This window comes from Aquila chrysaetos, chromosome 13, assembly GCF_900496995.4.
Source record: "Aquila chrysaetos chrysaetos chromosome 13, bAquChr1.4, whole genome shotgun sequence".
NCBI lineage: Eukaryota > Metazoa > Chordata > Aves > Accipitriformes > Accipitridae > Aquila > Aquila chrysaetos.
In genome coordinates this window covers 8,880,360-9,024,538 of record NC_044016.1, presented here as the reverse complement: position 1 = coordinate 9,024,538, position 144,179 = coordinate 8,880,360, and the positions used below count along the sequence as shown (strand labels likewise).

Below are 144,179 nucleotides of genomic sequence, written 5' to 3'. Positions count from 1 at the left end.
ACTTCCTTGAAAGAAGGTACTCTATAGACACCTATAAAAGCCTTCTCCAACACGGTCTGGAAACATCTCATACTGTAGCCATGACATTGCATGGGATGAACCAGGCTTTTTCAACACAGCAATTCATGTGAAGCGTAATTTAGAAATAAGTATTTTCTTTACCTATTTTAGGTCACATGCCATAGCTTAGAAGTTTAGTACATTTTAAAAATAGCAAAACATATTAAACAATTTTATGTTTTGCCTTCAAAGCACAGTAATGGAAAAATCATATCACACAGCAGCTTCTGCCCACGCTCACTAGCTAGAACCATAATAGCATATGTTAATATATACTATCTAATGGACTTTTAATTCCCTTATAATTTAGGGAGTTGTAAAGAGAAGGAAAAAATGTGGAGGAAGAAAAAAAGGATATTGGTATTCAGCAAGAATACATTCATAATTTTTGAAGCTTTAATTTGTAGGAAAAAGTAAAAAGTAGATTTACGTTTATGTCAGAATAGCATTACCATTACCTCTTTTAGAGAAATGTTCACTATTCAAGTATACAGTTTAAAACTCTGTGGAAGAGACTTTCCTCTTTCAAAGATGGTTTTGTTCAAAAAAAAAAAAAAAAAGCCCCCCTAAAATATGCCCCCCCCCCAAAAAACCCCAGAGAAAACAGACCCTGCTTAGCCTCCTGCCTGACTGATTCCTCCAGGTTGATGGGAGGATCAGTTTGGAGAGCAGGATTAGGTTCACATGAAAGTGGAAAAATTGGAATTATTCAGTCACTGAGGCACAAGAAAGGTCTCCTCTCTCACCAATTTTATAGCATTGTTACTCCACTGAGCTGAGTCTGGGAAGAAAGTAAAGCAATCGAGCAATTTACAGTAAGCTCTGTTTTACTGCATGCTTTGGAAAGTAGGCATGTATGACATTATAGATATTCTGTCCAAAAAAATTCCATCTTACAAATTGTTACAAGGTTCAGTTTTAATTTTGTAAAGATATAACTCTTACTCAAAATCATGTTTTAAAGTGACCTGAAATAACTTTTGTGTTTAAATGCACATCATAGCTTTAAGCTGCAATGACTCTGGACATTCCTGGGCTAGGTGCAACTTCTGTTTGTCCCATTAGAAAGCTAAAAAACCAGTCTTTCCAGAGGTATAAATCATATGGTTTTAGCTCTTAAGCATCACAAATACCAGACCTTAAACCTGTCACTGGTGTTGGAAAGTATACTAGGCATAATGGAGCTCGAGCCAGTGTAATTTTTACTTTTTACTGGAAGAAGATAATTCATTCTAGCCTCTTGTTTCTTTGAAACATGGCAGATCAGTGCTTTGGCATGTTAAAGAAAGTATATGTTAAAGTAATGTCAGTCGCCTTTGGTTACGAGCATAGTGGAAAGGCTAGCTAGGCTGGAAACACTGACCCCACTCTATGAAGGCATTTAATCTTCTACTTATATTTAAGCATGTGCTTCGAGCTGGACGTTTCATCCTTGAAGTTAAGGAATTCCTACATTTCTCTTGAAATTTCTTGTGTAGAAATTACCTAAAATTACTAGGACAAAAGCTACATATCCAACATAAACAAAGTTCAAGTTTTAATTCCACTACCCCAAGTAGAGAACGGGCAGAAAAATGGAGTGTTCTCCATCCTTTGAATACTTGTACAAACAATCAGTATTGCCCCAATATGAAGAACATTGGTACAGCATTTCTGCAGCATCTCTCCAGAAGCTGATGGGCACCCCAAAAAAGGAAACTATCCCACTGGGATATGTAGCTGTCTACAAAGGTGAGCATATGGTGCACTGCAAAGAAAGCATCTTATCTTCCTCCAGTGCAGACAGTAATTTTTTCATGCAGATAACCAGTAAGAATCCTAACCAGATCATTACAATGGATGCATTTCACTGGAAATATTAATCCCATCTTACAAAAGCATTTGAACACATCTTTGATTTTCTTTAAGTCCTCAAATACTTTGCTGGGTTAAGGCAAGTATTATATGCAACAGAATTAACTCTGGTTTATGTATATTTGTGTGTGTGTGAGTAACTGTTTAGGTCAAGTAAAATAAATGCAAAGACAAGCATGTTAGCAGCAAAGTGACCCTTTAGAAGTCCTAAAAAATTGCTCTTGCAGTCCATAGTCCAACATTTAATAATGCTGAACTTGATAAGGGATCTCAGAACCTGAAAAAGGAGATCTGAAAGGCACCTTTATAGAAAACAATTGATTTGCTTCATTTCTTTGAAATGGCTAATGCTTTGATGGTTCATATTTACAATAGCTTGTCCTGTTCTTCAATGGAGTTGATATGTTGGAGTCTTTAACACCATAAACTTGATCAAAACTTCCTGGGTAATAAACAGAGCGGATTTAAGATGTGAGCCCCCTCCCCATCATGCTACTGCAGCCCATCTGTGTGCCAATTTGTAACTAAAGACATCAAGAAATGTGTTCTTCATGCTCAGATGCCCTTGGTAGTTGAAAATAGTTCTGAGAGCTCAATATGCAAACTGGGTTCAGAGTCTGAAAGACTTCAGAGTGAAAGATTTGACCTTCTGTAGCAAAGGCGGTAGCTTGGCTAAATCCATTACTGAGAGCAGAGTTTTTACACACCTCACAACGCAATCAGGATTTTAAATTTTGCCTGGCTTCAAAAAAAACAAAAAACCCAACAAAAAACCACCCCGATATTCTCCCTACCTTTCAGCAAAGGGTAAATGTCTTCCCACTATCCTAGAATTTACATCAACAGGCAAAGTTTCCATGATCATATTTAGCCATATTTGGGGGGGGAGGTGTGGGGGGTGATTGAAGGTTTTGGCAGCAGCAAATGGAAACTTTGACTTCTCACTCTCTGGTTTGAACTAGTATTGAGTCAGAGAACAACGATTTCCCCCTTCCGAAAGCTGGTTTTGTCTTCTATGAAGATATTTGACAGCGTCACTGCCAATCCCCAACCACGAGAGCTCTGATCAGATACGCAACATCCCAGCAAATGCAATCCTGAGCAGTCCCTTCAAAGGGATGCTGGGCTGGCTTGAGACAGTGGGCAGTCTGCTAAAATCACACGAGAAGTATCACTCCTGCACATCGTGATTTGTGTGTCGTGACCATGTGATAGGCCATTTTGGCAGGACTTCTAGGAAGCTTATCTCTTCTCATCTGTCTCTCCTCATCCTGTCTGTCTGCTCTGTTGATTATTTATTTGTCAAAAAGTAAACAATGGGATAAAATGATACAAAATTCTTAGTCTTGTAATGCTGCAATAACAGTATGGCAATTGGATTTGAGAACTAGGTAAATACACTAAGAGCAAGATTACTTACCACAGACTTTCTATGCTGGCACATACCACTGAATGTTTTTTCTCATGTTAAATTTCAAGTAACTGAATTTTTAAGTGTGTATTAGCAATCATATTTACATCTGACTGTTAAAGCTACCTCCTTGCTTACCATTTCAAGGGTATTTCTGAGACTTAACAATTATAGACTATTTATACCAGAGAATTATAGTTGTAGTACTTGCTGCTCTTGCGTTTCATTTTGTCACTTATTTGCTTGCAAATCACTGAAGGCACATCTCAAAACATATTTTTAAGCATGGAGATATGCAGATAGGTGTCCAGTGTGATTTTCATACACACTCAGTGCTTGACTCCCATAAAACCAGTAACTTTACAAAGCTGGCTCAGAATCAGAGCCTCCATCACAGACCTTTCAACATCTATATTTCTTTGCGTGACTACAGACTTGTTAAATTCTCTGAGCAAAACCTGGCCACATTCAAGATATTGCCATTAACACCTACAAACAAAGACTTCACTTTATTCTTACCTACTACTATTACATTTTTAAAATTTTAAAAAGGGGAAAAACCAAAAAATGCAAGTAACTGAAAAGCTAATAATAGACAACAACAGAGAGGTTTTCTTGCAATGTTTTGCATGATGTGCTGCTGTGTAGCAGCTTTATGGACTAGTGCTCCTAAATATGAATTGTCTTTTCCCTGCGACTCTTGCTGTCCTTTTGCCTTCCCTAATTGCATGCATTCTTTCAGCAATATGATTAATTGGATCAAAGTATAGCTTTATTATGTTGTTCTTTTTCTTAAAGCAAGTTATCTGAATTGCTGGAGATGAAAACAGATTTATTTTCCAATAAAAGTAAGCCTATGTGTCTGGTCTTCAAGACAGACCATGCTCTCTGTTATGTTGCTCAGTACAAATAAATACACTGATTTTTAGCAGAGATTTTCATATAATAATAAAATTTAACTAACAAGAAAAGCATGGATAAATACTAGAAAGAATTATAACAATGAAACCCCCTCCAAAATAAAGAAAAGCTCTAATCCAGGTGAGTAGAAAAAAGGGTTAAAAAAATTGCAAGAATTCAAGAAGCTTAGATGACTTTGGAAACACAGATCAAAAACAAAGAGACTGGAAGTATAATTAACTCCATTACTGCTCAGTCAAATGAAAACAGCTGTGACACCCCGTCTTATTTATGACAGCAGCAAATAGCTCTATTCCCTTGCTGGTTATTGCTGTAGGACAGCAGTGGTTCTACAGCAGGTGAAATAGAAACAAGCTGCTAATATTTATGTCACTAGATCAGGTTATGGATACAAGATTTATGCAAAAGTTCTATAAAAATATCTAAGTAGCTTTTATATCTTCCTGCAGCAATCCTTTTCCAATAGCAAACTAAATATCTCTTTATTAAATATGATCCTACGCTCTGAGTAGCATTGTGGCATAAAGGCAGCTCCCCCGCTGCTAAAGATGAGAATGTATTTTCACTGCAAACCCAGTTTTGTTCACTCTAAAACATAAATAAAAAACCATTTAGGTCTCAAAACCACTCATTTATTTGCAGATCCAAGCTAGACTTTGTCAATGTGGAATGGGATACACGGTAGCTTGATAATAGAACTGTTTGCTGTACTTCAAAGAGTCCAGCTTTGCTTTTAAAAGTATGGAAAGCAAGCAAGAAAAATAGTTTTCAGATTAAACCCTTATTTTATTAGCAAGTGTCATTAAATCAGATGATACGTACTTTGATATAAAAAATGGGAGTGGGCAGAAGATTTCCTAAAGTGTTTTTTTATCCTGCAGCTTTAATATCACTGTGCTTCCTACACCTAATCAGTCTTACTTCTTACTTAGACAAGCTGCCTATTAAATAATGACTGAGAAATAAGATTGTCAATAACAGGACAGAAAATAAAGCCAGTAGGATGTTGCACACTTCACTGCTAACCTTTTTACCTTCTCCCCTGCTCATCAACCTCCCTCCTCCCATTCCCCTCCAGTTCTGATGCTGTCTGTGCTCCCCAGTTCCTTGACACTTGTTTGCTTCTCATCACAGTGCCTACCTGCACCCTCACAGATCCAAACCCCTTTTTTCTCCACCCCTCTTCCATTATGCACCAGGGGTTTGTTCTCTAAGCACCTCACTTTGGTCCCATGTGGCCAGAACCCCCCTCAACAGCCACTGCCTTCCAGGGACTTTGAGCAACCTTGAACCTTCCCAGAAGAGGTTACCTCCTCCACCTACCCTACAGATCCCACACCAAGGACCTGAGTGGCATATGAGGCTCCCGATCCCTCTCCTGCTGTGACAGCATGTGCGCAAATGCTCCTTCCCACCCCTCCCAACAGCACTGCTTTTCCCCTCTTTATGGGTGTTCAATATAAAGACTAACATCAGGAACCCGCCTCTGGGGTATGGCTATGCTGGAATACCTCTACGGTGCTGTGCCACCATCCCCAAGTAACACAGGAATAACGGAGTAGCTGAAGTTGGGGCTCAGAGACAGACGCACACCATGTGTCTTTGTGTCCCCCATCTGGTTCTTGCAATTTTTTGGTAGTATTTCTCCAAAATCAACAGTGTTGATAATATTTCTTGTGATCTGTTGGACCCACCAAGTGCGTAACCAAACAGAAATGCCACTGAGATGACCACGAGGGTTTCAGATGCAGGTAGAAACAAATCTGCCCTTTTTCTACCACACAAATATGTGGATCTAGAAGGTCTAAGACTTCCTCCTGTTTCACTGAAAATAATGTGCAGAAATCCACTGAGTAACTACATATGTATTTACGTAGTTATGTACAAGGACAGCACCAACCATGGTGAGCTTCCCATGTGGTCTCATCATTATACCTTTACCCAGCCTTTTTGCACCTGTCCACAAGAAACCACGGGCACCATCTGTCTTTATGGTAGCCTTTAGCATCTTGTTACTGACTAGTTTTGAAGACATTTCTTGGTCCTGACTCTTACAATTATTTATTATAGAGAATACAGGAGTGAAACTCTGGATCTGACAAAGCTGTGAGCAAAACTCCAGCTGGCCTCAGCAGTACTAAGGTCAAACTGCTGGCAGTCCTGTGGGCACATGCACAACAACCACGTTAAGACAACTTGGCATTGTCACGCTAACAGTGAGCTGCTGCTTTCAGCTCTTCCACAATGCAGATGTTTCGCCTTGATCTGGCAAATAATTTATCCAAGTTTCGAGTAACAGTGGGAATACTTGTAGTTTTGAACTCACAAAGGGATGAATTTCTCCTGTTAAGTCCTATTCCTATTCCCTATTTCCTTGCTGCATGATGGAAAAGCAGCACTAGATGCCCGTAGGAAATAAGGATATAGTAACCATGTTTTCTAGCCCTTTTCTTATGGAATAAAATTCCTCATTCCTGCCTAGTACAAAGATGCAGACCCACAAGATAATTTGTGCAAGCAAAGCAAAGCAAAGTGGTACTGAAATCATGAACAAGGTAAATGCGTGCCTGGATTTGGACCACAAATCAAACTCTCCCAGACCTCACTGAGATCCCAGATGATTTTCCTGCTTCCAGGACAGACCCTGCATTTCTTGGCTTTCGGTCTCCCTGCAGCTGCAGCGCAGCATCACCATCGCAGCTGTGAAGGCAACACATAGTGGCCAGCTGTGCTGGCAGGGCTGGGCTTCCCACAGAGCCATCCCTGTGAACGCTGCTGAGACAGCTCTTGGACAAATGAGCTCAGCACCCCTGGCAGCCAGAGCCACATTGGGCATCTTTCTGCCACAGCATCACTGAGATGACTCAAAAGTAGGGTTTTTCATTTCGGCTTTGTGGAGAGGGTCAGATTCTAAGAATTATTATGAAATTCCATTTTTGCTTCTTCTGGGCAAGTTATTTTGTCCATAGAAAATTGCAGCCAGCTCTAGGTAGCTGTTTGCTCTGTAAGAGGCGCTCCAGCAAAGAGCAGCACAGCAGACCCAGAGCACAACAAAAGACTGAAGTGGTCAAAAGAAGGGCAGGGTACAAGGGATGCTGTAAAGGGCAGGCAGCTGGCAAGGCCAAATACCTTCCAATATTTGGCCAGGAGCTGGACTGGAAGGTACGTGAGGCACCTGCACACAGAGGGCTGATATCCCTCAGAATCTAAGGAGCCTTGCACCCTATTGAACCAACAGCCGGAGGAGCGCAGGACAGCCAAGAAACCCCAAAGGGTGCCACGAACCCAGGTTTGGGTTGCTGAATCAAGCTCCGAGAGCTGACAGTAAGTCCTGGCCCACCTTCGCAGGAAAACATCCTTCTCTTGCCTTCTGCAAGACGTTGTGGCCAAACCAAAGAATATGGTTGACATGGCAATATATGTGTTGATACAGCAGACTTCTTCACCACGTCGTTCTTGCTATTTTGTAGTTTGCCAATAGCGTGACTATAAACTTTCCTATATTATAATAGCAAAATTAGATGATCCTAACAGTTATTCATGAAGAAACATATGAGGCTACCAAAAATCACCCCAGGAATAAACTAAAAATTATTTTGTAGCCTTAATGTCAGACCCACACAGAAAGCAGATTCACTGCTGCTGGCATATATTCCCACATTTGGCCTATAACCTAAAGACAGGCAATGTTTAAAAATTAGAAACAAGAAATACACACTACCCTGGTACAATTCTGTTGATCTTTCAACAACATAATCAAGAGAAGAATGTAGTCTATGAGGTACTTGTGTTTTTTGAAATTAAATAGTTGTTCTCTTAAAATAAATATGATGCCATTTAATATAATTTATCCAGAGAGTAGAAATATAATAGTACTCCAAATCAAAACACAGGAGCTAAAAATAAAACTAAAAAAAACACATTTGAGTAAGACATACTGTACTTAGTTAAAACAACAGCTAAATGTCAGCCTATATTTCTGTATAGGAACATCTTCGACCTGCAAAACACCACAAAAAATATTTTGTCTTTAATATAGGGGAGCTATTTTAACTCTATTTAGTGAAAGGGAAAAAAAAAAAAGGACTTTTCATTAACAGCTGTAAATTGCTTATTAACCTCAAAATAAATTAATTTATCTGTCCCTAGTCTACATCACTGAGATGGCAATAGTAATTAAAAGGAAGATAAACTGTTAAAAAAGTCCATAATTTAATACACCTAAGCAACCTGAGTTCTTAAGTGTGCAACAATAGAGATATTAAAAACCACCACACTGATAAGATTCTGCTTTAAAGATGAGATGTCATATGCCAACTCTCAACAGAGAGTGATTTCTTAAAGTCAAGCCATAAACCCTAAAACTGGGATTTCATGGAGACACTATAATTTATAATACTTCTGCAGTTTTCAATTATTCAGATGCTCATGGCCCAACAAATTGAATAATGAATGGAGTAATGAATTGAACCCTGACAAGATGATAACAGAAAATATTATGAGTAGTCAATACACAGCGGAACCCACTTACAGAAAGATCCCTCAAAGAAATAACTTGTTTGAAGGACAATTTTCTCTTGAAATCCGAAAGACTTGCAGGAAAATGTGTGCAGGAGTTGCCATTAACAAATAACCACTAAAGGCATAAACCTGTAGAACAGTATATTTCTAGTGACCGAACTGTGAATCATAATCATAAATAGGCCAGTTATATTTTCTGTGGATGTAGGTTATGCATTTCATTATTGCTTTTTTTTCCTCCCTCTAATGCCACAGAGAGAGAAAAAGAATGGCCATATAAATTCTTAAACACTTTAGCTGCAGGCTTAGCCTTGGAGGTGTGATGATATTCCACAGATGCTAAAGCACACAGGTCTTAACAGTATTTAATACATTTGCATCAACACTGCAAGCCAGAAACATAAATAATAAAAATGATAAATATACTATTCAAAAATGGCAATAGGTAATGCATGTTTGTATCTCCCAGCTAGTATTTAAAGGAGCAGTGCAGGCAGCCAGCAAATGCATGTTTAAAAAAATGACACAGGTTTAAAAAAACACCAAAAAAGCAAAACCAGATTAAAACAAAACATTGTTCTGCATCAGCAAAGAGATAGGTAACTTATCCCACATACTGAAATTTTATGAGACATTGACCACTGCTTCAAACTAAGGTAAACAACACTGCCTTCCAAAAACTGACCCCGAACTTTCTGCCAAAAATCAAAACAAGTCTTTTATGGAAGTTTGGAAAATACTGGACTAACTATAAGAGAAAAAAAAAATCTTGACTCCTGTTAGAGCAGATCCAAATGCAAAGCCAGTTATTTGTGGCATGTTCCGCTTGAATCCAGGGTTGGTCTTCAGCGCTAGGTCGACACTTTTATTGGGTTCACCCCAAAGACCCAAATAGCTGTAAACACTGGAAAAGCTGGAAATAAACTTAACAGCTCAAGACTGTTTGTGACTGTACTTTTGCACTACCTATTTTGATTCAGCAAAGAAAACTGGATGGTATCAGAAGCCCCCAAGCTTAGTTACATTGGGTTTCCTGCAAGCCGGGGGCGGGGGGAAATCAAGAAGTTGGGACATTTTAGTAAATATTCAAATTCTTGGTCACAGCAGACTTCTCACCCCCTCCTTGTGCCAAATAACTCTACCTCATGGGACTCTTGGGAAATAAGTGTGCTTATTTCTGTGAAATAGTGAAAGAAACTGCCCATTTCCAGCATTCTGAAGAAAAACCCCAGTAATGCAGGAACCAGTGGCCAGGTGGCACAGCCCACCTTTCAGTAACATCTCCAGGTGCTCCGTTCCTGTATGGACACCTCTAAGGTGCAATGACAGCTCATCAAAAAGCTTCATTAATCAGAAAAAATAGATCTGCACTTTGGAATTCTCCAATACGGGCACAGCTCCTGCCACATGCAGCTCCCATGCTCTTGCATTTGCATGCACTCCCCCTGGACCACCTTCAAAAAAACCCATGAGCTGGGTTACAGTGTAGTTACAGCCTAGACCACACATGCACACCCATCCCTTCTTATAAACTTAAAAGGGATTTAGTCAGCTCTCAGCACCTAGAAGACCTGTTCTTATGTCACAGAGAAATCCAGGTCTGCTGTAATACTGTAAATCCACAATTAAATACATGGATGGAAGAAATAAAAATATACAAATATCTAAATTGTGTGTATATGATTTTTCTTTATTGATTTCCTCTCATAAAAGGGAAAAACAGGCATATCCAGAAGTTTGGAGTAGCACTGCCATTGAAAAGGCAAGTCTATCTTAACAGTGAATTGGCTTTGAAAATGAGATGCTCTAATGGAATCACTGTAATTACACTTAAAAATCACTTACATTTTTATTTCAGCATTTTCAGTACCCTGCTGGTAGTAAGTGACCTCCAGTCATATCCTAAACATTAAATTGCACCTTTGCCTTTCCATTTTTCTTCAGAAATTGTTTTTTTAACAGGTCTGTCGCTGTTCTCTTTCCATGAGCATTTTTTTCTAGTATTTAACTCATCAGTTGTGGCAGCTTGCATTGCTTATCAAATCCAATATCCCATTATTGAAATCATGATCTAGCAGTAAAAACACATTGATTTGTGTTTACTGTTAATATTTTACAGCTTAAAGCACATTTTCCTAGCCAGAATAATGATTTGCTGCTCAATTCTGTCATCTTATCTCATACTGAGTAGCTCCAGTGAAGCCAATGAGATGGTTTACTTAGTATGGCAAGACTCAGTGAAGCACAGGGATATGATTCTTAACTAAAGAGAGAAATTTTTGAAGACTTTTAAATAAATTATCGTTATCATCCTTAAGCTCAGCCACTATTGAGGGCAGTGGGAACTGCCCCAGAGAAAGCCTAGTAACTAGTTTTATACAGGCTGAAACTCTGCTCACCTTCCTGCATTTTTCTTTCCCACAAAATAGCCATGAACTGGAATTCTAAAGGGAAAGACATGCAGGGTTCTTGCAAAGAATATGGCAAAGCTCTTTGTTAAAGGTTGACCTGGAAATAGTCTACGCCTCACTTGCAGATGAGCCTCCTGAACACAGATTCAGCTGTTCTCAAAGGGATGCCTCACCAAAGAGATGTAAATTTCAGCATGGTGCCACCAGTATAATTTTGGTATGGTAGAGCCCTGCCGCTGCAAGGTGGGGACATTAAGGGAAGATTTAAAGTCTTTTTAAGGAACATAGCGTGTGGAAATGTCAGCCAGCTACTGTTAGAGAAAAATCACCTAAAATATGTATTTCTGAAGCACTGGCCCTGCTAAAACTTTTTTTCCAGAGGTATTTTCTTCAGCGGGGACCTGTGTTTGATACTCTTCAGAATTTTTTTTACTAGACTGCTTTTCTCCCACAGGTCTCTTAACAGGAAAAGCACCACTGTATACTTCATATTTTTCATCCTTTGGTATCTTTCTAAGAAATGCATTTCCTTCATGAAAAAAATCAGTCATATATGGATGGTGAAGAGCCCTCGGCAAGGCTGTTTTTACTTGCTTGATCTGTATAGCCTGTACTGAGTGTCCATTAAACAGTTTGGGTTACAAATGACTCAAAATTTTAATAAAAATGGTCATTTGTTTCTGTGTCTTAGTTCACACATTAGCAATAATAGGCAAGGCACTAAAACAGGGGTAATATTTAAATTCTGTTATGATTTGTGCTCCAATATTCCCCAAACATGTTGGGCTCTCCAGATGAAAGACATCATGTAAGTATAAAACTGCTATTTTATGACAGTTTGTTAGCTCTGTACAATAAATCTTCATCACACAAACTTATCTCAGCTCCTCTTAGGGAGCTTGCTGCTGGTGTTTCAGGGTACATCTCCTGTGGCAGCATCAAAGCAGTTCAGTGGTTCTCACCACCCTACACGCCACCGAGCAACATTTATGCAACCAGTTCATGCTGAAACTAATGTATGGATTATCAGCATAAATCCACTGCTCAACATGGGGATAACTTCTAATTCACATAGCAGGCTTCTAAAGCTCAAAATAGAGGCATTTCTGAAACGTCTACTCTATCCAGCAGCTCTGTCTTCTCTAAGACCTAAAAATTTAGATGAATCCCACTTCAAATCAGACTGGGTCAGAGCCTCTGCCAAATCCCAGCTATGTCAACTACACACTGCCCACTTAAAACCATTGCTCGAGTGCCTATCCCAGCTATTTCAGGCAGACACAGTGCCTCTCTTCACACTTGTCCCCACGATGCTGCACCAAGGGGCCGGGCACAGCCAGATGGCCCTTGGGTCCCCTTGTAGTGCTGGGGAAATGCCTCCTTTGCTTGTTTGATGGGGAAAGGCTGCAAAGCACATAGGGTTCCTCACAAAATGAAAAGGCCTGTTAAAGTGTCAGATGTTATTTAACATCTCCTTCAACGTGTTGATTTTTATATTTCTGTGAGGAGAGGTAAAAACACAGCAGTACTGAGAGACAAAGGGTTATGCTGCAAGTACCAAAGAAGAATGTGTGTCCTTGCTCAAAGCCAAACAGAGGCAGCACTTGTGGGGGACTCCAGAGACGTGCTGGGGGGACTCTCTAAGGAACTCAGGAGCTCACTTTCTTTGGTGGAGCTCACCCTTGCTTTGGACAGGGTTTAATCATCCCTATCAAAACCAATTTTTACTCCAAGGGCTCCTAAAGAAAATCCAAAGGGTATGGGTCATCTCGTTATTCAGTAAAACACCCACGCATCGATACTTGCACTTCTACAAAAGAAGCAACAAAACCAGTAACAGCAATGAGCCTTTGGTGCAAAACAGATTGAAACAAGGGATGACAGTTTAAGATGAAGCATTTCAAAGAAAAGATTCACTTTCTTCTACAGATCCACTCTCAATTCAAGTTTGTTCTTTATCCTAAGCCCCTCTCTTCCAATAACCATCCCCATTTACTGAACGGCTTTTCCGGTAGCCTTCAAAACCATAGCACTTATACGGCAAGCCAAATTCACTTAAGAAAAAGTGATTTGGGAGGCTTTGGGGGTTTGTTTTTGTTTTCTGAGGATAGATACAAAAAGACATCTTTTGTAAATACTGAGGGTGCCTCTAAGTAGATATTTTTAACTGCATACAGTCCTAATATGATTCAGCACACCAATGAGAGTCCACTTCTTGACTAGACCAGATTTTGTTGTCCTTGCCCTCCAATAGTGAGGAGACATGCCACTGATCCAAAAGCAGTGCACTCTCCAGGAAGTCCCTAAGCTTCATTCAAGCTTAAAGGTCAAATAAACCTGGTGCTGGTATTTTGCACAACTATTAATATTACCTCATGAGCATCTAACAATCTGATGCATATAATTTACCACAAAGTTAAAACATTTCTGTAGGAACTTCTTTATATTATTGACACATCACTGGTAAAACCAGTTGCTTACACAGCAGAGTTAAAAAAGGAAAACTCAACAAACAAAAATGCAAGCGTCACTTAAAACCACAAGAATGGTTATAAATGTTGTGTTATTGCCTTTCTAATTGTTACAGAAAAATGAAATGCTAAATCATGTTTTATTAAACCATAGCTTCTATGAGAGCTTCTCTTCCATGAGATTGTCTCATGTTTCATTTTCTAACTCTGAAAACATTGCTGGAGTTAGATATAAAATAGTAAATGGTTCGGTTTGTTTTGGTTTTGTGTTTTGTTTGTGTTTTGTTTTTTTTAAATCATGCTTCACAGTTAGATTTACTAATCCAGTTAATATTGCATCACTTCAAAGCCTAATGTATAAAACAGTTTTATCTAACGTGCTAAAAAAGACCAGGTCAATGAACACTTTTGACTTACAGAATGTACTGACTTGATCTATTAAACAGACAGCTCCACTCAGTGAGAGTCTGGTTTTGAACAGATTCCTTTATTTTTGGATACAAAAAAATCTATAATGTCACTCAGAAAAGTCTTTAAGAGTATGTACATACAAATTCAAATGTGTGTATATAGTTCTGCTGGACTCAGTGTGATTCAATGTATTTAAACACCTGCACCTATGGAGTGTTTTGCTGGATGAGGGCCGTACAAAATATTGACATCTGGATTAAAGCATAAGCATCCATAAAATGCATATCTAAATCAAAACTGTAGCACAGTTCTAACTGCATTAAGCACTTAGATAACCCTATGTACTTGGAAAATCCCATACGGTGAACACGTACCTGGCACATAGCAGTAGATTATCCAGGATTAGGTGTCTTATGTGTCTACAAATCTGATACTGCAGTGAAGTCCTATTTGGAAGGTCAAAACTCAGACGAGTACAGTATTTCCAACATTAAGAAAGGCAGCTTTATAAAATAATGACACATGGTGCTTAACATACAGTTTCACGTTTGTGGAACTGCTTATGTTGAGCTTTCTGGAGCGGGGGGGGGTGGCAGATGTTACCTACACTATGGTTTGTGAGATCCATCTGAGACTGAGGCATTGCAGTGCTAAACACTCTACTGTAAAAAACAGTCCCTGCCATGAAGAATGTATTGCTTAAATGGGCAAGAAAAAGATGGTAAGAGTGGAAAGAGACACAGGCAGATAAGCAGACTTGCCCAAGATCTCAGAGCAGACCAGTGCTATGGATGTGGTTGGAATCTGCCCAACTGGAAGAGGGACATGGAAATCTGACAGACAACAAACAATATTACTTTTGGGAACAGGGATCAAAGGGAAGGGCAAGTGCCTCCAGCTTCACTGAACACCATCCCCAGAGTTTGGCTCACAATGTGAAGGTGTGTCCCAGCTCTCCCAAGCAACTTCCCCAAATAATACGTCTGAACCATTCCTAAGCACAGTATCATAAACTATATTTCTTTGGGGGGGGGGGGACAGGGGGACATGACAGGAGGGGAAAGCAAGGAAGTCCTTTAGGATTTCATGAAGGAATGCAACTGTACGAACAACTGAGCAACTGTGTAGACTGGTCCCAAACAGTTCAGAGATGAATTCATAAACCTCATGGCAGTCTTCCCATTGGAGTATGAATAGCCATACTTGTTTTAAAGATAGGTACACATCTCTACAGGTGCTTTCTGGAGGCCAGATCCTGAGGATAATAAGGCTGCTTAGCACTTTCAAGGATGCAGAGCCACAGCTACAACAATTTATTGGTGTTACAGCAGAGCTTGGACCAGTCCATAGGAGTTCCCACCACCTGCTCTAGTTCCTATTCCCCTAAACCAAACTTGCACAGCAGTGAGAAAACTGCTTCCTACTGAATACTGCATATAAATCAAGCCGCCTGCAAATAACGACCTAGACCTTATCCAAAATGAATACACTTCCTTTTTTTTTTTCTTTTTCCTCTCTCTCTCCCCCAAGCAGAATACTGAGACAAGAGAAACATCCTTTCTGGAGTCTTAAAAGTCACTCTCCTATAGATGAAAGCACTCTTATCTGGCACAGCAAGCACATGCATTGTGCTCTTCACTCATTATTTCACCCACTTGTGCCAGGCAAGGCCTCCTCTTGTCACAAAGTCCAATGCTGAAGGAGTCCAGCTTGAATAGAGAAGACCATCATGATTTTTGTGGACTTTGAACACTTAACATCCTCCCTTATCGCTCCCCCAAGAGGTCAGGCTTTAAGAGAACTCAACGCAGCACAACACACAAATGTACTTGCGCATTTGAGATATGTTTAACACGTGCACGCACAAGTCCCTGGGATTTTTTTAATAGTAAAATAAACAAGAAAGGTGGGGGAAAGCAGAGAAAAACTCTCCCTCTGATCATTAGTGTAAACCTAGTTCTTGGCACATTACGGAAAATTAGTAGCTTTTAAGAAAGGGCTTTTAATTGCTTAATCTAAGTAATGTGGACAATGGCATACGTGTTTTATTTTAGGGTCTATCTAGCCCACTCAGAAAATGTAATGGACCTAATTTTCATTTAGTATAGGTCTGTGCAGTTCCTAAAACATCTAAATGGCTATTAATTTAATCAGGTAATTTAACTATAGCTCTAGAAAAGGCCACCAGCTAGTTGTCACGCAATGATTATGAGGATGACATTTCTATCCCATGATGCCAGAGGCAGACTTTGATACATCATTTTCTTTTTGAAGGTTAAACTCAGATAACCTGCCTTTGGCATTTAATTAGCTACATATTAAACACTCTTTTAATAATAAAATGATTAAAAATTTTATTGCTTCTCAAATGAGGCCCTTTTAGATAGATTTAATGACTTGGTTAGAGCACTGTAGTTTGTGAACCAAACCTTAGTTAGACCAGTATATAGTATAATGATATGCTTTACAGCTTGCAAAATCTGTATTTTATTCAAATGACTGCCATAATCATTTTGGGTAAAACTTATAATGCATTCTTCTGTATTTTTAAGTCTAACTGTTAAATGTCATTGAAAAGTAACCGAGAACCAACTGATTTCAGGATTTAAAGAAATGATCAAATTCAGGTATAGTTACATTAAGCTGCAGCAGGATTAATGTACTGTATTTTATACAGAAATTGTTTATCCTTTTAAAAAATCATTTTTCACAGTTCAGTATCTGTAAAAAAACCCCTCATGTTCACCTAGCAATGATAAAAAAGCGTGAAGTGGCTGACAGTCTCCACTCTTTATTTGGTATAAAAATGTTAGCAATTTAATGAAAACTGACACAAAAAGATAATATTTTTCCCATTCCTGCATGGTAATAACAGTGTCATGACTACAAAATAGCTGTAAAGATAATAATTCCATGGGCTGTGCCCACAGAGCGAATAGTACTATAAGAAAAAGCAAGTACATGGCATTTAAGAATATATATATTTTATGTCTGTGTGCATATAGATCGCTCTCTATACTTAAACCAAACAAGTACCTTATCTACAGATTAAGGTAATTATTAAAAGCTCAACTTTTTGCAGCCAGGAGTTTGGGCCACCAAAATCCCATCACCTTCACAGCCAGAACTAGGTCATCTCCTCACAGGCAGTTAGTTACTGGCAGAGACGCATAATGTAGGAATCAACCTACCATCCAGTCCCCTTAAAAGTGGTCCCTTAGGGAAGAAGTACATTGTCAGGACAGCTGGATAAAGAGGGAAGTTCATCTCCAACTCTGTCAACCTAGCACTTTTCATGAGCATAAAAATGAAGGAGAAAAAACAAGAGCAAACCCAATGAAGAACTGAAGAGTAATATCTTTTCAACTGTACTGCTTTGTTCCCAAGTCTTTGAAGGATTCCTCATCAACTTAGACCCTGCTAGAAAGAAAAGTCTTTCCTCAACATCTACTCAACCCAGTCATGACAAAGTAAAAGCCAGAGCCTTCTTTAACGCTCCCTTTACAGGCAGGTAGGACAGATTATTTCCCTTGCCAAGATCTATTTGATAAAGGAAAAGGGGGAGGCCATCAGGATTGTGGTTATGCCCTTTTAATTTTCAAGCTGCCTTAGTCGCTGTCCAGCTGTAAATTAAGACAATCTAGAAGTTACTCTGCTTACAGCCTCAGCTGAGCATGCCACGGGGAGCAGAGGCCTACTTCTCTCTGTTCTTCCCATGTCTGCTGTGCCAGAGTAGGTGAAGTGTGCGCTGGTGTCCTTCTCACCACTGACCACACAGTTTTACACCTCATGTTTGGTACAAGAAACCACATATCTAAAGAGTCAGGGCAGATGGCCACGTCAGGGTCATGAGCGTGCCAACAGGCTCTAAGTGCCCTGACCAGCCTCTTACGCATAGTGTACCTGCCTGCGTGCCTTGCTGGCATGTTGGCCTGGCTCGTCCTTGGACTTGCTTTGTAACGACGGGCTTGCCTGGACTGTTGGTTGACCCTGGTTGCTTTTGTTGGACTCAGTTTGTTCCTCTTGTACCGTGGGGCTGAGAAATCCCTGCCTGGGTCTCCCTCGTTGTTACCCTTGCCTACTGTCTCGTCTGCCCTTGGGAAGCAGCCTGCTCCGGCTGCTCCCTGACAGGTTGCTGGTGAGCACAAAATGTTGTGGGTTTTTTGGGCGGTTTGTTTTGTTTTGTTTTTCTGGGTATATCTGTACAACATAACACGTGGAAATAACCAAGCTAGACTGAACAAAACGGGTTAGGTAATGAGGCCAGCACAGTTGTATTGGAACGATACTTTTCAGGGGTTAATACTTCCCTGTGGGAAGCCTGGACAGTCCGGCTCCTGCTAACTGTTGACAGTTACTGTAGATGGCTTCACACAGCATTATGTTGGTGTATGGACATTCCTAACATGCTCTCTTTCAGCTTTTTTAGGCCACGCCACATTTCAATTAATGAAGACTACTTCATGCCTCATTATATGATATCCCTAAAAGGGTAGGAGGTGCTTTGCACCTCATTTGATGCTTGCAGAGCCTAACCCTTGAGATGAGACAAAACTTTAGAAGTGCTGCCCTGATGGCCCAAAGGTGGTACCATATAGCGTATTTACATTTTGTAGCCTAGACAAAAGCCTTGCCAGAGAGGACCACCACAGAAATGTTTCTAGAAGAAACTGTAGTAGATATATCAAGAGAAAAAGACGAGGTTATCTGGTTTTGGGCAGTTCTTACAAAGGCAGATGGAAAGCATGTAAAATACTACCATTTCAACATGCCTCCATTTTACTAAAATGCTGTTAAGGCACAGGGAAACAGAACCATGTACCAAGAACTGAAGGTTTTGGAGGCTATTTCTTCTCATACTTAGAGGACAGGTTGCTTGAAGAGATGGTTTATCACTGGGGTGATGACATTCACATTGCTGCCTTTGCACTGCCCTTTTGTGAGGGGTGGGGGAAAAATAATCTCTCAAAGTTTGTCTTTAAGCATGTACAGATTTCAAGATGAACTCAAAAAGAAAGATGGTGGGAAAGACAGGTCAAGGATTTTCCTAAGTACTAGATATACAGGCATGTCAGAACAACAACAACAACAAAAATTAGTCTTTCTAGATTTCTTTTTCAGTAGCACCCATTTTAAGCATGCCTTCCAACACTGTTACCCTTTCCATGGTGGCTTTTGTTTTCTGTTTTGTTTTTGTTTTTTGGAAGTTGAATCCTCCTTTTCAAACCATCTAATTCTGCAAGCTATTGTTACTTGAAAGCAGAGGAATAAAACAAGCAGAAATCTGTCTTAAAATGCAAATGCCCTCTTCCATTCATGCATGTGCCTGCTCTGGGAGCATGCCCATCCTCTGCAAAAATTCCTAGGCATACCAGCTTTCATATTCTCATTTTTCTTTGTGAATAATGACTATCCCTTTTCTTGTGTTACACTTCTGTGCCCAGCTATTCAGTTTCTGCTTTTTCACAGGGGAAAAAGCTATGATCCTAATATCACAGGACGATATTGCAGTATATTATTTTACTATGCATCTATGCTGCAGGTGAACTACTGAATGAAGAAGGTTCAGGCAACACCTTTTCTCTTTTTATTCCTGTTTTGAAAGTATACAGATTTTTCACTCCTTGAATACTAAGAAAGAACTTCCTAGTGTGGTGGATTACATGGCCAAGGACCAAATCTTTACTCAAATACAAATTGTTGGCCATTTTATGCCTCTCGCAGTGCCCATCAGGACTAGCTAATGTGAATAAAGGTCCGAAACAGTCCTCCAGCAATGCCACCAAACAGATACTTGGGCAAAAGCCTGACTTCAGGAAGGACAACGGGAAAACTCTGACTGCCTGCAGTGATGCTCATGTTTCACCCAATTTATTGGAATATATCAGTTATAGTTAACTCCAGCTGGATGCTAAAGGTACTGTGTTAAGCATGCTGTATTAATGGCTAAGCCAAGGCAGTCGCTTGTTGCAATGAAATAAATGTTTTCCTTTTCTCCCAGGCATGTGATCCTACACTCCCCAATACCTTACGGAGTCAGCTCATCACACCAATAAACAACTAACTTAGCAAGGAGAAAGCTTTCTGGTTGCGCAGTGAGCTGAGCTGGCTCACTAAGGGATCTGCCAAGCCCAAGAGCTGGCTTAAGGGAACAAAACTGTGACTGGGACCAGGATGGTCCCTTTCAACAACAGTGAGCCTTTTGATGTCATCAACTTATGCCCTAAATAGGAATTGAAATATAAGAACTCTCCAGCACCCCTCTGGTAGAAAGATGAAACCCAGTTTTAATTTGCTGAGAAAAGGCAGTGATCCAACAAATTAAAGGGTAATCACATAACAAGACTTCTCGTTTTCCAGCATCATCACATGCTACAGAAGATACTGGATAACACAAGCTGCGCAATTTGGACCTACACCTTATACTTTAACTCCAAGTTAACTGCAAAGGAGTAGCAAGTACGAAGTGGAGCTGGAAACAAAGCACACTGCACTCAGAAGCTATAGGAATTTCAGATATTAAAAAACACGTTTCTAATTAATGTTTCAAAAAAACCCCACCAAATCAAAAAACAAAGCTCTATATGTAATATAAGAAGCTCATCCCATGATCGAGAACTGGCAAACTTAACTATTTGTAAAAGAAAGGACACTAATAGCACTGTGCTAGCAACTATCAGAGATACAACACTTTAAAATAAAAAAAAATAAATAAAAAAGGAAGATGGGATGCTCCCATAGAAAAGTTTGATGCAAAATTTCTTGGGGTAAACGGAATCTTTCCTTTGACTTCAGTGGGCTTTCTGTGAGGAGTCAAATGACTGAATTTAAGAGGTAGTTTTTCGCTAATATAATTGGAAACAGAAAATAGAGTGTATATGGTATTTTTTTCTTAGACTGTTCAAAATATTCCAGGAACATACAAAAATCTAAGTAGTTCAATAATTTAGCTAGTGCACTGAGTGGCAACTGGTGAAAGAAAATGCAGTAATTCTGGGAATTACCTATGAATGTACTGTGCATCTAATCATTGGGAAGGATTCCAAATTTACCTCCAGAAAACATACAAATTAAAAAAAAAATTAAAAAAAATAATCTTTGAGACCCAGAGATCAGTATCCCATCATTTGCAGGAGAGTATCTGGTTTCCTACCTCATTTTCTATGGACAGAAAAATTCCCTTCCCACTCTTACAACACTTATCACACTTACAGTTGCTTATGCTTTTCCTTTAGGAAGTAGAAAGTTCCTAAAGTGGTGAATGCCACCATCAACTTGATATACCTACTTATAAAATGGAAGTCCAGTAAAACTACACATATAGTTTTATTATTCCTTTAGATCTTAGAAAGAGATAGATGGAACACACAGAACTGCAAAGAAAAAGTAGACAATGAAGAATACTCTCCTATAAAAAAAAAGATACACATGGTTTGACTAATAAATGTCTGGGATACTGTTTAAAAAGTAAATACTTTTTAAACAATTTAAAGTCACAGTATTACTTCAGCATTATCTTTCGTGATTTGAAATGTTTGAAGAGAAGTCAAGAAAAGACAATACAGAAACAGGCACACTTTTTTACACTTCAGTATTCTTTAGCTCTGAAGCTAATAATGAGGTTTAATGTCTTTCAATTTCTGGGCTTCCCTAGGTACATTTTGGCAAGCTGTTATGCAATTTGTTTAGCTTTTCTTTTAGAGAATGGTTTTATGGCCAGAGCTAGAAAGAAGCTTACTGCTAGTTCCAAGCTCAGAAGAGAAATACTGGTTTGGAGTTCCACATACTTACAGCATGTAACGCTTCTGGCAGAATTAAAACAAAACCAAGAAAGCATCATAATTACTCAGGTTTTGACTTTCATGAACATGGAATGAACATCACAAAAAAAGAAAAACAAAAAACAGCAAACAAACAACAACCCAAAACTTCTTGTTTCCCCAAAGCCAACTGAAAATAAAGAGCATCCTTTTTATATGAACCTGAACTTCAGAACTTCAGGCCCTGGTGGCCATGGGAGCTTCTATGAGTTAAAGCATTACTAATGGGAAAAGGAATCAGGCTCTGATACCTTGGAACTACTCCATTTAACCCTAAAATTACTTTTTCTCTTCAAATTGGGTGGAAAGTTCCTACTGAAAAGCAGTTGCATACTTCCTATCCATGGTCCATAAGGATCCATATTTAACTTCACGTTACTTCTCCTACTATTCTGTGTATGAATTCAGAATTACATGTACAATTTATTCCTGAACCCAAAGTAGTAAACATTATCCGAGACAATGGAGTACTATACTCTTTCAGTATATACCTTGGCCTATGCCAGAAAGCATGTGATCCTTTTGTTTTGTTCTGTTCCTGCTTAGCATTCAGAAAAGTAAAGAAGTGTTCACTTGCAAGGAAGTGTTTCAAATCACTAGACAAACTTTGATCAGACAATTGCATCATCCAGAGTGATGAAAGACCAAAGTTGACTGCCTTTGTGGCAATAATGTCTTAGGAGTGACAAGGACGTGATTAGTTTTCTGCTGATAACCCCATCCACCAGTCTTAATATCTCTTTACCTCCGATACAGTAACTCTGAAAAGAAAACCTTTCCATACAGGTTACACAGTCTCAGTAGTAGTCTATTGAGCTCAGCTGCTGTGTTCAGCCACATACACAAGATGTAACACTGCATTTTCATCACCGAAAATGCTTTGCCTGTAGCAGCCTCTGTTGCAGAAGAAAAGGTTGATATGCCCAGTGAAAGGGAGCGCTTGCTCCACTGAGGAATAAATTACAGGCATAGAAGTCCAAATGAGAAATTGCTGCAATTTTTTTTTTTTTAGACAGACTTCCCACAGACATGTGCAACTTTTCCTGTGTAGAATTATGGCAAGCTTTCTTAGTTTTAGAAGACTAAGTAGAATCCAGCTTTCCCTAATAACTGCTACCTGCAAAGCACAGGAGTTTTCCTTTCCTTCTAAGAAGTACATGAAATGTTATTCCCTGCCCATACAAACCCAAAGCTGTTGTTTCTCTGCACACTTGCTGCTTTGCTGTCTGCCCTCAAGGACAGAATCTTGGGGGTTTCATGTAATTTGTATGAAAATGTAATGCTTTCCAGCTCTTTCATTTATGTTATGCAAAGTCAGTATTCTCCTCTCCGGAATTTAAAGCATACCCAGTGAAACTTGACAGGTAAGGGAGGGTAGGTGGAGGAAGGTCTTAGAGGTCTGAGAAAGCGAATATAATTTACAATGCCTAAAACCATAAAATCTCATTAAATATGTAAAGCCAGCAGAGCTACCAGGAGAGGAAACTAGGTAGGGCTGGCCCCAAGCACAGAGGACGTGCTCCACAGAGACTCCTTGGTGACCTTCAGTGGGGAGAGGACTGCACGTAGGTGAGCTTTCCTGCACTGTGGCAGAAGTCTTGTGGGATGTTCTCCAGCAAGGTGAGCTGCTGGACACTGCTCCGTTTCCCCTCCCTCTTCATCAATAGTGGACAAATATACATGCAGACACCACGCTTCATCCATCATGCCACTCCTTTGCTTGGGAGTGATTGCTGGGGTGAATAAGAAACCATTACCCTGTTGCATAAGATTTAAAGACCATTCCTGTGAAGTATCCATGATTTTTTGCAGTTTCTGCTATGAATCTGATCATCTAGTGTTTTGAGCATATAGGTAGGGTGTAGGCAGTGTAGCTGGCCTCTGAACTATGATCCACCATGGCCCAGGAAAGCCCATCATTGGGCAGATTTTACCTTTGTCTCTCATTCTGGTTCAAAATTCTTTCCCGAGTCCTCCCAAACCAGTTCTAATGAAAGCATTATTAAAATGGTAAGTCAAGGAAGTGCTCTACTTCAATAAACAGATTTTTCAGACAAATGCTGGGTTTGAGCTTTCCCAAGCATATCATGCTCAGTCTGCAGATGGTGCCCATTTTTGTGATTTCAGTAGGAGCAGAGTGTGCTTAAAGACCCCATGCACCCACAGACACATACAGAACCAGATCCTAGACTTCATGGATTAAATCATACATGCATTGGTCTAACAACACAGAACTGATTCCAAGGATTTCAAAGTGCCCAGTGTTCTCTGAAAGGAGTACTAAATGCGTATGATTTACTGTGCTACTAACTTAAATCCATCCTTGTGCTTTTAGTTCCTTACACCCCCCATTTGGGTGAGAAAAATAATGTTCCATCTTAAGCATGGCACTCAGCCTCCCAGCTTTGTTATGGATATGAAACAAATGCTCAAAAGAACTGCACCTGGCTCTATGCAGTTCTCAAAAATACAAGATGCAGTGAAAGAGCTGTCTCAAGTCTTACTGCAAGTATAAAAACACCAAACTCTGGGGTTTTTCCTTTGCATGCTTCACATCTAATCAATTTACAATGTGACAGTATTCCTAGAAAAACTTCTTTCTCACCATATAAAGGCCTAGTATTCAAGCATTTTTGAGTGATAATTCAATAGGATTAAATTACACTCATGTGACAGCTCAACCTCACTAATGAGGTACATTTCAGTAAACTGTTGACAGAACTGTCTGGAAGGCTTCTTTAATTTACCAACATGTAACAACATGGGAAAAGCATTAGTCAACTAGATGAAGATGAATAAGCATTGGGGTCTGGGGGCATTTTACATTAACACATGACAACCTAAAAGTGTTTTTGTCACTTGCTCTATTTAGCCCAAGGCAGTCACTGAATAACTGGTACCTGTTAGCATGATTGACTTACCAAAGCAACAGAAGGGATTATATTTATGAATGTCTGTATGGAAAACATGCCAGAGAAATGTCTTTCTTTTTTCTTAAAAGATAACAGTTGTTTTGTGGGGAGATGTCTTACAGCTACAGCCAGGCTGAAAGAATTTTTAAATCTCTTCAAACAGTCTGCCACAGTGCTACACAAATTATTTCATTTCAGAAGTTCTTTAAGACTAGATCTTTTTTTTAAGCTTTTTTAAAACATATAATTTCATACAGCTGTTAACTAGCAATAGTATATACAACCTTTTACTAAGCAGAAAATGTAAGAGGAAGAGAGAAGGATGCAGAGAGACTCCATTGCTTCCAGTAACACAAAACAACTCTTTAGGTATATCAGTTTCTGCATATATACTGCCATTATCATGCTTAAATAGAAGCTGAGGGATATTTAAGGAACTGATGGTATCATTAAACAGGGAATCGAAAATGCACGCGAAAGTGAAGACAAAGCAATGCCAGTAACTTTAAATATGCAGCTTCCTGTAGCTGTAAATTAGTGCAGGCAATTTTAAAGGTGTGATGAAAAATCTCTCACCTGATGCACTCAAATGATATATCTGCTGCATTTTTAAAACTAGAAAAGTTAAATACTTGCAAATAGCTTAGGACTTAAGCAAAACAGGTTGCACCATGACTTATGGGAAGTGGTCCACTGAAGGAAAAGTCTGTCTTTCTATTTAATCAAGTTGCATATTTAATGGGGGGGGGGGGGGGGGGGGAGGTATTCTATTCCTCCTCAGTATCACCTGGTGTAACGCTCACAGATCTGAGTGAGTTTACTTCCCTAAGAGGGACTGTCTGCTTCAGAAGAATTAAAACATTTCCTGATGGAGAGGAGAAAAAAAGACAACTCAACCAGAGCACAAGTTTTCCAATGTAGTGGAAACAAGATAAACATCCTAAAATAAGACTGAGGGGAAGTAGGAGATTTTGTAGGCTTACCAAAGGAGAAAAATTGAAAGGCTAAATTCACTTGGATGGGAATCAGACCCCAAAACCACATAGTTGTCCAATTACATTGAATTCGAACAGTGTGAAAAGAAGAAAAACAGAAGAGGTGTAAATTAATCTTGCCATGAGTAAAGCTGATGAGGTTAAGTGAGAGATAACCACTAAGTCTTTTAAAAAAGACCTGTCTTTTCCCATTTGGATTTGTGCTACTCTACTATCTGTGGGCTACCATCACCTTAATTTTTTCCATCTGTACCAGCTGTACTATCTGAACTCACCATTTCTTTCATCTGTTCCTAATTCAAACAAGACTTAATCTCACCAGTGTAATCCTATTGTCTGTGATCACAAAATTAAAAATCCTAGTTTTAATACCAGTTAACACCCTCACCAGTCTCTTCAGCATTTCAGACCAGTAAATATGACTGATGAAAAGAAAAAGGGCTACAGGGGCAACACCTGGGGAGTAATATAACGAACAGTCTCATGCTCAGTGTCCCTCTCTCACCTTCCTGTCACTTACACACCAACACCCCTGGCTCTGTACAACAGCAGATCCACAAAACAGCACAGACACAATATTAAGGACAACCTGAGTGTAGAGTAAGCTACGTTCTGCTCCCTTCGCACCTATTATGAACAACTTCCTACAAGAATAAAAATACTGAAGGTCTGGTGCTAGCAGGCGCTTTCTTCAAACCTCTCTGTCCTCCTCTGTCAGCTCTCCCTTCGCACCTCCCCTGCGACTCTCCTCTCTGTACAGCTGCAGTGTTGGTCCTTTGTATGGGCTGTGCTCTCCTTTACAGCAAGTAATGGGAAGCCAAGAACTTTGACTGCATTTGTAAAACTCTTTTGAAAATGTATAGAGAAATGTCTCAAATGACAAATATCCAGAAGGAGGAACAGGGGAGGGGAAAGGTGATTGTCATATATAGACGAGCTCATTTAAAATTGTTTCTGAAGACCCTTGCACCTTGTAGTCCCAGTGATGGTTGATTGAAAGCACTGATGCCACAAAAATGGAGTAGAAAAATAGATGCATGCTGTGCCGATAATGTATCTTTTTTAACAGTTTGAGTCTCTGGGGCTAAAAAGGGCTGGTGCGTGACTTTGTCTCTCATCCTTTTTTTTTTCTCCTCAGATGCAAGTGTATTTATTATGCAGCAGGCTGAAACCTCTTCATCACAAAAGTTAACTTTTTTCCACTGAGTTTTACTATTTACTGGAAAGGGGAATTACTTATACAGCTTTCATTATGGCAGCACCAGAGTAGCTCACAGTTCTGGTGCATTCATCCTCACAGAATAATTTGAAGGAGGGATAACACTTATCTACATTTTGTATATGGCAGGACTTGGGCTCAGAAGCTGATGCATTCAAACTCAGTGACTTGCCTAACAGTACATGAACTTCTCTGCCACAACAAGGCCCTGAACTTGGGTCACCCAAGTTTGTCTATATGGAACAATCAGCAATTGAAAGAGCTTTCTTTTCAGACAAACCGGCTTCTGAAAACACATAATTCCCTTCTTAGTTGGTTATTAGGTCTACCAAATGTCTACAGCTGCCAGATGACACCTTGAATAATCCTCAGAATTATACGGTCAGGCATATTAAGTCTATTGATGGCTTTAAGGTTTTTTCCTGTTCAGCTATTTTATCATTAATAGTTTCTAACTACAGCGTAATCAGTAAGTGAGAATGAAAAGGCTGGCATGCATCAGCTAGCCAGGAAAGGGCTAAGAGCCCTTGCATCCAAAATACCAACAGAAGTAATTTGTCTAGCCTGTTGAAAACACAGGGGTTTGGTTAAGTCTTTTTTAAAGCACTAAAATTTCTTAACCAGTCACAAGCTTCCCAGAATTTCTGATGTATTCTACTTTGAAGCAAGAAATATTTACAAATTCAAGAAAAATATCAAGGTTAGGATTGCATCTTTAGGAATAATTTCAGCTGGTTTCCAGGGAAACAGGCAGGAATCTTGTGAAGTTGTTCCTGCCCATGAATACTTCACCACTTACAGAAACCAAAACTACATTTGTAAGGAGAGGTGCTCTTTCAGAGACCAGAGTGCATAGGTTTCCTCCCTTTTCCCTGCTACCGAAAATACTTGGAACAAGTAGGACTTAAGAAACCAGTCTGATCCTCTGTCTAATGAAAAGCAGCTTTTTTCCTGTTCATCCCATGCATTGCCAGAAAGACATAAAAAGGAGGGAAGGTTAAGACACTGACTGCGTGCTCATTTACTTCTGGATGACACCAGGCAAATTCAGAGCATCCACGAATGTGAACCACTTCTCTTCCTTACTGAGACAGTACCTAGGAACATCCATGGAGTTACAAACTATATCGTGTTTTTCTCACATATCATGACTTTCTCAGGCACAACAAATGATGCTAGGGAAGTGAGTGTAGCTGAATGAGCACAAAGGCCTCATCCATCTAGGCTCTGCGAGTACATCATAGCCATCCAGCAGTAAATTCACCAATGGGTTAAATTTACACTCCTCTGGCACATCAACAGAATGCCTAAAATCATACTTAGTGTTGTTATCCTTTCTCTACAGGTGAAGAAACTGGTCAGTGAAGAACTTGAAGTAGGACACTGGAATGCCAGAAAATCACAGATCTTGAGTGCTTCTTCCCTACCACCACCAACATACACACACAGCCTGGGCTTGCTAGTAATGCTCAGCCTCTCCAGCACCCTCAGCAAAGTCCACGGGGCACACAGAAGGGAGCTCAGCAGCCTCCCTCACTCCATCCCGTAAGGGAAGGACAGCAATGCCATCACATCTTCCTGCCAGGGTTATTGTACAATTCCAGAGCTAGATCTTGGGGCTATTTTCTCTGTGTTGAAACATCCATGAGTTATTAATTTACTACATGCCCATCACTGTCCTGATTCTTTTGTTCAGTGAAGAGTCCCCTAAGTCAGTGTCCTTTTTTATCAGACTGTAATGCAAGTACTTTACCAGTGGCAATGCCTTCGGGTAGCGATAGCTGCAAAAATTGCACTTTCCCAGTCTACAGGCAGTACAGGCAACTGTCAGAAATGGCAGTCAGATCCATCCTCTCCTGTTTGGCTCCAGTTCCCTGAACGCAAGTCCCCTTCCTATCTCTGTTGACCGACGGTAACCTCTCAGGCGGAGATGCTGAGCTGAGCTGGAGGTGCAGCACTTGCACACAAGGCAGCTGCCTGCCAGTGTGGCTCCTGCCTGCAGGTGTGGGCCTGATCACCTGCAGAGCCCTGACCATGGGTAACATCCACGTGAAGGCATCTCACAGCTAATGCAAGCACCTGAACAAAAGCAACCAGGTGCTTCCTTGGCATCCTCCTTGGGAAATGGCTCAGGTCCTAACTTGTCCTTCAAAACATGTCATTATTCATGTTTGTGCAGCACCTAACACAAGACAGACAAGAGGCACCATCTCAGAATAAATTGTGATTGTCCTAACAAGTACAGCACCTTCCCCGAAAAATCCACGTTGCTTGCTTGCAATAGATGGCCCTGACTTGCCCTAAGAGAATAGTTGGGTGGGCAGAGCATGGATATCATGCTCCATCTTTCAGCTCAGGGAGAAAAACGTACCCTGAGCAGCTATTACTCTGCTCCTCCAGCTCAGAGCACTGACAATTCCAAGTCTGCTGCCCTTATCCGCTACAAGATCTGCCAGCCAAAAGATGACACACAAGCCTTGTTATGACAAACTGCTTAATTACAAGTTTGGCAATATGTAATACTTTGTATTTGCTATTATCGTCAAAGCAGAAGAAAATGAAAAAAACATCCATTACCCTGAGAAAAAAGTCTACTGTTACCATAAATTTCTGATAAAGAAATGAAGTAGGTTCAAGTTTAATCACACCAGCAGTAAATCAAATATCAAATTTAAAACAACGAATTACAAAGAGCCTCCTCACAGTCACTTAGCATTGATAAATTAGTAATGCAATATTAAATTATTCATATCTTTTTTTTTTCCTTAGGACTATAATGATATACTGTACACAGCACTGATAATTTACTTAGGCTGAGTCCATTCATTTAATTATGCTGCTAAACTTGGTAGGCCAATTGGTCATCATGAGAGTTTCCAGGCAAGCTAATCACAAATATATAGAACATGTCCCTTATTGTCCCCAGCGGCTAAGTGCTAAAATGCTATTTAGTGCTCAGAAGGTTAATGTCCTGCTTATGTAAATTGTCCAATTTAACATTCAGCAGCAGTATCATAAATTCTGGCTCCAGGATTTCATTAAACGTATGTTCAAACTAGTTGACCTTAAAGGTTAACAAGCACAAGTTAAACAGGACAATTATTTAACTCACTTCTTATCAAGAGACTGAAGCGCTCTAGCCATTTAATAGTTATGCATACTTCACAATTAGAATTCTTAAAAGGTCTCTGATAAAGCGGCAGGTCATGAATTTTCATAAGGATGTCAGATAATAACTATTTATCTGCACTTGTTTTTCTTTCTTATAAACTTAAACTTTGATCTTAACATTCAATTAGAAATGATTCCACAGAGAAAGACTAGGTGACTCAAGGAGCTTGTCTTCACATTAATTTGAATCTAAATTAAGCTTTAAAAACATTGCATCCATATTGTCTCCTACAGAAATTAATTCAGAAGTTAGAGACCTATTCTTCATGCAAACACTTCAGCCTTTCAGTGTTAGACGATCGAAAAAACACTGAATACCAAATTATTACATCAGGCTAACCATTGAATTTTTATGTAAATCATAGGAAAAAAAGTCTCCCTATACATCATGAAATAATTTGTATCATACACAATCAACTTGCCTCTTACTATGTTAACCAAAGATGAAGACAGATTAGCTGAGACCATTTCTTTTTTACACTGCCCTATTTTTCACACAGCCTCTTTTCCTGAGGCTTTTGTGAAATATGAACAACAGCAGCTCCTGAAAGCAGCTGCCACAGCCACTGCTACCTATGGCAGTAGTGATGCATTGAGAGCAGCCCCTCTGCTGACATTTCAAATCCCAAACTCAACTTCTAAATGCAACAGGATCAAGTTGTAGCTTCAGGGATACATTAAAACAGTAAACATACACGAGAAATCTCAGGAGCTGACAGTAACTATATTCCAAGGAAGTTGTAAGAAACATATTTTTTTTTCCCCTCAAGCTCCACGTATGAGGTGATTTTATTTTCAGATAAAACAGCAACTACAAGCAGTTTTATATTTATAAATCATGCAAATCCCACAGTATTTTAGGAAGAAAGAAAAGGGGAGAGAAATCAAGTTGCTATTTGAGAGAGAAAAAGTCTTTTCCTTTTTGAATATGATTATGCTTTCAGCCAGCTCATAATATGAGGAATTTTAGTGCAAAATTTTATTCCTGATGGTGTCTTTTGCAAACTAGGACCAAGGGACATTTTGGAGCTAGGGCCTAATTTTTTTCAGCAATACTGAAAACAAATGCAGGTCAGTTGAAGTAAGTCCATGAAGATGGGAAGTTGACTACATGTTTTTCAGCATTTTATTTAAAAGTTTTGTATCCTAAAAGGGATCAGAGAACTACACATTTTGGCAGTCAGGACAAATACTCAAGAATAAAATTACGTCATGTAAGCCTTAAGGGGAAGAGACTAAGATTCTGTAAGAGCTGCTACTTGCAGTACATTTAAACAGCCTGGAGAATTATGATACATTCTAATTTTGTGAAATTAGCAGATTACTTTAGTTTGGTTCACCAGAGTTTTGTTTCCTAAAAGCACTGTAATTTAATGATGGCAAAGCAATAGATGATGAATACTCATTTCTCTTTCTAAAGGTTATTGAAAACCTTGAAGAAAGAAAAGAATTTTCTAGCATCCTGAAAGTTACAGCATTTTATGACCTCATGTGTGGCTCTTCTTCCAAACTTCATCTTTTGAATTCTGGCTTCAAAATCTTCCTGAAAGAGGACATAAATAAAGCTGAATGGCTAATGGACTAAAAACACTTATGATCAGGTTTTCATAACGAACATTATTAATGGCTTCCTTTGCACATGCACTGACATATAGTGCAATACTCATTTCTAAAGTAAGATTTAGAGCCCTATTTGCAATAAAAAGCTAACAGATGCAAATAAAAAATGAGAGATTCTATTACATAGCTACATGCAATGGATTTCTATTAAGGATAAACAGAAACATTTTCTTCTAAAGGCAGAAAGAGCTTCCACAGAGCTTCATTAGAAACTCACACATGTATGTGGGATCACCATTCATCTCAGACAGATGTGGGTATGTTTCCTTTATTGCTATCAACAGTACTAAAAACCTTGGGTCAGGTTTTAAGTAGTAATGCACATACACATCCTACTTTGACTCCTTCTAGAATTGTGAATCTTCACACCTGAAAAATGAGGTTGAGAGAGTCAAGATTATCTCCAAACAATGAAAAAACCCACCAAACCCAACAACAAAAAAACCCCCACCCAAATCCCAAATGACTGTACATCCCTCTGCCAGGCTTCTAATTTTTCTCCAGTTCCCCCGCCCCACTTCTTCTTCTTAAGGGGCAGTAATGAGATATTTAAATCCAGAAATGAAGACAGGCAACTTGAAAACAGACTCATACAAAATGCAGCAGTCTGTCTATTTATTGGTTAATCATCACAAACCCTCCATGCTGGCTCTTCACAAATCCCAGGCTAGCTAAATGTTTTTGTCCAGATATTGAAAGCCAAGTTGTTTTTCCTGCTGCCACCATGGTACCCCCCGGCAGCCCCATTCCTGTGGAGCAAATGAAGATCCTGCAAGCATGGGGAGGCTCAATCAGGCAGGAAGCTGAACAGCTCCACAAGCCTGATCTACTCAATAGAACTCACTCTCAAAACAAAACCAAGAACAATTACGGAATTAACCACTTTCAAAATTAAAAGTAAAGCTTATTTCTCTGACTTTGCATTCTTTCAATAATTTCCTTAGATACATTTCCAAACATCCAAACCCATTACAACAAAAGAAAACAACGCTAAATCAAGCAGTCCAGTTCCTCTATAGATTCAGATGAAGGTCTATAATGTTATTTTTTTCTCAAATACTTCATAATTAATGTGATTAATGTGATGATGAGGCTCAAATGAAACCTTAGGCAAATGACCAAAAGACCACACAACCCTGAAGTTGAAGGTTTGATAGAAGCCAAGTGTCCTCACCATGCCCACAGACACATGCACTATTGGGCTAGGTGGTTGCTTGCAGAGAGGGTAAAGGTAGCAAAGCTTATCCTATAAAAGATGGACCTGAGAAAAGCAAGTAGACCCAAGTACCATTTGCTCTGAAATATGACAAACAGGTACACAAGTTCAGCCAAGCCCCTTGTTCCAGTCAGTAACTTTATCTACAGGAAAATTGCTCAGTGAATTCAGGGAGTTCATTTGCAATAACCATTTCTGTTGGGGCTGGAGAAGGAAAAAAAGAAAAAAGTGATTCAAATTCGGTTAATGCTAGCATTCAGATGAAAACTGAAAGAGTAGTTTTACTGTAACAGATTTGTCTATTAGTAATTCCATCATCAAGGTAGATCACTAGAGGTTTATAGGCAAGAAAATTAACTTAATCATTAGTAGTTGTGGTTTTGCACAGGGAATAAAAATACGGTGTGAAATTCTATTTTCCCTGAACATAGTGGGAGATTCACTACTGACTTCAGGGGAACCATGGATTTATCCACTTGTCTTTTATTAAAGATGAAAGCTTTCTAAAACACTTCAAAAAATAATCCCAATGTTACCTAGAAGGGTGCCTGTTGCAAGAACATATAGAGAAAAAAACCTGAAGAAGACAGCTTGGATGATGAATCTCTCCAGCAGCCATCTTAACAGTACGGGCTTCTTGTTTGATAGAGCCACCCCTTTACTTCTCCACCTCTAAGCTTACATAACACACTTCTCACTGGAGAGTTTGGGTCCCTCTGAATATGTTCCAGACATGGTAAGGTTCTTGATAGATCTCACATTGTTTAAATGAGTCTTAACTACAGTTGTTAGCCAAGTTCTCATTCAGCTGAAGGAGTATTAGCTGGATTCACTGATTTGTAGATGATCTCCGCTGTAAGGAGAAGGCAGTGGAGGAGGAGGAATTGATTTTTAGAAATAAATTACTTTGCAGCAATACATCTGAATGCAAAGTTTAGTTTCCTATGTTTAAATTGTTCTTATGACCTTACTACTAGCAAAGTTCAGGTTCTTAAAAACATACCATTACTTGAAAATCTGAGAGTATGACAGACCAGTTGTAAACCAATTCCCATTGCACTTCAGCTGTCAGGAGAAAAAAATTAAAACTTAATCATTTTACAGCAGATTTGCTGATATGAGAATCATGGCTTTTCATCAGCACTCAGGTGCAAGTAGCACATCCCAGTTACAGCTCACATGCTCACAACCTCACGCATTCAGGCTTCACCAAAGTAATTACACACATGCTTAGTAAGCACATGTTTCAAGCTCACAAGTACTCATGGAAAGATTTCATGTGCTGAGAATTCACACGTATATAAGAGTCTTGCCGAATAGGGATTGAAAAGCTTTTTGAAGTCACATTTTTTTAGTTCTTATTTATTTATTTTTACTGGTTGGAGTAGGATAACTTATGCAACCAGGTGCCATTGAAGGTAGGTGTATGAAAATCTGGTATTAAATGAAGTGTAAAAATAGATGCAGTTGCTGATCTTGTGCAAACAAGTTTGAAAGTAAAGGTCAAGTCCAGCTAAAAAAACAGAATTTCCCTGTCTTATAGTTAAATAAAACATATTATGAAAATTTTAAGTTAGTTTAGCATGAAATCTTTCCTTAGTTCTTACACCATTGTACAAGGGTATTATCTCATTCTCCTTAATTTTCCCAATACAGTTTTTGCTTTGTAGCTACAATACTGTTTTTGGCTAACCCTTCTGCACCTCTATTTTATAATTACTTTTACGACTGATGTGAAATCACTGCACTGAGGCTTCACCTGGATTTGTGAAGACTCTTATAATAATTAACAAAGTAGTTTCAGGAAGATTTTACAATTTGAGGTAGCAATTAGGTATAATTTTAAAAGATTCAGGTAACAAATAGACAATCATTTTAAATAAAAATGTATATAAACATTCCTGAGACTATTCTGTACTAATAAATGACTCATCTTTAAATTAATCATCTTGGAGAATTATCTTTCTCTGCAGTTTGTTGCTCTATAACTGGTGCAACATTCCCATTGTCAGAATTTACAGGAACTGTCCCTGTACAACCCTCAGTGAATACAAGCTAAGTCACTATTCTGGCACTTTTGTCACAATTGCAGGCTTTTATTATGATTTGGGTATTAAACATTTGGGTTATCTTCTACTACAGACAGGCTCAAGCCACAGTCTCTTCTGTGATTTCCAGAGAGCTGGAGACAACTTTCTAAGCTTACCTAAGCTTTTCTCCTTTTTCATACTCACAATTTTGTTTTTTTTCTCTTTTTTAACCATTACTGAGAATTCTTTAAAATTATCAGATGTGATGAATGTGGCTGACAATAATGTAAATGAAAAAAAGAAACCTCCAGAGTCTTAAAGATCTGGATAAAATATTCATTGACTGTTTTGTTCTCCCATCTGCCCTCCTTGACAAGTCCTTAAACATTTAAAATCTAGTCAGGACATAAACCCACATTTTTGGGCACAAGCTCTTTTTCTCATTTGCTCATTGTAACTCCAGCTAACTCCTGTGATTCAGATATTGATAAAATGGAGAAAATCTGACATGAATGCCTAAAATTCCAGTTACTAGTTCATGTTTTGAACTCAATTATGTCAGGTAATATATCACTACCATAATTCATTCCTATGAAATATAAGAATGGCTATTGAGCCTGAATGAATGAATGGAATTAGTGAAGAAGAAACAGAGAGGAGTTTAAGATTTAGCTACTGGGTACATTAAGTCCTTTTATCTCTTTCATTTTCTCATATTGATATGGGAGAAAATAATAATTACTCCTCAACATGACATATAAACTTAATATATCTCTTAAACCAGGAAGCTGTATTTCAAATGGCACCATGGATATTGGTTGCAAGCCAATATATAATAATCAATAATTACATGCAGAGTAAATTGTGTCAAATAATACGGATAGTTGCAAATTCAAGCACTTAAAGTTAGGAAAACACAGATTTAAGATTACCCAGCATTACTCCATGCATATGCAATGTGAAAACCTGCTGCATTCAATGGGCATGATTTCACAATTTCTTTTTAGCATAATTTTTCAGTCCATGACTCGGAACCTTAGAATCAACCCCCTTTTTCTTATGTACATGAAAGTTGTTCTTCTTGGCTTTTCTATGGTTTTCATTGCTTAGGTAGCTAACAGTTGCACAAGTATTCAGCTAAGTCTAAACCCATGCATTTATGTTCACAAATACAGGCATAAATGTTTGAAAATGTTGTATTTACCCCTCTGCGTCTCCCTCTTAAACCCATTAAGATTTACTTCACTGGTGGTTGTGAGGCTCAGGGGCCAAATGAATACTGACAGAAAGAAATAGGAAGTTTCTAGCTGACCTTGCTGGGAGCTGGATTACAACTTTCATGAGGCAAAACATTTGCAGAGGACCAGGTAGTATTTTATTATGATTTATTAAATGTCAGTTTATATGAGTTTTATTGAATATGAGATTAGAGCAGTAGTTATTATATGACAGTGCAGTATTCTGTGATTTACTCATGAACTGCCCTTCTTTCTTCATCTGCAAATACCCTGCAGAGTTGGGGGGAAAACATGGCATCAGCTAAACCAAAGAAATGGAAATGAGAATAAACATGTTTAAATCTTGGGGCACTGGAGAGCTTTATCATGCTCATCTTCTGTCTGGTGTTATTGATCTCTCTTAGTGCAGGAATCAGGCTGTGAATATGACCTGCAAAAGTGGCAAAGATTTTGAACTTTAGTATACTGGCTTGGGATTCAGCCTTCATTGGAACTGAAAGGGCAATTGTTCAGGGGATATGTGTAAGTCAAGGCAATTTGTTCACAAAGTGAAGAGGAAGAGAGCAGTAGCAGCCATAGGAGAAAGCTGGAAAAGAAAACACAGCCAGACAGATCAGAAACACTGAGCTGTTCCGTTGGGATAAGGGCTCAATACTTGGGAAGCTCAGGATAATGCCACAGAAATGTATGAAGGATGCTACAATGCTCAGTTCTCAGGGATGCCAATAACAATTTCTAGCACAGAACAATGGATTACATTAGAAATTATCACAATTACATTATTTTTTCATTTCTATTCTATTGACATTTCAGCATGAAGAACTTGATCCAAAGGTCGCTGGAGGCAGCAGGCCTCTGCATTTACTTCCACACCTATCCAATTAAGTCAAACCTGGACTCCTACTTTTAAGGCTCTCAGTGGCCTGTGCCCAGGTAGATGACAGGCTATACTCTGGGATGAAGATCACAGCTGTTAACTACAGCATGACTGAACTTTTAGAGTAAGGGTAATTCTGTCTGCATAGGCAAGAGTACCTTTGCACAGAGTGAGACAAGTCTGTGGAGCACCTTCCCACAAGGACTAATGATAATACAAAACTTTACTACCTTGTTTAAGCACAAGGTATGTTTCTCTGACCTTGTTTTCTTTTACATAAACCCACTGCACATTTGGACGTGTGTCAGTACATTTGTGTTGAAATGCATCTTGCAAACTTCCTTCTGGAGACAAACTGACAACAGGCATAGGGCAGAAGTTGGTCACTTGGCTTAGCACGTTGCTGGGATCTATGTGTTCGTTCTAACTCTAGAACAGACCAGGACAGAAAGGAGCTCTACCACTCCAAAGAGAAACCAAAGGGACATTTTGGCTTCATTTTTCTGCTGCTATTTTTGTAATGAGGAATATACAGTAACCACTTCAACTGGACTGTATCCCAGTATTGTTGATATTTAAACTTTAAGCCCCCCCAAATTTAACACATTTAAAATCTTAGAAAAAAAATGTTAGGATTGCAAATCCCTGTGCTGTCCTTTTTACAGCTTTTTTTTCAGACCTTGACTCTGCTGCATCCACATACCAGTTTCATGCACTGTCTCATCAGCCACGGTTTTACTATGGACCTGTACATGCAGAATGCCAGCTTGTGCCTCTGCTGCTCTTCATATGCTTCTGACAATGATAAACTGGGAGGTAGCTGCTGCTTTGTCTGGACTGGAAAGATTTTGTAGGGTGGTTTTATCTCCAGAATTCCTCAGACCACAATTTCAATACAGAAAAACATTCAGGCCAGAGTGATGGGAGACAATGACAGTCATTTGAAATGAGGTTTGGCAACAAATTCGCTGACAAATGCTTCGGTATAATGCTTCTGGAGAGAAGTATGCTATCAGAGATGTGACTTGTTAATTCAGTCTGAGAGAAGAAGGTTCAGACCCGTCATTTATTGGAACCCATTATAGGACTTAATCTGAAGATTTTGACATACTTCCAAGACAAATATGCTACCAAGAGTAAGACATGTTCAATAAGGTGTGTGTACTAGGAAATGAGCACTGTAATTGCCATACTGGAAGAGCTCTTTGTCTATGCAGTTTAATAACCTTCTCCTACCAGTGTCTCTTCTGATGCAACGTGATTCAGAGATGAATCATGCCAAGCAAATGTTAAGTGTCTTTATCATCGCATAGCAGACTTGACCAAATGGTTAGTGCTTGTTATTGGCAGACACCCTAGGATTTGAATCCTACAGTGTAAAACATTAGGAATTATGTCTCCTGTAAAGCTTGGGCCTCTTCATTAAACACCCAGGAGGATGTTTACGGTTTCCTTCTTACTCTGCAGATCATAGCAGAGGCCCAAATTTTTCAGCACAGGGTTTCTCTTTGCTTGTAACAATGAATTGGACTGAAATTCTTTCCACATAGCTCTGCTCTGCAGGACAGCTTATGACAGAAACAGTAAGTCCAATACTGTTTGTCCATAGCCAGCACTTAACCAAGACGTACATATTTAGCCTTTATAATCTTTCCTTGTGAAACAGCTTCCCCGGCCTTGTAATAATTTCTGTCACTCTTTTCTGATCTCTCTCCAACTTCTAATTTTTCCACCTGATACTGAGATAACAAAAGGAATTTGCTATCTTGGCTGCCACCCACATCATTAGGAAAAAACCACGGAATGACAGAAGTACAAAGACACGGGTCGCTGACTGTGCAGGGTAGTGACAACAAATTAAATATTTATTTACAAAAATACAAGCTGTAGAAATTAAATAGCATTTTAAAGATTTTAAAATCTGCAAAATACTGAAGAATACTCTACATGTAACATTTTTCTCCTGCAGTAATTTTTTTCTAAGGCACCATCATACAATAATTGAGCTTTAAAAAACGACAAAGTCATCTTAAAATCAAATCACCAATCTGAGATCATTAATATCTAAGTATAGCATTGCCTTGTACCTCATTCACAATATGAGCCATGATTCCTTATTTTAATACACATTTATGTATACAAGCTCTCTAAGGTGTCAGTGAAGGTGCAGAGGAGTGTGGTATTTTGTCCATATGATCATGCTTAATGATTATGACCTAAGACAGCAAGTGTTTGGGGCAAATCTTCTCAGATACATTACTGGCTATATTCCTATCTACAGACATACTTTTCAATGTCCAAGGTTATTTGTACTGCACCTTTAGGGCTCCAAGGAACCCTGCAGCTTCTGCCTACCAGCATATTTAATTGTTAAAATAACAATTCTTGGTAACCAACTTTTGTTTGTTTAGTTTAGAGTGCTTTTAAGTAAGAAGTTGCCGAAGAAGATTTTTACAGTTTTGGTGTTCTAGCTGGTGCTTTTTTCAAGACGTACTTCTTAGAGATGCATCAAATTGAGTAATTGGATAACTGGTAGTGCTACAGTCTGGCCTTAAAATCTGTGTGTCCAGTTACTGGTTGTGAAGTGACAGAAATTCCCTAACTTAAGGTAAGAGACCTTTTTTTTTATCTACATATGGTGGACAGCCTGCTCTTCTGAACACCCAGTGCTAAAAACAAATACTACCATTAAAAGAAAGGGATTTCAGTACATCAACGAAACAGTTTGCAAAAATTTCTAGCATACTAAACTCTTAATCTGAAAAATTTGTAAAAGAAGGTAAAGCATAGCCACTGATCTAGCACTTAAACTACTCATGCTAAGCATTAGATCAATGTAGTTTGGGTGAATACAGTAACTGTCATGTGAAGGATAACACCTCAGAGGAGACTTGTGGTGGACCGTGTCCTTTCGGATACGCAGAACAAAAGCAGAATTGTTTACAGAGGGTCCAGGACTCACCCACCTATCTGGGGTCCATGTGCCCTTTGGTATCTGAGGGGGTTTGAGCCCATTGACCCCACAGGTACCAGCTAGCGCAGAGTTACTTTAAAGATTGAGAGCACCCTCCCATGAGTAGACTCAGAGAACATCTCTAGTGTAGAAAAACCACATTCAAAATAGCATGTGGAAGCATCAGTGTGCAAATGGTATATCTTCAAGAGGGTGTAATAAATGTTTGGGGTGGTTTGTTTTGTTTTGTTTTGATTTTTTAAATCTAGTTGAAAGAAAAGCCAACAGAAGATAATTACAGGTTTTCATTCTTCCCCATGTTAAAAATTGTCCTCCTTTTGGGCCTTAACCTAAGTTTTCTTAGGGCTGCCAGCACTGTGAAGGTAGGACTTCAAAATTCTTCTTCCCGCTCTGCAATCTACAGCAAACACAACGTCAATCTATTTTTATCATTGCCATGTTCACTGCGGCTCCCAAAGGTGGAAGAGAGCAACCAGCAGAGAACAACCAGCCCAGGCTTTGCTGGGTTTGAGCTTTTGCAGGGGGTGCTCTCCACGCTTTGGCCGACATAGCCTTTCTCAGTGCACGGAAAGGCGAGGCCACGCATCAGTGCCTGGGTGGTGGTGACCCCAAAATGGCGACTCTGAAGGCCGCGAACAGCCGGTGGAGGAGAGGCCCGCAGGGTCTCGCTGGGCTTTGCCCACTACTGGGAAGAGCAGCAGCCCAGTGCCCGAGACCCACGGACCTCCCCGGGCCTCAGGGAGAGGAGAAGCCCAGGCAGACCTCTCGGCTTTATTTATTTTTTTATTATTATTATTATCATTTCTGTCGCTTGTTCAGTGAAAAAACCCGCCAGACCCCCTCACGTTTGCCGAGGTGCCTACGCGCCTCGCCAGGCCCGCGGCCCGCCCCGGAAGCCGCTGCCTCCGCTAGCCTGCCCGGAACCTTCGGAGACGGAACGCAGGTTCGCGGCGCGGGGGCCGGGCCGGGAGACGCTACCGGGTGGACCGTGGGGAAGATGGCGGCTGCCGTGGCGGGCCCACGTGGATGCGGCGCTGCGGCGGGCGAGGAGGCGGACAGCGGTAACGGGCGCCGCTTCCCCAAGGGGAGCGGGAAGGGGTTTGGGTCCCTCTCTGCTCGGACGGGCTGCTAAGGCCTCCCCGGCCCCCGCCGTGGGCCGGAGCTGCCGCTTCTCTCTGCCCCGTCCGAGCCCGCCGGTGGGCCTGAGCCCCTCCTTCCCCCCCCTCGGGAGTCTGGCCCGAGGGTTGGAGCCGGTTGTCGGGGACGGCGGGAGCTGAGGCCCCGGCCCAGCCGCCTGCCGAAGCCGCTTCCCGGTGTGGCGGAGGCAGCGGGGCGCGGGGTGCCCGCGGGGCTCCGTCGGGGTGGGTTTCCCGCGGTGCCCGGTGTTGTTGTGCCTGCTCCCTGCCCGCCGGCCCTGTCCTCCCTGCGCCGTGGCCTTTGGTTTTTCTCCGCTTAGCCCTGGGAGTACCCACAGCAGCTCGTTTGTTCCCTGGGCCCACCAAAATAACTTTCGCTGCCGTGTGTCTCTGGGGTACCCCTTTCTTGGGGGGGGGGGGGGCGGTTGGGCAGAGCTGGACGAGCTGCGGGGTGCGATGGACTGTGTGTCTGCCTGTGTCTGTCTGTGCGAGACGAGGATCTGCCTCCTGCTCCGGAGGAAACCCGTGAGATACGCCAATTACAGTAACCTACCAGGAGAGCACAGAGTATAAACACAGCATAAACGCACTCATACTCCATCCTTTCTATGTGGTTTTCCACTCGTTTTTGCTTCTTTGTGTGTTGTGAGGGTATACCTAACTAGTTGTGATCGCTTCTTAATTATATCATGTAATTGGATTTTTTTTTTTTTTTTTTTTATTTACTCTTTATTCTGGCAGGAATCAAGGTTGTGGCCATTGGAGCCGTAGTTCTCAGTGGTTCTGTTTGGTTTGAGGGTCAAAACTGAACTCAAGGGGAGGCCTTGTGTGAGAGCTTCTTTCAGAGCTCATTTCTGAATGATTGCTGTTTTTAACTGTATCTGTCTACACCTAGATCACCAGGCAAGTTTAGAAGAATAAAGTATGGCAATGTATGTGTATATTTATTCCCCCCGCCCCAATTGGGACTTTTTACATTAAATCTGTGCCAGGCTTCAATCTTTGCAATTCAGAATAGAGCCCCAGCTCCTATTTCTGATAGAGTTAATCTAGTTTACTTTGAAATACCTCTGCTTTATGTTATGCTGTTGACAGATCCTCGGATGTATTAAAGAATAAGTCATGGCTGGTTGTTGAAGCCCTGTTCATCTTTCTGTAATTGTTGAAAGCAAAATGTTGTTGGTATTATCCGGCATTATCCTCCTATTTTATTGCCAGAAAATATCGAGTAAAGGAGATTAATACATGCTTTTGCACTTTCCTTTTTATAAGTCTGATCTGGTTTTTATAGCTAACTGTGGAAGCTGGTCCTAAGCAGTGTGTGGAATTCAGGTTTGGACTTTTGTAGCTGTTTTCTTTTGTATGTATAAAAAGTTGCAAGTAGGGGTTAATTCCTTGTTTAAAAACTAGATAGCAATATTCTATCATGGGCAAGGCTTAGGGGTGAAAACTTGACAAATTGTTTTACATGTAGGAGCCAGGATGTGGTGATGCACCTACTTCTTTACGTGCAATGGTTTGATTATTTTTTTTTAAATTTGGAAATCAGGATATGGAGACATACTGATATCATAAAAAGGATGCCTTTAGTAGTTTCTGAATACGTTGAACAAATTTGCCACTTATAAATCACCAATTTTAGTAAGGACTGTTGAAAAAACACCTGTAATTTATCCTGTGTGGAGTGTGACACAACACTGTTCACCTTCGTGGTAGTAAAAATCATACCGATACAGATAATGAGCAAGTATTCAGTATTTCGCTTCCACATTTGTGATGTAAACATACAATCTTGCTTCCTTCCATGATAACTAAATGCTCTCAGTCTTTAAATATGCCTGGGCATTAGAGGCTTTGTTTAAAATTGGTTAACACCACTGTTTTGCTGCTATGTTGGTTTTTTTGCTGGTTCAAAAAGGCATGTGGAGAAGGCACAGTAAAGGGTTAGTCTGGCAACAGAGTGTATATTTATGTTTGTTAAGTAATTAAATAGGCAGTTGATTAATAAGGAATATCATTAACAGCTGTCTGCATGGTTTTACTGAAAATGGATCTGCTGAAGCAGTCCTGACTTCATTCTCTTAATAATTTGCTTGATAAAGGTAGTTCTCGGGATATAGTAGTGCTTACAAAGTAAAGCACTTGGCTCAGTAGTACTTAACATTGTGATTTTAAAATACTCTTTTAAAAGTAGTGTGAGAGTAGTAGATGGATGAAAGCCAGTCAGCTGGTATCTCAGAGTTGGTGGGGAATTGTCCCCTTGCTGGTTGGACTTGCAGTGTCAGAGACCAGCCTCCTTCTGTCGAGCACTTGATTTGCAGCCTTGAAAGTTGTATACAACATAATTAATTTAAAACTTTTGAGTGGCATAAGTATTAGTGGAATGGTAGTTAATAGTGGCAGGACACTTTTATGCTCTGCTCTTCATTATGTGATAAAGTGGGTCCACTGAAATAACCAAACATATTTTAGCAGACCCTAAACTTGCAGCCTGTTTCATTCTGGTTAGTCATCTGCACCGTTAAAGACTTTATTTGTGCTGTTTGACCCGCTGAACAGACTAATGAGGGAAGTGGTGTATTCTTCATGTGTTTGATTTGCTGTCTAGTTGGCTGTTCTCTCCTGCCTTGCTGTTGCTTGATTCCAAACTTCAGTATTTTAACTTTAATTCCTTCTTTTTTGTTTTGAAGGGGGCATAGGGTAAGGAAACTTGAAATTGGGGGTGTTTTATTTGTCTCAAAACCTTGAGCAGTTACTTATACCAGAAAAGCTCAGTGCTTCTGGTTTCTTTTGAACTACCCAACAACTGTCTTGATTCTTTATTTCACAAAGCAGTCTCCCCTCTGTGTTCATTATGCTTAGGTAATTGTATTTTTGCTGGCGTTATTTTTCTTCAGCAGATTCTGCTTTCATGTAAGAAATGCTGCCCTACCTTCAATTTAATTCATGTGGCTGTTTGCATTTAAACACTAGATGTCACTGTTGCGGTTTGTGTATAAGTATGTACATGCATACATAAATGCATATGTATGTGTGTGTATATGCATTTATAAATTATAATTTTTGAACTGGAAAACATAGTTTTTTTTCCCAAAACTTGCCTCTCCTAAACATCAAAATATTCATTAATCTAATAATAAATTTTCAAGGCTGCCTTTTCCCTTTTACCCAACCTCTTAAATCACTTTAATTCATCACTGAGATGAGCAAGCACTTGCACTGGATACTTTCTAATAAATTCGTTATGGTGGTGTATGCCTGCTTGAGGAATTAATTGTAACAGCAAGTAGTACGCGGCCCTGAACTCGGATAACATTTACAAATGGAGCAAGTTAAGCTAGTGATGGATCCTTACTAGAAACAGAACTCCTGATACTTTTTTTGTTCCTTTTTTTTACCCCTAGATTCTGAGTTAAGCTCAGGACTTCCAGAAGACAGCTACTCTTCAGGAGGTGAAGCCCTGGATGGTGATGATGAAGATGAAACAGCAGCCCTTGGTGATGTGGTTGAAAAGGCAGCAAGCTCCAAAGCTGGCCCAGGTGCAGGCTGGGCAGATGCCATGGCAAAAGTGCTCAACAAAAAGATTCCGCAAAATAAGTCCACCATCTTGGCCAAGAATAAAAAACTGGAGGAGGAGAGAGAAAAGGAAAAACGAGAAAGGCTGGAGAAGAGAATGAAGGTGAGAAAAAGATGCAGTATCTTGTTGTACAATCAGTCAGATGGGGTGCATGCAAGATCCCCTCAGGGTGGATTTGGGAGAGTGCTCTGAGACTGTCTTCTGTTTCGGAATCTCTCCTCCACCATGATGTCAAGTAGCTTCAATTTCTTTACTTTCCAGACAGTCATGCTGGAGGGCTTTTTCCTTCACTGCTTTTTCTGGGCCATCAGGCAGGCTGATCTTTGGCAGCAGGACTGTTCCAGTCTGTCAGCTTAAGATGTTTTGTTGTTGAGAGGGTGAAAGCAGCTGCTTTTCTAATTGCTCTTGTTAATTTGGGGTATAATTCACTTTGTCGGGATTACAAGTTGAAATAGTTCTCTCATTGAAAGTGAGAGGGAGAAAGAGAAGAAAACTCCTTTAATTTAAGTTCTGCTGTGACTTCCAAAATCAAAGGCCTCTAGGTTGAGATTGTAGTAATCATTGATGTGGTTGTGAATTGTTGTTTGCTCCCCTCAATGATTTTCCTGGTAGGAGTTTTTTGTTACAGTGTCTGTGCCTTAAATTGCTTTTGGTTCTGAAACTGTTATAAAGAAAACAAAACTATGTTGGCAGTTAAGTCATTTGTTTGTGTGTCTTTAGTGGAACTTTTAATTCCAGGCTGTGATTAATTTACCCTCAGGCTAAAAGTACTTTAATAGTTCTAATGTCTCATCTTACCAGTACTGTTTCAATAGGATAACCAGGTTATCCACATGACAGTCTGGGACATGCTGTTGTTAGGCCATGGCCTGCCTTTTAAATACAGAGAGCTTCAGTACGGCATCTGTTCAGTTATGATTGTCCCAAATACCTGTTCTCATCCAGAAAATATGTGGGAGTACTGCAAAGCAGAGTTGGGCTGCAGGTCCCCAAACTGTCTTGTTTACCTTTAGAAAAACGTGAGAACAGTCTGCCTTCTATTAATTTCTTGCTGATGGAGGCTAGAATAAGACAGTTCTTTTGATAAAAGGCCAAAACATGGTCATAAACTCACAAATTCGTGGTAGTCTGCCTGGAATTACAAAGATAAGGACTCTGAAATTCCGTGAAAGACTTCTTGCGTAAAACAGACTTAATGGAACATCACCGCACCTATAACACTGTTAAATTGTTAAAAGGGGAAAAAAATATTTCACTACCTTAGTCTTGAAGCAGAGGCTGGGGAAATACAGTATTCTCCTATTGTAGCAGAAAAGAAGCTGGTGGTGGTGTGGCCCTTGGTAATGGGAAAGTGGATCAGTTTGCTTTTGAAAGAGCGCGCCTTAAAAAAAAAAAAAAAAAAAAAAAAGACAAAGACAAAAATCAGTGTTGTGCACAGGAGTTGTTCTCCAGTGGTCACTTGGTGCTCTTCCTGGTGTTTGAGTTCTGGCTCTTACAGACTGCCATGCGTCACTGTCTGTCACAAAGCTGTACCACAATTAATTCAGCTGGGGAAGTCAAATTCCCAAGGCTCAAAATGCGACATACCTGTCTTGATAGACCCAGGGTTTTGTTATCTGTAAATTTCTCTGTGATCAACTTGTGAGTCTTGGAGTTGAAAGATGTCTTTGAATAATTTCCTTGTTTGTAGCAGTCAGTGTGAAAGCATTTGCTTTTTTCTAGACTCCTTTTGCTTGTCTTGAGCCAGAGGCATCACACTGGTGCAACTTTTCTAATTTTTGTTACTGAAGGCAAGTGACTCTTTGAGATTTGACTGTGGCCCCTGGTGTGTCAATGCAAGAGACTTGCCTCAGACCTGTTGTCCAGACCTATACTGGAACTCCCCTTAGCCTCAAACCAAACTGAGTTTTGTTGATTTATCTTTTTTTTGACTTGCTACATACTCTGTCAGAGTATGCTGCATTCTCCAATGCTCCATGTTGTTTCACATAACAATATTTATAATGCAGCTTGATAAAAAGCGGGAGTGGGAAATGATGTGCCGAGTGAAGCCAGATGTTGTCAAAGACCGAGACAGAGAAAGAAATCTTCAGAGAATTGCCACGAGGTAAGAGTTCTTCTGAATGCTTTCCTTCAATATATGTATATCGAAAAAAGGAAGAAAAGGGGAAGAACTGGCCTGTGCAGGTAATCTGTTTCCAATCAGATTGAACTCTTAAGAGGTGACTAGCAGGAGCAGAGAGATTTATATACAGGTCTGCATTGTACAGTATCAAGTTCAACAAAAGATTTCAGAAGCTTTATGAAAGAGTAAAAATTTAGATGGGAATGTAACGTTTGCTTAACAGAAGTGCTTTGTTGGATCCCCTCATTTTGTTCATTTAATGCTTTAAAAATGCAGAACATTTGTTTCTACTACTCTGTTTTTTCCTTCTCCGCAGAGGATTCACCAGATCCACGCTTAAGTTCAGTTGCCTTTCTGTGTTGCAGTAGTTTGGTTCACCTTGTTCTGTGATGCACCTTGATGTGCTGTCTGTATCTGTCTCCTTACTTATTCCTCTGCCTTGTCCCCCTGCTTTAGCTGCTCTTAAGACCTTGCCTGAGGAATTTAATAGCTGATTGTAGATGAGTAACATACTTCTGGGGATGAAACATGCTCTTGCACTGGTCTCAGAGCCATGTTACTTTGCTTAGGTTGGGGTCTGAATAGTTATTTATGGATTTGTTAATTTCTGGATCCTAGCAATAAGTGTGAAGGAAAAGTGAAAATTTAAAGTCTGCTACATTTTAATAAATGTTACTTCTTAACTGAAATGAAGTTCAAAGTAACCATTTTGGGGAGCTAGAAGCCATCCAGCATCTGCCCTGATTAGTTGCTTTGGTAGAGGGCTAATTTCTATAAAGGGAACTTGAGTTAAAAACTTTGTTTTGTTGTTGTTTTTCCCCATCCTAGAGGTGTTGTACAATTATTTAATGCTGTCAGGACACACCAAAAGAATGTTGATGAGAAGGTGAAGAAAGCTGGGAGCTCTGACAGGCAGCGTGCTAAACTACTGTCATCTGTGTCAAAGAAAGATTTCATCAGTGTTTTAAGAAACATGGAGGGTGCTAAAGGAAGGAAGAATCCTGCTGGAAAGGCCACAAAAAGTAAACAGGTAGGCTTTGTCTGGGAGAAAAAATGCATACAAGTTACCTTCTCAGTATAATTGCTGTCCATTAATGTGCCTGCTCTTCAGAACACCTGTGATCCAAGTGCCTGGGTTTCTTTGAAACAACTTAGGAAGGGAGCAAGTAGCTCTTAGCCTGTTTTCCTTGTCTTTTTGAGTGTCAAGGTACAAAATGCTGGAAGCTCTTCTGATAAGACATCAAACCTTGTGTACAAATAACTTGGTTTAGCTGTGTGTTTGAAAAAAGAATATGAAAAATTGGATTTTATCTTGGATTTTGTACCAACCACAGAACAAACTGCTAGATTTTAGTGGGTTGTGACATTCAGAATTTGGCCAATAGTAGTTAATCAGCTCTTTAAAATTGTTAAACGTGTGGGGGCTTTTCATCTTACATGGTGTGTTAAACTGTACTACTTCTGTGTACCCATAGTTTTGGACATTTCAAACTCGCTTCCTCTGGATGATTACGGTATATGGAACGGAAGGGCTTTGCCATGCAAGTGAATACCACAACAGAAAGAAACGGAGATGTACTAAACATTCTATGTAGGCTTTTCTTTCCCTAATTCTGTGTGTGTGTGTTAGGCTGATGTGGCTTTATTGCTGTAATGATGTTTTGCAAAGAAGTATTTTAACACATTGCACTTTTTCCAAATGTGCTCAAGAAAGACACAGTGTAGTTGGACTCGTGCTATTCTTTATTGGTTCTTTCAACTCACCAAGTAGCTCAGGGTTGAAAACAAGTTGCTCAGACATACTCTCGTATTTCAGAAGCTGCACATTTTTGAAGCGTATTTGTGTTCAGGTTTGAACTTTGTGCTTAGTAGTGGGTGGAATACTTCTGTTGGCTGAGACTCACAGCAGTTAACTAAGTGCTTTTCTGTGCCAGAAAGAAATACTTTAATCAGTTGGGAGACAACAGTTTGTCATATGTTTTTTGTTTGTGTGCACTTGGGGAGCATGCTGAAACACTGCCTGGCATGAAGAGCTCATACAATTTTCATGCAAGTGTAATATTAAAGTATTTTTTAAAATTCTTCAGATAACGAGAACAATTTAGCTTGGTGCTGACACTTTATTTCTCCTTAAATAATTCCAGCTTGCTTGTTTGGGTGGGGGTGTGTGTGTGTGGTTCTTCTTCTCCCCCCCCCCCCCCCCCCCCCCATAGCAGAAGAGTGATAGCAGTAGCAGGCCAACTACTATTGTAGTAGGCATTGAATCAACAGCTGAGAAAAAACTAGGACCCTTTTTTCTTTGTGTGAGATTGTAGCAGGGCAATTTTCTAATTACTAGGTCAGAAAACATAGATTACAAATGTTTCTATACTATAAAAAAAAAAGACATATTTTGGCAGCATCAGTAACAGCATATTTCCATTAAAGTGCTCTGGAGATGCTTTAGATGCTGGCTGGTTAGTGTTGATTTTGAGTATTGATACAGGTGCTGTTTTCACATTGCTTGTGAACAAAAACTTCAGATTTTGGAGTTTTTCATTAATATAAGTCTATACTTGTGGGTTTGGTTTTTTTGGGGGGGAAGGGGATTGGTTTTTTTTTAATAGCCCTGTCTGCCTGGGTAGACCACCCCCTTCCCTCTTTCCCTTGTTGCATTTGCTTCAGTGACTCTCCATTCAGTACTGAACCAAACTCTTTAATAACTCCTTTTCAAGCTGTTCTTAATCTGTCTTATTTTCTCTTGAGAACATATCTTACACGTTTAGCGGGCTCCCATCCTTGTAGTTGTTGATGCTTGAGGTTGAGGCCAAAATCTGATCTTCAGTCTCCTCCTTGGAATTACACAAACATTTAGCCACTGAACAGTACTGCTGGCCTCCACTGTCATATCTCTACTTCTTGGTCTTTGAGGGTTTTTCAGAGAGTAGTAAGCAGGGATGAGGCTTTTGGGTGCTGAATTCCTTGCAGCAGGAGCTTGGTAGATTGTTTGTGCCATCTGAAAGCTTTTCTTTGTTTGTTTCGTGGGGATTCTTTTTTGGGTTTTTTTTGTAGCAGCCTGCTTTGTTTTTAGCAATTGAGAGTATGGTGTGTATTTCATTTTAACAAACAGGGGGGAAATACATTTATTTATCGCAACAAAAACAGTGGAAGAGATGCCAATCCCAAACTCCAGGCACTCTGCCATCAATTAAAATGCAGTCCAGAACAATAAAAACACTACCCCACCCACATAAAGCAAGCAGTCAGCAGGAAAAATAGCAGAATAAAGTTTTACCAGTGAAAGCAAACCTTTCTTGACTCAAGCCTTGCGCTATTAAAGGAGACTTGACTGTGAGAATGGGCAAATGCTTTTTCTTATTCTACAGTGGTTTTTGAATGCAAGATTTGCTGCCGTATTTTTGAAAGTTTGGTGGCTTCTTCCAAATGTCAGGGGTTGTTGAAGAAACCCTTGTAAAGCTCTGCTGTGGTTGACTATGTATATATGTGCATGAGAAAAAGAGGTTAAACACTCTGTAAAGGCCAATCAGTAGCAGCGGGATTTCATGGTAGCACAACCACCTAAAAATGTTTGTTCTCTATCAGCTTCATGCATGGATGGGAAGGACAGGTAACCTGTGCCCTGTGAGAACATTGTTTATAGTCTTGTATACCTTCAGCCATTGGCCTAAATGTTACTTGGTGTACACCCACCCAATGTAGCTATGAAAAAAAGACTCTAAGGCTGTGAAAATTTTCCTGTGCCATGTGAAACCGTAGCCCTTCTTGGGGTTTTGCATACCCAGATGGGAGTAATTACTTTTCTGAGCTGGAGCCAAAAGCTTTGCCTTTCATATCATTAGCTGTTTATCAAGGTATTTCTTAATCCTTGCTGAGCCAGCTGACTTGTGTAATATTTTTCCCTGTTTTTTTCTAAGGTACTGTACATGATTCTTGCCTCAGGGTAAGATCCTCTAATTTACCTCCCCTCACCACCTTATCTGAAAGCCTTGCAGCATGGGAGAAAAATGTAATATTTTTCTTTTTTTAAAAAATCCCACTTGTTTGTTGTTTGGGTGATTTTTGAGGGAAGCATATTGGGAGATATGAAAGCTTTCAATCTTGTCCAACACAATCCTTCTAGACCAGTTTTTTGTTTCAGTATGTGTTGGTTGTATCTTGCAGCTTCCCACCTGTAGGATACTATAAGAAATGTTATTAAACTACAGGTTTAAAAAAGGTACATATCAGAGATGCTGTCTTTCCAGCCCTAGAGGCTGAAGTCATCTTTATGTCTATAGAAGAAATACAGAAGTAGGTAGTGGTGGTAAAGGATTCCTTGCAGGAATCCTTTGTTTTCTTTTAGGTCCTTAAGAAATTTCTGGGTGCTCTTAGGATTGTGGGTTAGGGAAGTACCTTTGCTTGAAGGTTTGCGTGAAGTTTCTGTTCTCTTAGAGGTGCACAGACATGTTGGCTGATGTAGTGAATTACATGAGGTCTTGAAATCTTAGTGGTAGGAAGATAAAAAAATTCAGAGTTAACATTCCCGGAACAGCCTCAACTCTGCTCGCTTGTTGCATGTCAGTTGCAACAGGGTTGTTCAGTACCAGGAGCTCTGATCTTGACTTTTTGCTTGTCATTTGTGCTACTCCCTGTAAAGCATTACTGGGTGGTAAAACGTTTTCTAGTGACATACAAATAACTGGCATGGAAGTTACAAACATTCTTTGTGATAAGCATAACCTGCACTCATTGACCTTTAATTTTGAATTAGGCCTTTGTGGCATGGTTTTCTGAATCATCTGTGTTTGCTCCAACTTGTAAGTTTTCTTACACCAGATCTGTTGCAGAGCATTTCAGTGGTGGAAGTGAGAGCAGGATTTCCTGGTCTACTTCAGTAGCCATGATCCAAATTCTGCAAGGTAATTTTTCTGTAAACTGTGCTGACTACATGACTTGGAGGTACAATTTGCTTCCTGTGTCGTGATGGCATCTGGAAAAAATTGGTGTATTGGTCTCAATAGTACCTATTCTAAAATAATTCATTGGTGGGAAAGGAAGATGAGCGGAGAAGAATACAAGCACTATTTCATATCAGCTATTGCTCATATGGGACTTGAAATAAAATGCTTTTCCAGAAAAGTTCCTTCTGCCTGAAGTGTATTTTATAAATGCTTCTAGTGTTTGGTAAGTAATTTGTAAACACAGTGATTAGAGTCAGGTTTACTATAGATTTTTCTTTTGTTTGTAAGACACTTAATATTTATAAATACTTTAATTTTAAACAGTAGTTTGAAGATTGTTCAAGGGCAGGAGGAGTACTGTGCTTCTGACTTTGACTGCTGTTCTTGCTGGGACACAAGAAGTGGCATGGGGGCTTTCATTTTTCAAGTTAGATGGGGATATAAATGCGCTTTCCAGCTTAAAAATTAGATCTGTTTAAAACCTGTTAGAGTGACTGCTTTCTTCTTCTTGCAGCTGCGTTAGGTACTGGCCATTGGCATGTTCTGCTTTTTTCCACAATGTAGAAATGGGGAGGGGAAAGAAACCCAAAAGATTATTTTCATCCATATACCTGTTTGGAGAGACAGTAGTCTGAACAATTGCTTCAACCAGCTGTAGGAAATAGTTTGTTTCTGAGGTATGGGTGAAGGCATAGGTGACTTCTAGAAATTTGGTAAGGTGTATCAACACCTCTTTTAATCTTAAAAGGAAACTTTTTTCCTTAGGTGATAATGACATTGCAGAGTAGCAGAAGTTTATTGCTACAGCTGTTGTGTGCTGGTTTTACGGAACTAATTGAAGGAGTAACCAAGTGCGCATGTATTCCAGCAGATTTGAGGGGGCAGCCAAGTATTAATTTAGTTCAGCTGCAGCCAGAGTAGATGTGTTCTCCCAATTTTAATAAATGTCTTCCCATCACATGCACAGAAACTTTTAATTTGGATTCCTTTATAAACTGTGCATTTGTATCTGTTTTTCCCAAATATATGTACATTCTTGTGAAGGTCACCTCATACATGTTTGGAGCTGATGCTTTTAATGTAGTTTTTTGGGTTTGTACCAAAAGGTTGCTGACTACCAAATTGTATGCTGTATTCAGATTTTTATCCCTAGGGATAAATGCAGTGCAGCCTGCCACCAGTTTGCTATATTCTAAATTCCTTACATTCTTTAAGGTATAGGGTTGTTGTGCAGTATTAGAAGTTGTTTGATGGTGACATTTTTACTTTAAATCTGTTTACAGGAAGATGTATTGACTTACCCGGTTTGGGTCATCAGCAGGGTTAGGTTTTTAAGATGTACAAGCTCAGTTCGCTATCTGTTGCCATAGCTGGTAACACACATCTGTGTTAACATGGGAATGTAGGTCTTTGTCAATATTTAAATGTGTATTTGATTGATAGATGTCAAGAACTTGACACAGTGAGTTCAACTCCAGATAAGAGGATTAAGGGCTGTGTGTCGGCTATATTTCAGTAGGTTCCCCCTTTTTCCTATCCTCAGATTTCCTTTTCTGCTCTTTTTCAAATACTTGATCAGAAGTCAGGAAGGGAAAAAGATAGTGATTTTTGCAGTCTGTGTCTGTCAATGTCTTTTTTCTTTTTATCCTCTTGATGTTTTATGTTCCTAACAAGTTCTTTCCCCCTGCACCTGAGGACCAAGCGTGCAGCCCAGCATCCTGGTGCCTAATGCGAGTGCAGCCCTGACAACTGCTTGCACAGAAAGACCAGTTCCCTGTTTGTCATCATGAGTCACGCGTGGTCTAGTTTAATGCTGTCTTCTAAGATGTAGATAGTGTGTGATCGGTGAGGACAGATATTTTAAGAGAGTTTGGATACTAAATGCCTATCGTATCTACTGAGGTGATGACCTCAGGTTTGGGGAGGGCAGTCCTCCAGATGTTTATTACTTGGCCAGATGCAGGAAAATGTTTGTGGAGATAGCAAGAGACATGTTCCCAGCTCCAAAATACATTCTTAACTGATTTTTAAGTTCAAAAAGAATGACTGATGCAAGGTTTTAATGGATGCCTATAGGAAATGTCTCTTTCCTTCCTCCTTAGAGCTGTAGACAAAATATTTTAAGTTCATCTTTCTGTGAAAACGGATGAAGTGATTTTAGTTGAAACATAGTAAAAGCCTTCAGCATGAAGCAGTTGAAGTTTGGCAAATTTTGTAGATGAATATAAACAGGGACTTGTGATTGAAATGTCAGGCAATACTGAGACAGCTCCATCTGTCATATTTGAAACTAACTTGCGTTGCTATTTGATTATTAGTGCACAGGATACTATGATGGTATTCTGTTTTCTAGAAGATGTTGCAAGGCTTTCTTTCAGTAAAACTATGTCTAAAAAAACCACATTTGAAAAACTTGTGGTATACATCTTCTTTGATCTTCCTGTAAGTATACAAAGCACAAAAAGTCAAATCCTATTAGACTTTTTATCTGGTAAATTGAGTTGGAAGCCTTACAAAAGCAGCTTTCCACTTTTGGCTTTGTTCATAACTCTTATAGGCAGGGCAGTGTACTTAGACAAAAATGTATCAAAAATGTATTTTTTAAAAAAATGTTCTCTGGAAGTAAGAAAGATTGGGTGGAGCTTGTCTGTCTTAACCAGTTTGTTTCCTCCATCTAAGCATTTTCTATTGGAAATTATCTTGAAAAGTGATTCCCTTACTTTGAAGTTGTATTAAGGTATAAAACATTCTGATTTCCAGAGTGTTGAACTAGCAGATGTGTATTATAAATGACCTCTGTGGGCACCTACTCATACTCATCTGTTTATCTTGGTAGACTTCAGGAGTGGTGGGTCAAACTGCTTCTAGCATCCAATGGTTAGAGGGTTGCTGAATTCAGTATTTTTTTTTCTATGGGAAAATCTGGCCAGTTTTTAATAAGTGTTCCTGAAATTTACCAAAATCTTAGAAAAATATACTTTTTTCTTTTGTTGTTTTTTTTTTTTAACCTACTGTTATTACAAGGGATACTAAAGCTGTCTTCCTGGGAAGATCTGACCTCTTTTTGGTTTGTTGCTGAACCCTGGACAGTGTTCTGCATGTGGTCTGCGTCATTTTTCCCTCCACCTGCAGGTGTTGGGAAAACCCATACAGAAACATACAAGGAGATGGAAGGGTCGGAAATGGAGAGAAAAGGTAGCCAGATGGCTAAGACAAGGGATTGGGATCGCGGCAGTTTACATATTCCCTCTTCAGGTTTAAACTGCTTTTAGAAAGCAGCCTAGGAGTGTTGAGGGGTATGGTCTGTTCCCTAATGAGTTTACCACTCACCCACGACAGTGTGAGGGAAATTACAGGAATATAAAATCAAAGAGACTTGGATTTGCAGACATTTAGGATATGTTGCAAAAGCCATTTAAGTAGGAGCAGGGGCAATGAGGGTAGGGAAGGTTTAGCCAGACAAGCTGCTTAGTAGTCATAAAAACTTCAGTATTTCATACTTAGTAATAAAAAATACACAAAACCTAGTTCTTTGTGGGTTGGTTTTTTTTTTTTGTTCTCCCCCTCCTGCCTCATAGTTTTTTGGATCCCTATACTTGTTTTGGGACTCAAATGTAAGTGGAAGTCCTGAGGCAGGAAGAGGAGGCTTTTTAATAGCCCCAATTCTTCCTCATCAGCTACTCTGTGAGATGATTTCTTAAGTGCTGGAAGTGAAGGACTTGGTCATTACTGTAGCCTTCGTTGTTTGAGACAACCTTTTGGGACTCACTTTGTTATGCCTGTTGCCGAATCATAATGAAAAACAGTGGATGATTTCAGCAAACAGCTGTGGGCCTGCGTGTTTCCTTACTGTGCCAACAGGCAAGCTTTTATAAAAACCTGCAGAAAATTTTAGGTACCCAGCTGAGACAGTGCATAAGTGTCTTGCATAAATGGGTGACATCTGAGAAAAATCTGTTGTGACTTGGAAATGTTTGTCTAAAGCAGACTGTTGAAAGACATTAGTACTTGACTTCTGAGGGATAGCACATTGAAGGCCTTAGTTTTGACCGGATGCTTTTTACTAGGCACTTTTGCTGTATCTGCATATTTTCCAGGTACAACTTGATGGTTTGGGAACTGTGCAACTTGCAACAGGGATGTTGTGCATCTGTGTAATGTTTAGGCTGATCTTTAAACTCTGTCATGTCTTCAGTACTGCAGCAAATACACATTAAGAAATGTAGGACCAGCTGGCAGAGAGAATTCTTTTTTATCACTTGTGAGAAGTTGTGTGGCATTTCTTTCGGGGTTGAAAGGCTGAGTTTCTAGAAAAGTTCTTTCCTCCTTGATTTTGAATCCCATCCAAACAGGAAAAATTCTTGGTTCTTTGTTTTCCTTTTAGGAATAACGATGGAAGCTGGTAAGGAGACTTCCATGTAAGTTTGCTCTTGGTAATGAGCCAATACGCTTCCTGGTACAAAATGAACAATCTTTTGCAGACTGCTTACCTGAGGCTCATGACTAGCTAGCATGAAAAGCTATTCTTTCTGATGGACAGCATTGTCTTTTCCAAGTCAGAATTATGATTCAGCTACTTTGAATACCATAACTTGCTATACAAAGTTTTTGTCTGATAAGCAATTAAAGTATAACTTGTTGCTTTAAATAGAAGTCTTGATCATGTGTTGTTTTCAGCCACAGTACTCATTGGGTCTTTATGTCAAGAGTTAATTGATCTTGGTGCTGTGCAGTCTTTGCTCTAAGGATCCTATCGTTCAAGTAGATGAAATGTGAAAGTTGTGTGGAGACTTACAGATGAAGAACGGGTAGGAATAACAGGTGAATACTGAGATAGTAGTAGCCAGTATGGTAGACAGTAATTTTACTGTCAGTAGTATAACTGCTGATAAACAGGCATTGCAGATGTGAAGGTAAAAGCACATAGATGAGGATGATGAAGCAGTTTTGTTTTTACAGGAGGCAAAAACAAACATGACTGAAAATGAGCAGTGATGGCATACTGAAAGAGTATACTGTCTGGAAACTTTCTGTCCTGATGTGTTGCCTGATAATACAGGGAATGCGTTATTTCTCTCTTTCCAGGTATCTTCTCTGTAATAATTTGCAGTCTACTTTGAGCTAATTTTTGTTTGGTACCTACTTAAAAATGCTTGCTTGTGGACCTTTTTTTTTCTTTTTATGTCAGTGGAGTGTTTTGGCCTGACAGTTGGAAAGACAGTGATGTAGTTACTTGATATTCACAACGTTGTCATTTTTCCTTGTATTTTACAGAACATGAGTTACAAATTACAGAATATATTCCACAAGGAGAGTTGTTAGTATGGGTAAAGGTAACAGTTCATACCTGTGTTGTAGCTTAACTATAAGATTGTTTCATTAGGTGAGGCCTATTTTCAGGTGAGTTTTTATTTTATGAGCTTTTATTTTCTGTGAGTAGTTCCTGGGTGTTGCATGCCCATGCTGTTCATCCTGCCATTAAAATGTGTAAAGGGAATCTTGATGCCAGTATGGCCAGGCATTGTCTTGCAGCAGCGTGTGGTAAAATTCCTTGTGCAGCGAAAGGATTTCTGAGGCAGTTGATATTGGAGCTGGAGCACAGCACAGGCTTGAGGAGTTCCAGAGCGTCCTGTATGCAGAAGGGCCCTGTGTTACGCTTGAATTCTTAAAATATTTTTGCTTTTTCTGACAAATACTGATTTATGAGGTTTCTGATGAACTAAGGCTGAGGAAATCTGTTCTCTCATAAGCTCTTTCTTTGATTCTTCTTTGCAACTGAGCATTTAATAACAATGCTAATGATTTTACTTCTTTGCTTAAGTCCAGATGAATGCTTGTTTTTTGAAATTCTGTAGTTCAGTTCTGACCCCTCTAAGGTTGGGGCATGTTTAAGCCTCTGCGTGCCAACCCAAAGCATTCCTTCTCATTCATACATCCCCAGTTGTAGTAAACCCTAGAGGAGGATGTGAGGATGGGGAGATTCCTCATCCAGGTCATTAAGCTCTGGGTGGTCTTCTGGCTGGAAAATCAGTATTTGTTGTGCTTGTAGTAATAATTCCAGTGTGTTACTTGCAAAGAAGTTTGAACAGGAACAGCAGGTTTCAAAACACTGTCAAAAAAAAATCATTCTTAGATTTATTTACTAGAAATGCCAGTGTAGATAGATTCTGGTGTGCACAAGAGACCTTGTGCTCTAAGTAAATCTCCTGTGCCCCTGTTGATATCCACAGTATAGCATCAGTTCAGATACACTAAGGCAATTTAGTTCAGTTGCTCTAATTTCACTTTCTGAGAGGATGCAAATGGGTATTGAATAACTCTCACCCTAAGGAATAAATGATTGTGCAGAATTATGCTGCAGTAGAATAGACTTCTGTTGTGCAGCTCATATGTTCTGCAAGCTCGAAAATGCTTCCCAAAGTGAGTTGCCGTGAGACTTCAGCTCAGAAGTTCAAGATAGTAGCAGTACAGGATATGCTCAGTTTCCAGATCTGTGTGCTTTTGTCTGCTTGGGATCAGGCGTACATAGGAACCTTTCTTATAGTCAAGATCTCACTGTAATTCAAATTAGATAAAGTGGCAAGTGGCACTGATGATTAAACCCAAGTGTCATTTGTCTGTTAAAAATCATTACATTATGTTTCTGCTTCTATTGCTGCTTTAGATACTTCAGCTGCAGTTTTCTTTATTTCTTCCTAGCCTAGAGGGAACTTACTGTCTTAGCCTGTGATCTTGGATATTCCTGAAAATGAATTAGGAGGAATGATTATGCCAGTGTTCTTTGTTTTCCATTTCCTCTCCCTGCTTCTGCCAAGTGATTTTTTTTTTTTATTTTTTTTTTTATTTAACACCCCTCAGTGTATACCTACCCTGTTTTTTTTTTTTGAGCTAGGTTTAAACCAACTTGCTTGGGGATGAGAAACGGAATAGCAGCAGTTGTTTGGAGCAAGGTGCAGGCTGGCGGGGAAGGTAATTGTCAGATGTATGCGAGAATACGTTTTGGCAGTTACACTTTTTAACTTCTTTCTCATGATAAAAGCCTCCCTGTGTTTCAAGGTCTTAGATGTTTGTATTGAGCAAAATAGAGGAACCTGGGGAGGCAATTCAAATTAATTAGACATGTTAGAATTGTTTTCTCAGGGCTTAGATTTGTTGTTTGAGAGAGATTTATGTTAGAAATTCCTTCCCTGACAGGTACAAATAAACGTTTATTGTATGTAATGGTAAAGAGAGATGCCCCTGCAAGCTCTGGCATTTCATCTTGTACACAGAGAAAAGGCACGGGAGCCCAGTGTGCTGATTGTAATTCCTAGGTCTCAAAAATGTTCATTTGTTAATACCCTGCAGTTATTGTCTTTTGGATGCAGGCTGTACGGGAATCTCTACGGTGATGTAGGTATGGTTGCTGTTTTACAGATGCAGAAACTAGGGTATGTTCAAGTGACACGAGCTGGTGGAAAGCAGAGTGAAATGCTGTCTTTAATCTGTGGGCTCTGATTTCAAGACATATCTTTTAATGCTGTTACTTACCAATAAGCATTATGGGACTTTGGTCTGCTTATGCGTAAGGTTCTGAAAAGCTCTGGCAAAATTTCCTGCTCTGGTTTTAGGATGTTGCTGTGCCAGTAAAGGAACAGATGAAAATGACAACATCCTGTGACTTAGACAGACTGAACTTAATTCCCTTAAGCTTTCAAAGGAAGCAGCCTTTGAGCTAAGGCACTCATTTGCAGCTGAAGCAGCTATGTGCAGTTACAAGTATCCTGCTGCTGCTTCTGACAACTTCAGAAGGGGTGGAGAGGATCTATCTCCCACCTGAGTGGCAGTGCAGTCTGCTGCAACTCCAGTGTTGTTTGGCAGGGCTCAGTTGAAGATACTTACTGTAATGTCAGTTATCAAGAGTGAATTATTTAACTCCAAATTTTTGCAGTGGTAAAGAAATGAACCAAAACAGGGAGATTTCTAACTTGATCTTGATGATATAGCTGCTGCTGGTGCCATGAGGCTTTCATAGATGGCTTCCTCCCAAAGCATCCAGGAGGCAATTCCAGCCCAGATCCTGCAAGGGACGGCTGTTTGTTCTAGGTGACAGACCTAAGCTTTGTTGTTGGGTGGGTGGTTTTGTTAGGGCTTGGCTAAGAATTTCAGTTCATCTTGTCCTGGTGCAGATGTTAGAGGGTATGTCTTCAAACCAGAATTCATTTGGGAAGTATGTCCCCACTACAGAGACCTACTTGTGTCAGACTTGAGCTAATGCTGTGGTAGCTTAGGTGGCATACCAAGCAGGCAAGATGGTGTTTGTTTTATTTATATGATCTCTTTTCAACTGGACTATCAGTCTGTCCCAGCAAATAAGTATCTGCACTAGAGTAACCACACTGCACGTTTTGGTCTGTCTTACTTCAGCTCATGATAACAAGTGCATCACCATGTAACCAGTGACTCCTGAGATACTTCACTAACTGCTGCGTCTCAGACCTTTTGAAATAGGTTGCCACACCTTCAGGCAAAGAGCAAACCCATTCAAATGTATGTGTAAAAAAAAAAGGGAGAGGGGTAAAAAAGCAACACCAGAACTTTTCACTCCTTGCTTTACTGAAGGATCCACTTTATGTAGTGTTACACACTAATGTTTATATAGCCTGCTTTGTTTTCATTTGGGGATGTTCAAAGGGGACTTCAGTGTTGTAGTGAAATGTGGGAGGTGTGGATGAACAGCTGATGGGAAGTTCAAAAGCGGTTGTATAGAATGAAAGCTGGTTTATTTTCCACGTGCCAAGAATCAGGTTTGTTTTATTTAGATGAAACCAGATTATGGCATTGAAAAACCAAGTGTATTAACATTCTTACATAAAGCAAGTTGGGAAGCGATGTTACAGTTGAACTAATTGTTAATTATACAAATAGTCTTGCTGCATATTTTCTTGACTCCAGGAATGTTTTGTGATACGATAGATTTGGGGAGTTTTTATTCTGAGAGGAAAATAGAGCAGTAAATGAGTTAGGAATGAAGATACTAAACGTGGGTTTTTCTTCACTTGAGAGCATGCTTAAAATTGATTAAATATTTGCTTTCGAGCATTTAATCTTCATCTTTGAGGAATGGACATGCTACCTCTGTCTTTCTCCTTAGGGCTTGTTGTAAAACTATTCAAACCTTTGTGGTGCCTTACATAGTGGGTAATGCTATGGAGGATCAGCATCCCTCTTTTGTTGAGGTCCTGCTTTTGTTCTGTTGTTCACTTGACATAGCCAGAAAGAACAGCTAATGGCTGCTGAATAGTAGCTTGTGATGAATTTGAGCATTGGGCTTTTAAACCCTGAGCCTTTCACTGTCATTGCTGACAGTAATCTACTGCTTCTGTGCTGTTTAAAAAAAAAACAAAACAAAAAAATCCCTGTTCTGTGCATTTGGGGGGGGGGGGGGAATCTCTGTTGGTTTTATTATTATTGAAAAAAAATAAGAAAATTGGATTGTTTTGTAAGGAAGGTGGGATTTTTCCATTTAGGTATTTCAAATTTTACTCTGTGGCTTGTTCAAACAGTGATTTATAAAAGGTCTGGGATTAAAAAAAAAAAAGCTTGGTGACTTTTGTAATCTTTCCGACATTTCTGTACTCTGCAAAGGTAAACATATAAAACAACTGAAAATACAGTTAAAAGGGCGGGGGAGGGGAAGCTACCCTCTCCTTGTGTCCCAGAACAAAGTAGCTATGTTTGCACTAAAATAGATTATTCCCATGTGAACATCTTAAGGTCTGCCTAGGGATCCATCTAATCTGTAACTCTTTAATTCCAGGTAATTGATTACCCAGTCTCAGATATTTCAGGCTTTACTGGTATAGCATTTGAAGTAAATTGCTGCAAGATTGGAAAGTGGTTAGGACACACAACCCTGGGGAAAAGGGGGATTGTTGGGATGGGAGAGCTACTTTAGGAGTAGGCATTAATGAGAGCAGCTGTGAAGAAAAAAAAAAAAAACAACAAAACACCAAAAAACCACACAAAAGAAAACACAGTGCAAACATCTTGAGGAACAGCTGTAGAGTTTCTCTTTTTTTGAACTGGGCCCTGGGAGATTCCTTTTGGGACTTGTTACCCTATTTTTGTGAGAGTAGTCTTTGAAAAAGAACTGCAGGAGAAGTCACATTTAGCACTTCTGCTTTGATTAGCTATTAAAAATACAAATCTTGTTTGGCAGACTTTTTGCACTCAGATAACTTCTGTTGGTGCGATATGATGTGTTAAATTTACAGTGATGGACCTGCATTCTCTATTCTTTATTTCTTCTGCTATTGAATTCTGTATGCTGCGCTCTCCCAAAGATTGCACGGACATCAGCTTAAATATGCTATGATTCTATGTATCGCATATTCCTAGAGGCATGAACAAATGTCTACAGCGATCATACATTTACTACGGATTTTGCATCTCATAGGCAAATGTGCATCTGCAGAGGATGCTGTAAAGGATAACCGCCATCCACTGTACAGTATCAGGAGGTGGTGGTTACTTAAACTAGGGTGAGTCAGTTGAGGTCTGTCCTTTTGAGCAGGGGAGTGGGAAAAGCACACCTGAGATGCCTGTATTAACTTTGTTTCAAGGACCCTGCAAAAGTAAATTACCGTTTTCAGTGTCCCTGATTCCATTTTGGTAGGACAACTTTTTTGCTTGCCTGCTGGACACTGAGCCATGTTGTTCCTCAGAAGTATTTTGCTGCTAAGCTTAAACCACTGAAATCCTTCTTCAGTATATTGAACAGTTTTTAGTATTTTCCTTCGGCAATAGCTTCAAGCTGTTCTTTAAAACTGTTGCCACAGGATGGGGCTGTTGCACTGCCCAAATATGAACAGTCACTTGGATGAACTGCAACCAAGCTCTGGTTTCAGTGCTAAACTAAAACTACACTCGTGTCACTTTTCTTTATTATTCACCAGTTTGTGTAGTGTGGCCTCTGTTTATCCACTTTCAAGAGGTAGGAAATTTGGAGTAAGGTGGTGTTTGGCTTGCTGAGTGTAGATCAACTTTGTTTCTTTTAGAGGCAGCTTTGCACCATATGACAAGCCCAGGTAGTGAGGTAATAATCCACATAAAGGGGATTTGGTTCACGTATCGCAGAATATGTTAAATATTAAGTTTGGGGGGTTTTAAGCTTTTATTAAATCCATATTTGTGTTTTAGAAATGTGCCAAAAAGTGTTCTAATGAAGCAGCACCTGGGGGTTAATAAATGATATCATGAATCCATTCTGATTGCCAAGAAAGATTTTAATAAAGGAAGCTGTGCCCAGGGTTGAGTGTTTCATCTATGAGGAATAATTGTTTTGTTTCCATATTTCTTTTATTCATTGGTTAAAACAAGTTTGCTTTTTAGCATCAAGTCACTTATGATTGTCCCGTGTTTTTCTGTGTACCATTTGCATAAAAAGCTAGCCCTCAGTAGGTCTGCAGATGCAAATTATAAGAGTGAGAGGTGTTATTCGATTGCATGAAGAGCTTCCATCTTTTACTGCCTTTCACATTCATCTCATCTTCCTCTGTTCCCTCTTCTCCCCCTCGCAAACATTCAGGGTGAAGTGAAGTCTGAGGAGGGGCCAGAATGGAATATACTGCGTGATGACTTCATGATGGGAGCATCTATGAAAGACTGGGACAAGGAAAGTGATGGAGAAGGCAATACTGAACAAGGAGGTGGTCTGAAACAAGAAGATGACAGTGACTGAATGAAAGTTAAAACCATTCAAGATAATGTTTTATCTTCTTAACTTTGTTTGGATAAAAAGTCAGCATTCTGTGAATGTACAACACTTGGAGGATCTCTCTCTTTTTTTTTTTTTTTTTTTTTGAAAGACTTGCACAACTTCGGAGTGTTTTCTCCTCCATGTCAAACTTTTATTAAATATAGCTTCATTTGCTATATTGAAATACTGAAATATTTTCCAAATCGTGTATAATTTTCAACATATTTCCAAAACATTTTGTACAGTCAAAATAGTGGCACCTGCCCAATGAAAGAAAGATTTTGCCAAGGTCATTAAAAGTTTATACATTAGTCATGGCAATTGATGTATTAATGTGCCTGCATTTCCAAATCAGTGTTGCACTTTGAAAAGTTGTTAGCGATTCGCAGTAGAAATGGCTTACAATAAACACAGAAATGCCGTCACCTTGTAAAGTTATCGGACTCCTATAGAGTCTTTACTACTTTGGCCAGAAAAGGTTTTGTAGATAATAAAGAAAAGTAACCATTAATGTGATAGTTCTGGTCTTGGAGGATTAGTTTGATTGGAGACAACTTTGGAAACATAACTGTAAAAAGAGAGACTTGACCCTACTGATTGGCTTTTATATTTTTTTTATATATATATGTACATATGTATTTCTTCTGCAGTGCAAGTCTTAAATTGTATAAGTTAAGATACTGGTAAGAGAGAAAAGGACAGTCATTGCTATTGTTTTTGTTGGGGGAGGGAGGGCTTTTCTAGCAATACCGTGTAAAATTATATGCAGTGTTGCTTCATTTGCAGTTCTGGTGTTCTGGCCTTTTTCAGTAAGGAGCCGGACCTCTGAGATACATCCTGTGGGTTTAGTCAGCTATAATGCTAATTCCTCAGGTCTGTAAAGGGTCAGACAAAAGCCTTTCCTCTTAGGTGCGTACTGGAACAGTACCAAATTTTGGAAGATGTCTGTCAGCATAACACTATTGGCTTTGTTTAAGCTACAGCAATTTCTCCTAATTAGTTGTTTGGTTGCAAAGGTGCAGAAGCTAACATACGTGGTAAGAATATTTTCTGTATAAGCATATGCATACAGAAGGAAGTACATTGTGATTAAGGTGTTCTAAATGAGAGGCTGGGGCTGAATTCTGCTTCCTTCACTGTTCCAGACTGGCTGTCTAATACTGTGTCATTTGTTTAACTTTGCTATTGCATTTACCCATTTGCTATGTGAAGAAAATTCTTTGGGGCCTATTAATTGAAACTTAAAATACGTAGTACTATTCTGTCTTACGTACAAACCTTTCTTTGTATCTGCTTATACGCAAGATAGGATTAGGAGCGACTTTCAGATTTTCAGTCTTCAGCATTGAAATGTGTGGTAGGACAGTGGATTCAGATTTTTGTAACGAAGGCATTGAGGAGGCGAGGGGGTTTGAACTTTGTGTATGCTGCAGGATAAAAAATACACATACAAAATGGCAGAGAAACCCATCCTAACAACTGGCAATGGTTGTGTTATCCCTAGCCTATTCATCTGGTATATATTGCAGCATAATTCTTTGAGGAGAACTCAAAGCTAACAGCAGAAATGTTTAGACTTTCAAGCTGTTTTGAGTGTTAAACATATTAGGTATCTGAGGAGACATTAGTTTGTGGCCTGATATTTATTATCACAAACGAAGGCATACACCCAAAATATCAAGTGGCAAAACCACAGAAGTTTGACATATGGTTATCCCGGCTTCTGAAGGCTAGACATCTGTATAGCTGTTCAGTGAGAGTTGGCATCTCATTAGTGCAGTACAAAAATATACTGCAATGAATTTTCAGTCTATAAAGCAGCGTAGTAGTCTAATCTGACATAGCTTGCTTTCTACAGAGTTCAGTTACTTTGTGTGGAAAAATTATATCAGCACCCTTAAATCTGTAGTTGTTCTTGAGTTTGATATCATCGGTCTCTGTCTGAGATCAAACTTTTGGAAAAGTTTTTCTTAGGAACTATGACATATTGAGGTGATTATTAAAAATTTCAAAATCCTTTCAGAATGCTTTGAGAATACTTGGGTGTTTGAGTTTTATTTGTGCATTTTTGAAGTAATGTGTTGATTAAAGCACTGAAGTGTCACTTGTGTATTTAAGAAAAACATGGAATATATGGATATTGCTAAAAATATCTTCAGCTCCCATTTCATTTAGAGTGCATAGCAGTACTTTTTGCTTATGAGTGGAGAGTGTTTCTTGCCTTTTAAGAAGTATAGTACTCTGACTTTTATGTGTGTTGGATAGTTTTTTAATTTTGATACTGTACCTTGTCTTTGCCTTGTCCTTTGATTGTGCCATATGCAGAGAAACTCAGAATAACTTAAGTTGGTAATTACCTCCAAAGAGAAATAATAAGCTCAGGACTCTTATGGCAGGTGGGAGTGGTGTATTTTAATTTTGGGCATTTGGCGGCCGGTTTATTTTACAAGTTTTGTTTTAATTGACTAGCAATTCAGAAGAAGAGCTAAACCCTGCTTGGCCCCAACACCTTCCAGTCTTCTCTCTCAGCTGTGGGATCAGCTGCCCTACTCGCCTGCCTACCTGCTTTTTCAGTAATGTTCTTCCTTTTTGATAGCTACCAAGAACAACCTTCATTGGCTTTTCCTAGCCATCGGAGTACTCAGTCTGTTTTGCCTGCTCCCTTGAATATCTCTGCTTAAGCAAAGCTGCACTGCTGCCCTTCATTCCAGAAAGCATGAATCATCTCAACTTTGTATATTTCTGTACCTATCTATATAAAGCCAATAAGGATGGGGTGGTTCCAGTTTTGTTAGGCTTCAAGCCAACTCCAGAGTATGTAGAGTTTAATATTCTATGGATTGCATGCAAAGAAACAAAGGGGTTTTTTAATAAGAGAAGGCACAGGGTCAGCTCTTCCCCATGTCTCTTACCCTCTGGTCTAATTTCTCTTTACATTAATCGTGCTAACTTTTTTCAGCAAGGAAAGCATGAGTTGGCCTATTAAAAAAAAAAAAAAAAAAAAGAACCATCTTCCCCCTGCTTTTCTTCAGCCTGCTGTTAGGGAAACACTTTGGGAACGGTGGTGGAATATCCTTGTTGTGCCTGATGCTACTGCAGCACAGCGTCTTCCCTGCTAAAATACGGTGGGAAGAGCTCCTACTTCTGCAGCTGTGAGGCAGGTTCTCCTGGGTTCGCAAGCTGAGCAGAACAAAAGTGCTGGAAGCTACTTCCTAGTGGAGATAGGGCTTTTTTGTGTGTGTTTTGTTTTGAAGAGAAAAATGAATTGTTTGGAGACCATAAAAGTGTTTTGACTATCTGATGCTTCCAGAAGAAGGTGGTCTGTAAAGCTGCATCTGTTCATAGCTGGCTCAGTAGCAGTCTCCAGGGAGGAAGGCAGAAGTCATCTGGCACACAACACTCTGCACATCTTAAAATGACAAACTCCTCATTCTTATGAAATGAGTCCTGGCATAGTTAATATCCACACAGAGCAGTCATCAATGTTGTTCACTTCCAACCCCTGCAAATTGCTCAATGATTTCTTCAAGACTTGCTGAGGTAAGGGGTAAGAGAGCCAGGAGAAGCTTGAGGTAGTGAAGACTCTTAGGATCTTGTTAAATAGATAGGATCCTAGTGCTAAATAAGTTGTTAAACTTAGACTGTAGGACCTCAGTGGCAGACACTGGAGACCAGACAAGTTCTTGGGCAGCAGGTGGTGGAAGACTTGATTTCATTTACTCCTGTTCTAAACCAGTGGCTTTTAAGCTCTTGTTTCTTGCAAACCTCAAAGGTTTCACCTCTGTAGATGATCTAGCAGATAAGGGCTTTTCCTTAATCATGCTTTTTCAGACTGATAGGGGTGGCTGATACTTCTTAGACAAAGCATTTTGTTTTCAAATTCATCTTTTTAACTGCTTTTCTGTCTTAAGGAATACTTTGAAATAAAACTCCAGTCAAACTGACTAGCTTCAACACCAAAGATGCTTGTGTTAGTGTAATGCTTCATCCTTTGGAATGATTTCTTTTTGTTTAAATCCATGTGTAATCTGTTGGATATCAAATTGTAGAATGAATTGGGGCACTTTTGTCAAGGCTTCAGATGTGACCTCGTGTGCACAAATGGCTTCCAGGAGGCACTTTGGAAAGTGATTTTAGGAATACTCATAAAGAGCATTATTTCTTCACAGTGCCTCAGTCTTTTCAATAGCCCATTCTCTCATGCCAGTGAGTGAACTTTTTGAGCATTATTTTGCAACATTTTCTTAGTGTTTCTTAATTCTCTTTTCAGTATATTTGGTGTTAATTGTGAACTGCTAACCAGGATCAGGCTTGCATTGAGGTTTGATATGACTAGGATTTCTTACAAACATAAGTGTTCTCAGAAGTAGCTAAATAATTAATAGAAATAGTTCGTTTAAAAGATAGACTGGTTACACTTCTTATCAGAAACTTAATGCGTAGTTTAGAAATGGTTAAACATACAACCTGCTGATGTTACTAATCGGGTCTTTAAATCATGTCTGTTATAGGCATGTGTAATCCCAAGTAGAAGGTGGGAGGGTTGTTTGCCATAGTTTTAAAACCTTTTTGAATATTGACGTACTTAAAGATTCCAGTAGCCATTTATGAGCTGTTTGTAAACTGCATTATGAATGTAATCTTGGAGATTGTGACTGAGAGCCTGTGGCTATTCAGTCACTTTGTTGCTTTTAACTTGGTTTTTCTATCCCAGTAAAAGAGGACGTTCCCATTCTTGTTCAGAACAGAAATACAAGTGTTGCTTGATCCGAGCAAAATGGTAGTGAAACGCTTTCTTGATTATGTGGATGTTGCATTGACTTTCAGGTTGTGTACAGTTCATTTAAAGAGGATTTTCTTTGTTTTTCAAGTGATCCATAAATCGCAGTTTGTGGGCAATGATGTATTAGGAGAGTAAGGAAGTTGCTGGTAGGCATAGAGGTATCAACAGTCTTGGGCTTCATTCCCAGCTCTGCCAATGGCAGAGATTTCTAAGAGTATGCTTTTGAAATAGCCTTGTACTTAGACCCTGGACATAGGGTACCCTAATACTGGTCTGCATCCGTTTCAGGAAGGGTGCCTGAAGCCAGGCAGCTGAATGAAAACTGTTACTGGAGGGCTGAGTACCTGAGCTTACTGCTTTTTGTCACTGAGACTTTGACGTACCTGCCTGTCGCATCCATACAGTCACCACCTCGCAGTGCTCCTTAGAGGTGAGGGGCGATCAAAACCACATTGTTAGCCTTTCCACCATTGTGTAGGTCTGCTTCCTCAGTTATCCCAATGAGTTTCAAAAGAGCTTAAGGTTCATAAATAAAGGATGTCACACAGCTACGTGTCGGTAACAATAGTGTAGTTTTGTACACGGTTGTTTTTTAGGTGAGTGAAATGCTTGACAGTACCTGCTGAAATCTTCTTATGTGCTTATGAAAGAAATTTTTTTTTTAATTAAGCAAAGGCTTCATAAAATTCTCAAGTGGGTGTCACTTCATGATAACAGAAAAAGACTATGAAGATTTTTCAGAACTGTCAAGCAAGATCATCAATTTAAGGGCTCGTTACTCTGCCAAAACAACGTATCAGACCTAAGTATAAATATACTTCTAGTAAGCATATTGACCAAACAAATCCAGCTTGGGGAGATGAAATGTGGACATTCATTCTTGTGGACTGCATTAGCAAAGGGACCAATTGTGCCTTGCAAGATGTTGAACACCTTTCCGACGTTGTACCAGTGCAATCAGCAGGTCAGATCAGGATTGCCAGTGCCACTGCCGTTCTCTCCATCTACTACGTTAGTTACTTTATTGTCTATTTTTTTTTTTTTTAAACTGCTGGAGCATTATTTTATTTTAAGTTTTGGTGTCATTGCCTAGAATTAAAGCAGAAGTGAAATACATTTTCTGTAAAGAAGATAGTTCAAGTAAGAAGAGAAATTAATTACCTGTGTGTCTTTCTATAATGTCAATATTATGCTTACTGGAGACAGACCATTGTCTTTGGTTCTCATTCAGTTCAGTTACTGTTGAAGCATATTGCTGGACCATCTGCCTTGTAATGAATTAATTTCTTTTAATTTCTTAAGAGATTGGAGTGATGGGTCTGTGGACTCAGGTCCTTTATGTGAGATGGTACTGGGTCTGGCATCTGCATTGTCAGCCACTGTGTAGGCTTTTCTAACCTCTGACTTACCTGTTAATGAGGTGGATGTTCAAATGACACTTATATTTGTGAGAGTAGGCATTTCAGCTGTCAGTCTATATCCATGATGGAGAAGTTTAGAAGTTAATGTCTGAAGGACAGATTGGGCTTTGATACGTTTAATGAAGATAGTTCTCCCATTCTTGGTATCTTTTGTTCTTAAATCTTGTTTGCACAATAGCTTTCTCTTATTTTTCTAGAAAATATAGGACTCTTAAATTTGTGGAAAAACACAGCAGTTCTTTTGATCTTCCTTATGCTTTTAAAGATCTTTGTCCTTAACCCAGAGCCTGACTTGGATGATAGGGGAGGTGCTCTCAGGTGGTCCTCCTGGAGAACACTTCACTGAGCACACTCCCAAGGCAAACAGGGTGTTGCACGAATTTTTCATGTGGTGTATGCCCGGACGGGGCACCGTGCTCAGGCCCATGGTGGGATGTGCAGGTGGAGCTGCTCCTCAGCTTCCCCGGGGCAGCCTGGACCCAAGCCAGTGCCTCTGGGTGGCACAATTCCGGAAAGTACAGAGCATCTCTGGGTACAGGGCTTGGAAGCCCTGCTGCTGGGAAAGCCGAGCAGTTGCATAAATCTTGTAGCCTGCTGGGTCTGCAGGGCCCAGCTAAAAACCAGGAGAGTAGGTGTCTTTAACTGCAATCCCATCTAAAAGATCATTGATTCAGGAGAAGTAGATATTGAACACCTTTGCCACTCCATGTAGGTGGCCTGTTCTAGATCTGGCTCTAAAATTGAGTTCTGGCTCAGAATTACCACTATCACAGAAATGGATCTTCCTGTTCTATTTCTAGATTGAGTCACCAAGCTCAAACCATCTGGCTGGAAGGATGTAGTTTGTTCAGCCATTCAAGAATACTGCTTTCATTGATTTCAGTAGCCAGGCATAGAAAATGGGTTTAAAAATGTGTAAGGCTGAGAGGCAACACAAAGACCTTCTCCAGAGCTAGTTTGGTGAGTGCAGCACAAAAGCTTGGTATTGCATGAGTTTTTTGGGTTTTGGTTTTGGTTTTGGTTTTTTTTCTGAGGTAATGTAAAACAATGCATTGCTTTCTGTAAACTCGCTAGGATCATCTTGAAAATGTGTTGCTTAAAAACCATTAGGAAAAAACATTTCTGAAGCTGCATTAGCTTATCAGAGGTTTTCTTCTGTCCAGACTGCACAGGCAGCTTGTGAAGAAGACAGGACTCCGGACCCAGGGCTGTTTGTTTTTCGTAGCTGCAGAATATGACTTAAAACATGGCATTACTGGCTGGCCCACTTTTGAAGTTGCTGCCAATTAATCTTGCTCTATATGTAATCTTCTTAAAACTTCAGCAGTGCAGTCTGGGTGCATATTCTAACTTGAGTTACATAATTTTAATTTGTTGAATAAGCTCCTATAGATGCTCTGTTAGGAATACAATATTTATAGATATCATTTGTGTGTTACTTAATGAGGCATAACCCAAATCATCACTGAGCAGTTCAGAGATAGAAGGCAACAGCTGTAATACTGAGAAAGAGATGCAGGTCAGGAGTTCAAACACTGAGATTAAAGGGATGACTTCACTGTCTTTACTTTGTCATGCTTGCTATAAGTGCATGTCAAGACCCTCTGGTATAGAAACCACTGCGCTTATATTTCCCCCCCCCCGCCCTTTTTTTTTTTAATTATTTTTATTTTTAGTTAGTGAATCTGATCATTTTCCTCTGCTGATACTTAAGTCTTACTGACTTTAGTGGAAACAGGATTTCCTGTGGTGATTAAAACCACAGGTGCTAGGATTAAGGAAAACCTGTTTTTTGGTGGTACATAGACTAAAACCGGAATGATACAGAGAAGATTAGTGTGGCATCCTCAGGGCTGACAAGCAGATTTGGAAGAGCACATGAGGGGATCAAACTCTGGGAGGTGTAACCATGGGGGAACTTCTCTGGCATACACAAAATTTTTATCAAGACTTCAGTCTTAACTGATTTCAAGATGGGAATTGGCTGTTGGAAGTAGAAAGCTCTTTGGATGCAGCACTGATGTGCGCAGCCTTTGTAGAAAAAGTGTGTATTTTTAGGATAGGCGGTTTCGACCATTGATCGTTGCATTGCTTCCCTAGACCCCCTAATGTCCAGCTGTGCTCTTTGGAGAGAGAGGGCAACTTCACTACAGGGAAGCTATTTTCTGGGTTGTCAAATCCAAGCCGTGTAAGATGTGGATAATAACTCTAGCACTGAAATGCAGACTAATGGTCACGTTCCTTTCTGCTCCCTTTTTCTTCTTATCCATAAGGTCTTTTTTTGGGGGGGGAGTTACTCTAAGGGACAGCTATAATAACTCGGCACCTCCTGAACATTGCCCTTTCCTTCAAATCTTAGTCATTCTGGCTTGAGGTGCCTTGGGATCAGGATCCTGTCTAAAGTTCCTTTTTTTTTTGTTTGTTTGTTTGTAATTGCATTCTAGATGTCTTTTGTTAAGGTACAGTTTTAAACACACAGACTATATACACTGCAGTGGGGACATTACAGCTTGCTGCAGTACTGTGTTCCCACTTGATGGTGGAGGTGGTGCCATTCTGTAAGATCACGGAGGTGACACATGAATGGCTTTTTGAACGAGATCCTGTTGATTACTGTCTTGTGATTCTTTCCACTGAAGTTATTGAATCTATTTGTAGGAATGAGAACTTTTATTTTTTTATATACATGTATGTGTATATATAAAATATATATTTAGAGAATATATAAAATTGTGTGTGTATATCTATAGATATATATAATACGTATATAAAAATAGAAGTTTTCATTCCTACTATATATAATATATATTACATATTTGTTCCTCTCTATATAAAATACATAAAACATTAAAAGTTCTCATTCCTACAAATATGTTTTCTCTCTCTATATATATATATCAGAAACATACCTTTGATTTGCAAGTTGACAAGTAGTTACATATGTGTATGTGTATATGGATAGCAGTCTTGCGTGTCAAACAGCATGTTCCATAAAGTAGCCTTTATCTTCTGGAACATGAGCGTTGCAGGAGTGGGCTGGAGTTCTGTGAAATGCAATCCTAGGGGCAGTGGGGCTGCTTGTATTAGTAAGGTTAGCAGGATTTGCTCTCAAATTCATCCAGGCATTAGTGTGCACACTAATGAAATGTGCAGCACAGAAGTGTGGACTTCTACTTCACTAAGGATAATAAACAGTACAATCTAAGGTTTTATTATGGTATATATTACAATTTTCCATTATTTGTCATCTCCTCTTTGCCTCGCCTTTATTAGGTGTCACCTTGGCTCTACGAGTTGAACCTTCGTACGTGTATTTTCATAAAAAGGAGAATTCAAAAGTTTTTTCCCTAGCACCCTGCATCAGAATAACTGAGATTCTACACGAGCACCGTTACGGCTGCAGACTTCTGTGCGTGCCACAAAGAATTAATTGTGCAATCATCCTGCACTCGTCATCAGTGTGTGAGTTTACAAAAGTCACCTCTTAACTTTTAAAAGTTATTCCTCTTCCAACAATGTTCTTTAGTTTATGAAATGTGGCCAGCCACCTTACTTAATGACCTGGTCGTCAGCAGTTTTAGAAAGATTATTGCCTTTGTATTTCGCACAGCACATTTGCGTATAACCAAAACAATCTAGAAAGAAACCACAAATTGTAAAATCCTGACCACGTAATTTTTAAGTTAATAGGAAACATGAAACCTTTACGTTTAGTGAAGTAACTTTCCAGGTGTCCCTGTTTTTCTAATAAACAGTTACTGTTTATTAAAAAAAAAAAAATCAATATATAAAAAGACAGTATTGTATTGAATTAAAAGCTCCAAAACAGATAAGTTCTGTTCTTTCCTCGTATACACGCTAAGGGCCCGTTCCTGCTTTTTGACTTACAAAGGTTCCACTGACAGCAGCCCCACAGGGTAAGTCCGTTTCATAAAGGCCCAGGGAACAGATAAGTGTAAGTTGAGTTTAACTTTAGTGTCTGATAATCCCAGCAGCTAACTAACAGGTAATCGTTAAATAAAAACTATTTTAGAACGAATAAAAAGTAAAAAGCTTTTTAGGCTAAAATACAAAGCCATAATTGGGATGATTTTGGTAGATATATCAGTCCTGAAAAGTAAAGGTAGAACGTGGGAGCTGGATTACTTGTGCAGAAGGGCATGTGATTATTGAATTCTGATGATATTACTCTTTATCCAGCTTTGTAGAGTGCACACAGTTTGGCTTTGTCATTTCTGACAATTTTTGATTGCCTCTTCTGTGTATTGCTCACTTTAGCAAGGTAGAAATGGCACCTGTTTAGAGTCTAGTTTGCAGGACTTTTACGGCAAAAAAAAAACCCCTTAAATGTGCAGGGGAGGGATTTTAGAAATAAGATCAGGTATTTCATGGTGTACATCATGATGTATATGTTCCAGATATTTTCCATTTACAAAATGGAAAGTTGGTGTTCATGAATGTTGATGTATATTTGAATGATTTGGCTAGCAGGTAGGTGTCCCTTCCCGGGCTGAAGCGGAGCTGCTCAGGCATGTGTGATGGGCTTTCTGCAGCTGCTGGGGATTTAGCTCAAGTGGCCGGGGCTTTCGGGACAGAGAAGCCAAAGCCTGTCTCTTCTGCTGTGCCCGGGAAGTTCTGCCTGGCAAAAACATCACAATGGTGATACCAGAAAGTTTTAGGGAATCGAGCTTTGTTGCAGCGGTGAGGCAAAACGGAGGCCTGCACCCGGGTAAGCCAGACAGTCTGTGTCACACTAAAAGGGTCAGAAGAGAAGCAAACGGGTCATCAAGAATGAGAACAAACCCAAGATTTACTGTAATTTTTTTTTTTTTTTTTTTCCTAGCTGGTCTGAAAGGCTCTGAGGAAACATTGCCAAATCAGAAGGAATCTCAGCAACTTTCAAAATCTAGTTGGACTGGTTTGCTGTCAGCCTGGCTGGATCTGTGGCGGCTTACGTGGAGGGCTCCTCTAGAGCTTGGACCTCCTGCACCTGGGGCTGTGTGGGCTGCACGTGGGGTCTGACAGCCCCCAGCAGGGCATCTCTAAAGCTCCAGGATTTGTGAAAGTCACTGCAAAGTTTGTTTTGGTTTTTTTTTTCTCTAAATTGGAATAAAAAATAAACTTGCAAGACTCAAAACACTGCGAGATCTGGCAGGGCTGTATCTGCGGAGGTCTCCTTAGAGATGGGGGGAGGTTTCCTACAGAGGGAGGGTGTCGACCACTTGTCCCTATGGCTGCTCTGAAGCCCCCAAGGCAAGTGGTGGGCAGTGCATTTACAGCAGCGAAGTGTTACAGGGCCGTAGATGCTGTGTAAGGAATTTCTCCATGGTTTCAGCTGTAGCTTTTGGAGGAAATAATTTAATAACCCTTTTCTTTAGAAGTATTTGCGGTTGAGGTACCTCGTGTAACAGAGCTGACTCCTCAGCTGGTTAGCAGCGGCAGCAGAGCTGTGAGATGTAACAGCTCAAGGAACTGTCCCCCTGGTTTTGTACAGGTGTGTTGCAGAAGTGAAACCAGCTGAGTCTACATGTTGAGCTTGCTTGTTTATTTGAGTAATTTTGGAAACATTGCCATTCCCGACACTGCAGCTGTGTTTTTGAGGTCAGTAGGAGCAGGACATTGACATGTACAGCAGTAAAAGCATGATGCTGCGGCAGAGACGTTTAATCTGGCCTTGCAGGAATTCATAGATTTAAGTGGAAAGCACCTTTAACTCTTGCATCAGGAGGGCGCAGCCTTGGTTGTGTCTGCAGTGCTGTACGTACCCACGCACTTTTAAAGAATGAAGAGTAAGTTTATTTTCAGAGTCTGTGTGTGTACGCGCACCTGTAAATAAGATATTTTCTTAGCTCCTTCATCTCTCAGAGATCTCATCTTTGCTGGTACTCACAGCAGCACTAGGTTAGCTGGCCGTGTTGGTGCAAGATTCCCCTACAGCAGAGCCCTGCCAATGCAAACAGTATGCAGCAGCTCCGTGCTGCCGGGTGCCTCCCTCACCCCAGCACACAGCCACGGCTGCTCGGAGGAAGCACTCTCCTTTGCAGACATGCTGGGAAGGAAAAACTCACTTTTGATTTTGGGGCTGCCATTCTCGAGCTTCAGAAAACATTCAAACGTTTTGCAGAAGGAAGGTGGTTCCCGAGATGTGGTCAGCCAGAGAAAGTCTTTGGTGGTGTTTGGCTGGTTTATGTCTTACGTGATTCTCATTGTGCTTTCAGATAGATCCCAGACATCCTATCTCACTTCTGGTCTGTGTGTTTACCTGTAATACCGTGGGCAGTGGCCCAGCTGTGCTTCTGAATGCCTGTGGCCCTTCAGCTACCTCTTCTACATGTTTCTTCATCTCTGGAAACAAAGCAGAGGTTCTTCAGAAACAGCCTTGTCCCACCTAGGAGGGTGTGATTGGAAGCTCCCGGCAAGTAAAACCTCTGACGGCTTCATTCAGAAGGGAATATAGGGCTACAATGGGTGAGGGTAAGGAAAAAGGCTACTTGATGGCTTTATAAAGTTAATGTTGATGTACAGAGGTGATAAATGGACTGTGAAAGGAAAGCTTTATGGCATAACGTTGAGGGATGCCTAGTGTACCGTAGGGTAATTTCCCTGGGGCGGAGGAGGGCAGCTGTCCTCCGGAGGTCAAAGCACGAGGCGTTCCCCGTAGACACGCGCTGGAGCAGGCACGGATGGAGCCTGTGAAGTTTGTTGTGGCCAAAAGAGGCAGCGGAAAAATCGAATTACAGGCGCAGCCTGAGCATTCGGGGTTTGAGAGTTTCTGTCAAGTGCAGATGAGGATGTATTTGCACGCTTCCGACGGGAGAGGAGACCTCGGCGAAGGAGCAAATCCTCCTCCTCTCTCATCCCCTCCCTGCTCGGCGGGTAGCACCGCTTACCAGGCGGCCTGTCAGCGGGGAGCGGGGAGCATTGCCCAGAACGCACCTGGAAGCGAAACCTTAGGAGCGAGGCGAGGGGCAGCGCAAAGACTGAACCCCTCCAGCTGACGGTGCGGGGGGCAGATCCTTACCCCGCGACCTTTAACTGAAACGCATCCAAGCGGTTTCCGAGCGGCATGTAATTCTTCCTCTAAAGCAGGGGCGGTATTTGGCCCAATTACTTTAATAATAGGTGCGACAAACGTGAAGTTAAAGCCTTCCTTTTCACAAATAATAATAAAGGAACTGAGAAAAAGCCTGCCGCGAGTTGCTTTTTCTTCTCGGCTCCGGGCTGCCTCCCCCCGCCCGGGGGTGAGGCACCTCGGCGGCCGGGCTGCGGCGAGTCCCCCGCCGGTTGCGCGGAGGGGAATAAATAGGCGGGCGGCGGCGCGGCCGGCGGAGCCCTCCGCTCCCCGCAGCCCCTCCACGTCACTTCGCGGCGAGGCGAGCACGTGGGGCGGGCGGGGAGACCTTATAAATCTCCCTCTCCCTGCGCGGCCGTGATGTTATCTGCTGGCACCCGTCCCCTCCTCGCAGGGAGAGCCGAGGGGCCGGGGGCGGCGGGCGGGGGGCGCCGGGCGGAGCGCTAGATCCGCCGGGAGCTGCGCGCCGCGCCGCCGGGGCCAGCCCCAGCCCCAGCCCCGCGGGGGATAGGCCGGGGGGGGGGGGGGGGGGGGCGGGCGGAGAGCGGCGCTGCGCTGCGCTGCGGCCAGCCGCGGGCGGCCGCTCCGCGCCTGCGATCCGCGGGGAGGCTGTCGGGGCGGCGGCGCTGCCTCGCTGACTGCGGCGTGGGGTTGGCGTTTCGGAAGGAGGAGGAAGAGGAGGGAGCTGGAAACAGCTCTGCAGCGCGCAGCGGCCCGGGCGGGGGTGGGTCGGTGCATGCAGCGCGGGGCGCACGCAGCAGCCTGCGGGACGCGGCCGGACGGAGGATCGCCGCCGCCGCCGCTCGCTGCCGCCGCCGCCGCCGCGGGGGCGAGGCGCCGCCGCGGGGCCGCCGCCTGCCGCTCCGCCCGGCCGCGGGGACCGGGGCTCGGCGCAGCCGGGCGCACACGTGCGCGCCTCTGCCGGCGCCGCCGCGGGGGCTGAGCGCCGCCGGGCGCGGGGCGGTGCCGCTGCCCGCCGGGAGCCGCCGGGCGCCGCGGGCGCACGGCGGGGCTCAGCGCCGCGCCGGCACCCGCTCCCCCGCCGGCTGCGGCAGCGCCCTGTAATAGCCATCGCTGCGTGTTCTCCCCCTCCTTTTTTTTTTTTTTTTTTTTTTTTTCTTTCCCTTCTTCTCCCTCCCTTCAATTTTTGGTTTCCAGCCTGCTCCGCCAGCGCGCTGAGAACAGTCTCTCTTCCATTTACTTGATTCGCAGGTTTGTTTTATCTCTGTGGGTTTTTTTTCCCTCCCCTCTTTTTGCTGTCCGGCTCACTCCACCCCTGAATTTTACCTAGTTGTGGTAGCAGCTCGCTGCTTTTATTTTTAATGGTTGTTGGTATTTTTTTTCACTGACGCCTCCCGCGCGTTCTTCGATTGCGAGTCGTCCTTGCAGTCCGGTTTTTAACTGCATTTTGTCTGCAGATCTTCCCTTTGTTTGCACACATCCCCTTTTTATTTTTTAATTTTTTTTTTCGTTGTTGTTGTTCGTTGTTAAAGTCACTCTTCTTTTGGGGGGCGCTGTATTTAAACACTTAAAATGCACTGCTATCTCCTGAGCGTGTTTCTCACCGTGGATCTGGCCACCGTGGCTTTCAGCCTGTCTACCTGCAGCACCCTCGACATGGATCAGTTTATGCGCAAGAGGATCGAGGCGATCCGGGGGCAGATCTTGAGCAAACTGAAGCTCACCAGCCCCCCGGACGAGTACCCCGAGCCCGAGGAGGTGCCCCCGGAGGTCATCTCCATCTACAACAGCACCAGGGACCTGCTGCAAGAGAAAGCCAACCACAGAGCCGCCACTTGCGAAAGGGAGAGGAGCGACGAGGAGTATTATGCCAAAGAAGTTTACAAAATAGACATGCAGCCTTTTTATCCCGAAAGTAAGTCCGCTGTGTTTGTGCATGTGCGTGTAATTTCGCCCCCGAGGCTTGGCAGTGCCCGGCGCCTCCAAATACCAGCCCCATGCATCATAAGCTGCCGCTTTTGCTCGGTTTGCTCTTACCCTCAGCATCTCTTAGGTGGTGGCTTCGAGGGTTTCGTTTAGGTGGCGGGGCATACGTATGCCGGGGTGGGTGGGTGGGTGGGGGGTGTCAGCTGTCCCCCCAGCCGCGAGAGGTTTCCGATCCCCTTGGAAGTCACCCAGGAGTCCCTAAAGGTGCCTCCGATTTCCACCACCACGTACCTGAGCAAAGCTCCCTCCCCCCCGCCCAGGATCCCGCTCCCTCCCCAGCACTGGGTTTAGCTCCCCCGCAGCCCCGTGTGCAGCCTCCAAAAAGAGCCAATATCTTTCCACTGCTGTTGTTTCCCTTGGAGTGTCTGGATCGGGCAGGTTTCCATCTCTCCATAACTGAAAAGAAAAGGAGGTCTTTAAAAAAAAAAAAAAAGTCACCGGCTCCTCTTCTATCTGCGCCCCTCCAGAACATTGTCCCACAGACCGCTATTCAGATTGGTGCTCAGAGAGGACAGACACACAGACATCCTCCCTCCTCTTCCCACTTTAACTAGCCTCCCGTTTCAGTTCATGGGCGCTTTCATTTCAGGTACAGAAAAAGTTTTCCCTTCTGGGTAGCCTCGGTTCTTGGAACCTGCCTCAGCCCGTCTGCCTTTTGCTGTTTTTAACGACCTTCTGGTGATCCACGCCACGTTTTGCACAAAAAAAAAAAAAAAAAAAAAAAGCGGTACAAATGCTCCGTGCTGACGAAATCCACTTAGAATGATTAATAATCATAACGATGTGCCTTTTTGTTTTGGTAGGGAAGTTTAAGTGTATAGGAAAAAAAAAAAAAAAAGCACCGCACTCCCTTAAAAGAATCTAGATCATCATTACACTGAGGAAAGTGAAATACCAGAAGCAGAAAATAACTTCACTGTTCACATATCCAAACCCTAGTCCCTACTCTTTTCATTTAGCTCACTTTTCTCTCTCTTCCCTCCCCCGCCACTTGATGCCCTATATACTTGCTGTCTGTTTTTGAAAAGCACATACCTCTTGCTTAAATAGATAATGCAGCCATCTTGGTAACTTTATCCTAGAGTTTCTAATTGCATTTTCCCCTTATTTATTTTTAGTTTAGCAAGTTGTAGCTTTGGGGCTTGCTCCGTCTTGCGTGCAATAGTCCTAGGATGCCAGCCAAGGTATCCGAACCCCACGCTCGGTGCAGCTGCCTCCCTTTCTTCCTTTATTCTTAAATGACAGCATCAGGTACAGGACATCCTGGCAGTCAGAGCCATTTTATTGTTGTAATAATGGCACCATCCATAATAGCCATGATAAATACACTCCACCCTTGTTACCCTCGGGGAAGAAATACTTTTTTTTTTTTTTTTTAATGTATATTTGGAGCCAAGTGGGTATGAGCAGAGAGATTCAGTATAATTCATAGCCATAGCGAGAACACAGAAATCGTGCCCGTTTTCCACGTTGGTATACTGTAGTATTTTGCTGGTGGTTTTGGTGTTTGTCAGCACTTTGTTTTGAGACCTATGAGATCCTGCCCTGAGCAGAGGAATGAGCACCTATGGGCAAAGGTTAGGAAGACAGATAGCAGTGCCTTGGCTTGTGGAGTTGACCCTGTAACAGAGAGTCTCTGAGAATTGTAAAATGCATCCGTCCTGAGCACATCTGTCCTTTTTCCTCGCATGAGCAAACTACAAAGAACCGATAGTCCAAACTGTAGGCGCATACTTTCCAGAAAATTAAAATATCTGTGGTGTGCAACTTGGATGGTGTTGACAAAAGAGGATCTATTTTTAAAATGTTGTCAGAGGCCAGATTTGTACTGAAGTATCGATAGAGGTTTTGGAAGAGCAAGGGAGATTGCAGGTATCTACCAACAGAGTGCATCAGACGTTTGGGATCGGAGGGCCAGTTAGCAGCAGATCCAGTACTACTGTGCAAGGGCTGTCGCTAACATCAGAGTAAGTAGGTTAACTGTTTTTCCACTGCTCTCTAGTTATGCTGGATGGAGCGAACCTTTCCAAAAAAGACAGAAAGGAAGAAATCGCTCCACCATATTTTAAAGGAAGAAATTGAAAGCGCAGCTCTGGCGGCTGCGGGCGCTTTCTCCTGGACGTCTCGGAGTGAATTTTTTTAACTCTACGGTTTCTGCTGCATCGGAGGGAGGCAGGAGGGAGAAGGGGATCAGTGTGAACGCGCTGGAGGTCAAAAGCTGCTGGAAGGAAGGCATGGGAAAGATCAGTGGTTCAGTTTTTACCACAAGTTGTTAGCGTTCAGTAACTGACTACAACCCAAGTATTACAAATATGCTCTAATTATACTCATAGTCAGCAATATATCACTACAGATCGCTGATAGGTCTTTGTGGGGCATTTTGTAAAGTTCAGACTAAATATTTTTAGCAATGAGGAGATTTAAAAGGAAAACTATAAGAGATATTGTATATACCCTAAGGCATATTTTGTCTTAAATATTATCCTTGGCCAACTGTACTGTATAAATACAGTAAATATGAATAGAACTGGCAAGATGCCAATCTCCTGGGATGAATTTTAGTCAAGAAGGTATTTATGGGATATAAATAATACTGTGTCAACATTTAAAGAAGGGATCTGATTAGTTTTGAATTTATTCATATTAATCTCTTCACATGCTGTTAGTTTAAGGCTCAAAGTAAAGTTATGCTAAGGTTTACTGATAGTTTGCACTGAGGAAGTAAGGGGGCATCTGGCATCTGGCTTGACAGTCCACTTGAGGTTAAAGACACATCAAGTCAGAATATATGTGGAAATTCGGCGAGTCAGGGACTGCCAGACCTAAAACCAACAGATGTGAAAAGTAGTGGCAGAAAAAAATGCTACAAAGAGGTTTGGAAAAACCAAAAAGCTTTTGTCTGTCAAGCACGCCTGCCTGTGTTGTGCTCGCGACAGTGTGGATAAGATACTGAAAGTCTGAATCTCTCCTAAGTCCAGTTGGCAGGTGGAAATCGAGTTGTTTGACGGAGCAGTTTAAAGAGGGAGGTGGGATATGGAAGCTGAGCACAACGTCAGAGAGAGTTCTTGTGAATTCTGTGCCTAGGCAAAGTTACCTGAGTAGAGGCTTAATACGAATTTCTGTGAAAGCTGAATCACGTTATAAGTTTATTACTTATCAGTGCTTCATTGGTTACCTAGGGCCTGATACTTGAGCTAGTTATTTATTTGAGGCTGGGTGATAATTGCCGTTGTGCTGATAATAAACAGAAGTTCAATGCCAGCACAGTTAAGGATTGTGAATTGTAATACTAATACATAACTGGGGTACTTGAGAAAAACAGGCAACACGTGTATGCGGCGGCTGGGGCCCAATTCTGTCATCTTCATTCATGGCAATTTTTAGTCGCAGTCAATGAGCTAGTTGGTACAGATGGCTTAAGGCTAATACAGGTAAATTTTTAAGTTTTCTGCATTCTTGGGTCTAGGTCTGTAAGTACTCAGTAGCCTAAGAAATCTCAGTTCTGGGTTTGGGCCTGGTTTTGCATGGATTTTAAACTACTTTAGTATGAAGGAGCCTCCATGGGTTCCAGCCTGCACTGGTTGGTAGGATTAGTCTTCTCAGGAGCTCTGTACCATGAATATTGCTTTACAGAGACCGTCATTCTGCTGAATATTCACCTCATGAAAGACAACATTATAAACTGGCAGGGCACAATGACATGCTTCTACTTTATCAACAAGGACTTGATTTACCAGCAATTATAGGTATGTGGGCTCCTTGTCTTCAGGGCACCAGAATTACTTGCGCAGCCGCGGCCGTGCTCCACGTGTGCCGGCACTGACTGCATCATTACCTCGATGTTAACAGCTACGGCTGCGTGGCTCACGTGTGTGTTTGCATTTAACAGAACACAGAACTCAATCTTTCAGAATTTCCTATGTTAATGATACGGAAACGGTCTCAGAAGCAATACCTTATTTTAAAACCTTCTAGCTATGCTGTCCCTGTGGTCGTGCTCTGGAGCACCTCTTGTAGGAGGCGTTTGCCGGACTTACTCTCTGGTTCGCAGAGAGGACCTGAAGCAATGCAAAGGCTTCCCCGAGGAGAGACATGGGAGGAACAGTTCCTTGCTCCTTGTTCACGAATGGCACTTACTGCAATCTTCCCAGGTGGTGATAAATAAACCCAGGAAATTGCAAATGGCTTTAAAAAGGGGCAGGGTAATTTTCTGGACAGCAGTCCTCTACATACTAAGAGGGGTAATAAAATAACACACTCTGGTGCACTAACCAAGGGCAGCTGAAATCAGAGAGCTCTCTTCTTCCACTCCCACTCATTTGGAGCAGATGGCAGGGTGCACCATGTGTGTTTCCCGCCTGCCTTCTGAATCACCAGTGACTTGCTGTAAGCAGGGTGCCAGGCTGGGAGAGGGGCAGGTCCACAAACGGGTCTGGCATGGTACGTGGTCCCTGCGTTTCTTCCAGAGGAAGAAACGGGGAAGCAAAACACCCATGACCCCCCTCTTAAACGCTGCAAGGTCAGAAGACCTGCAAGACAGAAATGTAGGGCTATATTCCCGAGTCCTTTCCGTAACCCTCCTTGACTTTATCTCTAGTGTCTGTTTTCAAGAGGCGCTTCCGCTCTTAATTTGGTGAGTGAAAAGGTTAGATGTGCATCACTGCCCCTGCTACTCCCCAGCCCGTTGGCAGTGTGAATATTTTACAGTCCCAGAGACCTGTCTGGAAATGTGCCCTTGCCTTCTGCTCGTGGCTGGATATGTGCAGGGAGCGCCCAGGGCTCATGCCGCTCTTGCTGGCTCCGCTTAATTGCAGGACTGGGTGTTAGTAGGTGATTGTGTGGAGAAAGCAGAGCATCATCTTCATTAGCTGCTGCTTTTAGCCTTGCTCACCCTTGGTGTGCTGTGTGAGAACAGTAATGGTCACCAGGATGGCTGTGTTACTTTGAAGTTACTACTTCCAGCGTTTTGCTGTCAGTTTGACATTCCTGCCTGCACAAGAGCTGAGCAAAAAGATGAATGAGAACTCCTGGCTGTCGTCCTTGGTGAGCTTCTTCAGCACGGTTCTGAAACATGTGCGGAGCTTCACACACATGAATGGACTCATTAACATTAAGGCTCTGTGTATGCCTAATTAGCTTCCTGAACTGGGGCCTGGTTTATGGCGCATTTGCAGAGATGAACAAAGCCAGACAGTTCAAATCCCTCTTGCCGCGTTGAAACCTGTCATTTGGGCATCGCAGCCCAGTGAGAAGGAAATGCTTTACAGGATTTTTTAGAGAGGAAGGAAGAGGCTCTTCAGTACTCCTGTGATCCTGAAGAAGGCTGACCCTGTTGGGCAGCTGGCTTCTTTTGCCTTTGCACTGTCTGTGCTAGACTGCTCCTGTATTACAGATAAAGAGAGGAACCCCAGGGTAAGGTGACAAAACAAGTCATGAGTGAAGACACAAATGTTTCCGTTCCTGTTGTGAAACCACATGCTGCACGTTTTCAAGCAGGCAGTTTTTAGCTTGAGGATGATATGCTCCCCAGGTTTTATTTAATGTAATACCGTGTTACGGATGTTTCTGCTGATTTGTTTAGACTAGAAAGTTTGTTTTGGTCATTTGTTTAGGGAAAATTTGCATCCTGCCTTCAGCCACAAGCTGTTGCTTGTTTCCCTTTCAATCTGTGGTGTGAACGAGTAGGCGCCTAGCTCCAGCATTGCTGTCAGTTGGCTTCCTGTAGTAGTCTGAAGCAGCTATGTTTCTTCTTAAAACAGCTCCCCACGCTTGTCCTCGCTGTCCTTGCTGCTCTTAAGTGATTGCAGGTGGGCACCCAACTGTACAAGACATACAGCTGCAAGGTGTGGAGGAGAAACTCCAAGATTTGTCTGTGACAAGAAGATGAGGAGTTGAAAAAAAAAAAACCCAGACCAATTTAGTGTGAAGGGTTGTGTTTTATCTCCCTCCAGTGTGACCAGTTGGTTTTGAATTTATGAATGACTCATGAGCCTGTTTAGTACTGTGGTTCTCTCAGCTCAAATGGCTCAGGATTGGCCCTGGAGAAATGAAGTGCTAGACCTGGCTTCATTAGACCTGTCTGATGAGCAGGTTTTTACATGTTTTTGGTGCTCTGCAAGTTGGTCCAGAGTAGAGAAGTTGCCTCTTTGGGTAGCATAGCATTCTCTAAATCAGCCAGGTTTTCCAAAGGGAAACACACGGCAGTTCATGCATGCTGCTTGGAAAGCTCTTGGCTCCTTGCGGAGGAGATCAGGTGGGATGAGTTTAGGCAGCAGCGCAAAGAGACTGCTCGTTCACTGTGGAAAGACAGACTCCACTGAAATACATCTTGTGTTGCTGTTTGGGTTCTCTGCCATCCACATTTGGTTTCCAGGAGATGCTACATCTCACAGGCATCCCTGCAGCAGATTTATGGCTGAGAGTGTGGAGAGGATCTTTAGAACATCTCTCCCTCGTTCAGGTTTTAATTTGGACGATAAGCGAGGGTTCCTTTTAATTTCATGTGTGATACTCATTGACATATTCAGGATCTTCATTGTAGAGCTGAGCTTTTTCGCACTGAAACCCCCTCAGGGCAGGAGCCTCTTTTTTCTTGTTATAGAAGACCTAGCACAGTGTGATGCTGACTTCAGGTTATTATAAATAACTGTATAAAGTATAAATGATAAGTTGACCTCATAGTTGACCCTGCTTTGAGCTGGAGGTTGGACTAGATGTCCCTTCCAACATGAATTAACCTGTGATCCTCGTAATATTACATTTTAATACAAGAAAAACAATGCGTTGTGTTTCAATTTTCATAGGGTGGTCTTGATTCAAGTATCACCAAATTTCTAGAAATGTCTTGTTTTCTGTCAGTCTTGGATTTGTCCCTCTGTTGTAGCTTTCTTGTGTCAAAATGTTCCTGGTCTCCCCCTCTGCACCCATTTTTCTTTTACTTTTCTTGCGTGAATATTGCTTTTCAAATAAGCATGGTAGGTTGCATGAAAATAGACTACTGTATTACACTTCAGCAAAAGCTCTGGCATCGTTTTAGGCGAACTGGGTGGGGGGAAGGGAAATGTTGTGATACTGACCTTTCACTTTGCTTGTTTGGCTCCTTCCCACCATATCTAACCCGCGCTGCACTGACAAATACCGCATCTGTCTTGACAGGCGAGTTCACAAATAACCATTCATTCATAACTTGGAGCTGCTGTAAGACTCCTTATGGGTTGCTTAATCTGACAGTTGTGCATTTGAGCAGAGACTTTGAAGAAAAGACTTTGCAGAATGACCATAAGTTCAGTCTGACTTTGTGAAAACTAAGAGGGAGGTCTTGCGTGAAAGAGGATACTGTACTTAAGTATATGTGTGCATGTGTGCATGCGTGCACACACGCGCATGCATATATTTAAGAGCATTAAAACATCTGTTGTTGCCAAAGCCCAAATTGGAATGTTCTGGGAAAGATAATTTAATTTTTAGCTTCTGGATTCATTTCAGTGATGGTAATTTCAACACTTCCTGGGGAGAGTCTATCAGTGGTTATGTGCATCAAATGCAGCAGTAAATCTGTCATTCTTTCCATTTCAGTTTTTCAGGCTTACAACTTCGTTATTTTTCCCTCTTTGGCTGGTGTTAGTATCCAGTGTTTTCCCTGGCTTCATCTCTTTTAAACCCCTGCCTTGAATTTTAAAAAGCGAGCTAAGCCTGTTGAAGTTCCTTCTCTTACTTGTTTTTGTTTACGTACAGCATTTGCAATTCAGCAGCTAGCTCAGCTGAAATAGTGATGGTAACTTATCTTTACCATAGTGATGATTGAAAGATAGAAATCAGAACATGTTGGTTTTCATTCCTTGGGGTAGAAAAAAAAACCCCAAGCAACCCACAAAAAAACCCAACCCTGTGGGTGGACTTTGTACTGAGGAGGCTGAAAAACTAATAGATCTTAGCAGCACTGACTCTCTTGACGTGGTCAGAGAGTACCTAGCAATCCCATACTTGATGAAGGCTTCTGCATAATAATACTTACTAATCCTGAGCCCGCAGTTGTGTTGGCAGATGATCTCCAATATCCCAAATTGAACAGAGAGTAGTCCTTGCTTATTTGAGTGGGTGTTGTCCAATATGTATAAAATGACTTTTGGGGGGCTTTGGGCAAACAGTCATCAAGGTCTTCTCTATGACTGCCAAGATGTATGCTAGGAAGAAGAACACTTCTGCAGAACTTTCCATCTTCCAAGTGACGTGTAAAAACAATGCAGCAAATTTACCTTCTTCAGATGCAGCAGTGGGTTGAAATAATGGCAGAAGTGGCTGGCAGGCACAGCGTGGTCAGGGTCTAGCATTCACCAGAGCCTGTGGCAGGCTGCTGCTCCTTGTCCCACCTCTGCTTGGTCCCGGCGGTGGCCACGGTTATCAAAGCTGAGCGATGCCTTTGCTCCCCTGTAGGTGTGACGATAGAGGGGCAGCTCTGCCCTTTGCATCGCAGTTCCTGGCCTTCATGCTTTGAGGGTTTGATGCAGGAATCGATCCAGTTGACGGGATAATACCAAAACAGAGCATTTAATTAATACCTAGTAAGCAAAAATTATGGATACCAGGGGTCATGTCCACTGATACATGTAATACTGACAGTTCATTTCTTCATCCAGATGCCTACAGGGGGCAGAGGGAATGTTTGACCTTGGGGAAGGATAAGTGATACATTGTATTCTCCAACATGATAGGATATTTTAAACTGCCTGGAGATGTGTTGGATCAATGCAGATCCTTGGTGTTCTCATCTCGCCCAATCTCTGAGAGATCCAGCCCAGTTTTCTTGGCTGTTGTAGTTGGCTCTGGGCCTCCCTGGCAGAGCAAGGGCTGCATATGTCTTGTGCCAATCACTGCTCTATATTCAAATTTTTCCTGATGCACACTTTGGAAGTGAAGTAGCCACATTTCAACGTTGAGGTACGCTGAAAGATGTCTGTATGTTTCATTTGTTGGGCTTGTTGCGTGTTTACCTAGTGTATAATGGCAGGCTATGGCAGCAGACATACATATATCTTTAGGTTTGCGAGTGAGGAACAAGTTCCAGCTTTCTTGAAAATAAATCTGCTGTTCTGATCTGGTGGTGTGATAGGAACTGAGAGGCTCCCTGCCAGGATATACAGTTTGGAAAACAAGGGAGCTAAGCGAGCAGCTTCGTCCCAGTTAGGATGGACTCGGAACAGATTGTTGGGGGTCTGAACTTTCTCTCCCTCTGAATTTGGATTCCCCTATCCCAGCTTGCATTTCTCCCTGATGCTAGGAGCCATGTATTTGGAAATTTCACATTCCCTTTGCTAATCAGGGAAGAAAAGAGCCCCAAAAGTATCTAGAAAAAGAGATCTTTATAAAGGTGGCCAGAGACTGAGTTACAACAATATCGTGTGTCTGAAGGAACTTACCTCCTTCCAAGTTGGAGTCCTATTATTTACCCACTTTATTGGGAGACTTAATTTTCTCTGGCTGGAAGTGTATTTGTTGAGGTAGAGTCTGGAAAGGAATCTGCCTCATGCACACTTGCCACAAGGCCAGCTATACATGTGATACAGTCAAACCTTTCCATTTTTCTCCCTTTTGAGAGTGTGTTCACCAGATTAAGGGCCCTGGTCCAAAGCCTGCTGAAAACACTGGAAGTCTTTCCATTGACTGCAAAAGTCTTTGGATCAGGTATTAAGTGCCGTTCCTTTGTTTCAGGGAACAGCCACATCTTCAAGATATATTGGGATGTATTACTGTAATGTGGTGCTTTCCCTTTTATTGAGTTGCCACTGGAGATGTTCTTCTGCATAAGGCTTTGCCAAAAAAAAAAAAAAAAATCCCTTTTAAAAATAAACACCTTAGTAGCTTATTGATAGAAGCATTTGATGGCAGATGTCATCTGGCAACAGCATATGGCAGCAATATGGCAAGAATTGCAGAATGCAGAGAAGGAGGCATGAGTTCATGTCCTGTACTTCTTAGGTATTCCACACCTCCCCCAGTCTAAAATAAATGACCATCTGACTGCAAAGGTCTTGGCAAATAAACATGCCATAATATATCTCTATCATCCTCCCTACAGCGAGTTTTTGTCTAGAAGCTCATCACTCCTCATCCAGAGGCTTCTTATAAACATGTGCAAAATCAGACCTAAGCGCCCAGAGCAGGGAAGAATCTAAAGGGCTGTGAATAAGAATGTGGCAAATCTCTGTGCGGTGGACTGTAAAGAAAGGTCAGGGCTAAGCCAACAAGGTGTTTTTATGTTATCAATAAAATCTTAAAAGTCAGTTCTGAGTAGAGCTGGAGCCGGGAGAACAACTTCTGAAAGTCAATTTGCTGCATGATATATGCTGAGTTTACAAGCTGGAAAGCCAAGGAGTTTGGGAACAGGAGCTGTGCTTATAGCATGAAGGTGCGTGTGGTTTTACATAAAGCCTCTCTGACTTGATATGTCTCAAAGTGGCTCGTGAAATAACGAGTTAACTTTTGAGGTACGTTTTTTGCGTGGATGAAAAGTTGGAGCAATTTAATTTGAGTCAGTAAAGCCACTCCAGATTTTTCCTTCTGTTGAAACTGGAGTCTGTGCAGTAATTGTTTAGGCAAGCAGAAAAGTCACTGTAGCCGGGGTTTTAAGCAGCACCTAAAGCAGTGGTTACTTTGTAGCCTTTGAGAATTCCAGCCTTTTATTCAGATGAAGCCTGAGTCAGGTAAATCTGCTTTGATGATTAGAAATGTCCTGAATGCTGTTTCGTATCATGTTTGTACTACTACTACATGCTTTTCAAAGCCTGGGAGGACTTGACATCCACCACAGGCTGTTGGGTTTTTGTTTGTTTGTTTTGAAAAAGAGAAAAGAAAAAAACTTGGTTTATATTTTATCTGTGTGGTACTTCCTATGTCCTGTTGGGATGAGATTTGATCCCAAGCCATTTGATGCGGGATATGAAACCAAAGGGCTTTGTTCTCGTTTAATCTAAGGCAATATTACAGTGTCATAAAGTGCCTTAATGACGGCCAGACCTGCAAGCAGGTTTCTGATTGAACATGAACGTTGCCTTACACCTGAAGGAGATACTCATCTCAGCAGGGATGAGGTGTTCTTCTCAGAGTATAATGTTCCACATCTGTTCACACTCATAGCTAATGACCAATTGATATCATACTGTACTTGAGAAAGGATGAGCCTGACATTGCTCTGGGAGGCTTTGAGTTATGGTAGAATGGACACTTACAGATAAAAAAGCTGGAAGCCATCATGATGGTCTTCTGGTCTCCCTACCTGCATTTTCCAGGCCATGGAATTCAGCAAAACTCATTTTTGAAAGGGCGTTCACACCGCACTTGGTAAATTATTCCAGTGAATAATTACATTCACTAGAAACAAGCATCTTTGTGGTTTAAGTTGTTTAGCTTCAAGTTCTAGCATTTGAATCTGGTTTAAACCTTCACTTGCTATTTTGAAGACCCATTACCAAATTCGTGGGCATTGTGTAGGCACCTGCAGAAGTAAGTTTTACAGCCAGGAACTGATCTGGCTTGAGAGCCAAGCTGGCATGGCTGCTGGAAGACCCTTCAATGAGGCAGCCAGGAGGTCAGCATGGGCTGCTTTACCCAACTTCGAGCATGGTTCAGATCCATAGACTGTGATCGAGCCACAGGTCTTTTAAGTTTAATACGCTGTGCTCCTTGAGGTACTTCCTAGCCTTTTCAATTGTTCTCACAGTTTCCCTCTGAAACTCCTCTCCTTTATTCATGTACTGCTGAGATTGTAGACAACAGTATTGGACACAGCATTTCAACAGTGGCTGTGCCATTACCGAGTACGTGCATGTTGCAGACTCTGCTCTAATTCAATATTACACAGTTTATGCAGCTAATTTCGGAAGTAACTTTGCCAGGAGCGCTACAAGGAGAAATAAAAAATCATTCTTGAGTGATTATCCGCCAGGCTCCTCCGCTCCCAAAGTTCTTTTCAGAGGTGCTGACTCTCGGGATGGAGTTCCCTACTCTGTAAGTATGGTCTAGTTTCTCTGTCCTAGAGTTGTCTTTTCATATTGATTCTACTGACGTTTACACCTTGATAATTCAAGATTCAAGTCACTGTATTTGTGATGCATCTTCTTCGTTATTTGTCATATCCATATCATTATTTCATCTGCAGTTGGTTAATAATGGTTTAGTTTCCTTCCAGGTGATGGATGAAAATATTAGATAGTAGAGTACAGTAAAATAAGCCTTATGGGACCTTGTTAGAAGCTTGTCTCTCAATAATGGTTTCCTGTCTACCATTGTATTTTGAGTCTCATAAAAATGTAAGGCTTTGATTCATTTACTGCCTGGCCATGTTGGTGTCCTGTTGTTCCTGTTTCCTAATGAAATCATTATGTAGCACCAGCTTAAATGTCTTGCGGCTACCCAAGTACGTTATATTAAAACAGTTGTCTTACCAACAGGACTACCGGTGTCAGTCGCTAAGATCCTGGACCAGTGAGAGCTGATGTTAATTATACTCCCTTAGTTCCTCTGAGCTGATTCTCATTCCTGCGCTTTGCATATTTTTTCTGGGATCAGTATTAGGCTGACTGTATATGTAAGATAGCATGGGTTGCCCTGTTTAGGTATTGCATATTAGCAAATGTGTTCTGCCTCAAATCCTTAAGATATTTTCCAGTATTTGGGACTTGGTGAAAGCCAGTTTTAATAATTTAGATAGTTTCTTGGACAGCTTTTTAAAAAGTCTTGATGCAAGTTATCTGGTCTTGCTTGTTTTATAATGTCTGATTGTAGTAGCTATTGTTTTAAGACCTTCTGAGTTTCTGCTGGAATAAAAAAAATAATCATCTTTTCATCTTATGATTGCCTGGCTTTTTTATCTGCAGAAATGTATTTCATATTTCTGTGTTATTATTTCAACAGTTTTTATGTTGTAATGGATGAATATCACTGTTAAGCTTCCCTAGTACTTAAGTAAGTCTCATCTTTGAGTTTCTTGGCCATGAAGCTCGTACGCCCATTTGATTTTTTTCATCTGTTATCTGCAGTTCTTATTTTCTGATGTATAGTAGTTCTCAGCAGCTATTACTTCTACTTCTGTTTGTAATATATAGTTGCATTTTTTAGTTTTATCTTCTTATCGTTGCATTCTGTTTTGGTCACAGACAGTTTTCTGACCTGAGTGGTCTTATTTGTTAATTGTGGAACTGTGTAATTTCCACCTGTCCAGCAAACTAAGCGTACGTCCGTTATCCTTTCCAGTTTTCTCTGTAGAATGCTTCTGTCCAATCAATTGAGCTCATCATTGTATTCATCTTCGTATGACTGTCTCCTTCGTAATACTAAACCTGAATGTGTGCAATTCTTTGGGACTCCTTGATTTTGTGCAGAAAATGAGGTGGTTACTTCTACGTAAGGTATGGAACTTTCCTGTCACATCTGGGTAACCAAAGCACCTCAGTTCCATCTTCAAAGTAAACTGGTACCTACATCTGGCTCCTTGAAGGTGCTTAATTGTTGAAGTGCCAGGGGCCTAAAATAAGGAGTCTGTAGAAACCAGCTGACCAGAGAGTTACCATATCACAGCAGGAACCAGATAGAATGGCGTGGCCTGACGAGTTAGTTGCCCTTGTGCTGGTGGAAGCAGTGCCACCTCCAGCTCCTAACTACAGAGGAGGAAGTAGGTGCTGATGGGTTATCTAGTGCTCGTACAGTTGGCAGCTCTTCCCTCAGAGAAGCAAGGGGCCAGACACACCAGCTGTGAGGTTAGTTCTGTTGCCAGAAACCATAATTTTGGAAGGCAAATAATGTTTTGGGGTTTCTTTTCCACGTTCAATAGCACAAGACGTGGGAGACCTCCAAGTCACTGACTCAGTTGGTGACTCCATGTTGCAAAGTAGTTAGTGGAGGTGTTCTTCCTACCCCACCCAGAGGTCTGAGCCTTTAACCTATGAACTTCACTTGCGTTAAAAATAGCATAGAGGGCACGATGGATCATAACTCATCCTAGTAATTGGGGCTTAGTAAAAGGACCTTGGAATTAGGAATATCTGTACTTAAATAATGAGAGTTGATACTCTTATTGAGTCCATCCTCCTAACACTAAATTGGAGCTAATTCTAGCAAGTATCTTCAGGGAGTAATCTGGTTTTGACAAGTTACTGTATAAAAGAGAATGACCAGATATTCAACATAACTATTCTCTGATAGCCATGATTTGATAACATGATCTGGGGCTAGCTGTACATGAAGCTCTGCAGGTGAGCTCCTCCAAGCTTTGTTGTACCGTACTCTTTGTTCTGCAACTCTTAATCCTTCCATGTCCATCTCCGTAGTAGTCTCTGGACTCAGTAAGCAGCCACGTTTCCCATGCAGTCCATGAAGTGTTTTAGGGATCTTCAGAAGCAAGCTGCCTGGGAGCTTCCAGGGCCAGTTGGGGTGAAAAGTAGGGGAAGGAGTTGAAAGCTGAGCACCTCCACGTGGGCAGGCAGGTGTGCATCTCTTGCATGCAGGCAGCTAGTGGCACTAACTTCTACTGGCTGGAGAGTTTTCCCTAAGAGAGATTTACAATCTCTGTGCTTTTCTGTTCCTGATTTACAGTGGACCAGGGTGTAAATCATTTTAATTGTAATTACTGCTATGAAGCAGGAAAGATTGTATGATTTTAATGTGGTTAAAACCTTTCACTTCCCTCTGTCTCTAACATTCATCTATTACCCACTGTATTTATCTTAATCATTTAAAGATGTGTTGCCTGTGCTTTGAGTCTGTGAATCTTGACTTGTCTGTAACACAAAAAAATGTACAGTTTTCTTTTGCCTTTCCTTCTCCATTACACTTTTACTTCTTCTGCAATTCCTTTTTTTTCTTTTTTTTTTTCCTCCCCAGAGTGAAAGGGTTGGACAATCCAACCTGCTTTTCTTGAAAATGACTTGCTTTCATTTCCTCCTCCAGCCAGGGAATAGTTTGGAAAGGCTGTTCTCTGGACCCTTGGCTGAGCAGGAGAAGGCAGCCAGCTGCACCGCTTGCCAGGGGAACAGGAGCGCTTCCTGGCAGAGGTGGGGCGAGAGGAACAGAGCCTGTGCCGTGGGACTCGCTTTCATCTCCTCCCCTCTCTGCAAGGCAGTCCTGAAATTTCCTGACCGCTTTTAAATCTTCCAGTTAGAATAGCTGAGCAGTGAGGCCCACTTGTTTTAAAAAAAAAAAGAGGAGGAGAGAGCAACTTGCTCTTATAAATAGCAATGGATTAAAAATACTAATCTGTGCTGGGCAATCCAGTGCAAGTTTCTCTGTGTGCAATTTTGAATACCCAGTAAAGGAAGATGGGTGCTCCCACGTGCCTGGCCACCATCACTATCACCTTGTATGAATCCCCTTTTTGTATAATCGTCCACATGTGGTTCTTCTGTTAAGAGTAGGTTCTAGGTCTATGGTGTATCCTGTTCCATTATATTTAGTATATTTAGGGTTGGATGCAAGCTGTAACATTCTGATTCCGGGGGGGGTGTAATTTTTTTTTTTTTTTTCCTTTTTCAAAGTTCTGGGTATGTTTGGATTTGTGGGTCTGGTTTTCGAGCCCTGAGCGCTGCAGAGTACCTGAACGCCATTGCTGAGGTGAAGTGTTGGGCAGGAGGAGTGCTTCAGCATTGCATTCTGGCTTTGGGGACCTGCAGACAAGTTGCTGTCAGCAACACTGCAAATGCTTTACTTTATGGAGTATTCTTTGAGATGAAATTTTGCAGGTTTTATGGAAAAACATAATTATAACTTCATTCCTTGGTCTCCATTGTTGGGGCCTTTATCAGAAATACATGAGTGAGAAGACTTCTCTTCTAAGCCTCCAAGAAGTTTGGAAGCATCTATTCTCTTTCATGGTTTCATCACAGACATGTTTCAGAAGAGATCCTAGTATGAAAATGACTGCCGTGGAGAAGGTTTTCTGTTAGTTGCCTCGAAGTCTGACATGCCTAAATCTGTCACTGTTCTCTTGCCTTCCTAAGGCATTTCAGAGGTATCTGGAGATGCCATGGATTCTCATGCCACCTTTGTAAGTGATATATTTCTCTGTATCTGTACTGGTTCAGCTTTTACCATGAACCTTGAGTGAAGTCGGCAAATGATCAGGAGTTCCTGGCTTGACCTGAAGTCACAGCTGACACAGAAGGTAACTCATCTGAGGCACTGACTGCTACACTTGCATCACCAGTGATGGGAAACGTCAAAGCAGTATGAAGCCACGGTGTCATGATGAAACTTCTCTCATGCTCCCATGCAGTTTTCCAAGGTGGAAGAAACAATTTATTCGACGTATGGAAGAGGCTTTGTTTTACCTGCTTTTGTGAAAGTCTGGGTATGGTGAGAAAAGCTTTACGAAATCCTAGTTTGGATTGTTGCAATTCATGCTCCTCAGGTTGGATGCAAAAATTGCCGGTGGCTGACTTGCCTAAAAGCTGCCAATACCACCAAGAGCAAATACATCATGTGTGCTGCGCAAATGGCATTTGCTCCTTCAGAGTCTTTCTGGTAAGAATTCATGTTTCTGACTGGAAGTTGGAAAACCTGTGAGAGCCTGGGATCCTTCTGCCTTAGAGACTTTGATAACCTCCAGTAAATACCAAAATACCCATCTTAATTTTAGTGTTATGAAGCAGTGGTACCATTTCTGGGTACTGACAGCTAAGCAGGTAGGCATGAGCATGCTTCGATCGAAGGCATTGGCAACTCTTCTGTGTTGTTTATAATTTTTTCATCACTTTTGACAAGGAGCTTTAAACTTTTATTGATGTCACCAAAGAAAAAAAAATCTACGTGAAAGCAGTCTTGTTCCTCTCTGCCAGAAAAATTGAAAAAAGAGAAAGAAGTTCACTCTGGATATTCCTTCCTCACCCCCCTCTTCTTATTCGTCTTATTGAGAGGTGCTAAGTAAAACATCCATGGGTAGGAACAGTCCAGCTGGGGAGGCTGTAACTGCCCACGTTTAGTGAGTCAGGGCTCTCCACAGCTCCTGTAACAGAGATCCTTTTCTTTGCTCCCATTCTGGTCCTGCTAGTGCATCAGCCAACTTTCACCCCGTATTGCAGCTGCTGACAGAGAGGTTTTCTGATGTGTGGAGCCAAGGGCCAACCACAATTTGTCCATGTATTTACAGGGATCATTTCACTCCAGTAGAAGCACGGCCAAATATTTCTTGATAGAAACATGCTGCATCCATCTAACAACACTATCCAATTGAGGCAAAGTGAAGAATGCTGTAATATTTGTATTACAGTAGTTGCTCAAACCCCAGTGAGAGATCAGGACCCTGTTGCGTGAGGCGCTGTTGATCTCACAGTACTTCTCCCAGCCCTACAGACCTTCCCGTCTAAACTGACGAGTCAGATAATGATGCTCCATGGTATGATCAGTTACACTGCAAAAAGCACGTGTGCTCAAACCCAGAGACTTTCATGTGATCTAAAGTATTTCTTCATGTGATAGTGTTCATCTCGCGGCTGCGCTAGTCCAGCATGCTTATCTAGGAAGTGATCGTACATGAGAAATGGAGAAACTTCATGTGTCATTCAGTGCTACTGGTGGCTTTTTTGTTTTGTTTTGGTTTTTTTTGCAGGGCCAGACATTAATCTTGGCCTTACAGCCCCAATAACTATTATTTCTCAGCAGCAGCATGGTGAGTCTGAAAAGAAAAGTCAGAGTCAAGAGGATATTTTCCCAGAAGATTACTACAGTTATAATGGAGGTCAAACTTTTGGCTTCAGCTATTGGACTGTTTCACTTTAAACTTGAAATGCATGTCAGTGAAAGCAGCAAGTTCAAAGTTTAGCATGAAATAATGCCAAAGACTAAGGGAAAAAAAAAAGCATATCACAGTAATTTTACTAAAACTTCGCCATCACTCTTCACACTGAATATAACTTTTCAAGCAATATAACAAGCAATCCCAAGATGATGAATCAGCAGTGGAGGAAAGCACTGTATGACATAACATCCTAGTGCGGGGAATTCAAGACCAGGGGATGGAGTATCAGTTATAATTATTTATTGTGTTGTTTTAAGCATGAACTTGATATTAATACCACAGAGAATTTACTCATTATACTTGCATTATTATACATTTCAAATATCCTGGTATAAATTCCTTTAACACAGGGTTTATCTCTTTAACTTAAGGAGCTCTTATGGTTTATTAGCTAGTTGCAGGATAGTTGCAGCAGACTTCCAAGTGCATCACCCAGGCATGCTTCGAAGAAACATTGTTAATTTTTAAGTTAATCTGTCTGTATGTCTGTAATTAATAGCATGTAGAAATCATTCCCACAGAGGAAGGGTTTTAGAAGCCTGTTGCTCACTCTGGCTGCAGTGGAAGCTTTGTGTGCGTGGCAGCTTCAGCTCTGTGCTCCCAGCTCTTAATACCTTGCTGCGTACTGGGCACGGCTCTGGCTGGCTGGAGGGCAGGTCTGTTGATGTTAGTAGAGTTCACACATTGATGTGCACCCTCTGGGACCTGACCTAATGACATACATTCCAAATTACTTTGTATAAATATGTCCGACGCATGCAGGTGTCAGTAGATCTATTAATAAAGCTTGTTTGGGAAGGCGACCTGTTTGCCGACAGCCAGTTAATCACGGAGGAAACGCTGAGCTGGAGGGACTTCAAGAGGCTGCTCCATTGGTCCTGCGTTAGAAGAGGGTGTAGACTGTAGCCATGATATTCCAGATAGGCATTTGTGTAACCTTTTCTTAAAGGCTTCCAGTCACCACCGCAGCCTCTCTGTGCAACCTATTCCAGTGCATCATTGTTATCCTTGATATCTAAAGGTTTTTGTGATATCTGGCACAAACCTTCCTTGCTGCAGCTCAGAACTACTCATGATTTATCCATCATGGACATGGAAAAACGGATCATTCCCCTGCTTTTTGTGGCAGCTGTTTACATACCTGAAGGTTGTTTTTATGTAATGCCTTCAGTAGTCTGGTTTGGCTGAGCAACCCAAATTTACTTGTTAGTCCATGTTTTATAGCTCTGTAGTAATCTCATTCCTCTGCAGTACCTAGTTGGGTAGATGCTTCTATTTTAACTAGGAACCACTGATAACTGCTTTCTCAGGGCAGTTTTCCAGTCTTGCAGCCTACCTACCGTGTTTTTTTGTCTAGACCATATCTCCCTCATTTGCTAATGGGTGTGTCAGTGTCCAACTTACTGAAGTAAAGATAAATGCCATCTGTGGTTCCTCCTCTATTTGCAAAGCTTGTTATCCAGTCCTGAAGGCACTTCAGGTTGTTCAGACAGTAATTGCTTCTGACAAGTCCGTGTGAGCTGTTACTCAACTGCTTGTTTTCTTCCAGGTGCTAACAAATAGTTTGTTTGAATATTTTTCCACTCTTGTTCTGTCTTTAATTCCTCACTACTTCTTAATCCCCTCACCACCACCACCACCACCCCCTTTTTGGGGGTTGCTCTATAGGTTGCTCTATTCCAACCTTCTGGTTCTATGTACTTGACACTACATTTAAAACTATCTTTTCTTACATGTAATTGCTACTAGAAGCAATAAGGAACAGTAAATTAGATAAAGAGTAATGTATTAATTTGTGGCAGATCTTTTAAAAAGTTAAGGTAAGTGTAGAAAAATGTGCAGATGTCCATAGTCCTTTGCAGCCAAGGCTGTGCATTAGACCTGCATTGCTTGTATAAGAAGGGTAGAAGAATGGAGAGAGGGACTGAATGCATCTGTGTCTGGGTCTCTGCCTCTAATCATGGTCTGTGTCTGGGGTTTTTTACATTGTGCTGTGGCCCTTGTCCACCAGCTGGTCAATTAATTGGTTTGTAGCTTGCCATGTACTTGGAGAAGTGAGATAGACTTAGGCAACCCCTTCTGTCGAAATATATTGCAAACAGCAAACTGAGTTGCTGGCTGTGTGTCAAAGTCACTTGTCAGATTTGAACAGTGTCACGATCGTACCTTTTTTTTGTTTTAAAAATCAATCCGGGGGATGATGAGTAGCATTCTGTAGTATCTTCTATTGAGGGGTCTCCACAAATGCCTACAGTAGGCTATCAAATGAGAAGAATAGAGCTCAGCTCTGACCCTCCCCATCTTACATTATTATTGTTGTTCCTTTTTTCGGATGGAATTAGGATTTGATGCCCTTTCAAAAAATGGAAGCTATGAAAAGAATGGAGAAATAATTTCTAAGCATTTTCGCTCAGGCCTCTATTTTGAAATAACCAAATGAATTGAGAAGTAACTTTTCCATACTCTTTTCAAGAAATCAAAACAAAGCCATATCATCTTTCTGACTGAGTGTACAACATTGGCTAGGTTTGCTATCCCAGAGCATACAATTGATATTTATAAGAAACATAATATTCTGGGTTCTTTGGGCTTTGTTTCTTTGGAGAGAGACTACTCAAGTTTCATGCCAGCACAGTACCTGGCCCAGGTCTAGGACAGCGGTGCTTCGTGTCCTCTGATCATTAGTGATTTCCGAGCATCATTTTTTCCAGTGGCCTATATTTGATCCCATGGATTATGTTACTTTGCACATGAACTCATCTTTTTTTACCTTTCCTCTCTCTTCCCTTTTGCTTCAAGTCTCAGTGGCTCCCTTGCTGTATCCAGGTGTCATTCCCTCCACCCTTGGGGTAGCTGGCAGGGGAGAAGGGACATTATGTGTTTGCAGTGGTTTAGGCAAGCGGTGCCACAGTTTAACTGGTGATGTGTTTTATCATAAGTAGATGCTGTTCACCTAATCATTAGTTTAGCACTTTGGTAACTTATTTTCAAAATGAACTATATGTTGATGAACAGGATCCTTAGCTGCCAAAACTTCAAGCAGTCGTGTCCGCTGCAGGGGGAACTGCCCTGATTTATTCCAGCTGAGCTGAGAGCAGAGTCTGCTTCTGATGTGCTTGCATTGTATTTCTTTTAATTCCTGTTTGAAGTCAACTGCAAAGTTTTAATTTTTGTAAGTGGCAAATCTGGCGGGTAGGTGTGCCATATTTAATCTCCCCAAAACTTGTTGGTGTTCTATGTGAGAAGTCACTGCTTACTCTTTCCCCAAGAGCTCAGCTATATAGATGGTGGGGTAGAAGATGAGGTTACAAAGGATCTGCTTGGCAAGTGGTCTGTTTCCCCACCATTGCTGGTGTGCCCTTTTTCATTTAGTCTACTTTTAAAGGCCAAGTGTAGAAGTTTTTGGAAGTTGCCATTTGCACTACTTGTAGAGGCCACCTGGGTTATTGCTTTAAAATAGATACTTAACAGCCAGCTACAGTTAGGTGAAATATGGAACCATGTCAAACCAAATAGAAAACTACACTTAATATCACAGTCTAAAAAGATGCTAATTAATTTTGGGGGGTGGTGGGGGTGGTTTTTTCAGTTCTTCACTTTACTTTTTCTGGTCCATTCAATTGTCTTCTCAATTTTTATCATCCTGTGGCCAGGAGTACCTAAAAAAGTAATGCAGCAGTTCCGTAACTTCTCTTAGTGAGCAAGGTGGATTCCAAGGTAATATTACTGCCCTAAAAATTGCTGTCACTTTTTGATGATTACATGCTTCAGATGTCTCTGCGTGGTTGAGTTTTGACCGATTCCGTTACTTTTCATACAGGTATTCAGTCTTTGTTGTCTTTCCTCAGACTCTGGAGCCGCTAGATATCCTTGCTTAGCTCTGACTGCTCTTCATTTTGACACTATCCTAATGAAAAGGGATGTCCAGCACTGAAAGGAAGATTATTTTTTTGTGTGTGATCCCAGTTAATTTCTGTAGTAAAAGACTTATTTTCACCTTTCCTTGCAGTCTAAGAGCACATTGCTGCAGTGTTGCAGTGAGAACTCATTTATCTGCCATGCACTATCAACCCTTGTTGTCTTGCTGTGTCCTTGCAGTTGAACCAGGTTTTTTTAATTTTTCTCAGTCATTTTAATATTTGCAATTACTTCTTCTTATGGTTTTGCGCCTCCTATGTTCCAGTAATGCTTTTGTGTATGTAAAATAGCCTACTGTTGTGTAGATTTGAAAATGACAAATATTTGTTCTTTGTTATTCGGCATGACTATAGGGTGGTTAGCTGGTGTCCCATACTTCTCATTTGAATTTGTGATCCTGTAGTGTTACAGTATCTGTGTATTAAATATACAAAGCCAGGAAAGAGGCATCACCTCCTCATTATAGATGTAATTCGCGTGTGCGTTTTGAAGACACCTTCACTGTGAATTCTGAAGTTCCACCTCTGAAATGTGGAGCCTTTCCTTTTGATAGTAGGTCAGCTTTAGATTAGGTAGAGCTAGAGTAGTCCTGAAGCCTACTGTGTTTTTTGTAGATATGTATGGTATTTCACTGTCATGTGTTCTTTTGTATCAGTGTTTGGAAGGACTCTGCCTCTAGGGTGTGCAACCAGTACTTCAAACAAAACACCCAACTCAAGACTCTCTGGACAGTTCCCTGTTTCACAGCCTACTTTCCAGTGTGATGTTCCCTCTGAATATGGTTCTTAAGAAGCTTAAGTATCCTGTGTAATTTGTGCGAGTGTCATATGACTAAAGCAGTAAAGACTATTTCTGGAGCCCTGCTTCTGTAGGCACAGGTCAGTGGAATACCTGCAGAGCCCCACCAGTAGGAAGTATGACTAATAATGCATGTAGAGCAGAAAATTTAAAACTTTCTGGGAAGAGCCACAATAGTTTTCATGCTCCTTTGAACTAATGTGTTTTCAAATCATTCTTTAGGTTATTCCGAGAAGCCACTGATGCATTCCTAGTCTGTTTTGATCTTTAAGAAATGCAGACATTGACTCTGTAATTGCTATCCATATTCATTATCGCAGTCATGGTGTTGTATGATGCAATTTGTGGAGCTCTTTCACTGAGTGTGATCTCTGTCTGGAGTCTGCGTTAGTTTTGGATCCCTCTGAATCATAAATGGTCAGAACATCTTTTTCTAATATTTAGTTGGATATCATCTTGTTAGTCTGAAATAGATATTCTTTTATATTTTTGGTTTCTTCATGTGCATATATGTGTGTGTTTGTATGCACGCCTCTTTCTCTAGCAAATTTTGTCTCAAACATTTATGCATGCCCAAAAAAGTAAAAAGTAAGTTGCTTGCAAATATGAAGCCAATTTTTTTTGCAATTATTAAAAAAAAAAGTAAAACAAAATAGGTGAAACTTCAGGTAGAGGTAAAGGGTTGAAATTAGTTAAGCAAAAATCGCCATTAAAAATAGCAGGCAAAAAGCCATCTGTTGTGAAGCTCAGGTGTAATTCCATTGTCTTGGCAATTCTGTGGGCCTGCTTGTGGTGTGTGTCTGTATCCCTGTTGCTCAGGTACCTCTTCTGCAGAGCTGTTCTGCATCATGGTTTTGTTATCATGACGTCTCCTGCGGTGTGTGATAAAACTCACCAATAAAAAGGAATCAGAAACTCAGTCTTGGTGATGTTTCTCTAAAAGCCAATCCTCTGCAGATGAATCTGAAGCAGGTGGCCACACTTGGAGTGATTGATATTTGTAGTGTCTCGGGGAAGGACGTTTATCTTGCGCTTTGGAAAATCCAACTGGATCCATCTAGCTGTTTTATTTGGACACAGGAAAACTAGTCTAGCTTTGTAAACCTGAACACTCAGCTATGAATAGCACAGACAAGAACTGAGTGCCCATTATGGTATGAACTTCTGCCATTTCCTCACATGTTAACCTGTCACAAGGAGGGGCCACACTATAGAATAACAGTTGAGTGTCTGTAATGCCTTCTATTATCTTGTGTATTGTGAAAAGAGAGTATTCACCTGCAGCAGCAGTCGTTGCAGTGAACTGTACCTTCCTCAGTTTGTTCTTCTTATTCCCCAACTCTCTTCTGTTCCAGACACTAGAAGGTTAAAATATAAAAAGTGCTTATATTGTAAAAAAAAACTTAATCCTTTTTCAATCTGTATATGATTTTACTCCAGACAAGGCACCTTTCCAGATTTACATTAACCAATATTTGAAATGGGATGGTTTTAAAACTCGGAAAGCTGTCTAGGACATCTTACTATGTTAGCCTGAAATGTTTCAGAAAAATGATCTTTTTCTTCTTTCTTTTTTTTTTTTTTAAAGACTATCAGAAACAGCAAAGCTTTGTAATAGCAATAACAAATATTTGAACTTGAAAAGCTCAAACTCTTGACCATAGTTTTTTGGCACTGCATTTTTTAATTTTTTTTTTTAATCGTATCACTGTTCTGGAGCGAGCTGGGGAGGCTCTCACTGGCTCACGACAGCATTATTTATTCACTCTTAATGTGCTTGGACCAGTAAAGGTTGGAGACCACAATTTTAGATCAGAGTGGAAAAGGGTGGGTTTGAGTAAAAAGTGGACTGTTGGAATAAATCAATTCTAGTAATCAGTATCTAGAACATTTCTAGCATTGGGTTAAAAAAATGTTCGAATGGAACAACAGGGTCTGAGAAGCAATGGTCTTCCCACATCTTGCCACTAGTCAGAGGTTCTTGCATAACCATCTGTGCTGAGTATTGGTGTCTTTTCAGATTCAAAGGGATTTTGCTTGTTTCTACTTTGTATTTTGAGAGGTAAAACCTGCATTTCGGTCCAGGGCAATGCAGTTCCAGATCTGGTATCAACAAGGAGAGACTGAAGTGCACCCATTAGTTAACAATGTGCTATGTTTCTGTGATGTCTAACGTTGAGCTGAGGTCTATCTATAGCCTTGGCCATCTCTCCTCACAGCAGGAGAAGGTGGGAATCTTTTTGCACTTCCCTGCCGGTGGCTGTAGGAGACCATGGAGAGATACTTCCTCTGCACACATGGCAATCTCTCTTCACCTGCCAGTAGGGTCTCGTTACCTGTGAGCAGTTTGGGTGGCCAGGCTTAATAGTAAAAGGATTCTTCAGCTGGTGGTTGTGTGGGGTGTATGGGATTTTTTTAGTATTCTGTTAGCCTTACTGCAGCTGTTCTACAGGCATGTCATTATGGAGTAGTCCTCTTTCCTTAGCTTTGGTAGAGAAATGCACCCCTCACACGTGAGGAGGAGAGTGGGCTTTCATGCTTCTGAGGATTAGGTTAGCAAGGCATAACTTTCTGCCTCGAGGTATGTCAGCACCATATAGTGTATGTGTAGATTAGTAAAGTTATGCTTGAGGTAAACTTTCTATCACTGAGTAAGATGACTTCTGTTATTAAAATCACCCCTCAGAGGAAATATTGGACACCTCTACTTTCCGTGTATTGTGTAGATGTCTTAGTTGGGTCTTCTTTGCTCCTTTCACAGACACTACTAATTCAACAGTGTTACAGCTTCAGCCAGGTAAACCATTTAGGTGGACAGTTCTGTAATTTGCAATAGGAGGAAAATCCATTTACATTTAGTTATAGTGCCACTGAGAAGGTTCTGAGACCATTGACTGCTCTGGAAGGAGGAGAAAGATGGGTTTATTTCTCACCTACGTTTTGAATTCTACACACTGTATTATCATTTTTCCCCATCCTGATAAAGAAATGCTTCTTGAAATGCATCTCACTTAAACAGGTGTTTACAATGTAGCCAGCTATACCATTCAGAGCTACATACCTGTTGATTATATAGGCATGGCCAGCCATTGCGTTCACATGGGAGAGAAGTTTTTAAGCCGAGAATCCTGTCTCTTCCTAACTTGTTTTGCTGGACATGAAGCATCTAATCCATGCAGTTAAGTTAGTAGGAGCAAACATTAAATTCAGAAGAGCTCTTCCAGCCTTAAGGGTCTTGCAGTTCTGAACAGAGCACTTGGAAGTTAGCGTTTGTCGATCCTGAGCCTGTATGGACACAGCCCTAGGTTAGCAGGTGAGAAATGCTTGAAGTTTTCCTTCCCAAGCCATGCTGTGTGGTGCCATTCAATAATGCTTGAACTTGAGAATTTGAACTTAATTGTGGCTTTATGACTCTGTTCTTATTCTTCAATATCAGCAGTATCTTTTGTGTGTAAGGAGAAGGCCACGTAAATGCATCCTCTTCTGCATTCATAGCTGTGGAAGATAGCTTTGAGCAGATGCCTTCAGTCTGGCTTCCCTAATTCATTCAGTGGTAGGGCTAATTATGTATAAGCAGGGCAGTGGTCAAATGTGTGCCAGACCTTCCATCTGGCAAAGGCCTTCAGCTGGCTCTCGGTGCTGTTCTGTAAACCTTGTTACAAAACGTCAGAGGTTTGCATGCGTTAGTTCTTGCTGTTCTGCAGATGGTAATGTCACAGGGAAGGCTCCTATGTGAGGACAAAGGATGACAAACCAGCCTTTATCTTCTTTCTCTTGTCTTTCATTTATGAATGATGATAACAAAAATTTAAGCATATATTCAAGATTGAAAGGTTTATTCAAGACACTGTGCTTTTCGGGGACTCTAAAAAGGCAAGTAGCACCTTCCCTTAGGAAGGCATTTCTCTTAACTATGGTTTTGATTGGTAAATGATGTTTATACAGTCCTGGGACTTAATATCTTCATTTGAATTGAATAAAGCCAGTCGAATACTGTTTGGCACTAGGCAACAAAGTACATATGTTAAGATGCCAAGAAGAGACTCTGCTGAGCTCTAGATGCTTCACATTCCAGACCTGTTACCTTGTAAGTGTAATATTTACTGGATTTCAGTCCAGCTGGAAATGAAGAGCAGGACTGTGGAGGAGAGGAGAGTTAGGGAGATTTTAAGCTTGAGGAAGAAAAGCTTGAATGAGCTGGTACAGCATGCTAAATTCTTCCTGGGAAACTGGCTTACGTGAAGACATGTAAAGAACAGTCACTCATATGGGCAGTTTATTCAGGCTAAAATCAACGTGCATGGCAGTAAAATTAAAACAGAAAAAGGAAGGGGGAAAAAAATGAAAGGTCTACTCTAGCCGTGGAGGAAAAGCCCTAAGCTTTTGTGTTTGTAAACATGAATGGATTCTTCCAAGGGCACAAGAGCAGTTTTAACACTTTCGCTCCTGTGCACACTTTGCTTTTGTACCCAGATGGCTTTGTCTACTCAGAGGACTTCTCCTTTTAGAAGAGATCGTGGTCCACAGTTCAATCGGTGCTTGCAATCTCTGTTTAAAAACAGCTGGTAAATGAGCAATGCTGAATTACTGGAACTCATAAACATTTTTAATCTGTGCAAATCATAAAGTCCAAAGCCTGAGAAGAAATGAGGAAGCTTTGCAAAATCACCCCGATATTGCATGTTTCAGTCCCATGTGAGCACTGCTGGAGAACGATTTCAGATTCTTGTCTACCAAACCAAAATATCAGGGAGAAGCTGGATCCAGTTCAGTTGGACTTTATTGGATTATGCCTTCATGCTATTGTAGCTGAAAAAAATGCTACGATTCCAAATATGATGTGTAACAATTGTGCAAATTCCTTAATCCTGTTTTCCATTCATTTATGTAGTAATTAAAACCATAGACCTGGAAAGTATTTTCACAGGCAACTTTCATTTGCAGAGGCCTATTTAATTTCATATATTTTATGACTGTATATTCAATTTTACTCTCTTCCCCTTCCAGAACAGAGTGAAACTTGATGGTGTTACCTTCATTATCAATCTGTGTATTGGCTCAGTTTCTTACAAGTTGTACATTATTCTACTGCACAGAACGTGGCAGTGTAATTGGGGTGGGGCGAGGGGTATTTCATTTTGTTCTCCTTAGAGGGCACCATAAAATGCTCTAATGAAAGAATAATCATAAGCTTAAGAGGAAGGAAAGTTTTAAGGGACTAATTGAAGAGGGGAAATGGCTGAGTGGTTTAAAGGAATGAAATGATGGGAGAGCTCCAAGTGAGATGAGGCAGCAAAAGTAAAAGAGCTACTACCAACTGTGATGAGTGATAGACATACACTTAAAAACTGTGGTCATAGGGCTGTATAAGTATGTAGACAGAGGGAGGAAAAGGATAGTTCATGGTTTGTTCAGGAGACAGCAGTTCAAAGGTGCATCGCCTTATGTGCGGTAGTCTGCAGCCATAGGTAACAGACAGTACTTTGTGCTCCAGACCTGCGGCAGTAGGACCCTACTCCTTCTAGGTCCATGTTAACAGGAAAAGCAACTTAGAGCACTGTTTATAGTATACTTCTATGCAGCACAGTCATCCATGACAGAGCAAAGACCGCTGCCCTACTGGGTTCTGCGGGATGCACTAGTTAATTTGATCTCTGTGCAAGGGATCTATGTTAACCAACTTCTGTCAGTTGAAACTGTACTCTCTTCCAATTTTAAAAAGAAAAGGTTTTTTGCGAGACTGGATGGCTCTATCTAGACTGGAATTTAATCTAGGCTTGGGGGGGCCTGGAGAGCATTAGTAGCAGGTGGCTGTCCTTTGGCCAGTTTGAGATGAACAGGATGAGCTCAGCCTAGCAGGTGAATCTCTGCATGCTCACAGAAAGTTGATGTTCGTTTTCATCTCTGTCACCAGGAGTTTGAACTGGAAGGTCACTAACAGCATAGGCATGAAAGCTATCACCCACTATTGCTCCTGCACGGAGGAGCCCTCTCCAAAACACAGGTTTGGGTAAGTTGGGAAAGCAGTAACAAAAATCACATTGCAAGTGTGCGGTGCATGAAGGATTTGGTCCTGTGAGCTCTCCTTAGTCTGAGGAGTTTCATGAGGACTGGATTCGTCCCATTCTCCCTCCCAGCTAGGGGCTCTGAGGCAGGAAAGCTTCTAAGTTTTGGCTGCATAGGAAAGCTCATAGGATGACTTCAGCAGGATTGTGTTTAAAGTGAAGCCAATGCCTATGCTGTTTCTCTGAAGCAGAGTGGTAGGCTTCTTGCCCTGTTATTCTACTAAATATTCAGACTGATTTTACCACTTATCTCGCATACATTCACTTCCAGTTGGTTGAACCACCCTGCAGATGAATAAGAGGGGAAGTAAAATGTTTGACTTGAAAACAAGAGAAATGATGTTTGGATTATTCTGTGCTAAGGTAGAGAGACACATAAACACAGCAGTATGAACAGCTTAAACTGAATTGTGAAATAGCCTGAGAATGTCTTTTCACTGCCATTTCCTTGATTTCAACACCACTGAGTTTGTCATGTATGACGGCTTTGTGGTTGTTGTGACACTGTTGGAGAAAATTGGATTTGGGGAAAGTTTTCTTAGTTCTTTAAATAATTCAAAATGTTTTCCAGTTGTGTTTTTTTCTCTCCAGTGCAGCTTTGTTCTGCAGTGGTACATTTTTTGTAAAGTAGATTTTTGTATAGTGTTGCGTCGCCGTGGCAGTGTATAATCCTCAGGATATATCCAAGGGATTTCCAGCCATCCTATTGGATTTCATAACAATAGTTGCGATTAGAAGCCCTTCTACATGGAAAATTAAAATGCAGATGCGTATTCATGGGCTTAGAACACAGCTCAAGTCATCCAGCACTAAAGGCACAAGTCGGAGCCTGTGATGACTGTGTGTGCTGTCAGAGTGCAAGCTGTACCGAACTGACGTTTAGTGAATGGCCTAATTTTACAGATGTAGACGTATGACGGGTAACCACAGCTTACCTTAAAAGAAGTATTAAGTCCGTTTCCTTGGAGAGGTTAGCCTTATACACATACTAGCCTGATTTCTAGCATTGAAAGTGTATGCCTGTGCTCTGATCCAAGGATCAGGCTTAATCACAGTCCTCACCGGAGCTGCCTTCTGGGGTCCCAAAAAGACCGCCCTGGTCCCCAAGTCTGGGGGGACCTAATGCGGGTTGTCCCTGCAGGACCGCTGTCCGGTGGCTCTCACCAGTCGCCTGACCCTGTGGGCTGGCTGCCTTCTCTGCCTTTGGTGTTGCTGGAGGAGCACCGCTTTCTTCGCCCAACTTGCGCGGCACACGTGGGCACAGGGAAGTCCTGCCCGCGGGCGCCGGGTCCTGCCGGGGTCGCAGGATGCCTCCGTCCCGCTTGTCACCTCAGCTTTGGTGCCTGCAGAAACGCTGGAGCTGGGAGGAGGGAGAGATGCGGCGCATGCGCAGCTGTGTGCAGGCGTGCCAAGCTCGTCTTGTATACTGATGGGAAGAATAGATTTATAACAGAAGTAATTTTTTTTTTTGGTGAGTCTGATGGATTCAATAAAAGTATGTCTGCACAATTTATATTTTTTAAATATAGCTCATTAGGAAATTGGCACTGAGATAACACCGTGAAGCCAGTTTTAATCCTGCTGGCTGGGCTGTCAGTGCAAGTGAAATTCATGAGGAAGGTGCCAGGAAGAGGAAGGATTTTAAAGAAATAATAAACATACATAGACTTTCTCAAACACACGCACATACAACTAACCTTACACCTAATCTGCTGTTGAGAAGGTAAAATGTTTTCTTAGATAAAAATTATTCAAGGTTGCTTGGGTTTTGGGCGTATGATGACTGCATAGGGGTTTTTAGGCACTGCAGTCAGCATCCCAATGTCTCTGTGTAAAGCAATACGATATACAAGTAATACAGCTGGACTTGTGATCATGCCTGCCTCTTCAGCCCGCCAGTGGAGAGGTCTCTTGTTACAGATTGCTTCTGAAGATATCTTCAGAATCAGATCACTTCAGTAGCATGCAGCCAGAAGAAGGTTGGGAAATGAAAGAAAAAAGGTCTTTGTTATGAGGAAAACTGTTGGTCAGTCTTGCAAATGTCTGATCTGTTTTAAGTCACTGAGGTCATTGCAGCCATAAAAATTCAGCTGAACAGTGCCGGTGAGTCAGGTCTTTCTTTGCCATTGAGAAAGGTTTGTGTTCCCTGGTGAGGTTTTTTCTTTTTGCCCCCTCTTCTCCTTCTTCTTTCTTCTCTCTTTTCTCTCTTCTCTCTTTTCTCTCTCTTTTCTCCCTTCTCTCTTCTCTTTTTTCTTCTCTTTTTTCTTCTCTTCCTTTCTCCTCGCCTCTCCTCTTCTCTCCTCTGATAGGCAATTGTAGTTGCAATTATTGCTTATGATTCCTAGCTGAAAGAGGAGCAGCCCTTCATGGAGAGAGATGAAAGACACTAGGAGTATTTTTCTTACATTCCACTGTAGGCAGAATAGCAAAGTACATACCTGAGAAGTTTCCAAACACAACACACATCTATTTACATATTTGATTTCAGTGGTGATACATGATAACCTGGGATTTCATTCAAAGGATCCTGATGTGGATTTGAAAGGAGTTGTTCTTCCCTGAATGTTCACAAAATAACTGCTGAAAGCTGAAGGACCTTTTGTTGGCAAACTAAATTCACGGATAACAGGAGGCAGAGAGGCTGGAGATGGTTTTCTTGTGCTGAAAATCCTCTCTGTGCTTACAAGTGTGGGGGTAAATTCCTGGCCATTTTGAAACCAATGGGAATGTTTTGTCGGTGACTTCAATGGGACCAAAACTTCACTCAGGTTTCAGAGGGGCTTTGGTAACTCTATAACTTATTCTAATGCCTGTTGACGGACACAGCAGCTTTCCTGTTAGCTTGTCGCATGTCTTCCCAGCAGAAAAGGATCTGTCAGCTCCTGTTGGGAATGCATGGTCGTGGGCTTGCTATGATGGCATCCAACCCAGGAGCAAGGGACACATCTGAAGATGCGTTTTTCTCTTTCACTATTAAAACTGTAGTGTTGCATAAGCAGAGGTGAGATTATAGGAGGATGATGTTTGAGAGTGAGTGAGCTGTTGTGCTCTTTCTTTACCCCGTATGTTTTAACCTGCCACAAGATTAAGATGTCTTTGTTGAGAAACAAAGATAGCAGTATGGTTTGTATTTATGTTCCTTCTTGGCTCCTTTGCATGACAGGTGATGTGTAAATAGGACTTTGAGAAGAGGAGAATTGGGGTCAGACCTTTCAGACTTTCTAAAATGTGTAGAGATTTGTATATGCTGAAAGATGGTCCAGAATGGAAAAATCAGGATTTGCTGCTCTCCAGAATACTCCCGAGTAATTAGGTTACTCCAATTAAGCAAAATTTAATTTAGAACTGAAAATAGCTCTCGTGATCCATCAGTGTTGTTCGCATTATCCAGCGCCTGCATTTCAGCATGGATGAGGGAAAACAAGCCAATAGCCTGGAAAGCTTTAAAGGCAAGCAGAGAGGAGGGTCTGGTGAGTTCACGTGAGGGAATTTTTCTTCAGGAGATCCATCTTCAAGCAGTTGTAAAGTCAGGGGCAGAAAGTGTCCACTGAGCACCATGCACCTGAGGGGGACTTGCAGGTGTTGCCATGCGAGGTGCTAGTTTACCCCTGTTTCCAGTTACTCCAGTTTTTGCAAATAGGCAAATAGCCTTTCTTGCTGGGAGAGAAAGATCAGGCGTGAGGCTCTGCTACGCATGCTGCTTTGTCCCAAGAGGGGCCATCCCCTGGGAGGGACCCCACGCTCCTTTTTAAGAAATAGGAGTATTTGGCACTAGGCACACCAAGTCTGCCTGGGTTGGAGTTTTGTTTTTGTTTTCCTGAAAGGGACTGAACAGCTTCCCCCTTTCATTTTAGCCAAAGGTCTCAGTGATTTCAACTGGCTTTTGATCCTCCTCCAGCTTCAGAGGTTTGGATCCGGGCAGTTGATTCAAGGCTTAGTGCTCAGTCTGACTCTTCCATAAGTTAATACTCAGAGCATTTTGTTTTATAGCAGAAGTGGTCTTCTGGGCAGTCCTCGCTTTCTTCAGAGTTGCAAAAGAAAAGTGTACTTTCTTAGAGGAATTCAGTCTTATTCAACAGAACACACTCTCAGAGCAGGAGAGTTTGTAAAGGACCAGGATTGTGGCTTGTAATTGCCTCAGCACTGCCCTGTGGCTGTGAAGTGGTAATAACACAAGTTTTTGCAATCTCTGTGCTGATTTACCTTATCATACATTTGAAGATGTAAACTCATGCACGCAGTCTGTACTCCTTACTTTCAGGTGTCTTCCAATACGTTCCACAAGTGTTGTCTTTTTGTTCAGGACAGCCTGCACAGGCAACTGATTTCCTCCAAACTAAATTGTGTAGCTTGTCTGGAAGGACTATGTATGTTTTTCTTAAGTATTTTTCTCCCGTTCCTGAAACACATTCAGATTTTCTAATCTTTGCAAGTGAGTAGTGATGGGGGACAGGGAAGGTGTAGAGAAGGTTACACTAGCATTGCTCAGGCAATACACCACAGTGCTTACAGCCTGTCCCTAAAGAAGGTTATTCTATGAGCATTGGTTTTTCATCACACACACTGGTTGGTTCTTTCTGCCTCTGCTCTCGCAGCACGGTACTTTTGTGGGGTATTTGTTCTTTAATTGTCCAGTCAAGGAAAACGTAGGAGCTGATGACACTGACACCCAGCACTGACCAGTGGACCAGTACTATATGGACCAGTTGGGTGAAGGCTGGAGATGATATGCGATGTCAAAAGAAAGGGTGGGAGAGGAAAGATGCATAGGGGATTTTTCTGACTTTCCTGCTTTTTTGGTAGATTTTGGCGTTTTCTGTGTAGCTAAGTGACTTGGCCTCTAATCCTGCAGATATGTTTTTGAATTTTTTTAATCATTGATATTTTCTACATATGTGGCTACATTCCAGCTCGCAGAGACTGACAGAGAATTTTTGCTTTAGGTTTTTGGGCAAGGTGAGGAGGCAAGATTTAAGGTGAAGGTTTTCTGTAACTGTCAGCACCCACAGCTGGGGCTAGCTGGCTAAGAGAGATCCAGCTCCATTTCAGTGCCAAAACCCAAAACTGATGTTCAAAAGATCACAAGAACTGTTAGGCTCTTTGAAAATCAAGCCAGAAACATCCAGTTGGAAGACTTCATTCTAGGGACATTTGAAAAAATTAAAAAAACACCACCAACAAAAAAAGCCTCAAAATACTGGGTGCTAAATACTTGAAAATCTGGTCTAGTCTTTAAAGCTTGGCTTAAAGCACAAAAGAGGTTAAACCCTTTCTGCTTGCTGTACATTAGCATTCACAGCATGGTCTGGGAAGGGAAGCTGGGTCTTTCTGTGGGAGCCTGTGCCCACATTAAATCTCCGTCCCGTTGCAGCAGGAATGTGTGAGGCAGTAACGCCTCTGCCTCTCTGTTGTTCACAGGAGAATGATCACATGGACTTTGAGGCTTTTGATCATCTCAGATAAAGCAGAATGCTCCTGCAATTTTTCTCTTTGGTGTTAAATTTTACTCTCCTTTGCCTTTTGGGTGATGGAATAGCTGCAAACCTTTTTTCAAGAAGGGTTCATTTGGGGGATCTGTCATAGCCCAGACTTCTTGGTTGTTGGTGTTGCACCTCATAGGAGGTGAACAAACGTATGTGATGTTGGGCCAGCAGTTCTCCTTCATATGGTACCTGCAGGAGAGGGAGGAAAGAAGAAGCCATAGCTGTTTGTTCAAAACAGGTATTTTGTCTTCCTTCTTTCTAGCTGGTGTGAGTAGTATGGATTTTTTCAGGCTAAACAGTGTTTCGGACTGAACCTACAAAGACTGGTAGCTTCATGAGAATAATTGTGAAAGGGTGGCAGAGAGAGAAAGTCCAGTGGAAAAAAGGATTTAAATGAGGGCTTTCTGGCTGATAAGATTCACTTAAATCAGACAGTTCAGTGGTACAAGAAAACTACAGCCCTTCTTACAATGGTCTCCAGACCAAATTAAGGAACATCCAAAGTCAGTTTCAGCTGCAGCATGTAAATACAGTTGAGGTTGAACTGGCAACATGATTTGGCCCAGCCCAGGGAGATCAATTACAACAACAAAAAAAAAGAAAGTTTAAAATGGGTTGTATTGTTACAGCCTTAAAACAGCAGTGGTAGCTTTTCTTGGCAGGGTTTGATGCCCAATGTAGGACTCATATCCAGCTCCAATGTGCTAGCGGAGATGAAGTGACACAAATTAGGGAGTATGTAATGAGATGCCCTTCTCTTTGCATCTCTAAAATGTCCCACAAAGCCAAGACTTAACTTGTTTTGTACCAAGAATCCCATGCAGCAGCTTTACTACGACAACACCAATGATTTGAGTTTTATTTTACTACTTGTCTTTGTGAGAACTTACTCTAAAATTTCACTTAACTCTATGATTCTCCAGTGGCAAATTACACTGTCTCAGTGTCCTTACTATGCCGGTTGCATTGTGACACAAAGATGACTGCAGGATGTTTTTCACCATTACAGAAATCAAGAGTACAAAAGACAATTAAGTAAGAGTGTCAAAGTCCATCAAACTGCAGAGCAATAGGAGTACCTCAAAGGAATTAATTATTGGGGTAACTGGAAAAAAGACTACCATATCACTGTGCTATTGAGGTCATAGCTTTGGCTAGTCATCTTTTGATTCAGGCTTGGTGAAGCAATGAGGAAGTAGCAGCAGAACCAAAGGCCCTGGTCAGATTTTAAGTAAGGAACATGTAATTTCATAAACATATCTTCAGAAAATTCCATATTTGCCTCATTGTACCTATCTCTTCAATCTGGAGGACGTCCTGGGGTTGTTTACTTTTCATATATTGTCATAGATCTTAGTGTGTTTTAAAAGAGGATTAGCAAATGGTTCGACAGTGGAAAATATGTCACAAAATCTGGTAATTACATAATTATTCTTTTCCAAACCCATGCCCACCTAGACCTTCACTGGTATATATTTTTAGGTCATGTGGAGCTTTACAGAGACAGTGTAGGTAGAAAAAATAACCCATGCATTTGTGCTATGTGAGCACTGCCAAGTGTCTTTGATCTGAGCACTCTAGAGTCTGCTAGTGACATTTATTGAGTCTTCATAGCCAGGTTATGGCATAATAATTACACGTATGGATTCCCTGCTGCATATGAGGAGCTCTGTGTGTCATCATTCCAAAGAAAGGAAAAGTTAACTAATATAAGAAGTTACTGAAATAAGAAAACATCTTCAGAATTGGCTTCTGTTAGTGTAACTGGTGAAAGAAAGTCCCTGTAGGAGTGAGGTTTTGTTTCTTTGGGTTTTCTCCAGGAGAATCACCTCAGGGCTCTAATTGAGGCTTCCCCGTGTGACTGCAGGGACAGGTCCAGGGGTCAGCATTGGTGGTAAAAGAGGGAAGTGGTTTCAGATTTCAGTCTTCGATTGTTCTGATGCTCAAAAGGGTCATCCAGCAATTGGATCCCCAACCTGCTCTTTGTCTGTCTGTCTTTCTGATGAAGAAAGCTCTGTCTTCCTTTATGTATGCCTCTCTGTTTCTCTTGTTAAGTGTCAGCATACCTGCGTGCAGTAAATACCAAGACTGAAGTTATTGGGGGATGTGGAATTGTGAACCATCCACATCACTTTGCCATGGATAAATTATCTATCAGCTGAAGATCCCTAGTGGTCAGTTTCTGGCATGGGTTCTTCACCAAAAAAAGTGCAATAACAGGCCTTGTGTCTTAACATCGCACTGTAGTTGCACGCGTACCCTGTTCTGCGAGAAGAGCTGCTCCAGAGCCATTGGGTCTTAGCTGAAAGCCTGATCCACTGTGTTCCCAGCAGGTTTTTTTCTTACTTTCAGTGCAGTGACCCTCCTCAACAGCTGATGGTTGATGACAGATTAAGGTAATAATTCATTGGCAGCTTTGTAGGTAAAAATGAATACTGGAGTAAGGCTCTTACACTGCTTTTGTACTCTGACTTTGAACCCTTGCTGCAAGAGGCTGGAAGCAATGTCTGAGTGGAGAGCAGCACAAGTATTTCTGTCCAAGAGCACTGATTAGCTAATGGATGTACTCATAACTTAATGTCATAGCAGGATAGAGTTTCAGAGCTAATGGAAAGCTGATGTACAACTGATCTACCTCTGAGGGCCAATCCCAGTGTCCAAATATAACCTGTAGGCCTCTGTAATTTGGTTCACTGTATTTATATACCCCCTTTCATTGCAGAGAGGCAGTTTCCAGCAGGATTCTGCAGTCACGTCAGGGTCAGGAGGGGTGAGCAGAGTAATTATCCGTGGGCTTTGGGAGCCCAGAGGCATTAAACAAGTTTCTGATTTCTTGGAGAGACTTTCCCCTGGAAAAGAGGAGAAAGTTTGTGACCCAAGTATGCCTGAGAGGAAGGATGGGATCCTGCTGGAAAGATGTGCCATTACAGCTGACAAGCTGCCCATCCTTCCAGCAGTCTTGTGCATGCTGCTTCATTTACCACGTCTGGATGTCCTTAAAGGCAGCCTGACCCGGCTCGTGGCAGGAACTCGTATGCTGAGCAGAGAGTAAAATTCACACGGGGGAGAAACGATGTCACATTATGCTGCTCGTTACAAAAAAAATGTAGGATTTGCTATCAGTGAGCTGAAATCTAAACAGCCTAAATGGTCCTAATAGTTAGAGGGGTTAGGGAAGCTTGCCAGAGCGTGGAAAGCATAACAACTGCATTTAATAACAATCAAGCTACTCTTATAAATATTTGCATGTGCTGCTTCAAAGCCTACTACATGGTCATTCATGTACTGCAGTTAGGAAGAGGAGGAGGGGAAAAAAAAAAAAAGAGGGCGAGAAGAAAAGGGCACTCCATGTTTTGTAGCTGCCGTAATAAAGAATGGGCAAAGCACCAGAAAGAAAAGAAAAAGGAAAAGAAACCCTCCAAAGTTTAATAAACACAAAAGGGAATAAAAATAAATCTTTGGAGCATTTATTATAAGCCCTTGATGGAAGGATTAGATTGAAGCTCTCAGCCTTTCCAGTGTGGGTGTATGTGTGAAGTCGGCCTGTCTGGCCTCTTCCAATGAGAAGAGAAAAGTTGTTTACATTTCCTAACTTGGGCTGTGCATATAATTGATTTTTTTGTTTCAATAGCAGAAATGAAAATTCAGAGGGGAAAAAAAGCCTCGTTTGGATACGATTGAATTTAGGTCTTTTTCCTCGCCAGAACGAAAGCCCAACTCTCAGAAGAGCTGTGTCAGAGTGTTTTGTTTCTCCTGAAATGTCAGTACACGCAGTACTTGCGAGGAAAGCTGTGGAAATGCAGGGCTTAGTTCATCAAACACAACTGTGGAAGGCAAAAGTGTCATCCTTTTATGCAGGAGATTCCTGATGTGGGGAATATCTCCAGCATGAAACAAACTCCTTCCATTCCCACTTTTGGTTTAAGGGAGCTTTACTCCATCTTGCTCTCCTCCCAGGAGCAATGCCTGGGGGTCTACGTGCTGTTTTGGATGGTCGGTCAGAGGATGTGTTCAGTCTCTCCTGTCGACGATGCTCCAACCTGGAGCAATACTGCATACTGTTGAGTATTTTGGGATAGGTCTCCTGCACCCCTCCCATCAGTGCTTTTCTGCTTTGTCAGAGCAGGGCTGCTTTCTGTCCTAGTTGCTGGCACAGGAGCTTAGAGGATGCTGGAAATTGAACAAAGTCAGTAAGAAGCACAGAAACCACAGTGTCCTTATGCACTTAAACACTCACATAACAGAATACGTTTTAACCTGGCAGTTTGGACTGTCCTGTGTAAAGCAGCTGATGAAGTTTCAGCTTGTTCAAGAAAAAACAAAACCAAAAAGAATAAAAAAAAATAAACTTGTGATGCTCGGTGTTCAGCAGGCTAGAGGGAGGAGGAGGGATGCTGCCTTCACCTTCTCCAACTGTGGTTTATAACTCTTGTCTCAACTGTACTGTGATGATTGTGATTATGGTTATTACAGCTGGAAGTCTTCATTTTTTTGAGGGTTGAATTAATAATTTAAAGATGATAAAAATGGAATCTTTCATTGCATTTACTATTACCTCTCTCCAGAACAAAAGAAATCTGTGTTTTCCTAGCTACAGGAAACATACTGATTTAATTCCACTCATTAATGATAATGGTTCAAAGAATACTTAAGGAGTGTAGTCTGCAGCAGGGTAACTGTGTTTGCAGAATAACTTGGTCAGAGTCATCCTGGCGTCTACTGGAGTCATTGGGCCAAAACCAGAGGGGAGTCCAGAGGTATCCAACTGAGTCCGAATTGATACAACTGTCAGGTTAAGGTGGAGTCACAAAGAGAGATAAATTGCAGCATCTGAGATCACTTAAAGGCTAATCCAAAACCTTGCAGACTCCATAGAATTCTTTCCATTCCCTTAAAGAGAGTTGCAAGTCTCAATTCTCAGTCTTGATTAATTTTCACGTAAACCCCAATTCTGCAGTCAGCCATTCTTTTTCAGAGGAAGGGTTCCAGCTAGTAAAAACCCCTATTTTTTTCAGCTGTCCATTAATAATGCCTTTTCCTGAATTGACTTCCTATGGATACTGTCATGAATGATAGAATAAAGAAATCAAATTTCTTATGTGGGTTTTTGCAAGGTATAAAACTATCTTATAAGAGAGATGAAACTTCTGTAAGGCAAGAATTTATTCTTATTCATGGTGGGTGTCCCACGTCTGCCTTCCAGCAGAAGGTAAATACTCGTTCGCCGTCTATACAAATGCACATATGCAAACACAAAAACATGCACACTGAAAGAGTATTCCTTCTCTGTCTATCTTCTTTCTGTATGAAAGAGAGAAAAAATGTAAATGCACAAATGGTTCAGGAAAATCCGTTCAGATACATATTCACAGATTTGTAATATACGGTATCGAAAATACAGAAACTGAAAAGAAAGACTACAAATATAGCATAAGAAAGTTATAGAAATAAGTTAGAAGCTAAATATAAATCAAACTGACAGTTAAATAGGACTTTTCAATCTGAAATAAAGTCAAGATGGACAGGGTTTGTCTGTGCCAGGGCAAGTGGTTGGCTGTTAGTTTGGCTTGTCCACAGGGAATGAAATGGTAGGTTGATGCCTCAGATAAATGACAGGGAAGGACAACTTACAACTCATCCTGGAAGCATCAATCTTATATATACATACTATTATGCCAAATTATATTCCTAGTAGGATTAGGTTTGGCTGAAGAACAGTAGTAGTCTCGGAGTTCCCTGTCACAGAAAAATAAGTTGAAGATATTATGTCTCTCTTAAATGAGGATATAATCTCTGGACCGAGTAGCTTTTATAAGAATTTGCAAAACATATCAAAATTAAGATCATTGTTGCATAAAGTTAAGCTTTTCTCAGAAGACCCTAATTTGGTATTTTGAGGAAGACCAGCACTAATGTGTTGCTCATGGGAGAGAAGAGCAGTTCTGGTGCGGGGGTAATTTACATCTGTTTTTCTTTGACTTCTCACTATACGATTGTAGCAGTTTTCTGTCAATGTGCCTGGTAGGCAAGAATACTGATCGTGATGCTTTGGGGTTTATTTTTAAGCACGGCAGATGTGAAAATTTGAGAACCTTTTTTTTGTTTCTTTAATTAAATGGGATCATAAGGAAGCCTGGGGCTTCCTGTTTGTATTATACCTCTTACCCATTTGCCATACTGAGAGTCTGCTTTAGGAAGGATTCTTTCAGAGGATTTTTTTAAGTATTTTGAGAACATGAGAGTCATCTCTCACTTGTAACACATTTACAGTTGAGGTCAAGATTATTTCTTTATTGTCAAAGATATTCTCATAGCTAGGATTGTTTTTAGGAGTTTTTACCTTTGATCTTTAAAAAAGAGATTTTGGCTCAATTATGTAGAGGATGTGTGTTTGTGAATTTTGTGAAGACAGAATAAATTTGGTTTATTCCTCCTGTGGCTGACTTGTACTTGGTATTTATTCTGTAGTCAGTTTGAATTTAGAATTATTCAAAGAGCTACAACAAATCGGTTATTAAATGTGTAACTGCGAGTGGTGTTGCCTTGTGTAGCCGGGAGCTGCTGCGTTGCTCAGAAGTTCTGGTAATAGCAGCCAGTCTAGAAACACTAAATAATTGGAAGAAGATCTTTTAAGTTATTAATATGTCTTATTGATGTGAATAAACATTAAGGATTTATTCCAACTATCTTTAATCATTAGTAGTTAGAAATAAAGGTAAACGTACTGGACTTGGCTTCTCCCATCTCTTTATGCAGAAGTGACAACTTGTGTGTATTATAACTATTAAGAATTAGGTATCTTCCAGAAGAAGGTACTTTATTCAGTTGATAGATGCCTGGATTAAAGGCCTGGATAGCCAGGGGAGGCTGCGGAGCAGGAGGCCTCGCTGGGATTTCGGACAAGGCCTGGGTCTTTCACAGGCGCTGAACTGCTCACCTCCCTAATGTTGAGGCTGTCATCTCCTGCCACTGCATGACAAATCCTGAGCTACGTGACAAGAGGGAAAACTTTGCGTTTTGTAATTATTATCTGAAGTCTTCCTGCTGGCGTGGCCCCAGGGAGGCCTGTGAGCTTTGCTTCCTCAGCTGAAAATCCCCCACTCGCCCCCCAAATACAATCTTATTTCCTTTTTTTCCTCTCTCCACTTCAGTTTTCACACTGTAAGAGAAGAGGAAGCCTTTCCCTGGAGTTCCAGTAAAACCCTTTAATAACTAAATGTGAAACAAAAACTGAAGCTGGCTAATTTATGCTCCATATTCTGGGGGGAAATGGGCTTCAGAGAACATACAGAATCAGATGAGTTGCTGTTACTTGTTGTCTTAGCAGATCCCTGTGAACTCTGTGCAAGTCTGAAGGCATTTTCCGGATACCAACTGCTGCGATTTTTTCCCAATTTATAAGCATCTGGGATTTTCCACCAGTATGTTGAAAGAGGGGAGGTTTAAATGCATGACCTGAAATAGAGTTGGAAATAGTTGTTAATCTCTGTTAATATGGTATTCCTATAATCAAACACATGTGGGGTTGTTTTGGGTTTTTTTTATTGAATTGTTAATAATATTAAATTCACCATTGGAAACTGAATCATGCTACAGATTTTCCCCTTACTGAGGCTGTCTTGTATTACACTGTTTGAAGGAACAATGTATTTTATCATTACAAAAAAATAAAATCACGCTGCCTTCTTGCAGATGCCATCCCACCGAGCTATTACAGCCTCTACTTCCGAATCGTCAGATTTGACGTCTCAGCGATGGAGAAAAACGCCTCCAACTTGGTGAAGGCCGAGTTTAGGGTCTTCCGCCTGCAGAACTCGAAGGCGCGGGTCTCGGAGCAGCGGATAGAGCTGTACCAGGTACGGTGGCACTTTGCACGCGTCAGCTCCCCGTCTTTCTGCAGCAAACCCGCCTTGTACCCATCTAGCAGGTGGAAAAAACCACAGGGAGAAGCGGTTGAGTCCCATCTTTCCAAAGTAGCCTCATATTTCCTGTGCCTTTCCTACAAAGGACTTAATTCAAAATCATATGAAGCTGAAATGTGCAAACTTTTTCTAGCAAACTTTTTCTAGAAGAAGCACCCTTTTCTGCACACTGGACTGTTTAGACATTGCTTAAACGTAGGAGAAGCTTGATTCCCAGTTGAATGCAGTTCAGGTCCACAGGTGGTCACTGGGTGCTTGGCTTCATGACTGTGATCTGGCTGCCTTCCGTCCAAAGGACAGGCTGGCAGAAAAGTTGACTAAATAGTGTGTCATTTGTTGAAGGCTAGGAGTCTTTAATGAGAGTCGCTGGTGTCGTCTATATGTAACAGCCATCACAGAGAATTACCCAAGTCCCTGTGATGCTGCCGCACCAGCCTGTTGAAACGATTGTATGTTCTGGCTTGACCTCACCGTTCAGACATCCTAAAAGGAGTTGATGGCATCTCTGGGCTTTCTGTTGTTCTACTTTTGAGAGCTGTTAGTCAGCCACCTGAAAGGAGTACAGCTGTGGTTGCCTGAGCTCAGTTCATTGCCTTTCCGTGTTTAAGGAACATGGGACTCAAAGGGTTCAGCGGAGGTAGAGAAAAAAGTGCCTTTGCTTGGCTGGGATTTTGCCTTGTGATGAGAAACAGCTGGACCTTATTTGAGAGAGCCTGACTTCAGCAAGCCTGTGCCCATAGAAGTGACTGGCACCTGCATCCAGGGCAGGTACTTGGGTCCTTTAGATAAATATATAGCTGGTGAGTAAGGCAGTTTCTTTTTTAGGCTGGGTGGGGCATATTGAGTGAAGTGTTAGGTGAATAATGAGTGCAGGTTATTGTAGGATTAGGTCTTTCCTCCACCAAGTACCAGGCAAGCCAAAGGCAGTGAGCTCTGAGTGTGTGTGCCAGGCGGATTTTAGGCATGTTACTTTGCTGCTTGGCCTGTAGAGAGGCAAGATGTCTCTGGTGCATTTCACTTGCAGAGCACCTATTAAAATGATAAAAGCTGCCTGTTAGTTCCTCTCTCTGCTTTACTTCTTACAAGCTCCTATAGCCTTTTCTGTTGGTTGTTTTTCCCCTGCTTTGGTCATACTTATTTCTTGCAATCTTGTATGCAGCTCTCCCCAAAACCTTGTGTGCAGGTATTATCTTAGCTCTGTGATGGCCAGCCTGAACTGCGTGAGTTCCTTGGCAGCAGATCTACTGCAGGAGCATGAGAGTCCCTAAATACCACTGCATCTAATCTCCATCACAACACGTGAGGTTAGCATGCAGTGTTTAACAGGAAAAGCAAGAGCAGGGAGAAGTTGAAGAGGAGAGAAACATGATCCTTGTGGGTCCCTTCCAACTTGAGATATTCTATGATTCTGTTATGTATTGTACGACCATGCTATAGAAAGCATCCTAAAACTTAGTATATGAATTTTAGAGATTAGAAGGAAGAAAATCTTAAGGAGCTGAAGGTGAGGAAGGATGGGTAGGAGGCATTGGTGCCACAGTGATGCTAGAGGAGCTCCAGGGCTGCGTAATGATAGATGGATAGTGCAGATAGGGTTGTCTAGCAGTGGATGAAGGTACAAACATGGGAGGTAAAAGGGGAGAATGAGGAAGATGCTCATTTCAGTGGACGTGGGAGAGGCAAATACATTCTGTAAGGGCTGAAGACTTATTCGGGAATCTTTGCTTCCAGCATGAAAAGCCATGCATGGAGGGCAAGCCTTGCAGAGGAGATTGCTGGTGGAGTTGGCATGTACAGCCACCGCTCCTCCTCCGTGCATAAGCACTACTTCCTGTCTTGTGAGATAGGTGCTAGACTTGCCAGGGCTGTTGTGCCCAGAAGGAACAATGTGGTTTTTCATCTTGCATAAGCAACATTTAATTATTAGGGGTTTTTTTTTTTTTCCTCCTGCCAAGTTTCAGGTTGCCTAGTGTTTTGCTTTGCTGAGGAGATCTTCTTGATGAGGGTTTTTGAAATTCCCATCATACCTGCAGTTTCAGGTAATGGTTGTTCCTGTGTCCCCTCATCTTTTTCAGTCAAGCAGGAAGAGAGGGGCAGAAGTCTTCTGGAGAGCGAGAGCTCTCTTGTTGTGGTTCACTGGGAAAGTAGCCGTCCCTGAACACATGCAAGTCTCCTAACTGCACTCCAAGAGCTCTCTGATTTAGTCCAGTGGCAGTTTACTAGTAGTATATATACCACTGGTGCAGAAGGGACGATGTTACTCTGAGGGACTATTTTAGGAACAGCTAGAGACAGATGTGCAGGGTAAATGGAAAAAATAAGCAAGCAGAATATAAATATTTTGTTTCTCCTCCTGATTCTTTCTTTGTGTGGTCCTCTGACCTTACAGATCTACCCCTTAAAATGAAAAGAGAAATGCAAGACTGCACCTTTTCAGCTAAGCTTTCCTCGGGCTATACTTGGCTCCCTTTTCCAAACCACATCAGAAAAGGACTTAGTGTTTTCCTGCAGCCCTTGTTTGCACTGACTCCAGGAAGGCAGTCTGGGGCTGCTTGGCGTGGCGAGTCGGGGCCGTAGCCCCTCGCTCCCGGCCCCCAGCGCAGCAGCAGCGGGACCCTGTTCCCGCTTCAGAGGCATGGTTGGAGCAGAGAGCACCCTGTTGTATTTATGCTGGGAGCGAGTGGTTGTGGATCTGTTTGCGGGCCTGCTGCCCCCCAGGTTTTTCCGGGCAGTAAGTCCTGGAGATTAATTCTCGTGGAGGTGCTCTGGATGCGTCTGCGAAGCCAGTGGGCGAGTGGTAATCCCTGAGAGCAGAAACAGTTTCTTTAATGTCTGTTTTCACCCAGACTACTTCTCTTGGTATTTAAGGATTAGTCAGCCACATCTGTGTGTTCCTGTGCAGATGAGAAGCACAGTGCACATATTAAGTGGTCTTAGGATGGAAAATAATAAAAACTCATAGAAGTAGTTATTAGAAGTAGTAAGAGGAATTAAGTTTCTGTTATAAGGCTGGTATAAAAGCTTCTGTCTCTTCTTGGCTCTGATTAAGTGAAGCCACAGAGAATTAAATTCTTTAAAGGCGCTATCTTTTCTGTTCTTTCTTCTGCCCAAAAATGAGGGTTAATCTGCTGGTGGTGCTGCTGATCATCAGCACGTTGGAGAGTGGGAAGCTGGAGGGAAGGAAGGAAGGAAGGAAGCAACACGACCTCAGACGCAGGGAGCGCTCTCCCGCGCTTCTCCTCCCGTCCTTCCGCTGCGCCACATGTGCTCGATGCGCTTCTCAATGTGCACTGAGACTTCAGAAAATACTAAGAGGATAAAGTACTTTTGGGGGAGAGAGGAGGAATAATATTAAACAAACAAGTTTTAGCATCCTCCAGTGGCCCTTGCTATGTTTTTAAAGATTTACGCCAAATGCAGGCTTTATTGGAATTTGATCAGATAAAGCTCAGTTGTTATGGGAATGTCTTTGTTCATCAGTTTTCTTGCCTGCTTTGAAGACTTCATCACATCTTTCTTTTATTAAGGTGCTTCTGTATTTATGAATAAAGTCCCTGCACCCTTCAAAAAAAAGCTTGTCTTTTATGAATAAGCATTCCAAAAAATAAATAGGCACCACCGCAAAGCTGGATGAGTGGAAACCCTCGCAGGGCGAAAAGCCGTCATTCAGAGAGCGTTGTGGTATTGTTTTTAAGGTATTTTTATTATGTACAGACGGTCAAACAATAACAAGTAATAATTACTTCCTATGGAAGCGGTGCCTTGTTTTGTTAACACATCATAAAGCATCACGAAAAATGCAGCCGAAGTGCTGGTTTTTATCGTCATCATTATCCAAGGCTGCTGGGGGCGGGGGTACCTGTGAGGCTGCGGATGGCGGGGGGGACATACCGCAGGATGTATCAGAGTACGGGCTTGGAGCAAATGAATGGCGCCAGGTTAAAGCCCGGGGGGGACGTAGGTTTGCGATGAAGAATTTGAAGCAAGCAGGAGCAGACCTTTGGTTTTTCCGTGTCAGGGAGGGCCCGGTCCATGCCGAGGGCTCCTGTTGAGCTTGGTCGGGGTCTAGGAAGAACCGTCTGCCCTCCAGACGGTGGTAACCCCCGTTTCTTTAAGGGCCTCTCTCCCTGCTTGGAGGTAAGAGGAGGAAGATGCTGTGGAACATATTACCCCATTATGAGTCAGATTTAAATTTAAACCACAGTCGGTTGTTCAAATACTTCCAATTCAGACAGTGTTTTGTCTTGTTTTTCAGTTAGGGGAATACATTTAGAGCGAGCTACTATAGACTTGGGCCAAATCTCCACGGTGCAAATCTGAGGCAATTTACACTGACTGCAACAGAGCTACTCCAGACTGATCGCCATATAATCAGGAGCAGAGGGGCCTTGCTCTCTTTTCTTGCCAAAAAGTGCCGTCTCTAATGCCACGGAAGAAAATACCAGGAAGCAGGATTTGTGGCTGTGAGCTGGCGCAGGATGTCTGTATTACAAATATCACCTGGGGCATTTGATTTTAATTGACTGCTGTTGCTGTGACCCACATCTAAAGTAGTATATTTGGATCTCACAATTTATGTATTGCTGTCCTGAAACCAGACTCTTGCAATCTGAAAGGTTACAAGGTTATGTTCAATGGCAAATGTACAGTGCTCTTTGATGTACCAAACTCAGTATAAAGTGTAGTCCTAATAACTTTCTACTCTGCCAACCTCCTCCTCCTTCCCCAGCCCCCTCAGCAACAGCTCAGGACCAGAGGAAGTTAATTTGTAGAATATTTCAGTCAAATTGCTGCTTTCTCCTTTTTCCAGAATCCTTTTTTGTTTTGTTCAAAATACTGTATCCCCTACAAAAAAAAGTCAGTACGCTGGAGACCATGTATAGAGTACCTTTGGCAACTAATCTGTGAGTGTGGGTGAGGGGAAATATTTCTCGCTGTGTCATATGCACTGCGATTTGAGAGCTTATCTCAGATGCAGCCACCTCTTGCCAGGAACAGGGCAGTTATTGAAGATGACTTGAAGTGTATAATATCCCCATTAGCTACTGGCACCAGCTGTCACGTACTGCCAGCTCAACACTGCCATAGGTAGAAATGTGGGGCACTGAGCTGACAGATTAATTGCCATTTGCAGTGCATGTACATTATAAGGAGTGTAGGAATGCGGGACGTGGGTCAGAAACCAGCTGCTAGGTTTGGGTTCCTGCTCTTTGGGCTGCAGTCTGGTGGGGTAGCCAAGCCCATATTACGCTGAGACATGAGCAAGTTTTAACCAAGCACTGCAGCATGGGAGTTACTGGGCTGAGGAAAATCAGGGTGGCTTGCTGGCCTTGTGCGAGGGAGCCTGTTGGAGGGGGGGAACGTAATATTGCTGTTTTGGGGAGGTGTAGGAAGCAATGTGAAGCATTGCTGGAGAGAAGCCTATGTGAAGAAGGACAGATGGTGGAAGAAAATGGAGGAGGATGGGAGCGGTTTGGGTGGAAGCCTGTAGGTGGTGGGAAGAGAAAACCACAAGGAGAATCGTGACTTATGGAGAACAATGCAGGCAAAAGGAAGGGAAGAAAGAGGAGTGACTGCAGAAGAAGGCAGCATCTTCGAAGAAGCAGTAAGTCCAAATATTCAGATAGCAAAGAAACTTGCATGCTAGGATGTTGCAGTAAAATGCATGTGAACGTGAGATACGGCTGTCAAGGACAGGACTGAGGAAGAGGAAGGGTTTGGGAGACCGGTGCGTAAAAGGGAGATGAACACAGGAGTATTCTGCAGGATCTAGGGGATTTGGCTAGAAGACAGGAGAACCCACTCTGTTTTTGTTGACTTTGGCTCCTCTTTATTGATATTTTAATAAAACATAATGTGCCTCTGGCAAGTTAAAGCTAAATGCTAGATAAGTTTACAGGATTTTTTTGTTTTGCTTCATTTTATATAAAATCTTTCTTTGGAGCTATCTTAAAATCTCCTAAATGACAGGAAATTGCACTCAATATTTCGGAATCTTCCAGGAGAAGGACCCCAGACCCTCCGTTCTTGTTTATTGCTTATACAACGCAGAGTCTTCCTGCCTGCTTAAGCATAAATCAGACTGAACGGCCTCAGGGCTGTATCCCCAACTTACACTGCACATGTATCTTCAGTGGCAGGAGGAAGGCCCTGCTTGGGGAACAAATGGAGAGGAAATCCTTTCTCAGGATCCATTCTCTTCCCGGAGCTCATCCCCTCACCACAGGGCGATTCAATGAGTCAGTCATGGCGATTCCATGACATACTTGACTTCCTCTCCCTTTTTGACCTGCTTTAGCCGCTCATCTCTTTATCCCCGTCGCACTTCACCCTCTGTTACCTTCAAGCGAGTAGCAGCCAACACTAAGAGAATCCTACTGCAGCTGTAGCCCATCCAGATATAAAAGGGGTTGGGTTATGTGTGCAATATGTTCTTTTTATTTGCAAGTTTGCATGAAGAACGTGTCTGGCAAGTTCTGAGCAGATGGATCAGAGCGCTATGATTTTTTTAAAAAACTTTGGCAAGTACTGCATACCTTTGTGTTTTGGCAGGAGCTCTGCATCTCATATACTAGTCTCTAAAGATTCTACCCTCTGTTTGAGCCTGATTCAGAGACCTTCGCAAGTAATGGAAAGACTTCCATTGATAAGCAGGGGGGCTGTAAAGCCCTTTTAACTCCATAGCGCTGAAGGCAGAGTCTGAATTGCTCTACTGCAGAAGTGGTTACAAGAAGAGCTTGAAAATTCACACTGAGAATTTTTGAAAAAAATACAGTCTCTTGCACTAGTGGTGATAAGAAGCTAAGATTTTGATAGCCAGTAGATTCCCAGCTATCGGCAAAAGGTACTGTATGGAAGCTTTGCACTTTACAACACATGTTTCCACATAAAATGAGTAAGAGATCGGAGAGGTTTGCAACAAAATTAAGGGTTTGCTTGTCCTTGTGTCCAAGATAGGATCAAAGACCTCAAACTCAACCTGGGAGTGAGAAAGGACTGAGAATTAGCATGGTCATTTAACTTTAAGCTTCAGAAGGGGCTAGATGAAGTCCCTGAGAGCTGTCTGAGGAGACTTTTGAAATCTGGAACCAGACAGCGAGTGAATCTTTCAGCAGGGTGAATAGTATGTAAGAATTTGGAAACCACAAGTGGCTGTATATGCAGACCTTGGGTATCTGGTTATTCCACTGCAGAGGGTTAGGCTGGAGTCCCCTGCAGGTTTCTTCTAGTTCAGAGGAGGTTATCCTAAATGGAAGTTTTCAGCCATGATGTTGTACATAGCTGAACTTATCTCTGATGTCAACCAGCATTAGCACATCATTTACCACTGGATCTCATTGTTTGGGCTTATTTACTTTGAGCTGACAAGTACATGTCAGGTTATTTCCATTATTTTAAAAGGCCCTTGAAGTTCCAATGGAAACCATGGATAATGACTGATAAGTAAGAGAAAGATCAGTGAGCCTGCCAAGATGTTGTAATACACAAGAACATCGCAGGAGTCTGAAATGACAGAGAAGAGAAGGGAAGGAAGGAAGTTATCAGGGAGCCAAAAGCATCTGGAGGGAGGAGATCAGACAGTCCAGAATGAATGGAGAGGAAAAACAGATTAATAGCAGGTTTTTACAAGATAATGCCATATTTACTGCTATTCAGTGATTGCAGAACCCACGCTGGCTGACAGCAGTGATGATCCCGAGTTCCAGGGCAATGCAGCAGACAGGACAGATATTTTTTAAGTGGTCATATGATCTTATTATTATGTTTTGAAAGTGCACCAACTTGTTTTAAGAAACTGTACGTCGCCAAAAATCTTTCCTAACAGTTGGTGACCGTAATTCTCAAACCCAGCTATAAAATGCCCTTGTTGTTGCTAAAGCTTGGCCTTTGATGTGTGCCTGGGGTTTTCTTGGCTGCAGCAGATGTATGTCATTGATGCATCAGCCTGTGTATCATCACTGCTGAACCACATTCAGTTTTTTGTTTGTTTGTTTGTTTGTTTGCTTGCTTGCTGGGGAGGTGATGAATTTATTAGCCAAAACTATTCCAGTGTAAATCGTACTTAACTGTAATTTTCCTATTCTTCTGCATCTGATTGTGGTAACTATAGAAGACTAGAAGTAGTTATGGGCCAGACTATCAAATCTGAAATGAACTAAACAAGTTGCTGTTCTGGAACTCTAGTTATTTGAAAGAACCAGTGTGTCTTTCTATCAAATTTTTTCTTTTTATATGTGTAATGAGTCATGAAGATGGGCTGTTCTGGTGTCTGCTCTTGGTGGTTATTGTCTAGAATACACACACTAATGTGTTCATTCAGTTATCCCCTGCTTTAGCTGCCTATGTATATGACAAGGGGAGTAGGCAAAGGAAAATTTGAGCAAAATAATTACTTTTCTATTAACAGAACCTTGGGGTTTGGAGGTTTTTTGGTTTTGTTTTTGAACCAGTATAATTAAACTTACACCAAGTGCTGCTGCTCTGCTTATGTCAGCCTCTGATATGCCCCATTTTTTAAAGCAGCCATGTTTCTGCTAATTTTGCAAACATTCTGCTTTGTTTGTTATCATGAATTATAATAGTGTTCTCAGTGTACTTTACAGTTTATAAAATACAGACTAAGACAATCCTTGTCCTTACTTTTATACTCAGAACTGTGTGATAGTTACTTGAGAGTATAAACATGTGTGCATATAAATAAATAGTTTCATTCTCCAGTATTTTATTGAAGATTTCAGCTACTTGATACTTAAATTTTAAAAAAATATATCAGTTAATGCTCTCCAGTTGATCTGAAAAATAAGCATAGCAGGTGGCAGAAGTAATTTAGAGATCAGTATTTTCTGGAAACTCGCTTGTCATTCTTCTGAAACCAGTTCATGATAAAACTAAAGGTTTTCACTGCTGAGTGCCATGGTCATGGTGATTTGGGATACGCTTCCAACATGGCATCATCATCCAGCCTCCTCTAACGGAGGAGAAGGAGCACAGACAAATCCCTGCCAGCAGAGCAAAGGGTCTCCCCCTGAAGGCTGAGCAGAATGCAGTTGCAGAACCAATGAAGAGTAGATTTCAACAGGATTTTTAAAATACCAGAAATCTGGCAGGCCTGATGAGGGTGGCATGTGAGTGCTGTCGTCACCCAGATCCCCGACTGGGCTTCCTAAATATGTGTAGCTGTACAAGCAAAAGCAATGCTTTATTTGCATCTGGCTGCTACATGAGCCCTTTCCTGCAATTAACTGCATTATTCGTATATTCACGTGTTTGTTTTGCCTTAATCTGCCGGCAGTAGCTGCATGTATGTGATATCTAGAGATCCTTCATGGGTATTTGTAAGATAATTTTTTCCCCAGGTGTTTTTAAGAAAGGTCAAAATAGAAAAAAAAATTGATGAGGGGAAGCTTAGCAGTGCCCATAGAAAAAGATAGCTGAAAGGCAGGGCTTAAGTGTACAAGATACTTTGTCAAGAAGAGATTAACAAGCGTTTTGGCTAACTATTTGATTTCCTGTGAAAGGGAGGAATCCCGAACAAAAAGAGGGTAGGCAAAACCGAATTGTTCTTAGAATTTAGAACATTGCTACTGAATGAAAATTACTCTGCATACCGGGCTAGAAGTCTGCTGGATAACCTTTTGGTAACACTTCTACCTATTCAGCTCATCCCCACATAATGTGATCATATAGATATGTTCCTTGCATAATCTTTTGTTAGAAAAGGCAGTGTTGCATTATCACTCTGTTGAAAGCAAGACCAAATAAACAGATACACCTGGAAGAACATCCCCATGTTCAGGAGCTGCAGAGATTTTGCACAACCTGAATTTTTAGTTTGTCGATTTTGAGCTTTCACTCACATGTGTGAGTTGTTGTGCATCATTGGCTACTTGTGCATGCAGGTGTTTAAATGTGTCACTCATGAGGGAGGTGAGGTTGTGTGTGTGGAAACTCTGTCTCTTACTCATGCAAGTGATTGAATCTGTCATCTCTACACACAGGTGGTGATGCACAGTACTCCCCCCAACCCGAAAGCCCTAGCCATCCATGTCATGACCCATAGACATACCAAACTCTTTCTGCCTCTTAAAGAGGGAGTGTTTAGACAAGCTGCCAGAAGGAAATGAGGAAGGATTAAAGGGGAAGTTTAACTCAGTATTCCTTCTCTCCAGTGCTGGTTTGGGTTTTTTTTTCCCATGTCTTCTGTTAATATTTTTAGTGCACTGAAAACTCTTTTGCACAAAGGCGTACTTTTTGCGCCTTTATTTAGCTCCTGCAGATACAAGTTGTGCAGCAACATTTCTGATAATAGTGTTTGATGTGGTTGCGATGGGCTGAGCATAAAGGTAAGGCAGTGTTTATAGGCAAGACAAGGCAATGTTTATAGGTAAAGGTAATATCTTTTCTAAGACCAATCCGTATAGTTGGAAGAAGTAGACAGGCTTTCAAGCACAAAAGCTGCAAGGCACAGAAGAAGCTTTTCTTCTTTTTTGCAACTAAACTAGTTGATCTAGTGGGAAGAAAGTATCGGTAATACTGAAAGAGAAGTTTTTCAATGGGAATATAGGCTTAAGGGTGTATTGGAAGAAAAAGATGTGTTGCTGATGGGGAGGGTAAGACCAGAAATGTAGTGCAAAGTACAAAGAAGCAAACCAAAGGGGGAAATTGGCAGAGAAAATGTAAAATGCTTATCTCATGCAATAATTTCTGGAAGGCTCATTTGAAGAACATACTGTAGCTGTAAAAATTTCTGATAGGTTCCTACAAAGAGGCCACTTTGTTTACCACAATGTAGAGTGCAATTGCTTCGGTGTGGATTGAAACATAGAATGCAGAGTAGGAAAAGAAGTGAAGAGTCCTTCATCAGGTTATTTTGTGGGAGGAAATAGACTCTGAGGATCCAGCCTAGGATTTTATCATCTGTTAGCTTTCCACGCTTCAACGATGTAACAGAAAAAGAAGGAAAAAACGGAAATGGTGAGGCCAGAAGGTAATTCGTGCTTACAGGCAATCAGGTTGTTAAGATCATGTATTACCCTAACGCTTTAAAGATACTTAGTCAGCCCAGGAGAAGGAGATTGAAGCAGATGTGCTAGTTTCACTAAGTATGGCACTCATCACACTTAACAGCCTTTTGCTTAAAAACCACTAGTGCCTGTTTAACCCATGATGTCAATTGTGGAAGTTATGACATACTCAGTTTGTGACTTTTTAGCTTATTCTTCATAATTTTCTTCCTGAACATGCAGCATAAACAACATAGAGAGAAGCCTTACTTTCAGATATCATAGATACCATAGCATGGATAATATCTTGCTCTTTCAATCCATAGTGTTCATCTTGTCTCACAGTGTCCTACAGTTTTGAAACCTGCAAACACTTGTCATTCAGTTCATCAATGAGGTCAGATGTTCTTTGTACCACTGGATACGTGCAGTGATGATTTCTTGTACTTTTACAAATGCCTTTCATGCCAGGTACACACTGCCAGCCCTCGACTGTGTCTTTTGGTAGCAATGGGATTGGGATAAAGACATTTTATTTTGGCTACCAAGGCACAGCTGAATCTTCAGAACGTATCTAAGACCAATTATAGTTAATATCAGGAGATTGCTTTTGGCACATTACTTACTTTTAGATCCTTACATCACTGCCAAAACTGAGGTATGCAGTTTCTGGAGTCTTTGGAAAGATATGACTGTGCAGAAAGGAAGAGAAATGAGCCAAGTTCTTATGTCCCATTTGCCTCACACACACCCCCGCCCCAACACATCTTTGCAGAATGACAGCTGCATTACATCCTCAGAAACACTTGAGTTGACCTGATAAACACCAAAGGGAAGGCAAAGTTATATTTGTACTTCTCTGGGACTTTCCCAGCATTGATTACTGGTTCTGTCATCCCTCTGGCACTTCTGAGCAATGGTAGTCCCCTTGCTGCTGCCAGACTCTCTGTAAACAGTTGTTCAAACACTTTGTTTGAGCGTTGCCTCATAAGAAGGAGTCCCAATGCTCAATGTTTGAGTGCCCTCAGCTTCTACTGGAGAACTCAGCATCACCTACTAGGGGCACTTAGTAATTTTCTGGACTTGGACCAACATCTTCTCGTGTCTTTTTGCTAAATGTGTTGATCAGAAAGAAGGCAAAGAGTTTGTCATGCTGCTGTTCTTCTCATAAGGCAAATGTTATTGTGGGAGCTGCACTGTAGGCCTTGAGAGGTCCAGCACTCCCTTGAAATAAATAGGGAGACTCTATATGTTGGACAGAATCTGGCCTTTTCAAGCCTGCTTTTCTGTTTAATTATGAAAAGCCTAATATTATCATGATGACATAATTTCACACCTCTCTTGAAATATTTGTCTTTACATGTGTTACGCAGTTTCGCCATTGTTTTATCCCAGCAGTGTTTGGTAGATGTCAGGTTGGTCTGGGCTGAGAAAATAGGAGGAAACAATGAGACATTGTCAGTTATTCATTTGGAGATGGACTTGGATGGTTAAAGAGAGAAAGAACCCAAAACAATATATGAAGTCGCACAGCTGGCATGCCAAAAGTTACAAAGTGATGTTATCGTGTGGTATCTTGATTGGAGTTGACAATGTTGCATGGCATTCCAGCTTCCTGCATCGCAAAACTGTCAACATAGTAATAACCAGGAAACCAGAAACCTGTTAGCAGCCAAAAGTCCGGTTGTTTTTGTCCTAGAGTTAGGGTAAATAATAGCAGGCTATGCTTGTATGTGGGAAGGCGCTCTCTGAGTTGTTTAGGTAGGAGGAAGACTGTGGGCACTTGAAATTCTAGGCATGTAGTGCTGTGTCTTGAAAGGGAGGGGCTGGGTTTCTTTTGTGTAGGTATTTTTTTATTGCATGCTCAGCAGCAAGCTTTGCTGAAACTTTTGACACAAATGCAGATACATCTGGCATCAAAGTTTGGATGGAAGCAGTATCGCTTGTTGCACAAATCCGTGTGTGGCCATGATTCACACCAGGTTAGCTCTGCATGCCCCCAGGCTACCCGTATGGACGATAACTTTTTTTCTGTTTAATGTATGACTAGTACCTGCAGTCAGAGGGAAGGCCGGAAGCATGAATAAGGCAATACCATACAGATTAGTTATGGGTGAGCAATATAATATCTTCAGTATACAGACTACATTGTACAGGCTTTACCTTAGCATCTGATATTATGCTCTAACCAGTGTAAGTATTACTGAAGAAGGTAAAATAGCCTCTTTTGGTGTTCCAGTTACTATGATCTCTTGACCACTTGTGTTGCAGGACAAATTTTCAAGGCAGTCTTTCTGTGTGATTTCTCTTAGGAAAGAATATGCGATGGTATGTTTTGCTTGGGAGCATGAGCTGATTTCATTAGGGTGTTTTTATATCACCTTCCTCTCCCCACACACCCTAAGAAAATTCTTTCTGAAAACGTGCCTGAATGTACATCTGCTGCATAGAGGTTTAAGCCGTAATAGTTTCTTCTGCTATTTTATAATGTTGGTGGTCCATTTTAATAAAAAACAGTAAACGTTAACCTGTAGGCAATCATATTTGTTGTTTCTTGCAGGTTCTAAAATCTAAAGAATTATCATCACCAGGACAGCGCTACATCGACAGCAAAGTAGTTAAAACAAGAGCTGAAGGAGAATGGTTGTCTTTTGATGTCACTGAGGCTGTACATGAGTGGCTCCATCACAGAGGTGACAAGAAGTGCTCTTTGCCTTCAAACCTGCCCCAACTGCTCCTCCATTAACTCAGCAGTATTTCAGGGTCATTCCATGTGTAAAAACCAACTCTGCTTACTTTTATGTTTTACAGACAGGAACCTTGGATTTAAGATAAGCTTACATTGTCCATGCTGCACCTTCGTGCCTTCCAATAATTATATCATCCCAAATAAAAGTGAGGAGCTTGAAGCAAGATTTGCAGGTAATGAAAGAAAAAAAACTTTTAAAAATGTTGTGTTACTTATTAATTGACGAGGGAAACAAAGAGCCATTACTGCCTCTCTAAATGGTATTCAGCTGATTGAAAACTTGCTCGTTTGAGAATCTTGATTCTCAGCTGGTAGGAAATGGTATTGAAGGCACAAGGGTAAAACTGTATCAGCTGAACTACTCTAAAACCAGATGGCATGAATAAGCCATCTCATTCCACGTGTGCAGCTTCAATGTCCGTAAGTGTCTGTGTTACAGTTCGCAGCGTGCACACCAGATGTACATACAATTTTGGATGTAGGGAAGGCTGTTGCACAGTAGGCCATGCACTGTTGCATAGTCATGAGAAAACTTGCTGAATATTTTCAGAATAAACCCTTTGACTGCTGTCCATCCTAGCACTGTAATGGTTCAGGCTTAGCAGAGAAGGCTACTGCTGGGAAGTAGAATTAGGATGTAAGCTGCTTGCAGTAGATGTATGTGTGAGCATAGTGTGTTTTATAAGTGTTAAACAATACTTGTTGTGGCAAATTTCTAAAGTATAGGTAAGGCAACAGTTGGCTGCTTTGCTTACAGAAGCACTTTCCTTTGTCCTCAGTGTGTATAGAGGGTCTTTGTAAGTACCTGCACACGTACTTCCAGCTTTTCAGGCACACTAAATATGTCCAGCTACTCTGGTGGGTTTTTTTTTCTTTTTTCTGGTCATATCAGTAATATTTTAAATTACTCTGAGCAATGGCATCAGCCGCTTTGGGAAGAGCTGAACAATAGGTGACAGACTTGTCCTACAGTGTTTTACTGCCAGTGTGTTGTGGGTTGAAGAAACAGCAATGGTTTGCCTGTTTATGTGCTGCTACTTCCAGCAGTGGAAGTCTGATTCTCAGGTGAAGTCAACAGAACTACAGTAGTTAACATTGATTATCTCTATATATCTACATTGACATGTAGAATTGATTGTAACATATTTGTATATTAGTTACACAAAGTATTTTTTATGCTGACAGCTTGGTAAAAACTTAAAGATCGGATTGAGAGGGCATTAAAGATAAACAACAGTGTGTAGTTAGGGTTATGGATATATGAACTTCTTATGGACAGCAGACAAGGTGATGCAGAGTAAATGTATCAAGGTCACGTAAGCTGCCTTGTGTTTTTAAGCCATTAAATTTTCAGTTTCAAAAAGGGAAATATTATTTAATTGACTGTGCTATAGTTATCATCCACAAGTACATACAAAACTATGGCTATATTAGAACCAACCCAAATTCTGTTTATACAGTTCTCATTTATTAAAGTACATCATGATTTGGTTCATTTGTTTTCCAAGGATTTGGCTATATTCCTTGTCAAGTATTAAGTTTTTCTAACCATTGTTTCACTGCATTGGAATTTTTTCTCTAAGTAAATACATGTACTGTACATATGATTAAAGCCATTGTGTGTATTTAAAAAATTGTTAGTATGATATTTGGTTGCTGTAATTGCAAACATTACGAAAAGAAAAGTGTATCTTTTTCTCTTTAGATAGTATTATCTGGTTCAAGTATTATCTGGTTAATTTTCAAAAGCATCTTGGCAACAGGCATAACATGAGCTGTTTGGACTCCTAGGAAAGGCTAATACCTTGAGTCTTTTGCCTATGCTATTGCCACGATAAGAAGCTAGTAAGGCAGTTACTGTTTCAAGAGAAAATACAAAATGTGAGGTCATTGATTGCCGCTTCAAGAAGTATTTTGATCAATGTCCTTGCCATGCCCATGCAAAAGAAGGGGCTAGAATAAATGACTTTCTGGGAAAAATTAAAAGACTTAAATAAACTGGCAATGGGAGACAGAGAATTTACAAGCATTAGAAAGAGGTAAATGTGATAGAGAAAACAAATGGGGTAGGTGAAAGCAGTGGGAAATACAGGTGAAGTATCTAGAGCAGCTTTAATGGTGTTACAAGGTTTTTAAAGGTACATAGCTGTTAAAAGATGGGAATACAGCCCTAAGTGTAGTGACAAAAGCATCACTGCTTGGGGCATTTGAAACTAAGCAATGCAGATGCAGCGGCTGAAGTAATCTTCTCTGTTACTCGTTTCAACAGTTCTGGTAAATGTACTGAAATGCCATTAAATGGCTGTGAATGTGGGAGGGCTGATATAATAGATAACATGAGAACTGTGAATATCTTAGGGATCTTGGGTTGAAATTTGCCCTCACTTCCCCAGTAAACGTGCTCAGCTGACACCAATTTTTTTAAAGAGATGGTTTATTTAATTTGTGAAGAAAAAGCAACACAATGTTTATCACCAAAATGTATTTTTTGAAGGTATTGATGACTACACATATTCCAGTGGTGATGTGAAAGCTTTAAAGTCCAATAGGAAAAAATACAGTGGGAAGACCCCACATCTTCTGCTAATGTTATTACCCTCCTACAGACTTGAGTCGCAACAGCCCAGTCGGCGGAAGAAGCGTGCTCTAGATGCTGCCTATTGTTTTAGGTAACTATGCATCCATATTCAGTATACTTACATAGTAGTACCAGCCTGTGAGGTGTAATGCAGTTGCTTATCACGCTTCTTTAGGTTGACATTTATACAGAGCACGGACCCTCATTTGCAGACCCACGGGGTCTGTGTGCAGCAGCTATCTGCCCAATAGTCTCCAGTCTCGCAGAGACGGTGGCAGATGAGGAAGGTTGTGGCCTTAGAAAGCAGAAGCTGAGTTCTATCTGGGATGACTCCCAGACCCATCATCCCATAATTGCAGCCAAATTATCACCTCCACTGTGCTCACCTACACAGAGAGGCCACTCAGTAGGACCTGGAGAAAAATACTTAATAGTCCTCCAGGGAAACCATTAGCTTTGTCTGTATAAGCAAGTCCTGCCATGTCTAAGCATCTGATTTCAGCTACAGCATAAGCTACTCTTGATGTGATTTGGTTGTGAATTTTTGGGACTTGGACTTGCCTGCCTGTAAAACATCATTCAGGGAGCAAGCAACTAGATTATTTTTATTCCCTGTGTTGTCTTTGTTATGACCGATGTGTTTGTCTGTATTTTATTTCCCAGGAACGTGCAGGACAATTGCTGTCTGCGTCCTCTTTATATTGACTTCAAGAGGGATCTTGGGTGGAAATGGATTCATGAACCTAAAGGGTATCATGCTAATTTCTGTGCAGGAGCCTGCCCATATTTATGGAGCTCAGATACTCAGCACAGCAGAGTAAGTAATGATTTTGCTAATTTTCAGCTTCTATTTTATAACTGCGGGGTAAAATATGTTTCTGGGACTGACATCAGCACGAATGCCCAAAGCTTGTATTTATTATCTCAATAACTAACAATGGTGAAATGTGGCCCTATAGAGGGACTCGCACGTGGCCTCAAGCTGGTGTTGAAGCAGTAAGAATGTATTGGCCCAGAGATTTTTCTTTTAATGTGTTCATCAATATGACATACAGATAGATTGAATGTTTTTTATGAGTATGAGCTTGGTGTGGCTTTGGGAGGCTGCCTGGGAAGGGACCTTTCATTACAGAGCACATGTGGAAGATGGCACAATTAGTTTGGTCAGCAAAGACACTGAGGGAGGCACTAACAGAGTAACAAAAGGGCTGAGTTGTACCACCTGATTATCACCTACTTTTATGACCTGCCATTTTTTATTTTTTGTTGTTAACTGATATGCTACCATCCTGAATTTCATGAAAATAATACTTCAAAAGATGTATTCATTCTCGTACTTTGAAAATTTATATGCGAAGGAGCAACGTTGTGTCTGGGATGCCAAAGGACTGATAGTTGTCTGAGATGGGACTTTTTATTTTAGGGATTAGATGTACTATTTTAGCCAACTGCCTTAGGATGAGTAGTATTCTGCTGTGAAGTGCTTGTTCCTCTCAACTGTCAATAAGGATGTCTAGACAGTAAACGCAAGAAGTGGACATTTGCATCGCAGTTGTCATAAAGTAAGAATTTCACCCTCAGGTCCATACTAAGAATGATGTCTCCCCTTTTTCAAGTCTCCCTTAAAATACCAGATCAGTGTTAGCCAGCAGACAGAACTTTTAGTGTCCAAGGGGCAGCTTGCTTTCCCTTTGGTCTGTAAAGCCATGACAGTGTGTTCTTCCTGAACTCACAGACCCAGGTAGAGGTATCTTTAGTAGCTGTCAGCAGCTGTGTCATGGTACTATTAGCAATGTCAGCAGGCAGAGGTATAAATAAGGTAAGTATGTTTCCATGCTGGTGTGGAGTAGTAGTGTACACGTTTTGGAGCAGCACTTGTTTTTAAAGGAAAAAGGAAGAATAACTGTCATGGTCACAAATATGTGGTTTGGATAGTTGCCCAAGGAGTCAGAAGTTGCTCAATAAAGTAGTTAGTGTTGCTGTCCTGAACAGATCTTCTGTCTCTCTAAGCTGCAAATGTTGTGTTGAAGTTCTAGGAAAAGGTCACTTGGTGTTTGGCTAACACATTAATGGCATCCTCAGAAATACCTATGCATCATCAGCGGGTAACCCTACATACTTCCCTTGCAGAGAACCATGCATATGAATCCAACGTGACATAAAGCACCAGCGCTGCCAACTTCACCGTAGCTGTTTCTCAACAGGAGTAGCTACAGCTTGAGTCCTGGTGCTTGCAGGGTGACATTAATGGACTTGGTGAGATGTAGCCAGAGAGGAAAAGCAGAGGAGTGCTTATGCTCTGAAGGGCTCTCTTCCTTTGGTGCACTTGTAAAGCCAAAATCCTGTAACAGCAAATGGCAATCTGAAGACACAGATAAAAACCTTTCGTTTCTTCTTTGCATACCGGTACAGTGTGCATGTTGATTCAAAGGGCTATGCTTTCAAGGCAGGCTCCAGGCGTGTACCTATTTTGAGGTTTAAGACTGTACGGATAAAACCTTAGGAAACTCGGGCAGGTTGTGACACCAGATTGAACTGGAGAGGCATGAAAAATACTAAAATCCAGGAATCTTCCTACTGCTTTCAGTGGGCTTGCTCTCAGGTGCTGTGGGAGGAAGCGATGCAGAAAGGAATTTACACTGCAGTGGCAGGAAGGCAGAGGTAGCTGTCTTAATCTCTCGTTTTTCCTTTCTCCTTCTAGGTACTCAGCTTGTATAACACCATAAATCCAGAAGCTTCTGCCTCTCCGTGCTGCGTGTCCCAGGATTTGGAACCCCTCACTATCCTCTACTACATTGGCAAAACACCCAAAATCGAACAGCTGTCCAACATGATCGTAAAGTCTTGCAAGTGCAGCTAAAGGATACCCCTGAAACAGCATGACGTGTGTGTATTAAAAAAAAAAACCAAGGAAAAAAAGAAAGAGAGAGCGAGAAGGAAAGAAAGAAAAATGAAAATCCAGGTTCATCAGTGTTAAAAGAAAAAAAAAAAGAAGAAAAAAAGCGGTACTAGTCTGAACTGTTTGAAAGTTTGCTTTGTTTTTTTTTTTAAACTGGCATCTGAAGCAAAACATTGAAGGCCTTTATCCTACATTTCACCTACACATAGTGTGAGATAGACAAGAAGCAAAGTTAAAGAAAAAAAAAAAAACCTTTTAAAAAATAAACACTGGAAGAAATTTGTTAGTGTTACTATGTGAAAGGAAAAAAACAGGAAAATCCCATGAAGTGGAGTTGCTGTATCTGTCCCGTGCCTTACTTGATCTCTCTGTATTGTTACGCAATAGGCATCCTACCCATTCCTCTTAGTTGTAGAGTTAACAGTGCATTATTTATTTGTGTGTAAAAACTATCAAATGAACATTTCCATATCGCCATTGGAAAAAAAGAAAACCAGCCAATGTGGACAAAGTGGAGACCAAATAAGCTGCCAGAAATACATATAAAGCCTAAAGGAATACAAGCTCAAAAGAATCAGAAAAGTAATGGTTAGTTTAGTTTGATTAAAATAGAAATCAGTTATTACATTATTGAGAAACTCTGCCTTTAAAATACCTTATTTTTCATGCCAGCTGCCTAGAGAGGCTTCTTGTAAGGTCTCAAACCCTTGTTTTAAGTACTGAATAATTTACTAATAAAGGACACTCTGTTTCAGTCTCAAAGACAAGTCTATAAGATTTTTTTTTTTTTTTTTTTTACTGTAAATGATTTAAAATGTCAGTTTAGTAAACCAGTGAAATATTTAACATGTACTGGTCTAATCTTCAGACCTTAATATGTTGCTGTATAGCTATGCTATGGGATTTTTTTGTTCTTTTGGTATATGTAACCATACCTAGAGTATTACAATAGGTGGGTAGTAAAAGCCAGCTTAATTGGAAACATATCTGTAGATCTCTATTTGTAAACTATTAAAAAATTAAGTACTTTATGTGTAATGTGTAAATTTTCACCATATTTTTGTACTCTGTAATACTGTCAGCTCTCATGAGTTTGAATTTGAATTTGGGGCTCTTTTTGATCACTCAGAATCATGTGTTTCCCTCTAGCTGGCCAGTATGAGTAGAGTCCCTATATTTTTGACTTGCACTACAAATACATGTTTTATAATAATTGCTATACATGTGCTTTGTATATTGTTCATCATTATGACATAAGCTACCTGACTCCATTTGTTTTTCTGTTTTATAAAAAGGATGGATTAAAGCGATCTCTCCCCCCCACCCCCCCTTCCTCCTCAGTTGTCCCCGTTTGTAACACTCGAATCGCGATGCGGTTCGGATTCCTAGACCTTTTTATTTCCTTTCGGCTATAGACATTCAAACAGATGGGCAGGGAGCAAGGTGTTGCAAGAAGAGATATCGCAGCCTGGCTGAGGCGAGGCAAACCCTTGCAGAGAATGACATTCACCACTGTGCAGAAGGCTGGTAGGAAGCGCCTGCTGCGGCAATGCCCCGAACGGGACGTGAGCGGCATCGGTTTGCGGTCAGAGGCCGTGCGTCGGCCTGCCAAGCAGCAGGGTCTTGCCCCTGCCGTTAGTCCGCGGGACCGATCCTGCTCCTACTGCAGGTAACAGAGGTTTGCCTTTAACTTCTGCAGTGGCACGGCAGGCCCCTTTAGGCTATCGGTGTGTGTGTAAGGATATGCAGGATCAGACCCGTGATTTTTGTGAGTTCGCCAAATTTTTTTCAATTGAGTTCACGTTAAAGCTTCTTTTAAAAAAAGAAAAGGAAAAAGCAACGTGGGGTTCCTAGGATTTTGTTGTTGTTAGACATGTTTAAATATTATAGGGGGAGTAAAAAAAGAAATTCCACGTCACATACTTCATTTAAAAAAAGCCCCAACCTAAATTAGCAAAAAAAAAAATCATGAAGAAAGCGCATTCAGTTCTTTTCACATAATGAATGGTTTTGCACAGCAAAGCTGGAAAACTACGTTAGAAACATACTGCTTGGACAAGAAGGACATTTTCTGTCATTGACCTGAGTGCTGTCGGGAGGACGCTCCTGAGCTTGATGTTGTCAGCTCCAGTTTTAAGAAGTGCAATTTCTTTGGCTTCAGCAGAACACTGATACAAAACTGAAGTACCGCAGCGGCTTGCACACGCAGCTCCTCGGGACTTCGGTAGAGCCTGTGCTTATTACCTAGGTGGAAATGTAGCCCCACAGATGATCTAATCCCGCCCGTTGACTCAGCGCAGAGGAGGAGGTATGTTAGACTTCTGATTTATTTAGTGAGTTGAGATGAACAAGTGAAAAATCTGTCCTGCTAACACTTGCTTGAGCCAGACTTACTCCAGTGAGAAGATGCACTGAACTCAGTGAAACTCCTCAGGGTAGTAAATACTCTGGATTTTGCTGTATACGGCAGCAAAATTAGTTTTATCAGGTTCAGTATGAGAACTGTATTTTTGTTGGACAGGAAAGGAGACGAGGATGAACACATTTTACAAAACTTAAATACGTTTCTGCAATTCTCTGCTATGGGAATGCAGCTCAAAGCTGGTTTTGAAGCTTTGAAAAAGTGGAATAGGAGATGGCAATAGTTGTCCAACTATACTCACTATGCGCTGGACGCAGCTGAAAATTTCGGTTTGGGTTTGGAGTTTTTCTCTAAATTTAAGTATAGAACCTTATTTCTGTAAGACATTACCCCAAGAGCGAATACTTTTTTTTTTTTTACTTTTTTTTTTTCCTCAAAATGCACTGATAGTATTTGAAATACTCTGTTATAAAGCTCCTACAATTTTTTTTGTTTGTTTATTAGGCATGTATTTCCCTTTAATTACCAAGGATGTTAGGCCTGATCCTAGAATGTGCAGAACTCATGGGTGAAATTCCCCTCTACAGAGTGGGGTAATGTGAGTCCTAAGCACCGCTCAGGTCTGATGTAAATCCCCCTCAAATGATGTTTAGATGGGTCTGCAGCAGCTCAAGGACTTTGTGCCAGAGGCCTTATCACGACGAGGTAATTGCCACTGTCTGAGCAAAGTCCCTGAGAACTGGTGGGAAATGTTCAGCACCTTGAAAGATCGGACCCAAGGGGCTGACTGGGGCTGAGGGGGAATCTTAGCACTTAGCTGGGTGGGGTAGGACAGCATTTTTTATGTGTTTAGCATCAATACAATTGTATGGTTGGCATGGTTTAAAGGAGAAAAAAAAAAAGGAACTTAAAGGACAGCTGTGTTGTACTCTGGTGATCGATTACTCTGTATTTTAACACATTGTATGTCTGTTTTTGTGGTGCTCTAGTGGTAAATAAATTATTTCAACTATATGCTGGTGTTGCTTTCATACGGCAGTGTTCTGGCGTAGCTCAGCTCTGGCTCAGCTTAATCCTTGCAAAGCCTGATTAGGCGTGTGATTTTAGCGTGTGTGACCTTGATGCAGTCCGGCACAGGCTGAGGTGAAGAGCAACCATCCAGGGTGAGCGTGAATCACGTCTGCTCTCAGGATTGCTTTCCCCTCAGCCACTGCAGTATACGTCTTGCTCTGTAGACAAGAAGTGGCTTCTGGTTGACTGCTCTGAGCAGCAGCGTGGTCCCATGTGTGTGCAGGACAGGTACTGCCCTGGGCAGGAGCGGTGCTACCCCACAGCCCCACTGTGCCCGGTCCCTCGCCAGAACCATGCCTTGGCAGTCCTGTCACTGCAGGCACCAGTTTTAGGGGCTTATCCTCTCTGGTAGAGGATATCAAAGTAGTTTCCTCCTTATTTCTGTAGTGCTGTGGGAGGTGAGAAGGTGATCTGTTTTGTGACGCCCATACATTAAATGGTCCCACACCGTTGCGTCCTTCAGCAGAGCTCAGTGAAGCTGTTGGGTTTGTGTGTTGTACAAAATAGTCTACAATGGGATGAGGTGGGGTGTTGGAGGAGAGGCAACAGACACAAGTTGGAACATGGCAAATTCTGGCTTTGTGAAAGGAAAATATTTTTACAGTGGAGGTGGCCAACCTGTGGAACAGGTTGCCCAGGGAGGGCATGACATCTCCATCCTTGGAGCTGCTCAAAA

At 41.3% G+C, this 144,179-nt stretch overlaps 2 protein-coding genes across 2 annotated transcripts; both read left to right on the top strand.

Annotated features, from left to right (window-relative positions):
• Positions 1-41,092: 41,092 nt before the first annotated feature.
• Positions 41,093-65,675, top strand: RRP15 (ribosomal RNA processing 15 homolog). The gene is made up of 5 exons (XM_030035728.2): positions 41,093-41,193; positions 44,673-44,947; positions 46,855-46,952; positions 47,799-48,000; positions 63,480-65,675. Exons 1-5 carry the CDS (start codon positions 41,130-41,132, stop codon positions 63,630-63,632), a joined length of 792 nt encoding a protein of 263 aa, XP_029891588.1. The 5' UTR covers positions 41,093-41,129; the 3' UTR covers positions 63,633-65,675.
• A 12,372-nt stretch (positions 65,676-78,047) lies between these two features.
• Positions 78,048-143,446, top strand: TGFB2 (transforming growth factor beta 2). Its single transcript, XM_030035802.2, has 7 exons — positions 78,048-78,802; positions 120,612-120,775; positions 134,405-134,537; positions 134,656-134,766; positions 137,088-137,262; positions 137,835-137,988; positions 139,873-143,446. The coding sequence occupies exons 1-7, from the start codon at positions 78,460-78,462 to the stop codon at positions 140,029-140,031; spliced, it is 1,239 nt and encodes a 412-aa protein (XP_029891662.1). The 5' UTR covers positions 78,048-78,459; the 3' UTR covers positions 140,032-143,446.
• The last annotated feature ends 733 nt before the right edge of the window (positions 143,447-144,179 follow it).

Excerpts from the sequence above, each read along its gene's own strand:
- RRP15 (XM_030035728.2), top strand. The coding sequence starts at position 41,130 with ATGGCGGCTGCCGTGGCGGGCCCACGTGGATGCGGCGCTGCGGCGGGC. Across the intron at positions 41,194-44,672 it reads GGGCGAGGAGGCGGACAGCG|ATTCTGAGTTAAGCTCAGGA; the intron begins GTAACGGGCGCC and ends TTTTACCCCTAG. Across the intron at positions 46,953-47,798 it reads CTTCAGAGAATTGCCACGAG|AGGTGTTGTACAATTATTTA; the intron begins GTAAGAGTTCTT and ends TCCCCATCCTAG.
- TGFB2 (XM_030035802.2), top strand. The coding sequence starts at position 78,460 with ATGCACTGCTATCTCCTGAGCGTGTTTCTCACCGTGGATCTGGCCACC. Across the intron at positions 137,263-137,834 it reads GATGCTGCCTATTGTTTTAG|GAACGTGCAGGACAATTGCT; the intron begins GTAACTATGCAT and ends TTTATTTCCCAG. Across the intron at positions 137,989-139,872 it reads CAGATACTCAGCACAGCAGA|GTACTCAGCTTGTATAACAC; the intron begins GTAAGTAATGAT and ends TTCTCCTTCTAG.